A 129500-nucleotide genomic window follows, 5' to 3' on the forward strand; every position below is an offset into this window, starting at 1 on the left:
AACGAACCACCACGGCCATCTCTACAACTACGGCTACGGCAATACCATGATAACGTAAGATATCAGCCCAAACAGTTAGGACCTGCCTCGTCACTTGCGACGTCAGTGGTGTCAAGGTCACGGAGGATGGCCACAACCGCGATTGAGACAAGTGTGGTGTGTGCAGCCATCTCCTGCACTGGTCTAACAGACCAGGTGCACGTTCTGGGGAATTTAACGTCAAAAGGTTACACGGATGAGACTCTTCGGCCACACGTCTTTCCCATTATGCAACAAGCGAACGCCATGTTTCAACAAGATCACGCCCGACCTCACATGGCAAGACTGACAACAGCCCTTTTCAGGAATCTCACAATTAAGGTCCCCCCATGGTGCTCCAGGTCTCACGATTTGAACCCAATCGAACATTTATGAGATGCACTGAATCGGCGACTGCAAGCACGTCAGCAACAACCACAGAACCTCCGGCAGTTGGCACAGTGTTTTATTGTACGATAAACAACTCCCACTCGTCTATTTTTTAAAAGACCCAAATCATTATTCGGATTGCTAGTCTAAGTCTTGTGTATAATATATATTGCACGTTTTCCATAACTACAATAACGAGTGAAACATATACGCGCAAGATCTGTCCTAAATGCCTCTGTTTATATGTTCCCTTACTTCCTTCCGTCAGTATATGTATAAACTCTATTCAATAACATAATGACACTTGGCTTTCAAACGATATCAATGTGACTGTAATAGTTCACCTATATATGTTTTATCAACACACACACACACACACACACACACACACACACACACACAGAAAGAGGATTTAACTTATATTGCTTGACTGTATTGTGCCGTATATGTGAGCTCCATTGCTTTTGTGTGAATAAGCTTTTGCTGGTGAGTTTTACCTGTCCCTGTACCACGTCAATCCGGTGTTTTGGGTAGTTAATGTTAGTTTGTTATGATGGAGTCTTGATAACACGAACAGCAATCCACGATGAGACACAACCAGCCCGGTCACGCTGATTGTATTCACCGATTCTATTTAACATATTGTTGCGTCCCTTAGTTCTGCCAGGACCCGCTGATCGCGGGTTAATTGCCAGAATCGCCCTGATCTGTCTTCCGGTATCAAAGATGGGGAACGTCTTAGAAGTGCGTCACCATCCTCCCATCTCAAGCTGACACTCCGTGGTATAACTGAAATAATGTTCAGAGCGGCATAAAATCTTATTCAGTCGCTCACTTGCAGCATGTCATAGAGATGACATCAAAAGCACTCAAGTGGGGATCGAAAATATATCGACCGGACAGTGAGTGCCTTTAGGGTAGAGAGAGTCAAATTTGCCATTTCAATCTGGTCATATATCTGTTAGATAGCACCCAATGCGTTATCGGATATTGAAACTAAACATCTCAGATAACATTGATCAATTAACTAAGGAGCCCATGAAACACGAGGCTGGTTGCGTGCAGTATGAACTGTGGGGGCTTAACCTATATCGTCGAGATTAGAGGAGTTCATTTGGAGTGAATGACTACATTATAAGCAGATTATACATGTATATATGTATTGTCATTTCCAAGCCAAATGTGACAGATAATTCATACTTATCACTAATGGATATTTTATGTCCGCTTCCATAATTGCATCCATTCTTTTGAAAAAACAAACATTTAATGTCACGTCTATATCGGGACCTGTTTTTTATTGTACTATCGACTGTTTCAGGCAGAATTTTCTTACAAGGTAACTTTGATCCAGGGGACCATTACGACGCAAAGACTTTTTGTAGCATACCTACCTACTGATGGCATTAAGCTTACGCTGTTGTTTATTCAGCAAGGTTACGACGGTCATGCCTAACCCAGAAGATAGAGAAAAATGTAATTGGCATATGGTACCTTCAGTATCAGGAATAAGAACATCGCACAATTCAGTTTATATATTTATGTAATATGAAAGTAGAAAACAAACATATTTTGAAATTCAACTGGTAATGTTTTAACAACGACAATTCGTGAAACATTTGTTCCTGCTTTCAAGGAACATGGGATATCTAGTTGACACAATCATAGTGGTTTAAATGATACTGACTATTTTCAAAGTAATAGCTAAATTGTTGTAATACTTGTAATACAATGTTATAATAAAGTATGTGTGGAGACATGCAGATATTGTTAAAATTAAAACCCATGTAACGTTCTGAGTGCGTTTGATGTTTTTAACCATGAACCATACTCCTCTATGAGAGTTACAACCCAATGGTAATATGTTTACTCCTGAAGCATGACACATCAATTATTCACACTGTCCAAAAGTGCAAATATCTCGCTACACGGAAACTGGATCAATGTTGCCCCCCAATCCCTCTCGACAGGCAGACCCCGATATACGGAAATGGGTCAACGTTTCACTGCAGCGAAATGCTGTATGGGGAAATAGGTCGGACAGAGCCGGACTGGTACCCTGCCCTTCGCCTCCTGGCTGCTGCAGGCGACAAGCACAAGCTCTCTAGGACAGGTCGTGTCTCCCTCTTATGATTGTTGCCGAATATCATAGAAATGTTCAGAGTAATAATTTACACTAATGTTTTAAAAAATATTTTCATAATTATTTATACATAGAAACTGAACAACAAAAGTTCCTGTGACATTGAATAAGATTTAATGCAAAGTTATGTTTTTTACCAAATCTGAAACAATTTCGGTTTGCAACAGATAAAAGACTCCTGTAAGTGTTCAAATGGTTTAATTTGCCATACTGTCTTCAGAAAATGCGTGATTTCATAAAAACAAAACCATGAACATGCCAAAATGTCAATTGACAAATCAATAGCGTGTGTGTCCAACTCCGGTTGCGATGAAAGCAACACATCTTCGTCTCATGGAATGGACCAGGCGTCGCACAAAGTCCTGTGGGATATATGTCCATATATGCTGGAGCATGTTTCGAAGTTCCTGGAGTGTCTGTGGAACACGTGGTTGACGTCGAAGGCGCCGATCCATCTCATCCCACATGTACTCGATTGGTGACAGATCAGGGGAGCGAGCCGGCCAGGGGATGACATTCACGTTGTTTTGTTGAAGAGAATCCTGAACAATCGAGCAATATGAGGCCGGGCTTTTTCATGTTGAAAGGTAATGCCTGGACGACGCAAAAACGGTAGAACAACAGGGCCGATGATCTCGTCGCGGTAGCGCTGTCCATTGAGATTTCCCTCTACCACTATCAAACGGGTCTTCTGACTTGCTGTAATCCCACCCCATACCATAACGCTGCCGTCCCCGAACCGATCTTCTTCAATGACACAATGATTGACGTAACGTTCACCTCGACGTCGGTACACTCGAATCCGTCCATCGTTGTGGCTGAAGTGAAAACGAGACTCGCCAGTGAATAGAACTTGTCCCCACTGCATGGCCGTCCAGCGTAGACGCTGTCTGCACCACTGTAGTCGTGCTTGACGTGGGGTGGTTTCCTGTCAAAATGGGACGTCTGGCGGGTCTTCTGGCGACAGTCCCTGCACATCTGAGGCGACGACGTACGGTTTGTGAAGATATTCGTCGAAGGCCAGGGATGCGTCTTGCAGTCACTGTTGCTGGCTGGAATCGATTTCGTAGGTGTGTTGTTCGAATCCAGTTGTCTTGTCAATTATTGGTTACGCGTGGCCTGCCACTCCGAGGATGGTCTCTGACTGCATTCGTCTGTTGCCAACGTTGCCATAAACACCAAATGGTGTTTCTGTGGACGTTAAATTGTCTTGCAACATCACGTTGACTCGATCCTGCTTTAAGCATACCAATGGCTCGCAGACGCTCATTTTCGGACAGGCGTGGCATTCCGTAATGTTGAATAATTGCGTGATTTTGTTGTTTTTCTGAGTGGTTGTCGTCAGCACGATGCTAAACAATGCATATGGAATCCCGTTAATGCACATGTTTTTATACCCATTCTTGTGTAGTGAAATGCATGGGGCTTGCATTCAAGTCAACTTTTGCATGGAATGCATGCTTTTCTGTAGCAGTTGCGTTTTTGTGACTTGATTCCATACATGTACTACAATATTGAAAACCAAACTTTACTTGTTTGAAGAATACACGAAAATATTGATGTCACGGGAACTTTTGTTGTTGAGTATAGTATGTATGCATATCATTACACATATGCGAGACAAAGATAAAGGTTCTTTGAATACTCTTTCCAACGATTACTCATCTCCATGTTCCCTTGTCCACATGTTATTTTCACAAACCCATAACAAAAAAGGCAATGAATATGTTGCTTTTTATTTACCTTGACGTTCATGGCATACACTTCTATCGAATGTTCCTGTTCGTTACTGAATATGGTGTGACGATTTTATGGACGCTTTTGTCGATTTCAAGGTAATGTTGAACTCGTGCACCTTTTGCATTGTCACTAACACACATTATTCTCTGTAGCATCAAAACATGTTTAATCTTGATTTCATAGTGTCACTTTATCATTAAACAATTTGACTAACCACGGGTCTGGGTAGTCTTGTGGGTACACAGGTCCTACTCAGGACCTACTCAGGACCCACCCGACCAGATTTCCCCCAGCCCAGTCCTACAGTGAGTGAGTGAGTGAGTGAGTTTGGTTTTACGCTGCTTTTAGCAATATTCCAGCAATATCACTGCGGGGGACACCAGAAATGGGCTTCACACAATGTACCCATGTCGGGAATCGACAGCCCTACAGTGGAGTAGCAGAAAGACGACAGACTGATGACATAAAATAAGTTTGTATTGACATTTTTTTACTTCACTGAGTTAAACATTAATATGATACAAAATATGAAATAGAATATCCTTCACTGATTAACAATTTGCTACAATTAAGTAAATCATTTTTCACAGAAACATTTCACTAAATGCTGGTATAAAAACATATGTACAAGAGCAGAATGTTAGGATATATTAAAATTCTATTTAACATGTATATTGATCTAGATTGCACAGGTTCAGTCTATATAGGCAAAGTTGAAAAATGAGAGATAACCATTTAGCCTCACTGATAAAAGTAAAATAACCGTGCATGATTCTAATTTCTAGAAAATATTGGTTTTCGCAATTATATCAACCTAAATTGCTTTTTGTAGCCAAGAATCAGAATCATATACCACGCATATACTCACTGATGATATGAAACTCTGATCTTTGTCTTTATTATCAACATTTTGAAAAACTTATTTTCAATCACTATTATGCAGAAACTTTCAAATATGCAAAACAGTCTACTAATACTTGACCTATTTACCTATACTACTGATAAAAAGTGACTGCCCCCTATTTCTTTCATATTAGAGATTAACTATAGCAATATGAAGGAATGGGGTTGTCCTTAACTTTTGTTTAGTAGTATATTTGTCTTAAAGGAATGGATGTAGATAGCTTTGAATGCAATAATCTTAAAAAACATCATCACCATAATGATCAATATAATTGTACCTCTAAATCTAAACTTCAGAATTGCATCATGTTTAAACTACTTTCAAAGGGGAAAAAGTTAAAAAGTTACTACAAATCTATTATGCCAATAAACATTACAGCACACTTGAAGTTCCGAAACTAGAAATAGGCTCAAAATAGTACATCTATATTTATCTCCCATCAAAAGGCAAAATGATGTTAAAAAGGGAAAACTGAAACTTATATTCAAGAAATCTAAAATATTTTTACTAAAAACTGTCAATTGATAACCAAAAATGTAAAGAATTTTCAACTTGATCCCAATATTCCAATTCAAAATAAACAACAATTGTTCAATCTCAGCTTAATATTATTGAAACTCATGAAATGCCATTGTAACAGATAATACATAAGAAAATATATATATATATCATGATAAAACAGTATTCAGAAAACGATGTCTTAAGAATTATAAATGTTCAAAATACTAAATAATGGGAGAAGTAGAAAATAACTACACAGTGAGAATTGTACCCTAAGTTTGTTAGCAAGATACAGGAATGTCTAAGTTAAAACATGTGACAGTTATCAAAATGAAAACCATATTGCTGTAGAATCACTTTTTCACGACATTCTTTAATATATGTTTATGATAGCAATGAGAGCCTGAATGGGTATGCTGAGATTAGCTCCATTACATGTATACAACGACACCTTAATATTGTGGACCTGGAGTTAGGAATACAGAAATACCTGTGGACCCATGCTGTAGCTGGAACTTTATGAACGTATATGCAGTTTGATAGTGACAGGTCTATTTGCAGTCAAATTTGTTTGTTTGTGTGTTGTTTAATGCTGCTCTCAGCAATATTCCAGCTAAATGATGGCGGTCTGTAAATAATCAAGTCTGGACCAGACAATCAAGTGCTTGATATCATGAGCATATATCTATGCAATTGGGATACAATGACATGCATCAACCAAGTCAGCGAGCCTGACCACCCGATCCCGTGCATCGCCTCTTACGATATGCATAGTCGCCTTTTCCGGCAAGCATGGGTTGCTGAAGACCTATTCTACCTCGGTTCTTCTGGGTATGTAGTCAAGTGATGAATGGAGGCAGTGTGTAACCCAAGGACTTCCAACTCCAACGTACATGTACATTGTGCAAACCCTACCGTCATAGATTAGATGGCCACAGGGTTGTGGCACATGCTGCAGGATGTGGAGTAGATGGCCACAGGGTTGTGGCACATGCTGCAGGATGTGGAGTAGATGGCCACAGGGTTGTGGCACATGCTGCAGGATGTGGATTAGATGGCCACAGGGTTGTGGCACATGCTGCAGGATGTGGATTAGATGGCCACAGGGTTGTGGCACATGCTGCAGGAGACATTTTGCCACTTGTGAAATGCAATCTGAATGTTCATTGGTCAGAGCACTCGCTGGTTTCCCTCTAGCTTAATTTATTAGATAAAAATATGAGTACAATGCTAACCGTCAGTATGTCTTCATGGGTTATAAAGGAACAAAGTGTATACAATCTGTGAGGTATTGACAATGGCAGTCAAGTTCCCATTTCAAGGATTTTCTTGAGGTCTTCATATGTACCGTGCACTTTATTTTGTCTAATTTGGCTGATCGTAAACTAATAGATTGATGTATATCTGAAATTTCTCTGTGAAGACAAACAAACTGGTGTTTAAATGGCTTGAGTTAAACTGGGGCTGTCAACTGTCCTGAGTCCACTTCCCTTTTAAACCAAGGCCATTTGTCTCCTCAATGAGGTGAAATGCCATCTCTTTCACATTAAAAGGTGCTGATGTGAGAGATAAAAATTCTTAAAAAATAAAGATGACAAAGATGATGACATGTAGTAACCATAGAGTTGTAAAACTGGTCCCAGTGAGGGATGGAACATGAGAAAGCACTAATGGAGTCGCATGGACACTGTCCATCCGATACGAGCATGCGGAGCAGACGGTCACACTGCCCATGACTTGGAAACAACCCTATGCAAATATACTTCATTGCTGACCAGCTGACAAGGTGGCAGTACAACATCAAGGACTCTGAAACTTGGGCAAAAGAAGCCTCAGAGCTCGTCAAAGAGTTTTTTCATGAAAACATGTCAGCTGGACCAATGTTCAAGGATTTGTACGGAGGAAGAACTCGGCTTTGCACTGAACACAGAAGCAGGCTGCAAATGCTTAAGAAGGTTTGTCATCAAAAGTCCGCACTATTTTGGAAACACAAACATTTGAGAGATGTGTAAAATTTAATTTGAGTTTCCAGCTGTGGAGTTAAAAATGTGAGTAAAGTACTCCTTGAAAGAGTTATCTCCCTTGAACACATTATCCAGGAAATGTGAGATTCTGACCAAGTATGTCTGGTGTCAAACTTCCCTTTGTAGCAGTGTAAACAGCATCATTAGAGTGATTTGCATTTCACAACAAGAAGATGCATATGAGATCTTGTGTTGGAGTGATTGCATGATTGATGTTCGCACATTCTCCTCATAATATCTGCTGATTTATGTCCTTTTGATTTCTAAGGCAGGTGGTCCGCAGATTACATCATTCATTAAGGTATTGATCACTGAGGGGGGTGTCACTAGAGTGTCATAAAAAAATAATACACATATTTGGGGAGGGTCATGAAAATGGACAGTTTATAATAAAACAAAAAGTGCTTTTGAATTGTCTTTTGGGGGAGGATCATAAAAAACATGTCCAAGCATTAGGGGAGGGTCAGTATTTTCAGTAAATTAGTGCATAAAGAACCTCTGACAGCACCCACCCCCTAAAATGACCAGTCCCTAAATCAAGATGGACCTTCCATGACAGGGGCTCACTTTTTCAGAAGAAATGTGCTGTAACAACGGGTGAAGCTTGAATTATCTCCTTTTCTTCTCCATTCCAAAAAGAAGACCAGTCAAGTCAATGCCACAATGTGTTGAGAGAGTCCAGGAGATTCAAAATGCTGTTTCATTTCAAACCATTTTTATGTTACATATTCAGCAGAGAGCTTGAGGAGAGATTCCAGGTAATCTTTGTCCGTAAAATCAGATCATCTTCCACAAAATGTCCATTTTGTTCAGGTAAATATGAAGAAAATCTCTCTTCCTTACAGAATCACAAACTGACTTAGACCCAGTTCACACAACCCCCTGGATTTTTCCCAAGACAGCCTTGGCACCCAATGAACACTGATGAGTACACAAATACTGCTTCTGATGTTGGCAGCAATTCATTTGCATTTTGTCACATGACCATTTCCAAGGTTGCAAGGTCATGTCTGGATCAAAAGGTCGCTGAAGATGGAGAGGAGTCTGTCAATGCCAGCAAGGTAGCCGTCCTCATGGTTCCCTTCTTGCCACTCCGTACGATGATCTACGTTCACAACTGATGGGAGCGGCTCTGTTTTACCAAAGTCAATCATCCATACATTAGCTTTGTCAGCATCATGGACAAACAACAACGAACTGCTGATCACCTGTTGGAAAAAGCAAAATACATTATATAAAATGTGTGTGTTTCTGCTAAATATTGGACACTAGACACAGGACGAAAAAAATTTAATATAAAATTTGATCAATCCAATCTAGGATACTACTGTACATTCAGTATTTTGTTTTATCATGTCGAGCCTTTCCCTTCTAGAAGCTCCACAAGTTTTGCTGACTCTCCAGATTCTCATCTTTTGTCATAAATGACACATCCTTTATAAGAATTACCTCATCACCTGCCCTTACCTCATGTCTCATGAAGAACTCTGATTCCGACTGAGCATCGCGTACAGCCTTTAACCTCTCAATGTACTGCTCCTGTCAACAGTGGAAACCTTGTCAGTTACATTAATCTGACAAGAAAGTCAAAATCTAAATTCCATATTCTGAATTCAGTCCCATTCTGTCCTGGAATCAACCCATAGATGACAGCAGATAAATGGAGAATATTGGTATCAAATATATCAACACAAGCCAGTAAAAGTTCCAAAATCTGAGGCTTTCCGAGGAAATTTAAAGTTTTATCGACGAGTGTTGATATATTTGATATCAGAGGACACAAGGGTAAGATTTTATTTATCATCCAAAATCTTTCTTTCAACATTTTGTAAACAGTAATAAGTAGTGTTTCTTTGTAAAAAGTCCTGCTGACCAGCTTCAGCAGCGGCGAGATTAGTGATGTAATTCGATTGTGATGTCATGGTAACCGATGATGTCACAAAGGTCTGCATTATGATGCAGTTTCATTGCAGCAACATCTTCAAGAACATATTTTCACCCAAGTGATATCTCCTGTGGAATTCAGTTTTGGATGATAAATACCATACTATTTTCTTATCAACTGACCACAATAGTCATGTTTTCCCCAACGAAGGTCTTCAGTTTTTCCAGGACGTGTTCTCTTGTTTTAGTCTTCTTGAAGTCCTTACTCGATGAGCCATCACTTCTCTGCAACCAAACATCCATCAGTTATATCAAACACACAGATTTAGACTGTCAACACTTAAAGTAACACAAGAACTATATACACAGTACAACAAATGATTTTTTTTTATGCATCTCTAAAATAAAATCTTTAATTTTCTAACATCATTCATTTTTCTTAAATTTGATTTTCAAACTAAGATCAGAATCCTCCATATTTTAATAAAATAAAAACATTATTTTCATAATATATAATCTAAATCTTTCAAATTACCCATATTTCCTATCTACCAACAAAATATTCTCTTTCTTGTTCTACCTGAAAGTCGGACAGTGTATCCTTACATATGTTGTATGTAAAGTGTTCATTCACCATTTAGCACTTTAGCACTACGATGGCCAGACTGAGGTGCTAGGTGAGTATCTGGACTCTTTTGCTGCTTACCTTAATGCCCTCAATTCTGAAGCCGAGACTGACAGAAGAGCTCATCTCGTCCCTCCACTGTAGATACCTAGCCTTTGTCACTCCTTCCTTCTCTCGTTCCTCAGGCGTGGGTGCGTTGGGATCCACCTCTGTCATCTTCTTGTACATATCCTGAAACGACAGGTGCCCAGTGTCTGACTGATTGAACATTTTTGAAAGCCATTGCGATTAATCACCAGTACTTCTTAAATCTTCAACCAGCTCCGTGGTCTAGTGGTAGATCGTTTGCCCGCAGAACTGAAGGTCCAGGGTTTGTTCCCCGACCAAGTCATACCAAAAGATGTTGGCATTAAGGGGCTAACAAGCACGCACGCACGCACGCAGAGATTGTTTTGTACATGTGTTTCCATTAAGTAATGATTTGACACAGTAGAATAGGAACACAGTTATATTATATATAAGTCAGGTGAAATGGAGTTGAATATCATGTTCAAGTTTCTTTCGCTCATATAGCGACATGAAAGCATGTGTGTGGCCATGTTGAAAATTGGATTTGAATCTTTTGAACAAATTGGGGTGTGACCATTGGTGGGAAAAGCATGTGAAGTCTTAGCTTCAGAGGTCCAGTGGTTTCTGAGAAGATGTTTATGATGATTGACGGATGTGAAGGTACATGTATTCTGACAAATCGTTGTACGTGTATCAAGTAACATATATGAAATAGCTGTCAGCAGCATTCCATGGCCTTGAATATCTATCAACTAATCTCTGTGTGTGACATCCCTGGGGTGTCATGGACGATGCTGTAATTGGTGGCCGGGGCCCCACAGCTGACGCCAGCAGGACTAGTCTCATGTATCAACATGGCTTTAACAGACAGTTGTATTTTAGAACCAGTCAGAAATAGAATACATAGTTCCCAGATCAAAGCTGCTGACTTTTCCTGTCTTTAAAGACCCTATTCATTTAGGACATAAATATTATGTTTTCAGATTTGCTGTTATTGAGAATTTGATGCCAAATCTCTGCACATCAAATACTCAAGAACATCTGATAACATGATGTTTATTGACGTTGCAAACACAAAAAAGCATAGATTATTTTCTGTAGCACTCTCTTTCTATGCTTTGTTTGTTTTTTAACATCACAGGCAACAATATGCCAGCAAAATGATGTCGGCCTGTACATAACTGAATGTGAACCAGGCAATCCAGTGATTGATATTGGGAACAACGATCCACGCCACCTCTCTTTTTCTGCCCACTCATCCCATTCCAATCGCTACACAAATATTCCACAAAATATACAGACCAAACAAAAGTAAGGGATCAAAAGTATTTGGGGGGACTGTTTCATAAAAATATTCCCAAAATTATTCATGATCCCAACACAGATTTTGTTCAGTATATATATACACATGACCGATACAGCTACACTAGGGTACAATCAGGCTATTCACATATCCTTACAACGACCACATCAACATTTCTAGCAAACACTGATCACTCGGGTTCTATTGAAAGGAAATGTATACAAAAGTTCCCTTTAATAATCAAATGCAATTGAAAACCTTCCACACAATCGTGTGCCCGAACATAATAAAAACTCTCTATACACCAAAGCCACGTCCCAGTTCGCCTTAAGCACGTCCAAAACCCACCAAACATTTTAAGTCACTGAGTAGAGCGATGAGAGGCAGATACTAAAAAATGATGGTATCTACATCTTTATCTCTGCATGCCATCAAGATAATTCCTCCCAAATAAAACACATAAAGACTTTTTTGCTTTGTGAAGTAAGGAGTCATACGTTCGCTTAACAAAAAAACTTCAAAGGCCAACCATAAAGCATTGATGCATACTGGTTTAAGATTTACACATCTATGAGCTGTGACGACCAAACACTACCGTTCCCTTTACAAGTTAGTGACCTTGCCTTATTATCAAAATAGCAAGTTATCAATCCAGTGCTATTTTTATCATCATTATAGAGGACTTGAAAGGTATGACGTCAATGGCGGTGTGACAGGTGAGAGGTCATCTGATAGGTACAACCCCGCTCCATCATACAGAGACAGAACTTGACGTGAACAAATCCTGTTCTCCAATCAGATTGTCAGGAATGCTGTCATACGATAGTGAATATTGTGCATAATGTTCTAGATGGAAGTGAAAACTGTAAATATAATTTCAAGTCAGTTGATATAAAAGTATAAACCCGGGGTATATATGTGTATACAGAAAGGTACCTAGGGTATATATATATGCATACAGAAAGGTACCTAGGGTATATATGTGTACACAGAAAGGTACCTAGGGTATGTATGGGTATACAGAAAGGTACCTGGGGTATATGTGTGTATACAGAAAGGTACCTAGGGTATATATCTGTATACAGAAAGGTACCTGGGGTATATATGTGCATACAGAAAGGTACCTGGGGTATAAATGTGCATACAGAAAGGTACCTGGGGTATATATGTGCATACAGAAAGGTACCTGGGTTATATATGTGTATACAGAAAGATACCTAGGGTATATATGTGTATACAGAAAGGTACCTAGGGTATATATGTGTATACAAAAAGGTACCTAGGGTAAATATGTGTATACAGAAAGGTACCTAGGGTATATATGTGTACACAGAAAGGTACCTGGGGTATATGTGTGTATACAGAAGGTACCTAGGGTATATATGTGTATACAGAAAGGTACTTGGGGTATATATTTGCATACAGAAAGGTACCTGGGGTATATAGGTGCATACATAAAGGTACCTAGGGTATATATGTGTATACAGAAAGGTAGCCGGGGTATATATGTGTATACAGAAAGGTACCTAGGGTATATATGTGTATACAGAAAGGTACCTAGGGTATATATGTGCATACAGAAAGGTACCTGGGGTATACATGTGCATACAGAAAGGTACCTAGGGTATATATGTGTATACAGAAAGGTACCTGGGGTATATATGTGTATACAGAAAGGTACCTGGGGTATATATGTGCATACAAAAAGGTGCCCGGGGTATATATGTGTATACAGAAAGGTACCTGGGGTATATGTGTACACAGAAAGGTACCCGGGGTATATATGTGTATACAGAAAGGTACCTGGGGTATATATGTGTACACAGAAAGGTAGCTGGGGTATATATGTGTACACAGAAAGGTAGCTGGGGTATATATGTGTACACAGAAAGGTACCTGGGGTATATATGTGTACACAGAAAGGTAGCCGGGGTATATATGTGTATACAGAAAGGTAGCCGGGGTATATATGTGTATACAGAAAGGTACCTGGGGTATATATGTGTATACAGAAAGGTAGCGGGGGTATATATGTGTATACAGAAAGGTAGCCGGGGTATATATGTGTACACAGGAAGGTAGCCGGGGTATATATGTGTACACAGAAAGGTAGCCGGGGTATATATGTGTACACAGAAAGGTAGCCGGGGTATATATGTGTACACAGAAAGGTAGCTGGGGTATATATGTGTACACAGAAAGGTAGCCGGGGTATATATGTGTACACAGAAAGGTAGCCGGGGTATATATGTGTACACAGAAAGGTAGCCGGGTTATATATGTGTACACAGAAAGGTAGTCGGAGTATATATGTGTACACAGAAAGGTAGCCGGGGTATATATGTGTATACAGAAAGGTAGCCGGGGTATATATGTGTACACAGAAAGGTAGCCGGGGTATATATGTGTACACAGAAAGGTAGCCGGGTTATATATGTGTACACAGAAAGGTAGCCGGAGTATATATGTGTACACAGAAAGGTAGCCGGGGTATATATGTGTATACAGAAAGGTAGCCGGGGTATATATGTGTACACAGCACATGTGTGTGCTCATGACCCCAACAGCTTTATTGACAGGACATCAAGAAGATCTATCAACAAGGACTAAGACACACAGGCGATATCACCTGTGTACACGGCATACCTACCTACCAGCCTATTCAACAGCTCAGCAATGATCAGACAGGTCAAGCACGGTTGGTCAGATAACAATGGCTGTATAAACAGCTGGAATGCTGAGGTCACCGATGTTGTCTTACATGATATTCAAGTTCAGGGAACGAAATGAACTAAACCATTAAACAAAAAGCCGTTAGATGTGTTGATGGTAAAGAAAACACAGCTTGAAATGATTGATGCGATACTTACAAATCTATTAACAGGACGAGAGGGCTTTAGACATCAGGGCCAACATTCTACACAAATGTCAACTTATGATTAATTTGTCAAGTCAAGTATTTCAAGTACGTTGAACTTTAATACGGTTGTCATGATTTGATATGTGTCATAATAAACTGTAGAACATGTCAGGTCATGGTATCAGTGTAAGTGCATGTTGTTTTAGGTCCCAGTTACCAACATTCCAACATTATCTCAGTGAGTGAGTGAGTGAGTGAGTGAGTGAGTGAGTGAGTGAGTTGGGTTTAATGCCGCTTTGAACAATATTCCATTTATACGACAGCTTGATAAAGTCAGAAAGCCCAAAGTGATGCAGGCCTCAGACATTTACCACTTTGGTGAAACCCATGAGCATGGGTATGGTACTGATAAACCTAGAAACATAACTGAGCAAACCAAGATTTGAACCCCTGATCATTATGGCACACCCAAGGGATGCAACTCTGCACCATGAAATGTGGCACCTAAGATGACTTGGCTGCCTGTGCTCCCACTAGTGGTTAGACTATGATTACACACTTATCAACCAGGGCTCACTTTCACAAAGCTATCTTAGGGCTATGATTTTCTAAAGTCTATGTTAGAGTGGGTGAGTATGGTTTTACGCTGCTTTTTGCAATATACCAGCAATATTATGGTGGGGGACACCAGAAATGGGCTTCAGATATTGTACCCATGTGGGAAATAGAACCCGGGTCTTCGGGGTGACGAGCAAATGCTTTAACAACCAGGCTATCCCACCGCCCAGTCTATGTTAGAGTATCTAAGGGCTAAGATCGATTAGTTGAATGGGACTCTGGTCACTGTCATTGCGACCGCCAACCAGGCCAACACCCATCACTACTAGTCATGGGTATCAGGGTAACGGTTATTATCCCCCACCCAACAAAGTTGGCGGGGATATAGAAACGGGCTCCGTCCGTCCGTCCGTCACGTTTCGTTTCCGGAGCATAACTCAGAAACCGTTCAATATTTGTTCATGAAACTTTGCAGGTCTGTCAAGTACATGCTGAACTGGTGCCTTTTGCTATTTAGAAATTTTAGAAATTTTTATTTTTTAAGTTTCCATCGCAACAAGATGGACTTAGGTTCCAAACTTTTCTTTTTTTTACAATTTCCATGAAAAGTTCCACCTCGGTTACAAAAGGTTAGGGTTTGATTAGATTTAACTATGTCATACATTCTGCAACAGGGGCGGGGGATATAGCCACGTAAGTGGCAAACTCTTGTTTGTGTTGTAACTGAGTGAAGCTGGAGAGTGAAATATGGTTAGATCAGTTTAACAAAGATCCAACCATAGCTTCATGGCGTTATCAAGGGATGATATAGCATTCCAACATTTCGACTAACAGAACCCTATATAATCTCTAATCTCATAAATACACAAAGCCTTATTAATCGTTGTGAGCACATCATAAATGATCGCTGCAGCTCTTACAACAGGTTTTAAAGCAGCCGCACCCCATTCTGAAAATAACTTTTGTCTATGGGATGTGTTTAGTTTGACGTAATTCAACTTGAGATACCATTAGCGTCAATCAGCTGATCTGTCACATACCGCGTGTAGTTCAGTGTTGACATAGGGTAGATGTCTTCACGTAGCCCTATATTATAATGCCGCTGACACCATGAGGATGAAGCTGATGGTGACAAGACTACTTATCTATTATGAAGTATCATATTGACACCGAGAATGAATGGTTCAGACTATGAATCGGAAAATATTGACAAAGGCAGGAATTTTACAATACCATCATGTATACATTAGACAAACATCTTGTCTCTGAAATAAAAATTATTTGACACCAAAAAAGTTGTTAAATTATTTGTAAAAAGCATAATAAAAATGTGCCGAGAGACTCTTCATTTTCAGAAACTGTAGTAATCTAGACTTGCCAACTATTATAGACTTGAATGGGCTGTTTTAGATGTTTGTTTCATGTTGACAGACTACATGATTATATCTGCAACCCCTGGATGGTCAAAGCCCCTGCAGTGTTCTCACAGAAATATAGTCTTGAGATGCTGGGTTCTAATCTAGACTCTTCATCACGATATGACTGAAATATTGCCGATGTGACGTTAAACTTTAACTCACTCACTCTAATCTAGACTCTATATTATTCTTGTATGTTACAGAAATATAGTGAATCTACAACCAGTGTCAACATAAGCTATCCTAGCACACAAAAGTCCTTCCACTTGATGTGTCTCAAATACCTTTAAAACACACAGGGGCCCAGTCGTCTAAGGTGTTGCACTTTGCTGAGCAATTGTCAGCACCCTACTCATGGTCGTGGGTTTACCACCAAAGTGGTAAATGTCAAAGACTTGCATCACCTCAGGCTTTCCTCCAACATCAAACTGACATGCCGTGATATAACTGGAATACTGTTAAAAACCTGTTAAATCCAACTCATTCCCTTTGAAACATTCCACATACATATTAAAAGCTTACCAATAAGGATGAGTAGCTTCAAATAAATTTTCAGTACATCTTTTGAGCTGAATTTCATTTTTCAAAATTTCTTCATGGATTAATTCCAAATAAAATCATGATAAACCTTTCCTTCTTCTTTCTTTTCTCTATACAAGATTTTCCCTTGTTATTTTTCACAAGTACTTTAGCAACACTTTTTGTTTGTTTTACAGATTCAACGAATAGTCTTAATTCATTCTTATTTGCCAAACCACTGCATATTTGAGGCCTGAGTCTGAGGCCTAAAAGTACTGAATAAATTGGAAATTGGACAAGAAAAACCTGTTTACCAAAATCTTAAAATGCGTGGCCATAGACATGTTTCATAATCAAAATTTATTTGACTTTTTTTTTCCTTTCAAGATATACATGACCGATTTTCTCTCGTAATGCCATAAAAAAACTACTCAGATGTTCAAAATCTTCTTTCCTTTCAATGTTGGATAGGATTCTCTTTTACTATTTACAAGGACCGCCTCCATGGTCTAGTGGTAGAGCGTCCGCCCGGAGAGCGGAAGGTCCGGGGTTCGATCCCAGGCCGCGTCATACCAAAAGACGTTAAAAGATGGTTCTTGTTGTTACCCTGTCTGGCGCTCGGCATTAAGGGGCGAAAACAAGGACTGGTCGGCCCGGTGTCAGTATACTGTGTCTGAGTGGGGTATTCATGTTAAACTGCGGCATGGTATCTCAGTGAGCTAGCACTATAAATCGGCATCAGTCCGGACTAGTACAAGCAGCCACACAAACACACCCACGTACATGCACGTCACTATATAAGTGCAATAATCTTGGACGCAATGTTAAACTCCATTTCACCTCACCTCACCTACTATTTACAAAAGAAAAGATGTACAAGATACATATCTCCTTCCCTCTTGTTTCCCCTGCAAGTGATATATCTATACACAACAGCTTGGTTAAATGACATCAGAGCAACCCAACACTGTTTGCTCTTTGCCCTGTAAGTGTTTGACATATCTGTCCGGCTATCTACAGCCACATGTTTCCCAAAATGAAATGTGTGTCAAGCGTCATACCCTCCTTTCACTTTCATTGTGGTCGCGGTGAACTTTCTATTTACTTCCTTCCCACGTCCCAATCTCCAGGGCTTTCCATGACCGTTCAATGTCATTCACACTGAGAATAGCTGTGTGATAAGGACATATTTCCCTTCTGACCACATGACAAATGTTCTTAATATGACATCATCATGCTAGCATGACTACATTATGCATAGAACTTAGGGCAGAGGGTTGCTGGGATAGCCTAGTAGTTAAAGGGTTCACTTAGTATGCCATAAACCTGGGTTCCATTCCAATATGTTGAGGCCAGCTTTGTCCTTGAGGGAAAAATGCTGAACTATCAACCATACTTTATAGTTTGGGAAACACGAGTGAGTGAGTGAGTGAGTGAGTGAGTGTGGGGGTGAGTGTGGGAGGGGTGCCTGGGTGAGTGAGTGAGTGTGATGGGTGAGTGTGGGAGGGGTGCCTGGGTGAGTGAGTGAGTGAGTGAATGAGTGTGGGGGTGAGTGTGGGAGGGGTGCGGGGGTGAGTGTGGGAGGGGTGCCTGGGTGAGTGAGTGAGTGAGTGAGTGTGGGGGTGAGTGTGGGAGGGGTGCCTGGGTGAGTGAGTGAGTGAGTGAATGAGTGGGTGAGTGAGTGAGTGAGTGAGTGAGTGAGTGAGTGAGTGAGTGAGTGAGTGAGTGAGGGGTTCCTGGGTGAGTGAGTGAGTGTGGGAGGGGGTGCCTGGGTGAGTGAGTGAGTGTAGGAGGGGGTGCCTTGGTGAGTGAGTGAGTGTGGGAGGGGGTGCCTGGGTGAGTGAGTGAGTGTTGGAGGGGTGCCTGGGTGGGTGAGTGAGTGAGTGAGTGTGGGGGTGAGTGTGGGAGGGGTGCCTGGGTGAGTGAGTGAGTGAGTGTGGGGGTGAGTGTGGGAGGGGTGCCTGGGTGAGTGAGTGAGTGAGTGAATGAGTGGGTGGGTGGGTGGGTGAGTGAGTGAGTGAGTGAGTGAGTGAGTGAGTGAGTGAGTGAGTGAGTGAGTGTGGCAGGGGTTGCCTGGGTGAGTGAGTGAGTGAGTGAGTGAGTGAGTGTGGGAGGGGGTGCCTGGGTGAGTGAGTGAGTGAGTGAGTGTGGGTGCCTGGATGAGTGAGTGAGTGAGTGTGGGAGGGGATGCCTGGGTGAGTGAGTGAGTGAGTGAGTGAGTGTGGGAGGGGGTGCCTAGGTGAGTGAGTGGGTTTGGACCTTGGTGAATGAGAGAGAGAGATGTCATTTGAGCTTCTCTGAGTCAAACATTGACATGCCGGCGTAGGACACACTTAACAAACTCTCAAGCATCATTAACAAACAACAATCCTACGGGGGATACTGTCTGCCATGGACATCATCAGGTAGCGACACTGACACAAGACAACTGACATACTAAAGCGTACTGTAGATAGGAGATACCTAATGCTTGTGAAGATTCCTGTACCCACTGCAAATCCAAAAGATCCTTACTCCCCAAGTCCTAATTAAGTATTTACAGAATATACATTCACATTGGTGATTGGAGGCACTGCAAAAATAGTTCATTTCATTCGAAAAATTCTGGCATTTTTTTTCACATAAAAAGAGGCATATGTCCTCCACAGTAAATTTGTCAAAAGTCATTCAATTGCAATTATTGAAAGCTAATCAACTTTTCTAGTATTATTGATTAGGATTTTCTTTAATTATCCCCCAGCTGACCATACTCTGTTGACCACACATAATCTGAGAAGTCTCATACTCGGTGAACTGTAGGACAAAAGATCAGTCTTCCCAGGTCCACGCTGACCACAAGACTTCCACATGCAGGTTTGTGAATAACCTTCTGCTCTTTATCTGCAACAACACTGCACCAAGCCACAGGACAACTTCCAGATTATCTGTGTAACCATATCAACTGCATCACACCCTCGCCATGTGTGGGTAGGCGGCTGGCATAATCTAAAGAATCAATCGATGAATCAATATTCACTCTTGAGGGAGTTTTCAAGCCTGGAGGACTTCCTGTGCAGTAGATTATGTCCAACTTGCTTATGATCACAGCTGATATATATTCACAAGGGTTAAAACAAAGGTACAATGTCGAGGATTTGGTTCAAATGGCCTACTGATTCAGATCAACTTAACATAATATCAAGGGGGAAAATTATATCTGAAAAGCACTATTTCTTTTATTCTGTCAAGGCAAAAAACTTCACCATTTTTGTGCTCACCATACATGAAAATTGAATCGATTCAGACATGGACACCCATAGCTTCTTTTTCTTGGCTTTCTTGTCACATCTCACTTGCAAACTTTATCTCCGGTGTCATAATATAGTGAGAGACAAAGTTTGGTTTAACACAGATTGGAACAGAATTTCAGTTACATCATGGCAGGTCAGCTTGATGTGGGAGAATCTTAGACGTTGACCATTTATGTGAGGTGAAATGTGGTTTTAACATCGCATCCAAGATTATTGCACTTATATACCGACGTGCATACAAAGGGGTGTGGCTGCTTGTACTAGTCAGGACTGATGCCATGCCGCAGTTTTACATGAATACCCCACTCAGACACAGTATACTGACTCTGAGTTGACCAGTCCTTGTTTTAGCCCCTTAATGGCAAGCGCCAGGCAGGGTAACTACAAGTACCATCTTTTAACACACGGCCAGGGATCGAACCCCGCAACCTTCCGTTCTCCGGGTGGACGCTCTACCACTAGACCACAGAGGCGGTCTTTACCATTTATGTGAAACCCACAAACACAGGAATGGTGCTGGCAAACTTGGAAACAGAACCAGGGCCAATTGGGATTTAAACCAATGATCATAGGTTTGTAGCTTGCCCAAGGGACATAACTCTTCACAGTGAAGTGCAGACCTGAAGACTCGTCGACAAGTCAACGTATCCCAATTGCATGGATCGATGCTCATGATGTCAATCACTGGATTGTCAGGTACAGACTCGATTATTTACAGACCGCCATCACACAGCTGGAATATTGCTGAGGGCGGCCTTAAACAACAAACAAACAAACAGTGTATCTTTGTATTTCTCTAGTCCCAGGATAATGTAAATCATTACTGACAGGATTTCGCTGTCTGCCCCTTCATACAATGATGTACAACTTGTAGTCTGTTCTGAAGTATTGACTTTCAGCCCCACCCCAACTCCTTACCGCTCCGCCTGTCTGACAATGACCAATGTGTTCTTACCCCTCCAGCCGTGACACTATCCTTCCCTATCCATTATTTCATTGCATTTTTGTAAAACTAACTCATCGGGGGATGAGTTTCATCATGACGTAAATTGCATCGACCGGAAAATCCTGTCTGTTGAATGCTTTGTGACGCCAACCCAACTAACTGACGTCACTGTAACAACCAAACAGGTTTGAAAACTTCAAATGGGAACTGAGGTGTGACCTAATCAGGGTGGCGTACTTAATCTTAGAGGTACAGCTATACTGGCTGACTTAAAATGAATGAGCCAAAACATTTGGAGCATTTTCTGTTGATTTTCATTCAACAGGCTGTCGGTTATCACCACCCAGTAATGTCATGATGGTGGTACCTTTCAGATGTGTGCAATGATGCTTTGTCAAACTAAAGCTGCTCTAGAGTTTGATGTCACTATAAAGTTGAGATAATTGGAGACTTACAAATGAGCTACATGGACTGAGGACTTACAGGGGACGAGGGAAAGATTGTCTGTAACTCAGTTTCAAGCAGGTTATTTCATTTGTATTGCTCCTTGTCATCTCAAGTGGGTGAGCAGGGTTTCACATCACTTTTAGCAACACTCAAGAATATCACGAAACACCAGAAGTGGGCAGCATACATTGTTGAGTTGCTGTTATACAAATGAGATAAAAGTTGACATTATACCAATGCGATAAGAGCTAACACTATAACAATACGATAAGAATTGACATTAAACCAATGAGATAAGAGTTGACTTTAAACCAATGAGACAAGAGTTGACATTAAACCAAACAGATAAGAAATGACATTAAACCAATGAGACAAGAGATGACATTAAACCAAACAGATAAGAATTGACATTTAACCAATGAGATAAGAGTTGACTTTAAACCAATAAGACAAGAGTTGACATTAAACCAAACAGATAAGAATTGACATTAAACCAATGATATAAGAGTTGACTTTAAACCAATGAGACAAGAGTTGACATTAAACCAAACAGATAAGAATTGACATTAAACCAATGAGATCAAAGTTGATATTATACCAATGCGATAAGAGCTGACATTATACCAATAAGATAAGAGTTGGCATTAAACCAATAAGATAAGAGTTGACATTAAACCAAACAGATAAGAATTGACATTAAACCAATGATATAAGAGTTGACTTTAAACAAATGAGACAAGAGTTGACATTAAACCAAACAGATAAGAATTGACATTAAACCAATGAGATCAAAGTTGATATTATACCAATGCGATAAGAGCTGACATTATACCAATAAGATAAGAGTTGGCATTAAACCAATGAGATAAGAGTTGACATTAAACCAATAAGACAAGAGTTGACATTAAACCAAACAGATAAGAACTGACATTAAACCAATGATATAAGAGTTGACTTTAAACAAATGAGACAAGAGTTGACATTAAACCAAACAGATAAGAATTGACATTAAACCAATGAGATAAAAGTTGATATTATACCAATGCGATAAGAGCTGACATTATACCAATAAGATAGGGGTTGACATTAAACCAATAAGATAAGAGTTGGCATTAAACCAATGAGATAAGAGTCGTGCTACAGCAATGATACCATTGCCATCATCAATCAACCAATGGGATCCTACCTTTCTCAACGTGGGTTTGCTGCGAGCCTTCTCGAGCTCCTCCTCCAGGTAGGTGCGACAGCCCATCTTGATGTCCATCACACACGGTGTGTTGAACTCACACAGCAGGTCCTGCAGCTGTATATATTCTGTAGCTCACTTAAGCGAAAATACGCAAAAAAGGTGGGATAATGCACTGTCAACAAAGGTGCAGCCATATCACATGTATGTTGTGCATGTACTGCACATATCCTGTCAGAATAGAACACATGTCTTCTTTGTGACATCAAGACTAACACATTGACCACACATAGAGACTATTACTTGCACAACTGATTATGGATAGTGACAGTGAATAGGACTTCTGTTGTAAATCTGAAGATATTTGATAGTTTCATGACAGCCAAAATACAGGATTAATGGCAATGATGCTATAAAGATTTTGTATTTGCAGGATTTACTCGATATGATAACTGCTCTCAGTGGCATGATTTTTTAATACAAATTTTAAATAAATGTCAGATAGCACGAATGAAGATAGCACTTTGGTGTAAGGTGAAAGGTCTACAAATTCCTCGTAAACTGTAGTACAGTAAACTACGGTTAAAACGTACTCAAAGGGACCCCCTTTTTTACTTCGTAATAATCATAGTCCGTTCTAAGCATATAGACAGCATATATACAACAAATGGCCGGGACCAAGAAACAGTTTGTTATATCGGTCAGTTCGTTATAAGCGTGTTCGTTATAAACAGAGTTTACTGTATCTCATCATGAGATGTAATTATGATAAAGAAGGATACTGTCGCCAGCTTTCTCGGTGTCTCCCCGGTACTCGGGCACAAAGGGTTTGAGTGAGTCCGACATCAGCTTGAGGTAGCACTGTCTTTCACGACTGTCCAACTTTTTTAACACAGCTCCAGCATCACCTGCCTGGAAGTTTCCTACAAACAGACAGACAGACAGACAGTTAGCTTGAACAGTCAACAGTTGACAGACAAGTAAAGGCTGTACACCGACAGACAGAAAGACAGACAGCTCAAACAGTCAACAGATAGTTGGTTGGTTAATTGACGCTGCACGCAGTACTGCAGCTATATGCTGGTGCTGTGTAAATTATTGAGTCTTGGAAGATAATCTAGTGATTGATATCATGAGCATCAACCTATGCAATTGGCATACAATCACATGTAATCAACCAGGTCACAGAGTCTGACCACCCGATCCATTTAGTTGCAATCTCATTAAAATCAGTCCTTAGTTCTCGCTACCGCTAAAACAAAGATCTGAAGACATCCCATTAGGGGTCACGTCAGAACGACCTTTCATCCGACCAATCAGAGCGTCACTTACCAGATCATGAAAGTGACAGTCGGAATGTGATTTCTAATCATACAACCTCGAAAAACATGAACACGGGATATTCCGAACAATAGTTACAGGTTTAACAACTGAATCCATACAATCTAGACCATCTATTAGCCATTCCAGAATGTTCTTTTGTTCAGGTTTCAAGTTTGTAATCGAGAATTTGTCAAAATATGTTTCGAAGCGTAGTCGCCAATTTGAAATTAGTGCTGTAAAGCATGAGAAAGCTGCCTTCTGATTGGTCATTCCATTGGTCGGTCAAAGTTCGTGCAAGGTCGGTCTGACGTGACCCATAATGGGATGTCCTCAGATCTTTGCTTAGCGGTAGCGAGAACTAAGATCTGATTTTATTGAGATTGATTTAGTTGCCTCTTACAACAAGCATAGGTTGCTATGGACCTATTTTCTTACTCAGAATCCCAGGGGCAAGATATTAGTGATGTCCGCCACATCCAGCAATATTCCAGCTATTTCAAGACGGCCTGTAAATAGTCTGGGACTCCTAGACAGTGGTTGACAGAACGAGTCCCAATCCAGAGGCTACTAACAGGATCGGGTGGTCATGTCACCGGATCTCAATTGCGTGGATTGATACTCGTGATATCGTTTACTGGATTGTCTGGTCGATTATTTACAAACCGCCGTCATATAGCTGGAATATTGCTGAGCGCAGGGTTAAACGACAGACAAACAAACAAACAAACAAATCAACCAATCCATTGGATCGAATCAGGACACACAATCAATCCTCAGTAGTCATCTCTTATGACAAGCATGGGGTGTGGAACTGATTCTGCCCTGGGATCCTAATGATCAAAGTTCCTTCAACACTCCGACCTGACACCTCTTTCTTTGGCCAGCCATCTGAATCCAGGGGTACTTTCTTTTGTTTTACACTATACTTTCCCAATGGAAGGACCAAATGTCCTTTATTCATACCCCAACCTCTCTCTGCTCACCTTGGTGGCCAGCTAGCTGGATCCAGGGGTACTTGTTTTTCTTGAACACTTGGACAAAGGGTGACCATCTCACGATACTGCGGATTATTTTCCATGAACTTTGCTGAAGAGGAAGGATTCAATACATCATCAAATTGTTAATTGTCAAAACTAACACATCAACTTTGCTGTAATAAGATATGATCTGAACAAATTAGAAGGGTGCTCTCCTTAATATTTGTACTACACTAGTGAGTGAGTGAGTGAGTATGGTTTTATGCTGCTTTTACCAATATTCCAGCAATATCACGGCAAGGGACACCAGAAATGGGCTTCACACATTGTACCAATGTCGGGAATCGAACCTTGGTCCTCGGCGTGATGAGCGAACGCTTTAACCACTAGGCTACCCGACCACCCCTGTACTACACTAGGTGACACCTTTTCCATAAATCATAAGTGTTAGTAAGGCTTTTATGTAGACTCAGCAAGGTTCTAGCAATAACACAGCAAGGATTACTAAGAAAGCACTTCAACATGTGCCCCTGTGCCGATCCTTGGCCTTCTGCGTGATGAGTCAATGCTTTTAAAAACTGGGCAACCCCGCTGCTGAGGCCATTGAATACAATGGATGAAACAGAACTTAAACATTGTCAGTTATTGTCAATACCTTACTGACTGGTGAGGAGAATAAATGGACTAGGAGAAACTACCCTCCACAGGCACGTCATATTGAAATACTCTGTCTATACCTGGACACACACAGGTGAAGCATCTTATGCAACTGTCAATATACCAGCAATATAACAACAGTGTGGAAATAATTGAGTGTGGACCAGACACACCATTGGTTGGCAACGCAAGCAACAATTGTCAGTGCATATCAGGGACTGATCTAGGATTCCAAACCAAGCGTCGTTGGCAGGAAATTTGGAAATAAATGTTATTTTGTTTAAATTATTCAGTGATATACAGCCCCCAGTACAAAGGCATAACATTAGTTATAACTGTATAACATGAATTGGGAAATTTGTAATTAAACATGGCGATTGTTTTTTACTTGGGGTCGAATATTGGCCTCTGAACAGTCTTAGATAAATCCTTGCATATTTAAGAAATAAATGACTCATGGTCGTTGTTTATCGTACAATAAATCACTGCAGGGAGAATAAACCATGAGGGGGGCAGCCTAAAAATAAAGTTGTCCAAGCTGTGAGCTCATTTTTGAATCTCTAGAAATATGACACCACAATAGAAAAAAGCTTTAACGTGAAGTAAACCATGGTTCTTTCTTCATTGTTCTTTGTGATTTATCACGTAGCTGTCTTATGTTCTGTAATAAATAATGCCTATATTCTGTGATAAACAATGCCAATGTTCTATTATAAAGCCAATAATTCTAGGATCAAAGAATGCTAATTTCTCTGACAAATAATGCCAATGCAGTGAGGAAAATTAATTTCAATATTCTCTGGCAAATTATGTCAATTTTCTGCAACAAATGATGCCAATATCCTGTGAAACCACAATCATCAGATTCTTGCAAGACAAAGGGACACAACTCTGAACAGCTAATTGTGGGGCCTCAGACAACAGACACCCTGCAGTCACCCTGACCCCACTCACTCATCAGGAATTGATGAGTGAGTGAGTGAGTGAGTGAGTGAGTGAGTGAGTGAGTATGGTTTTACGCCGCTTTTAGCAATATTCAAGCAATATCACGGCGGGGGACACCAGAAATGGGCTTCACACATTGAACCCATGTCAGGAATCGAACCCGGGTCTTCGGCGTGACGAGCGAACACTTTAACCACTAGGCTACCCGACCGCCCCCAGGAATTGATGAACAGAAGCTAATACACTTGGGAGGATTATTCTAGGGCTAGGACGGGTAACTCGGGTACTCGCCTCGGGTGGGTCCTGAGTAGGACCCGGGTTCCCACAGGACTACCCGGACCCATGGCTAGTCACGTGATATATTGTTTAATGACAAAAACTCACTATAGCTCAGTGTTAACACTACAAGTCGCTAATGTTGGCATTTCTTTCTGACGATGCACACATTCCTTTTGACTTGTATATGTTCGAGTAAAGATAACACTTCAGTCAACTTCAGTGTAAGCATGTTCTGATCCTTTGATACATGTATCTAAATAGTTTTTGCAGTAAAACAATTCCCAGTCTGACATTTTGTTCCCAACTCTTGAGACCTACAGAGGGTGCCCGGGTCAGGGAGGGTAATAGGGGGTCGGGTACCTGGGTAGTAAATTTGGACTCATTCCAGCCCCATTTTATTATTCATTTCAACTGCACATTAATTTTACAGTATACACAAACAGTGATCTGTAAACATAAACCTCCATCACGTTTATAGAGCACAATGAAACATCTGTCCTGTCCAGCATTTAGTCACATGGTCCAGTGGTGCTGAACAAGAACCGTTGTGCATGGTGTACCTCACACAGACATTTGTTGAATGAAATATGTTGACATTGAAACAGTTGGCTAAATGTCTGTTTTAATACCACTGACAATCATTAAACTTATGTTGAAAATGGTAATTCAAATCTTGAAATATAGTGAGAGGAACAGAGGTTATCATACAAGTGTGTGATGGTAAATAAACTGTATTAGGATTAAACATTATGTAGTGCGGCTTGGGAGCTAAATACATAGTGCTTATTCCTAATACAGGACAATTAGGACCCCATAACACACAATTTCTTATCAAATAAAATCTATTGTAAGAAACAGTACCTAAACATAGCAAGTTTTCCTGGAATGTATGTATTATTACATTGTATATTTTGTCACAATTAAGGCCAGTGCTTAGTCAGTCACACTGTGTAAACAGGCAATATAGTTCCAACTGAAACTTGTATTTTAGACAGGGTTGTAACTAAATTTAGAGGAATAATTTTTCAAGGTAATTTATTAAAGCACAAAAACGACTTTGACAGTGATGTTCTTTCATGTCAATCCTTCGGTCCACTGCTAGGGCAATTTCCCTGTATCAAAGGGAAGCTGTCTCAATCATGAGTCTGTTTGGTCATATTACTTTGTCATATACAATGCTGTCGATCAGATACAGTCAGATGGAAATGACTAACGGAATTTCGGACAGTTGTCAGGGGATTTTTTTAAACCTAAGGAAAAATGTGGTGTTTTATGTTCATCAGAAAAAACATGAAGTAAATATTGTTTTAAGTGAATCTGCCATTACGCAGTCATCACCACGACATGTATGTCTCCAAGACCCTAGATATAAAATTCAGAAATGGAGCCAAGTCAAGTCTAGAATGATTTGGCAAGTCTAGATAAGCATTGTTCTGGGCTTGCATGGAATACATTATATATTGTTTATATTTATATAAATAAGATAACTTTATATCTGGGACTAAATGTTAGTCTACCCGACGTGCAGAACAAACACTAGTCCTGCACCATGACCGTGGAATATATATATTTTATGAAAAATCAAATCAAATCTAGAAACGCATACAAAAGCAAGTCTAGCCAGCTCAAGCTAGCTCTATTCCCCAAATCAGCACAGGGAATTTTTTTATATTTTTAGAGTCAAGAAGGATATTGTGTGATATAAGATTTCAGAGACTAAATGTTAGTCTAAACAAACACCTCTGGTCTTCAATACATGGCTCCCTGCAATCAACTCAGTCCTTCAGGAGGATGTCTATTAGATCTGTCAGCTGTCAGTCACTGATGTGAGTGATGATGACTATGTCAGCTCCGCATCCATCAACCCTGACCTTGGTTCACCACATGTGTTCATTTCCCACCTAAACACAGGCCACATTCTGCTCATTCGGCCACATAAGTGTACACAAACTCCCATGAAAGTCGCAGAAAGTATGTCAAAAATACCCTTGACTAGTGCTAATTTCTGAAAATATATGATTTTTATAGAAACAAAAAAGTACATTTAAATAGAAAAGGAGCCCTAGCGAGGGAGATTCAGAACCTGTGGAGATCTAGACTTGCTTCATTTAGGGCATAGCATTACAGTAAGGGCAGCAATGAGGGAAGGGGAAATGAGATGGCTCATGGAGAGGGATTATCTAATGCCACTGCCTTAGCTCTTCCACTGCATAGCTCTGTCCTGTTTACAGACAGCGCCTGTCACAGTTCATTGGACAGGTCAGTTTTGACCAGAATGTAGATCTTTCAAGGGATTCTACAAAATGTTTGTGAGGAATGAATGAACGAATTGAGGTGAGGTGAAATGGGGATTAACGTCGCATTCCAGATTATTGTACTTACATAGCGACGTACTTATGCCGATTTTATACTTCCAGCCCACTGAGATACCGTGCCAAAGATTAACATGAAAACCCTGACCAGTCCTTGTTTTAGCCCCTGAATGCCGAGCGCAAGGCAGGGTAACAACAAGTACCATCTTTTAACGTTGTTTGGTATGATGCGGCCGGGGATCGAGCCCCCGACATTCCACTCTCCAGGCAGGCGCTCTACCACTAGACCACGGAGGCGGTTCTAAAAAATGTTTGTGATGTAAATGTGTTCCCCATATACATGATACGCACAGGTTTGTTTGTTTGTTTATAGTTCTATGACTGCCTTGTGCCAAGTTCAGTAGTGGGACAGGAAGCATGGAAAGTCTGCTGATCACACCTAACTGCAGTTTTATTACAAGACAACCCGTGAAGATCTGGGTTAGAGAAGGTCTTCAGCAACCCATGCTTATCGTAAGAGACAACTATGCTTGCCATAAACGGTGACTAACAGGACTGAATGGTCAGGCTCACTGACTTGGTTGATGTATGTCTTTGTATTCCAATTGCGTGATCGATGCTCATTAGATGTCAATCACTGGATTGTCTGGTCCAGACTTGATCATTTACAGACCGCCGTCATATAGCTGGAATATTGCTGAGTTTGGCGTTAAACAACAATCAAACAAACAAACAAGATCCTTGCAAACATTTCCTGCAAATAGCACTGGAGTATATTGTTATCTCATCCAACCCAAAATGCAACCAGAGAGCCAGTTCATGAAAACTACCTGTCTGCAATTGCAACATACTCCCATGAAAATCGCTGAAGCATGCACAAATCAAGTAATCAAATACCACCTGCTATAACTCTTCCACAGCACAGCGTTGTCCAGTGCCTGTCACAGTCCATTAGAAAGAAAGTTAATTGTGTCCAGATAGAAGCTTTCCAAGAGAATACAAAATGTTTGAGAAGCACACCTGTTGCCCCTATACTTGCTAACTTTTGCAAAGGCCATATACTGAAAGGTCTTTGCTTTGGCAGGCAAATTCAGAAAGATGTATTCTAACATTGTACCCTAACATTGCATTCACTGCAATAATGTAAAATGTTTGCCCCTGTTATCAATGACTCCCTCTTTATTGCCCCTGTTATCAATGACTCCCTCTTTATTGCCCCTGTCATCAATGACTCCCTCTTTAGTGCCCCTGTTATCAATGACTCCCTCTTTATTGCCCCTGTTATCAATGACTCCCTCTTTATTGCCCCTGTCATCAATGACTCCCTCTTTAGTGCCCCTGTTATCAATGACTCCCTCTTTATTGCCCCTGTTATCAATGACTCCCTCTTTATTGCCCCTGTTATCAATGACTCCCTCTTTATTGCCCCTGTTATCAATGGCTCCCTCTTTATTGCCCCTGTTATCAATGGCTCCCTCTTTATTGCCACTGTTATCAATGGCTCCCTCTTTATTGCCCCTGTTATCAATGACTCCTTCTTTATTCCCCGTTATCAATGGCTCCCTCTTTATTGCCACTGTTATCAATGGCTCCCTCTTTATTGCCCCTGTTATCAATGACTCCCTCTTTATTGCCCCTGTTATCAATGACTCCCTCTTTAATGCGCCTGTTATCAATGACTCCCTCTTTATTGCCCCTGTTATCAATGACTCCCTCTTTATTGCCCCTGTTATCAATGACACCTTCTTTATTGCCCCTGTTATCAATGACTCCCTCTTTATTGCCCCTGTTATCAATGACTCCCTCTTTATTGCCCCTTTTATCAATGACTCCCTCTTTATTGCCTCTGTTATCAATGACTCCCTCTTTATTGCCATTAGGAATTTTTACTGACAATTGCTGCAGGTTAGGGGCATCTGAGTAGGTCTAGATAGCTACCTGAAGAAAAATGGATCAGTTGAATTAAAAGTAAGTTTGTGTGGTTCAATATTTACCCGTTTATTTGGCAAGAAATTCTATGGGTAGTTTGGTTTAGTTGGGAAAAGGCTAATTCTGTACGATGTTTAGTATTTGTAGCTTATAGTAACATCTATGTGTAACGGGTTTGTCCACTTATTAACAATGGCAACAAAATCGCCCTGAACATTGAAAAGGAACAACATCTTTCAAACATTATTGGTCATTATTAACTCACAATAATATTCAGAAAAAGTATACAGGGTACATAACTACTCAACAAAAACTTAGAACCAGGAAGTTGGTGAAGCTCTTATGCATACAACAATATTCACATATCATGCTGCGTCATGCTCGGAGTAAACATGACAACCCAAGCATCGGTCATGATGACAGGGAAAGTGCACCACTTACATCAAACGCCCACAACTTTACGTTTCTCCTGGGGTAAAATAGACGAGCGTGACACACACAAAACCTGTATCAAAGATGTACAGGGCGCTGGTCTAAAGTATGTCCTTTACATTTGTTAACCAACAAATTCCCCGCTGTTCAAATAGCTATTGAAGAATGAGAGCCTCAATAAAGGTCCCCCGACAAACCCCACCCCACCACCCAAACCCCCAGCCAGACCGCAATGTTGTTCAAACATGGCCTTTCGTGGTTCATCCTGTGGTGTGGGCTGTTGAGAATACTTCACATCTATATACACACGTTTGGTCAGCTACCATTGACAACACACAGACAAGAGTCAATCAAAGTAGACACAATTTAGGGATAACAACTTCTTTATTTACAGTAAAGGAATCGTTTCGGTACGGATCCTCATACCTTTGCCTTACTTGACAATGGTATAAGAATCCATACCAAACAGCGCCTTTTCAGTAAATAAAGAAGTTGTTATCAATTAATTGTGTCTACTTTGTCATCCGTCAACTTCTGAGTAATGCCTATCTAACATATATAAGAGTCAGTCAAGTAACATAATTACGCAATCAAGATTGTTAGATTGATGATTATTTCAAGTCCAGCCGGCTCTATTCCACATCAGCATCAGAATAATTTTTTTTTAATTTTTAAGGAGAGAAATGTATTGTGTAATAAAAGATTTCATAGAGTATAGAGTCCAGATAGTCATGATAGTTCCCCCTTTTGTTCATTATGAGTTCAAGGGATTGATTGTGGTGTCACACTGGTTTATTTCAGCCATTCCGCAGCCAGGGACACCAAGAAAACTGGTTCTTGTGTGACGCGATCACACCTTCATGGCCTCCACAAGTACATTTCTTACTCTGTTTGTTTGTTGTTCAGCAATATTCCAGCTATATGACAGCAGTCTGAAAATAATCAAGTCTGGACTCAACCATCCAGTGATTGACATCATGCGCATCAATCCACACAATTGGGATCGATGATATGCATCAACCAAGTCAGCGAGCCTGACCATCAGATCCCCTCAGTTGCCTCTTCCGACAAGCACAGTCGCCTTTTACAGCAAGCATGGGTTGCTGAAGACCTATTCTATCTCGGGTCTTCACGGGTCTCTTATTCCGAGGCACTGTAAGCATCAGTAAACATGAACAAAAACAGTATGGTGGCATTTTATTTTTCCTTCCACTTTAGAAAAAAAGGTGCATGAAAATCTAATACGTACTTCATAGTTGTGGCCTAACAGTTTATTTTCATGTTGTTAATACTACAACAAATATGGTATATATATTTGTGATGGGATATAGTGAGTTACCATACAACCATTCAATAGTGGGTCACCTTTTGTGGGCAAATATTTGAAATATAGCATTGACTAAGCTTCTAAACAACTATTTGTTAGGTGTCGTATAACCACCAACAATGGGTGTCGTTTTCGCACAACGAGATCAGGTTTTGCTCGAGATATAGATTACCATGATCTAGGGTCAACTTAACATTGTTGTCAAAAGACATTAAATAAACACAATCCTGTTACTGTGTTTGGGTGAGGTGAAATGGGGTTTAACGTCCCGTCCAAGATTATTAGATTATTGCACTTATAAAGCGACGTACATGCACATGTATGTGTGTGTGTGGCTGCTTGTACTAGTCCGGACTGATGCTGATTTATAGTGCTAGCACACTGATATACCATGCCGCAGTGAATACCCAACTCAGACACAGTATACTGACTCTGAGCCGACCATTCCTTGTTTTAGCCCCTTAATGCCGAGCGCCAGACAGGGTAACAACAAGTACCATCTTTAAACGTCTTTTGGTATGACGCAGCTGGGGATCGAACCCCGGACCTTCCGCTCTCCGGGCGGACGCTCTACCATTAGACCACGGAGGCAGTCTCACTGTGTTTGGAAAGTTTTAGTTAAACAAACTTGGCTTTACAGGTATTTTTCTGTACAGATTATTACTGAATATGGCAACATCACAATGAGGGCTTCTGCCTGTTTATGCTGATAAACGACCAGTTAAAACATTTCATTTGACATAAACATTAATTCCTTAGTCAGGGTCTGTGGGGATTACTGGCCTGGACATTTTCCATTGTACATTATCAACTTTTCAGGGAATTTACAGTTCAAGTATAATTAAGAGCTCTAATTGTCATATTTTAACTCAGAAAATGACAACAGCACTATATTGTAGCTTTTGTTTGTTTGTTTGTTTGTTGTTTAACGCCGCACTCAGAAATTATTCCAGCTATATGACAGCGGTCTGTAAATAATCAAGTCTGGACCAGACAATCAAGTGATTGACTTCATGAGCATCGATCCAGGCAATTGGGATGTGATGACATGCATCAACCAAGTTATCGTAGGTAAATCAAGATGATCGAAATACAAGAAAGATTGTGCCTGTTCAAGAATCTTCTTTGGTATGTTGTTGTGGTGGTGGTTGTGGTGGTGGTTATGCTCCACAATTTCATGATTTCATGTGCTGTACGATGATAATGATTATGCAATGCATGGTACAATGATTTGTGTGTAAGTTCTTAATGAAAATATTCCAATCAAGTTTAGGGGGTAACGGTTATGTCTCAAACCTTATGATTTGCTCGCAGAGGAAATGTAACAGCGCTAAGCTTGGGCTTTTTTTTTAGCTTTTAAAATGTATAAAATCTAAAAATTGAAGTTGAGCTGTGGCAAGCTTGGCCAGTCAACAAGACAATAGACTTGGCTTGCTGGGGGCAGAAAGTAAAAAGCATGCGGTGTGACAGTTAGTGGAGGTGAAACGGAGAGAAAGCTTGTGTTGGGCTGGGATGGGTGACTCAGGTACTCGGGTAGGTACTCCTGAGTAGGGTCCGGGTACCCACAGTACTGCCTGGACCCATGGTTAGTCACCAATATACTGTTTAATGACAAAAACTCACTACAGCTCAGTTACACTACAAGTCGCTAATGTTCACATTTTTTTCTGATGATGCACACATTCCTTTTGGCTAGTATATGTTTGAGTAAAGATAACGCTTCAGTCAACTTCACTGAATGCATGATCTGATCGTTTGATACATGTATCTAAATAATTTTGGCCAGGACTGTGGTAAAACAGTTTCTGATCAGACATATTGTTCCCAACTATTGAGACAAGTTGGTACTGGCTAGGGTCAGGTAATGGGGGTTTGGGTACCCAGTAAATTTGGACTTGTCCCAGCCCTAGTGGAATGAATGATTTAAGGTATAAAATGATAAGGTATAAAACATAACTAATACTCTAACTAATACCATATTCTTATTGCTTAATGTAGGTGTCAGAGGTTCTTAACTAATTATATGGCAACAAAGTCATACAACCTTACTGACGCACCCATTTTGAAAAAGCTGAAAATCAGTAGGACTTAAAATCAGAAGGATGTCTGTGGTGTTTGTTAGCCAATATCACTTCATGTTCGTATATAGTGTACACCTACTTTGACAGAGTGGTGTGAGCGACCTGGACTGTTCGTTTGCTGTGGCAGGTGACATCTTAGGACTCAACGAGGGTCTCTATTCTCTGTCAACCTCATAAAAGTCATCTCTCCATCCCCAACTACACCATATAGCATTGGTTATAATGAGAGATGGTTTCAAGTCTTTAATCTCCAACACTCCATCTCACCAACCATCCTTCCTATATGAAAAGGACTAATTAATTGGAGACTCAATTGCAAATTTCAATTTCGTCCCCCTCCACACACCTCACCATATGACTGAGACTTTGAGAGACTGCTGATAGTCTCCATCAACGTCATATAACTCAACCACCCCCACCTCAGTAGGTCTCACCACCCAACTCACCACCAAACGTCATCTGATGAACATGACTATGACAGACCACTCCATCAACTAGCTCCATCTCACCACACCACCTCACCAGAGGAACAACACTTTTACAGACCGCTCCATCAACTAGCTCTATCTCACCACACCACCTCATCAGATGAACATGACTATGACAGACCACTCCATCAACTAGCTCTATCTCACCACACCACCTCACCAGAGGAACAACACTTTTACAGACCGCTCCATCAACTAGCTCTGTCTCACCACACCACCTCACCAGAGGAACAACACTTTTACAGACCGCTCCATCCACTAGCTCTGTCTCACCACACCACCTCACCAGAGGAACAACACTTTTACAGACCGCTCAATCAACTTGCTCCACCTCACCACACCACCTCACCAGAGGAACAACACTTTTACAGACCGCTCCATCAACTAGCTCCACCTCACCACACCACCTCACCAGAGGAACAACACTTTTACAGACCGCTCCATCAACTAGCTCTATCTCACCACACCACCTCATCAGATGAACATGACTATGACAGACCACTCCATCAACTAGCTCTATCTCACCACACCACCTCACCAGAGGAACAACACTTTTACAGACCGCTCCATCAACTAGCTCTGTCTCACCACACCACCTCACCAGAGGAACAACACTTTTACAGACCGCTCCATCCACTAGCTCTGTCTCACCACACCACCTCACCAGAGGAACAACACTTTTACAGACCGCTCAATCAACTTGCTCCACCTCACCACACCACCTCACCAGAGGAACAACACTTTTACAGACCGCTCCATCAACTAGCTCCACCTCACCACACCACCTCACCAGATGAACAAGACTATGACAGATCCCTCCATCCACCATACCAGCTCCACCTCACCACACCACCTCATCGGATGAACAAGACTATGACAGACCACTTTATCAACCATATAAACTCAGTCTCACCTGTGACCAGCCCCACCTCAGTAGGTCAACAAGACTACCAGCATATACGAGAGCCACCTGCAATTCTTCAGCAACAAACTCTAGGACACGCAATCAATTGTTTTAACAAGCCCTTCCACAACCTTCAAACCACCAAGATAATTCTAATCACTAAGCAAAGGCAGATGATGATTACAGCTGAGATCAATACAACCCTGAGTGTCTGATGGACATGCTTCAGTGTGTATTTCACCTGCTTGGTACGTGGGTCAACGAAATTAGCACGTAGCCTACAGGCATTATGCAACTGAATTAGAATCAGTTTCCACAGACAACATTGGTGGGTGATGACCAAAAAATCTGTTAGTTCTTGCCTAGGGACTATTTGTCATGAAGAAAACCAATGGTTTGGTCAGCATAGGCCCTGTCCTGGAATACCCATAGGGTTTGTTTGTTTGTTGTTTAACACCCCACTAAGCAATATTCCAGCTATTGGACCGTGGTCATTAAATAATCTTGTCTGGACCAGACAATCCAGTGATTGACATCCTGAGCATCGATCCACGCAATTGGGATCGATGACCTGCATCAACCAAGTCAGCAAGCCTGACCACCCTATCCCGTTAATCGCCTCTTACGACAAGCATAGTTGCCTTTTATGACAAGCATGGAATACCCACAGGGATCTCCTTGTGAGTGAGTGAGTTTGGTTTTAATGCAGCTTTGAACAGTAGTTCACTGTGTAACAGCCTGAGGTAGGATGAAAGCCTGAAGTGGTGCAGGTCTAAATGCCTACCACATTGATGAAACCCCCAAACACGGGAATGGTACTGACAAACCTAGAAACAACCTTGGCATGACGGGATTCAAACCCAAGATCATAGGTTTCTGCTGGGCCTGTGGGACCCACCTCTGCTCATCAATTTAGTGCAGTGGTTTAGACAACTCGGACACTCGTGCCCCAGATATCAGTGGCTTGACACAATCCTTTAATAGATAATGAATGGTGGCTTTATATACTGAACTGCTGCTCCTATAGAAACCAATTGGTGATGCTTTCCATGTAATAATGAAAATAGAATTATAATGCCTTTTCTGATATATACATTATACGGCTGATTCTAATGATATAAAAAAGGAATTAAAGAATATGTTAACATCAAATATCACTTAAATTAGTTTGTAGTCAAAATAGGCTTCATTTCGAAATGCCAAATACATACTAAGCGAAGAGTTTACCATAAAGTTTGAAGTGATGTCGACGGGTTACAGTTACAGTTACTGATATGACATACAGTCAAACACTGTTGTGTCGAACTTTGATATGTCAAACTTTTGGTCGTCTCGAAGTAAAAGCTTGGTCAATGCGTATTCCTTCTTTATTCATCATTATTTAAACTCTGATGTGTCAAAACTGATGTGTAAAAGTTATTTTCCAGTCCCTGAAACATGTACTTCCAGTACAAATTTACTCTGATAAGACAATCTTTGCACGATTAATCAGTCCAATTCAGCATTGCGAAAGTTGAATGTGTGAGCTGTTTCGGTTATTTTACGTGTATGTAGATGTATCGTATACTATTAATGATACACAAATATTAAATTAACTGATTTAGTTACTTTGCCCCAAATGCCAAGAGTGATCAATAATAAAAGTAATTTTGGTCATTTATTTCATTTTCAAAACATATGTTTTGTTTTATTCATTCTTTATGTAGATGCATGCTAAGTTCTTCTTCGGGTGTGCCGAACCTTGAAGTATTTATAAAGGTCTCTTCAGCCTCGACAAAACAATGTTTAATTGTATCTGTTTGATGTTTAGGTGGCAAAATGGAGACATTCATGTGCTTCAAGTGCAGTCAAGGTTTTATTTTAGGACCACCAACATTGTAAGAACAAAACAAAAGTCAGTAAAAGAACAATGAAAAACGTAATCGCCTTAGGGGAATTCATTCTCGTCTCTCTGCCTGATTACAGGCGTCCATAACGCAAATGGAAGCAAACCATGGAGATGAGGATCTAGTTGGGGATGTGTGGATCTAGATCGGGGAAACAATGCTACACCAGTAATAGCTCTGGAGATGCAGGCTGTGCTCACAATACACAATGAACAACAATACCAGTGACGAGCCAGGCAGGCACAGAGTGGTGCCCTGAGGCACCCAGGACAAAGTCTTTAACTCTCACGCCTCGGGTCTCAGTGCTTAAGTTTATGTCTAGTCAACTCTCCACTGTGGTGTATGACATCTGCCTGGTAGTACTCCATTGCAGTATTTTAAGCTTGTCTCAATAGTGCTTTACACTCAGGTGACATTAGCTTGAGCTTTACACACACGATATTAGCTAGAGGTCCACACAGGTGATACCAACTACTTCTTTCTTCTCTAAACATCAGCTACGACCTTACACTGATGACATACGCTACGACTTTACACTGATGCGTACACTATGACTTTACACTCATGACATACGCTACGACTTTACACTCATGACATACGCTACGACTTTACACTCATGACATACGCTACGACCTTACAATGGTAACATACGCTACGACTTTACACTGATGACATACGCTATGACCTTACACAGATGACATCAGCTACAACTTTACACTGATAACATACACTACAACTTTACACTGATGACATACGCTACCTTACACTGATGACATACGCTATGACTTTACACTGATGACATACGCTACGACCTTATACTGATGACATACGCTACAACCTTACACTGATGACATACGCTACGACTTTACACTGATGACATACGCTACGACTTTACACTGATGACATATGCTACGACCTTACACTGATGACATACGCTACAACCTTAGACTAATGACATCAGCTACGACTTTACACTGATGACATACGCTACGACTTTACACTCATGACATACGCTACAACTTTATGCTCATGACATACGTTACAACTCTACATTCATGACATCAGCTACAACCTTACACTCATGACATACGATACAACTTTATATTCATGTCATATGTTACAACTTTACACTGACGACATACGCTACGACTTTACACTGATGACATACGCTACGACTTTACACTGATGACATACACTATGACTTTACACTCATGACATACACTACAACTTTACACTCATGACATACGCTACGACTTTACACTGATGACATACACTACAACTTTACACTCATGACAAACACTACAACTTTACACTCATGACAAACACTACGACTTTACACTGATGACATACACTACAACTTTACACTCATGACATACACTACAACCTTACACTGATGACATACGCTACGACTTTACACTGATGACATACGCTACGACCTTACATGGATGACATCAGCTACAACCTTACACTGATGACATACACTACAACCTTACACTGATGACATACGCTACAACTTTACACTAATGACATACGCTACAACTTTACACTGATGACATGCGCTACAACCTTACACTCATGACATACACTACAACTTTACACTCATGACATACGCCACAACTTTACACTCATGACATACACTACAACTTTACACTCATGACATACACTACAACTTTACACTCATGACAAACACTACAACTTTACACCCATGACATACTCTACAACTTTACACTTATGACATGCGCTACAACCTTACACTCATGACATACACTACAACTTTACACTCATGACATACGCCACAACTTTACACTCATGACATAAGCTACAACTTTACACTCATGACATACACTACAACTTTACACTCATGACAAACACTACAACTTTACACTCATGACATACTCTACAACTTTACACTTATGATATACGCCACAACTTTACACTCATGACATACACTACAACTTTACACTCATGACATACGCCACAACTTTACACTCATGACATACGCCACAACTTTACACTCATGACATACGCCACAACTTTACACTCATCACATACACTACAACTTTACACTCATCACATACACTACAACTTTACACTCATGACATACACTACAACTTTACACTCATGACATACGCCACAACTTTACACTCATCACATACACTACAACTTTACACTCATGACATACACTACAACTTTACACTCATGACATAAGCTACAACTTTACACTCATGACATAAGCTACAACTTTACTCTCATGACATAAGCTACAACTTTACACTCATGACATAAGCTACAACTTTACTCTCATGACATAAGCTACAACTTTACACTCATGACATACACTACAACTTTACACTCATGACATACTCTACAACTTTACACTCATGACATACACTACAACTTTACACTCATGACATAAGCTACAACTTTACACTCATGACATACACTACAACTTTACACTCATCACATACACTACAACTTTACACTCATGACATACACTACAACTTTACACTCATGACATAAGCTACAACTTTACACTCATGACATACACTACAACTTTACACTCATCACATACACTACAACTTTACACTCATGACATACGCTACAACTTTACACTCATGACATAAGCTACAACTTTACACTCATGACATTTAGCACGTCTCTTCTTGAACTTTATCACACCCTCACCTAATGTAAACAAGTTAAATAAAATAGGGTTATTTCAACATTTTCACAGCTGAATCATGACAAAAATGATAGTTACTGTCACATTATTTCGAAAACAATCTCTTTCCAAGCACCTGATGAGAGGTGTTTGGCTCTCGGCACCTGCCATCACAGGACTTGTGGAGGATGTTACATTATATATGCTTAGAAATCCATACTACTTCAAATTTCCAATACAACCAATCTTTTAGGTGAACTTTCTTCTGTGACAAATTTTGTTGTACTTGCATAGAATTAAATATTGATTATTCCACATTTAGGGCACTTGAGAAGATGCCCTGGGCCCCTAATAGGAATAACTGAATATAGTGTCTTTGTTTCCCATAATCATATACAAGCAGGAAATATTTACGTTAATAAAGTCATTGATAAAGTCTGATACACATGACACAGAAATATTATCTACATGTTCAAAATAACTGAAATTTTCAATCAGCTAATTCCCACAATATTCACAACAGGTTTTTTCTTTGTTCTGTTTATCTTTTTAACCATAACAGTAGCATAAAAGTTTGACAATTACCACCTGACAATGGATACAGGTAAACTGCTGATATCAACAACCCATGTGACACAATGACAAGTTATAGAAGAATGCTGCAACTACCTGGTCATGGGTGCGTGGTGTGGGTGGTGCGGCAAGATCAACCTCAACTGGTGCATCCCAATCGCTGAGGTCATCGTCCGTAGCATCCCCTGTCCGAGTGTTGATCACACACAGGTGGTGTCGGGACACCGTAGGTGAGGAAGGAGAGGGTTTGGTCTTGGGGAGGGTCTCGGTCTTCCCCTCCATTACAGCACACCACACAGGGGAAACTTACGAATAAATCCTGGATGAAAAACTCAGTCTAGCATGATACACCCAAATCTGCCGACGGGGAATTTAATCCATGGAGGAAAATGAAATCAGCAAGTCTGTATTTCTGTATTTCTGTCGCTAGCACATGGCGAAAAAGATAAATCTGTTCAGGTAATACCCACTATCATGAAATGTAAACACAACACGGTTGTTGTAAGCGTGGGCCAGTCCGTCTGCCTCGTCACATGGCCAGACCGCTGTACACATCTACAGCCTGTACACAAGGCTCATAACAGTAATCTTCCACACATCCACCCACGACACAGCCCTGGCTCGAATACCTGTCCCTGGCTGACAGCTCCACACCATTGACTGACCAGACAGCTTTGTGGGTAATCCCTTTCACAACAGCGAACACACACACACCTGTTAAAGTCCTGTATTGTAAGTTTCACAACAATGGCTACAAGTCTACCTGGAGCTTAGTGTGTTATTCAGCCCAGCAATGGCCTGCGGAGCTCTCTCCACATCGACATAGCTGACAGTAATCATGTTCACCATGTGACTGTTTACACCATCACCTCGTCGCTGTTGCATTAATTAAGCACAGATATTCAGAACTACCTGAATCTTGAACCATTTGTACCCTAGGTGTATGAAGGTGGCCTGGTGATGGAGTTGGATTATTATGAAACGAGGATCACCAATCCTTCATCACACAGTGAGCTACTTCCTGAAAACATCTCCTCAGGTATACGAAGTAATCATTCACACTTCAGTAAAATCACAGTTAGACTGCTGTCACAGCCTCAGTTGTTGGAGCCAGGCAGAGCCTGCTGGAGCCATGGTGATATACAACTTATATAGCTACTAGGACACAGTTGAGATGACGTCAAAGTAACAGAAAACAAATATTAGTTGTTCAACTACCAAATTGAACCTCCTGACCATTCAGGGAAGTGAGGTGGGCCTACTACACTCTTGTCTCCCTCACATTTGATTACATTCAGTAAAATCATTATAATGACGATCCCCTGAGCCCAGCAACCAGCCTTCCTGATGATCTTGTTTGCAATGTCTATATACTTATACAAAGGGTCATTACTTTATAAACCCTTCATAAGCTGGACTATTACATTTGGGATGGTTGCATCAGCATCACTGAAGGAGTAAACATTGCTTAATGCCGCATCAGCAATCTTGTTGTCATTCTCAGCGATCAGCATTGATGTTCAAATATTTTCTGCAAAAATACTAAAAACCCTAACGTCTAATGAAATGAACAAAATATGACACCATCATGAGGAGAAACATATACATGTTACACTTCATATCTGTCAGCCAGGCAGGTGACAATAAGAAATAAACATTTTGAGAGAATATATGTTTTGAATCCCTAAATTTCCCCAAATGTTATTACATTTTGCACAAAATGGCTTTGCAATGGCTATAAATAGCTTTTTTAAAATGGCTGTCATGGTGGCCATATTGAAAATCAGATTCAAACCTCTTGAAAATGTCAGGTGTCATCTTCGGTGGGACCATGCAGGTAAAGTTTTAGCTTCATTAGTCTGAGAAGATGATGTTTACAGTGCTTGGAAATGCATTTACAGAGAATTTATGAGCGGGGTCAAATGGAACGGTCAAAATTTAAAAATTGTATAAAATGGACCATGTGCTGAGCCCCACTACCATCTACACCAGTGCTCCAGACACCTTTTGGAAACATTGGGTATTTCCTACCTTGTTTTCAATCTAATTGGATATTTGCATTTTTCAGTGAGAAACCCATATTTTTTCCCTCCCTTACATTTGATCAATTGGGTATTTTTGAACTGACGATTTGTTTCGAAAGTAAAAATTCAGTGTGAAGAACTACAGTAAACAGCAAATAGCATCCTGTGTCATTATTAATAACAGTAAGTATAGAGTAACAATCTGTCCAATCACCCACAGTTTTCTCATTAATAATCAATAATCGTGTGACTAGACTAGAACTTATAACTAGCACCTAGATCTGATGACTAGCAATGCTAGAGGCAGGGTAGGGATTCACTGATTATTTTCAGTTTGATCGGCAAATGCCAATACAGTATACTACGGTTATAATGAACCCTGATGACCACTAATTTTGATTTGTTATAACCATTGTTTGTTATAAGCATATGTACAACATAAATGCAGCAAATGGATGGGACCAAGAAATAGTTTGTTATATCCGTCAGTTTGTTATAAACATGTTCGTTATAAACATAGTTTACTGTCGTTGGTACAAATGCCAAAATGCTATACGGGATATTTACAGATGGAATTGTGAAACTATTGGGTTTTGGTAAATTATCATGCGTTTTGGTAGGCATGCACATCAAAATAAATTGCGTAATTGTGTTTTGTGTGTGCATATTTTACGCAATTAGGAAGCAAATATGGGGCGCTGCTACACAAATTTCACAACATGTGAAACAACAAAAGGCTGAGTTTTGTCCATTAGAAGATTCAGCTTGCAGTAGGGTCATGGTCAAAATTGGCAGCTCTATGAAATTAGAGCGTAATCATTTCCTTGGTCTAGTGGTTTCTGAACAGAAAGATTTGTACATCAGACGCTGCAGGTTACACGACACAAAGACACTGAACAAACATGCCACGACATAGACTGACTTGGCTTTCAGTGTGGTGAGCTAAAACTTAATTTGGACCCCTAATCAAAGTTCCTGGATTCATTCTAGTGAGGTATTTAAGCTCTGACCCACAGAGTAAACAATCGAGTTTGCTTACAAAAGCAATAAAACTGTAAACTTTGGCCTGAGAAGTGGTGAGAAGTGATATCACCTCCAATACACACACCGAGATATAGAGCTGGGCTGACTCTGGCCTTTCCTTGAAAGGAAAGTACTGATGTTGGTTGTAATTCGCATGAAAGGAATGGGGTCATGGTGAATACAGATCAGGGAGTATCTCACAGCAAGTGTCACAACCAGTATCTGGCTGGGCCTATAACAGAGTGAGTGAGTGAGTGAGTGAGTGAGTGAGTGAGTGAGTGAGTGAGTGAGTGAGTGAGTGAGTGAGTGAGTGAGTGAGTGAGTGAGTGAGTGAGTGAGTGCTACGCCCTTTGTAGCAATATTTCAGCAATATCACAGCGGGGATTGTTGGGAATCGTACCTGGTCTTTGACGTGACGAGCAGATGCTAGGTAATCTTACCCCAACGCCCCAAAGGAGAGATTACAGCAGAAAAAGGAAGGCGAGTGAGTCAGTTTCACACCTATATTAGCACCTATTGGGGGGGGGGGGGGGGGGGGGGGGGGGGCCCAAGGGGGGGCCATACAAATCGTACCCATGCTGAGAATGGAACTCTGGTCTCAGCTTGATGAGTCAGTACTACAACCACTCGGCTACCCAACTGCTCCTACTATACTAGTGAGTGAGTGAGTGAGTATGGTTTTATGCTGCTTTTAGCAATATTCCAGCAATATATATCATGGTGGGGGACACCAGGGAATTGGCTTCACACATAGTATCCATGTGGGGAATCGAACCTGGTCTTTGGCGTGACAAGCCAACGTTTTAACCAGTAAGCTACCTAATATTGTAAACAAAAAATGTGTCAAATATTTATTGAAAAAGATTACCCTAAAATGTCAACAATCTTATTGGAACTATAGATCTAAATCTAAATTGTTAAAACATACAATATCCCTAGCTACCTACCCTATTTTTAATAAAACATGCTTTTATGTATATCTTTGTTTGTTTGTTGTTAAACGCCACTCTCAACAATATACCAACTATATGACAGCAGTCTGTAAATAATCGAGTCTGGACCAGATAATCCAGTAATCCACGCAATTTGGATATGATGACATGCATCAACCAAGTCAGCGAATGTGACCACCCTATCCTGTTAGTCGGCTCTTATGACAAACAGTAGTCGGTAACTGTGTCAACTCATATACTACCCCGGGGTAAGTATATTATTCTATTGAGGTGAAAGATTCACAAACGTATGTACCGTATTCAACGTAATAAGCGCCCAGGGCGCTCTCAAAATTAGGAATAGGGGGCTCTTATTAGAATATTATTTTGGAGAAAAAAAACAGCGTTGAAAGATAAATTTCGTGGTTTATGCTGACAGTCTGAAATGTTTATGTACGACAGATATATTTTTCCAGAATTTAATTGCCCATAATTACGGGTGCATATAACACACGAGTGCGTATTATACGCGAATAAATAAGTCTTGCGCACATTGATCAATTGGAAGGGGTGCTAATTGGGATTGTTCACTAGCCAATATATTAGCAAATGTTGCCGTGGGCGCTTATTAGAGCGGGGCGTTTATTACGTCGAATACGGTATTCCTTCTGGCAGATATATTCTGCTGCAGTAACAGCAAAGTGGTACTTCTTCTTTCTTTTGGTGTTAATTTCAAACAAAATATACCGTATTCGACGTAATAAGCGCCCAGGGCGCTCTCAAAATTAGAAATAGGGGGCTCTTATTAGAATATTATTTTGGTGAAAAAAACAGAGTTAAAGGATAAATTTCGTGGTTTATGCTGACAGCCTGAAATGTTTATATACGACAGATATATTTTTCCAGAATTTAATTGCCCATAATTACGGGTGCATATAACACACGAGTGCGTATTATACGCGAATAAATAAGTCTTGCGCACATTGATCAATTGGAAGGGGTGCTAATTGGGATTGTTCACTAGCCAATATGTTAGCAGATATCGCCGTGGGCGCTTATTAGAGCGGGGCGCTTATTACGTCGAATACGGTAATACCTTTTAAGTCACCTTTCAAATTTACTGACTGAAAATGATGAGGAAAACCTCTTCGCGACGTACTTACTGATTAAGATAAAAAAATCATGATTACTGACTAAAGGTGCCAAATTTACATACTACTGACTTGTAACATCCCCCTTCAGGCCTTTTTGGTGTTTGACGTGAGAATAAATCCGTAACTTTGAAAGGCAAATATTATTTTAGCTGACGGACGTCTGATGTTACTGTGACCTTACAGCAAGATATCATCCGTAACATACTGACAGGCAGAAATGTCTGCATCAAACATTTCAGACATCCCTGGCATGTGTTCCCTGAAGAGTTGGCGGCTGATATTGATGGAGTAAGGTGTCCTGATATTGATGGAGTAAGGTGTCCGTACCACTGAGCCACATAAGACTGAGTGACATACCGCATCCTGTGTTGCCAGAAGAGGCGACTATGCTTGTCGCAGAGGCAACTATTAACAGATTGTGTGATCAGGCTCACTGACTTGGTTGATGCATATCACCGTATCCCAATTGCGTAGATCGATGCTCATGATGTAAACCACTGGACTGTCTAGTCCTGACTCAATTATTTAAAGAGCACCCTAATTTAGTAGGAATATTGCTTTATGCAGTGTTAAAAAAACGAATAAAATAAAATATTGCTCAAATGTGCAACTTGATTTCTGAGCAGTCCCTTGCAGCTTTCTCCTTATTGATAATTCTGCAACCAATTGGAAAGTGTGGCACATCTGTTTGGTTTAAAATCAATGTAAACTTGGTTTTGAAGCCTTCAAATATTCTGGGCTTGCCTTTCTCGGAAAGAGAATTGATGAACAACAAAAGGACACAAATAATCGTACAGGTTTTGAAGTTAATATATTCTGTTTGTATGGGTCTGAATGCTTGAGGATAATGATCAGGAGAACAAGATGTGCCATGACTGGCGACCATTGTCCTCTTTTCTACTGCGTGGGAGGAGACACTCCAATGGGACAAGATAACACTGACAGCCATACAATGCTCTGGGGAGTAAAAGTGTGATTTATGGCAGCTAGATTGCTGGCCTTGTCTTTATCACTGTTACATAACAGGTCATGTTTACATTGCTTTCACCACAAACCACAACTATCTTAAGTGCATACCTACTGTGTCCTGATAGTTCCTGCAGTACTGGGATATCTGTATACATGGTGGTGTGTGATGATATACTGTATACAAGGTGGTGTGTGATGATATAGTGTATACAAGGTGGTGTGTGATGATATACTGTATACAAGGTGGTGTGTGATGATATACTGTATACAAGGTGGTGTGTGATGATATAGTGTATACAAGGTGGTGTGTGATGATATACTGTATACAAGGTGGTGTGTGATGGTATAGTGTATACAAGGTGGTGTGTGATGATATACTGTATACAAGGTGGTGTGTGATAATATAGTGTATACAAGGTGGTGTGTGATGATATAGTGTATACAAGGTGGTGTGTGATGATATAGTGTATACAAGGTGGTGTGTGATGATATACTGTATACAAGGGGGTGTGTGATAATATACTGTATACAAGATGGTGTGTGATGATCATAGTGTATACAAGGTGGTGTGTGATGATATAGTGTATACAAGGTGGTGTGTGATGATATAGTGTATACAAGGTGGTGTGTGATGATATAGTGTATACAAGGTGGTGTGTGATGATATACTGTATATAAGGTAGTGTGTGATGATATACTGTATACAAGGTGGTGTGTGATAATATACTGTATACAAGGTGGTGTGTGATGATATACTGTATACAAGGTGGTGTGTGATGATATACTGTATACAAGGTGGTGTGTGGTGATATACTGTATACAAGGTGGTGTGTGATGATATTGTGTATACAAGGTGGTGTGTGATGATATAGTGTATACAAGGTGGTGTGTGGTGATATACTGTATACAAGGTGGTGTGTGATGATATAGTGTATACAAGGTGGTGTGTGATGATATAGTGTATACAAGGTGGTGTGTGATGATATACTGTATACAAGGTGGTGTGTGATGATATACTGTATACAAGTTGGTGTGTGATGATATACTGTATACAAGGTGGTGTGTGATGATATACTGTATACAAGGTGGTGTGTGATAATATAGTGTATACAAGGTGGTGTGTGATGATATACTGTATACAAGGTGGTGTGTGATGATATACTGTAAACAAGGTGGTGTGTGATGATATACTGTATACAAGGTGGTGTGTGATAATATACTGTATACAAGGTGGTGTGTGATGATATAGTGTATACATGGTGGTGTGTGATAATATACTGTATACAAGGTGGTGTGTGATGATATACTGTATACATGGTCACAGGTGTTTGGTGATATACTGTATACAAGGTGGTGTGTGATGATATACTGTATACATGGTCACAGGTGTGTGGTGATATACTGTATACAAGGTGGTGTGTGATGATATACTGTATACAATGTGGTGTTGGCTTAGTTCAGTATTCAGTCTCACAAATGTTCCCCAGATAAGCTATCACCTCCTCCGCCTATATAAACATTCATACAGACTTGAACAACTGAGTAGTGCTGAGTAGAGGCGAGATTTATGCCTAGTACAGTACATACATACACTTACAATAGTACCTACAAAGGACTATAAACCCAACACCTAGCTCGTCTGAAAGCAAGGCATCCTCAGCCCGTTTGAAGGGCGTCACCCTACAGGGTATATTATATATCATATATCAGACACCTCTTGCTTACCTATAAACTTGCCAAGTCTTTGAATGGCATTTAGAAGTGATACACTTTATAAGTGAACTGTTAAGTTTAATTTTTGGCTTAAATTGGTTCATTGTTAATCACCTATATGGGCGCCAATTAACTGTTGGCTGCCCTTGTTTAGTTTCCACCTTCTGGCCCTCTTTATGATGACCTATTTGAAGGAAAAGACATTATCGGAATTAATGTACGCAATAAAGTGTGTATAGCTACCAAGTGCGAAGGAATAGTTTCAGATGCGACATAAATGCAGTAACTGTTGTCGTAACAGTGGTTCTCATTGGAACCACCACACAGCCGCTACTGGAACCGACAGCATCGGCAACTTAACACATTCAGTCACATCCGTTAAATTTCACATTTTGCCTAACCACAACAAATCTTACTTCGCCAAAGCGCTCAAAACATGGCTGACAGTAGCAGAGAAGAAGAACACAAATGTTTCAATCAATGCTTGTTTCCAGAGAATGCAATTCTCATTGAGAAGTTAATGTGCATTGAACGTAAATTATAATTCTCCTTCTATATAGATTAGTTATTGTCAGCAAAAATGTATTTTGTATTCATTATTGATGTATTTTGATGGGAGTCAAATGGAAAGCTTCTGCATAGAGCTAGCTAAATTTCTTCACCCCAAATTTCATTCACTGTTTATGTCTTACAGTTGGATTTAGTATTTGCCCAATAATTGTTGATGTAACATCGCTAATAAATTTTTTTGTCAGTCAATGTCAACAGTAGAAATTTGTATGTAGCTCATTGGCACTTAAACAATAATATTAATTTATATGTATTTTATTAACATTTACCATTACCAGATCCTGATGTGTGTATTTTGGCTTCCAATCAGTTGCCAAGATTTCTGGGATCTGGTAGGCAGATGGGCGAGATGTCAAGACATCTGCAGCTTGTTTGGAGACCATACCTGACTAATGCCCATTTAATTGTGATCACTGATACAAGAAAACATGTCTCCCACTTTAGATTACAAATTCTGATGCACATGAATACAAGTTGCTTAAGGTTCTACTACACCAAATCAGAACCAGTTTGGACAGTGCGGTTTTCGTAGGGAGCCTTCAGTGTAGATCGAGAGATATCTGCAGGCTGTGATTGGAGCATATTCTGTAAGATTTTTATGTCTTTCAAATGTACATCCATCCAGTTATTAAAACTGACCATGTTTTTCTATATTTAGTACTGTCTTTTTCAACATGATGACTTATGCTGAATGTGACCACAGCTATTTTCAAGTAGGTGACATTTGGTGCGAAACTGGGGGTGGTGTGTTTAGCTTCCGGTACTCGGAAAAGGAGCTGACTAAGCTGGTCATTTTTATTTTTTTATTGCTGCTCTAAGGCCAAACTGTGCACACACATACAGGTAATAGCTGTTGAATGCTTAGTTACTTAAAAAAAAATCCTAACGTTACTATAGAAGTCTATGGGAAAACATTTGGTTGTGTGTAACCTGAATGTCATGGATTTTATGCTTTGTAATCAAGACTTCGAATCAGACCAAAAGAAATGACTTCAGTTGTTGCTTATTTGTTTATCCCTTCATTTCTTGCACACAGCATTTCCGGAAAAGGTGTTGACAATTAACAACAATCAGCTTTTGACAGATACAGCCGAAGTTATTCCGCTACAGTTTCTCATAGCAATGAAAAACAATTTCCCACAAAAAAAAAAGATAGGACCCGTCATAATCTGGCACTTAGCAAACATTCATATTTCCTGTACGTTAGCATGACCAAACCATTGACTGAAGCATCATCAACAAGTTATTTTTAACCTTTGTACGTCAATACCTTATCTAGGTATGTATATTTATATTATGTGACGTAGAATTCAATTTGCAAAGGTGTTACTTTGTCCCCGCCTACCTGAACAATAACCATTTGATGTTTTTGATATGTCTTTAAGTATGACTAAGAACTAAGATATGTTTGTAAGATGTACAAATAAACAAATTTTGACATTTTGTATAAGGCAAAATAGGAAGGCCAAAACATAACTCTACATGTACCCATTCAAGATGTTTTAAACTTTATTTCTAAAACCGATGCACATCTCTCTTTTTCCACACTATAGTCACAAAGTCAAAAGTAGAACTTTGGACTGGGGCTAGATCACCAAAGTAGAGGGTATGTTCCATACAAACACTTCCATACTCTTTAAGTGAATTTAATGTACCAGTAATATTTTCAAGTTAGCAAGTTACAAAACCTTCTCAGGAAAGGCAGGAGCATCTGTCATGACACTGAAAGCTGTGAAGCAGCCACTGCCAGTGACATGATAACAAAACATCATCATCATCACCATAAAAATTACAAAAGGCATGCGAACAAAGTCACAAATGGTTGAATGTAGGCATGCATCATAATGAATTTTGTTTATCATTATTAAATTGTTCTGGACCATTAAACCTGAGTTCCACTGAAGCCTGAAATGTTCCTCAGGCAAACAGATTCAAACTCGTGCTGCAAATTGATGTGAGTCAGTAAACTGGTTCCACTGTTGGTTTGTTCAGCAAGCTCTGCACTTTTAGCCAACAAAAAAGTGGACAAAATCTGTACGATATCCGTTCATAGGTGCGCATGTGCAGCGTCCTCAAATACAAATGGGGGCAGTGGGGTAGCCCAGTGGTTAAAGCGTTTGCTCGTCACACTGAAGACCCAGGTTCAATTCCCCACATGGGTACAATGTTTGAAGCTCATTTCTGGTATCCCCTGCCGTGATACTGCTGAAATATTGCTAGAAGCGACGTGAAACCCAACTCACTCACTCACTCACTCTGACCTGTTGACAGGTGTAATAATAGGCATACCTTAGAAACACACCAGGGAATTCTCTAGGACTATAAACTAAGTGCAGGTAACCAGCAATTTTGGGAAAAGTCCCTTCTACACTTTTTATTAACGTTTGATGCAGACTTGAGACTGAATATCGACGTCCGAGCAGGTCCAGGCGAATCCCCTTACACCCTATTATACATACTTACATAAAGTTTCCACAACAGATAAAAAAAAAGAGGGTCTGTTAGCGGAATGCCATCCCTACTCAAGGGACACAAATCTTCATGAAATAACTATAACACCTCACCTAGTTATGAAGCTTCGCAATATTTAAGGCAATGAAGCAGTCATAAAATATTACAAGATGCATCCGCATACACTTTCTTGGGCAAGAAATAAGGCCACCATAGCAATAGTCTGTCATCCAGACCCTGCCACAAATATAGCCAATACAGCTCATGGAAGTCTATAATGTTTGGCAAGTCTAGATTACTGCAATATCTGAAAACGAAGAAAGTCTCTGGGCTCCTTTTTATTATATTTTGTAACTATAATTTAACAACTGTCTTTCTTCTGTAAAATATGTTTATTTCAGAGACTAGTGTGAGTATGGTTTTACACTGCTTTTAGCAATATTCCAGCCATATCACTGCAGGGGACACCAGAAATGGGCTTCACACATTGTACCCATGTCGGGAATCGAACCCAGGTCTTCGGTGTGACGAGCGAACGCTTTAACCACTAGGCTACCCGACCACCCAACAGAGACTTGATGCAAGTCTAACATGGCAATGGTATCATCAGATCTGGCCCCACTTGTACAAACCGATCTTTGCGCTACTATTGTAACTCCCACTGCTTAACGCAGACTTACAATAGCACGACAGTTGCTTTGTGAAAGCACATTAACACAGGAAGACCATGAGAAATTTACATTTTCTACCCCTTGATATACAATTCTAAACATTTCCCCACCCCCCTCCAAATACTAAGGCAGTCTATATCGCCAGTACCCCAGTCTGCCCTTATTTGGTTTGTCTTTACAGTTTCAACATCGTAGTATTCAATAGCCTTGTGTCTGGAAACTAAAGAAGGATTGGGTCGAGGTGGTTAACTGAAATGAAACCCCAAGTTGATTTGGCAATGTGGCGGCGTGAAACACATTCAAGTCCCAAGGCATACTTTCAAAAAGTCTGATCTACAAATGGATATATCTACCCGGGTAGTCTCTTTTCACATTAGGAAAGTTTGGTATCTAAAACTAAATCATGAGGTGAGGTTAGGTGAAATGGGGTCTCACACGCCTGTACTTGCTTGTATAAGTATGGACTAATGTAGGTTTTATAGTGCTAGCCTACTGTTTGTTTGTTTGTTTGTTTGTTGTTTAACACCGCACTCAGCAATATTCCAGCTATATGACGGCCATCTGTAAATATTCGAGTCTGGACCAGAAAATCCAGTGATTGATAACATGAGCATAGATCCACGCAATTGGGATCGATGACATGCATCAACCAAGTCTGCGAGCCTGACTACCTGATCTCTTTTATGCTAGCCTACTGAGATACCATGTCGCAGTTTCACATGAATACCCCACTCAAACACGTTATACTATCTCCTTAATGGCAAGCGCCAGGCAAGGTAACAACAAGTACCCTCTATTAATGTCATTGGTTACATATCAAGTGGCCAGGAATCCAACCCCAGATCTTCCGCTCTCCGGGCAGATGTTCTATCCACTTGACCACAGAGGGAGTCAACAAAACCAAGAAAACTCTGCAAGTCTCTTTGGAGCTTAGTTTACTGTCAAATGTCATGGCGCCAAGAATACTATCTTGACACTACATACAATCAGTGTACTGTATGCATTTCTTGCACTATCATTTACTGATATTATAATGGAGACATGCTTCCCTGACTATTTGCAAAAATGTCATTGTAATATAACAGTCAGCATAATTTTTTCGGTCAATTTCAGTCAACCTCTGCAATTTAATCTAATAATATTATCTAAATTTCAGCCATCATCATTTTTTCACAAATCATGAACTGTGGCATACAAATATTAGATTACGTCACAGAACCTCTTCAGAGGTTTATAAATCAATTAACGTCTTCTCTCTATTAACGGTGTGTAAACTAGGTTAACTGCAACGGGATTATATATCACTGATTCGGCAAGGTTATCCCACTGCTTGACAGGGCAGAATGACAGAAAGATGTAAACTGACACCAGTAAACGACCTTGAAGGAGGTATAAACCCTGAAAGAGGGCACCAAGGTCAGGTGTCACTTTAAGAACTGATGATCGTTATATTGAGTGACGTCAAGATTTGAGATGGATGGACTATGACTTTGATGTTTTAATAATTACATTCCTCAAGCGTTTACAAGAACACAGATATCACTGTTGATGAGCAACAATGAAAGCATTCTCTCTTTTCAAAAAACTTTTCTTCAGATGCATGAAGTCTAAACAAAATCAGCTGATCCGGCTCATAAATGATAATAGTCAGTGATTGCGACACCATTTAAATTCAAAAGGAGCCTCCAGACATTAAAATGTGTGTAAACTCTCTGACTTTCTCATAACAAAATGTTGTTGTTCTGACTATATGACTATCCATATCAAGAGGATGATTGTAAGCATGAAATTTATTTGTTTATAGTCCCTGATGTTATGCATAAGTAATATTAGTGCCAGAAGAGGAGTAGCAAATTTCTTGTAGGTTTCTAAAAGGGCTGGCTGTACCTATAAAAGAGTGAGACGAGGGCATTTCCAGGCCGATTTCAACCTGACTTGAGTCTTATCTACTTGCCGGGGGCACGAATGGCCCAGTCGTCTAAGGCGCCGCGTTTCGCTGTGCAGAGTTGCGTCCCTTGGGCACGCCAGAAACCTATGATTGTGGGTTCGAATCCCGGTTCGCCCCGATTATGTTTCTAGGTTTGTCAGCACCATACCCATGCTCTTGGGTTTCACCGAAGTGTTAAACGTCTGAGACCTGCATCACTTCGGGCTTTCCTCCCACATTAAGCTGACACACAGTGATGTAATTAGAATAATGTTAAAAGCGGCGTTAAACCCAACTCACTCACTCACTCACCTTAACCCATGGGCTTTCAACAAGAACATTTACCGTATTCGACGTAATAAGTGCCCTGCCCACAGTGACATTTGCTAAGGTATTGGCTAGTGAGCAATTCCAATTAGCACCTGATTGATCAATGTACACAATACTTATTTATTCGTGTATAATACGCACTTGTATGTTATATGCACCCTTAATTATGGGCAATTAAATTCTGGAAAAATATATCAGTCGTATATAAACATTTCAGGCTGTCAGCGTAAACCACGAAATTTATCTTTCTGTTTTTTTCCCCAAAATAATATTCTAATAAGAGCCCCCTATTTCTAATTTTGAGAGCGCCCTGGGCGCTTATTACTTTGAATACGGTCCATATTTGGACCCTGTCAACCACATAAATTCCACATCAAAGTTTCCATTTCGAATAACTATTCAAAACAGATTGTGCCTGATATGAATCAAACACATCAATTTAACATGAGCATGTGCGCCATACTGTGTAAACTTGATTACTGCCATAAGAGCCCATGTATTCTCCATGACATGCAGAAACTACTACTGAATTACATTCCAACTTACTTAAACAACATTGAACAAAATGTTATTAAATCAACTGACTCATGCCAAGTCTAATTTCAATTTTTACATCTGACAATCAAATGGGTCTTAAATACATTCTACCCCGATGGTGAAAAAGGTCTTTCTTGTCTGGTGTACGGCAGTAAATTCTGTTTAATTATAGGTTTTCAGAAGGTCAAGATCCAGATTTGTGATGTAAATACAGCCCAACCAAAGTTATAACATTTAATGAAATATTTCATATGTGTGTGTTGTAAGAGCCATGGCGTGGACTACAGTGATATGACAGCCTCGAACTCATAATTTGTTTCTTATGCATGCAATAAACAAAATGTCCTACATCTCCGCCCTTCTTTCAAACAATGTGCCAGTGAGATCTTTCAAATTCTTATCAGATGATCAATATGTCTTCCAACTTTCTGCCTTAGTTATCAGGTGTATTTTTGTCCTGTGAGGCAGGCTTAGTTAGATTACATCTCTGTGGGAGTGGTGCACATGTGTTGTCTGAGATGCATTGTTCTGATAAAAGAAGGCAAAAAATAGAAAAGGGATTGAGTTGTTGAAACTGTTGGTAAGACCTAAAAATATGCAGCACAGACTAGTTTCAAAGTTGGGTTTGGTATTACCCTGAGCATTCTAATTTATAACTGACTTCCCATAATCAATGCTCCTTGACTAACACCATGATCTTAAAATATGAAGTACTTAAATTAAAGGTGACGGTCGTCCCTGATAAATGATCAGTCAATAAAATTCTCATAATAGGTGCCAGTCATTATAGGACTGGAAGAGTAATAAAGTATTAATCAGGCCAGCTAACATATTTGACACTTTATAAGACTGAACTTCCAAGTGGACAGAAATTGAGAATTATTCTTAGAATATGAACCACATGAACAATGAAAACTACCATTTTGTCTCTGAAACAAAGAAATACTACTTAAAACAAGTTAGAGGACACCCACAATTGGAATGCTGTGTGTTGCAATATATATTTTTTTTTATGAAAACAAAACCAATTTAGATATATATAAGATACGGGTAGAATAGGTCTTCAGCAAACCATGCTGGGCGTAAAAGGCAACTTTGCTTGTCGTAAGCGGGGACTAACGTAATTGGGGGGTCAGACTTGCTGACCTGGCTGATGTATGCAATTGTGTCCCAATTGTGTGGATCGATGCTCATGATGTCAATCACTGGACTGTCTGGTCCAGATTTGATTATTTAAGGACCGTTGTCGTACAGCTGGTATATTGTTGAGAGCGGCGTTTAACAACAAACAAACAAACAAACAAAGATATACATAAAAGCATGTTTAGCCAGCTCTAATCAACATCAGGAAAATCCTTTGTTTTAATTTTAGAATAGAGAAACGTATTGTGTAATAAAAGATATCACAGACTATATGTTAGTCTACATATCCACCAGCAATGACTGATAACCATCGTCATAGGAAAAGATTGGGAGTCCATTAATTTCTTTTGAGTAGTATATTTTTAGATTTTTATTTGTAACATTGTCGTACAATATATAATAGAAAAAAGGAGCCCAGCGAATCTCTTTCAGAAATCTATAATTACCTAACATTTGAAAACTTGCTTCCAAGGAAATCTTTGGATAGGTTTGTTTCTGGGTCTGTATGTGAGACTCAAATAAAAAACAATGGTCAAACAGTGTATCCTGAAACATATCTGCAAAAATAATGACTCTGAAAGGGGCTAGTAATGTCTTTTATGTTTTCCTATAAAAAGGGTGCAAAAAACCAGAGGTAGAAAAGATAACATTGAGTGATTGGAGTGCTTCAGTATCTTGGTGCTATCCCAGCCTGACAGCATGATGTGGGCGGAAGCCCATTGAGACCAAGGTCAGGGACATTTACCACTTAGATGAATCTCAGGAGCACTGGAATAGTGCTCACAGACTTCAGACACGACAGACAATAATCAGGACGATTCTAAGTCCGGAACCCATGGCCAGGGAATCTCGGCAGCTAAGAGATGCAATTTGCAGCCCCTATGACTACTCAAGGTCAACCATAATACCAAGGTCAACCATAATACCCTAAAGACTCCTGTCACAAATATCTTTAAAAACATTTTCCTGTTTCCACTTCGATTTTTTTAACAGAGCTCATCCACATGACTTTGTAAAAGTTCACACTTTCAAAACAATCTTCAATGGCTTTGAAGGATTGGCTCTTACAGCTGCTCGAAAGGCTATCTCTAACCTGACACAAATTGCAGCAGAAGATCCACTCAGCTTGGATCCTGTTCCTCTGCTATTTTTATCTAATTATCTGTCACTGTCTTTGGCTGTAAACAACAGAAATGTCAGCACTGTCACTTTTCCCATTAATTCCTTAATGGCTGGAAGCCTTCTTGACCACAAACCTAAAATGGCTGTTCCAAAACTAAGTAGTAATCTCTTGTTGGCTTTGATGTATTCTTATTGTTATTAAATTGGAAAACAAATAGATACAATCTATAAAAAATGAAGAATTGGAGTTGAGCGTGTTCTCAAGTGTATAGAAATGTTCTCTATTGTTTTTTTCTTATTGTGGAATTCCTCACTCACAATATTGATTTCTGGAAGTATCGCTCATCAATCTCCTCAAAGACCACCTTATTCTTAATTGAAGGCTGTTTCTTTCCCCTTGATGAAGGAGATTCAATTAGATTATTTCTCTTTTACCAGAAGAACCGATGAACAGTTAAGAAATACATTTCCGTAGCAGTGTTTTCCCTTTCGGTTTGATCACAAGGAATGCTGCCTTTTGCATCTTGCAGCATTTTTTCATTTCATTCAAATCGGTTCAACTTCGAATTTGAAGATTTTACATTAAGATGGAATGTAGGATGAATTGGAAGAATCTACTAGCTGTTTCTCCTCATTGTAGCTAACTACACATAAGATTTAATAAGCTACACAGATATTTCACCATAAAACTCCATATTAGATAATGAATGTTGATTTTATGGAAGTCAAAAGTTAAAGAACTCGTACGTCTGTTTGGTTTGCTTGTTTGTATGGAAGCTTGAAATAACTTAGCCCAGACCAGACAAACTAGTGATCGAGATTATGAACAAACACCAAGTCACTGAGGCTGACCGCCCAGGGTAACCAGGCTCTCTTAAACAATGCAAGACCCTGGATTTGCAATTTGTTGATAATTTGTCATTTGTGAGTGAGTGAGGGAGGGAGAGGGTGAATGGGTTGGTGTTTGGAGTGAGTGAGTGAGTGGTTTTATGCCGACGGTCTCACACTTTCCTGTTGTTTGTTTGTTTGTTTGTTTGTTTGTTTGTTTGTTTAATGCTGCACTCAGCAATATTCCAGCTGTATGATAGCAGTCTGTAAATAGTCAAGTCTTTTCATGAAAATTGTGGTGGGTGCCACTGGCAGGTAGGGCAGGAAATGCTTACCCTTTTTACGAACACCTGGTACCATCACTGATTTTCAATATTCCATTCATATAATAGAAATCACTATTTTCTTTTTATACCCCATTGAATCAATCAAGACCGATTATTCTCTGGTGTTTAAAGGGTCGTCTCTATATTGACCCCCAAGTGATTACACATTAAACCAGAGATCCAAATAATGAACTGCAAACTCACTGATCAGATTCATACTTATGTATTGGACTACCGTTTGTTTGTTGTTCTTGTTTCTTAGCATTCTGATAATGAATTCCGTCATATGATTTAATGTTGGAAATATTTATGCTACAACTTTAAAGCATGTTCAATGAACCATAAAATACATCAACCTCATTTACCAATACACAATACAAATCTATAGGTAAGTTTGGTGTGTAACACAGATTTCCCTTTTGCTAAAATTTACAATATATTTGTATAGGGCGGGGTAATATATGTATTTGGGGATATCGCCCAACATCAAATATAGCTTAATAATACAGATCAACCTTGACCCAGATTCATTATTGCACTGTCTCCTGTCTGATAATGTTACACAAAGTTACATTTCACATCCCTGTTTTGAAGACAGTGTTTTGTATGACAGTTGTTCAACCTCAGGAAACTGACCTTTCACACTGGAACACTAGACTTGGTGAAGGTCGCATTTCACTATCATCTATCTTCAATAACAGTCTTCTTTATGTTCTGATAAACGTGAAGGTATTTTATTTTTTTCATTATATTTTACTGAAATCTGCGGCATGACAATGAAGTAAGCAACATGTTCCTGGTGTGAGAGTACCCAAAATCCTTGAATAAACGCCCATGTTTATTTTTTATGTTTATTCAAGGTAGGCATATATTTTTTTCAGAAGGAGATTTCTACATCAATGCTTTGTGTGTTTTTTTCTCATGAGCTGTACCTCAAACCGATACAGTATACGATATGGATCCTTACAGACAATGATTGGTTTTTAAAAGGAAGCATTACGTAACTAAATTTTGTAAACTAAAATATGTCTCGGCATTTATGTAAGGCAGGCGTATATTCAAGTCAGATGGTCGATTGAAAAGGCGTTTGATGAAGGCAGGCCTTTTTTTCAGGGATTTACGGTAAGTTGGAAACAGTTGCAATATCAAATGTCTGTTGGCTTCTCATTTAACGCCACAAACACAACACAAGTTTGTCTAAATCATGTAAAGGACCCAACATTACAGACATAACAATACTATTTTTGTCACTTCTCAAGGAGACAATTACTTTAAAATGCACATAAAACTTCTTGTCGATTTCAGAAGGAAGAAAAGTGATATTGCCCCAATGGAGATGGTAGTGGAGAAACCGGGGAAATTGTTACCGAATACAAGTATCTTGGCCCAATCGTGGCAATAAGCTTACAAGGCTTATATTTTTATGAAATGTCAACAAATATTACATTTTTTCGTAAATTGACATATTTTAATGTTCAAGTGAAAATACTTTACGGGTAACTCGTGTACCCGGGTCGGTTAGGTACCGAGTAGGACCCAGGTTCCCACAGGACTACTCAGAACCTTGGTTAGTCACGTGATATATTGTTTAATGACAAAAATTAAATAGTACTCTATGGTTACACTACAAGTCACTAATGTTCGCATTTCTTTCTGACTATGCACCCATTCCTTCCGATTTTTTATATGGTTGAATAAAGATATAACTTAATTCAACTTCAGTGTATGATTGACCAGATTGTTTAATATGTGTATCTAAATACATTTTGCCAGGGCTATGCTGAAGAATTGTTCCCAATCGGACATTTTGAGACATCTCCTGAGACCTACAGTGGGTATAACCGGGTAGGGTCAGGTAATAGGGGGTTGGGTATAGGAAGTGAATTTGGACTCGTCCCAGCCCTATATTCTACCATTGTTTTGTTGAAAGTATTTCACCTACTTTATTCAATATTGGTATGGCTCCCTGAATGCCATAAACAAATCTAACCTCACTCAAATTGTTTTAATGGCAAGCAAACTTTCCACGTTCCATGTGATCATCCATCAGTCCATCTTGACATTAGCTCTCTTACTATTTCTAATAAAATGTCATTGGACCCCACCCACTTTTTAAATTTGGAGTATTTTCTTTTACCTTCTGAATGGCCATATCTCATGCCACATTTTAGAACAAACAGATCCCCCCCAAAATGTATCCCAATATGTATACGGCTATAAAATGGTGTGTTTTGTTGTAGTAACCAGTTTTTTGTCCAGTGTGTATTATATGTATCTCAATATGTGTTGTTATATATGTGTATCGTAACTTCTATACAGAATACTAAACGAGCTCCTGTGTAATACCAATTCTATGAAACTCGTGAATAGTTCTGGTATGTGACGAGCTACAAACAATGTCGTTGAATAAGCCCAGGGATGTTGGGAGTTTTCAATATTTGTTAGTGAAACATGTTCCCGCAGTAAATAAGCACGCGCCTTGGAATTACACAATGTGTAATACAGCTGTATGTTTATTAAACAGGTGATCTCTTCACGAGTGAGTGATAAATATTATTTATTCTAGACACTTTCATTTGCAGGTGATAAAGTACTATCATTGGAACATTGTCATTGACCATTTGATATTCTCCGCTGGGTCTCAAGGGGTGCCTAAGATTTAGAGAACATAATTCGTTTAAGAAAAAACTTGACCTCAAATTTTACACACACCAAATCAGATTCACTGCACATGTTGAAAATAATGTATTGTGAAAACTAAAGTGTCCCTCCCTTTATAGACAAAAACATATTCTGTCTCTATCATAAAAGCCAAATGGTTGGTCATTACTTCAGGGTCTTCAGCAATGCATGCTTGCCATAAAAGGCGACTATGCTTGTAGTGAGAGGCGACTAAGGGGATCGAGTGGTCGCTGACTTGGTTCATGCATGTCATCGTATCCCAATTGCGTGGATCGATGTTCATGATGTCAATCACTGGATTGACTTGTCCAGACTTGATTATTTACAGACCGCCGTCATACTGCTGGAATACTGCTGAGGGCGGCATTAAACAACGAACAAACAAACAAACATTAATGCAGATGTAAATGAATTTAGTAACCAGCAATTCAAAAGGATAATTGAAAAAGCTGAAATTTACATTTTCAAATTAATATGTTGATCTTACAATCAATCACATAACTACAGAACCTTGCAAGATATCACTGGAACTACTTTGTTATCATCATGACGCTGGAATAGAGAACACCTACCGACTGACCCTATTTGTGTCAGCTATGTAAACAAAAGTGCCATGATATCTGGAGATGTACATCACTTAATAAACCTGACCAACTTTCTCCTGTAAATTGATATTGATCAACAAAGAAATCCTGTTTCCTTTCATAACGTGTCAGAGTTGTTTCACAATCCATAAAATAAGACATGCTACTTTCTCAAATATATTATAATCCTTTTTCTAGAAATACATGAACAGGTGCAGAGGTGAAATTAACACTGATACAACCTCAGACATAAAAATTTACAACCGGTCAATAAATCATAGGACATTTGACACTTGTCAGTGAAAGGGGTCATAACAACAACAGGAAGTCCTGGTTGCCATTGTGATTATAGGAAACTTGAACCATGACAGACACACAGGGAAGCCGTCTTAGACCAATGTATGTTTACATATCATCATTGTTAGGCAAATAAAGTTTAAATACAAATTTTCCTTCTTGGTTGGTTTGATTGGTTTGTTGTTTAACGCCGCACTGAGCAATATTCCAGCTATATGACGGCGGTCTGTAAATAATTGAGTCTGGACCAGACAATCCAGTGATTGATATCATGAGCATCTATCCACGCAATTGGGATCGATGGCATGCATTAACCAAGTCAGCAAGCCTGACCACCCGATCCCGTTTGTCGCCTTTTATGACAAGCATAGTCGCCTTTTATGGCAAGCATGGGTTGCTGAAGACCTATTCTACCCTGGAATTTTCCTTCTTGTCTAAGATGTATGATATTGAATCAATAATCGGTAAATATTTAATCTCTAATAATCTTAAGAAATGATACATAATTCAAACAATTATCAGTTCAAGATAAGACAAGAGAACCAACATCTGACTCTCTACAGACATGAGTTTTTAAGCCTTACTGGCCGACTGTCAAATGACTGCTACAACGTCTTGACTTTAAGCAGACAACAATATTATTAAAATATAACCTTTTCCACAGGTATGGTTAACCTCTTTGCATTAAGATCTGAGGACACTGCCATAGGTCTGAAAATCTGTTGAGCAGGTAAACCAGTGATCGATAGTGTGAGCATTGGCAGTACCATCCAGCTGCTGAGTTTGTGACTCAGTAAGTGAATGTGGTTTTAAGTGTCACTCAGCAATATTACAGCTATATGGTACCATCCAGTACACCATACGATTCTGAGTGATGGTATTGTGGGTAATGGGATAAAGAGATTGTGGGTAATGGGATTGTGGGTAATGGTATTGTGGGTCATGGGATTGTGGGTCATGGGATTGTGGGTAATTGGATTGTGGGTAATGGTATTGTGGGTCATGGGATTGTGGGTCATGGGATTGTGGGTAATGGGATTGTAGGTAATAGTAATATGCGTAATGGGATTGTGGGTAATGGGATTGCGGGTCATGGTATTGTGGGTGATGGGATTTTGGGTGATGGGATTGTGGGTGATGGTATTGTGGGTCATGGGATTGTGGGTCATGGGATTGTGGGTAATGGGATTGTGGGTCATGGTATTGTGGGTGATGGGATTGTGGGTAATGGTATTATGGGTAATGGGATTGTGGGTCATGGGATTGTGGGTAATAGTATTGTGGGTCATGGGATTTTTTGTCATGGTATTGTGGGTCATGGGATTGTGGGTCATGGGATAAAGAGATTGTGGGTAATGGGATTGTGGGAAATGGTATTGTGGGTCATGGGATTGTGGGTCATGGGATTGTGGGTAATGGGATTGTGGGTAATAGTATTATGCGTAATGGGATTGTGGGTAATGGGATTGTGGGTGATGGTATTGTGGGTCATGGGATTGTGGGTCATGGGATTGTGGGTAATGGGATTGTGGGTAATGGGATTGTGGGTCATGGTATTGTGGGTGATGGGATTGTGGGTAATGGTATTATGGGTCATGGGATTGTGGGTCATGGGATTGTGGATCATGGGATTCTGGGTGAGGCAAACCAGGGATTGTCGGCACAAGCAAAGATCTACATCACTGCACAGTACCCGCAAATGCTGTAATCATCTGATCCTTTCCTTGCATGACAGCTTTTCTGACCCAACTCAGTCATATTCAAGAAACTATACTACTCAACTTTTGAGAAGGATAAAATACTTGTGACTGTTACGGAGGTGTGCTAATTTTTATTGTATCCTCAAATGAAGCAGGAAATGCATCAATTCAATCGCAATATTGAGTGAGTGAGTGAGTGAGTATGGTTTTACGCCGCTTTTAGCAATATTCCAGCAATATCACGGCTCAGGACACCAGAAATGAGCTTCACACATTGTACCCATGTCGGGAATTGAACCCGTGTCTTCGGCGTGACGAGCGAATGCTTTAACCAAGCGGCTACCCGACCGCCTCCATCGCAATATTGAATCAGATTTGTATGACATCATGCAATCAGCCACATTCAGACCCCATCAAGACGCTCAGAATATCCCTATCATGAGTTGAGTGGTATACTTAGCACCAGCTGATGCAGTCATCGGAAACAGTTTACACCTACACCCAGATAACTAATCATGTACACAGAAATAGCAAAACCTGGTCAAGCCAGATATACTGTATCCATTTATGTGAGCGTTATCAGTCGATGTGACTGGGAGCCACATACAATCTATATTACTCCGTCTCCTTACAGGACTGACCTCCCTCCAGTACAGTTTTATGGCAGAAGACGGAACAACTATCTTATTGATTCCCTGGAAAACATAAACAAAACTGATGGATAACAAAAACTGAAAAACAATTTCATGTTATTCTTCAATGTCATGATGCTTTGGAAATTAGAATCAAGTTCAACCACATATAGATTTTCTGTTGGGAAGCCTGGTCAGATATGGCCTCCAGCAACCCCTGCTTGTTGTAACAGCTGAGATGGGTAACATCCAGTGTTACCCGACTGATTGCTTGTCATCCTCCCACCACTGGATAGATCTGTGATCAGATGATAGATATGTGGTTGAATGATAGATCTGTGGTTAGATGATAGATCTGTGATCAGATGATAGATCTGTAATTTGATGATAGATCTGTGATCAGATGATAGATCTGTGATTGAATGATATATCTGTGGTCAGATGATAGATCTGTGATCAGATGATAGATCTGTGATTGAATGATAGATATGTGATTGAATGATAGATCTGTGATCAGATGATAGATCTGTGATCAGATGGTAGATCTGTGATCAGATGATAGATCTGTGATTGAATGATAGATCTGTGATTGAATGATATATTTGTGGTCAGATGATAGATCTGTGATTGAATGGTAGATCTGTGATTGAATGATAGATCTGTGATTGAATGATAGATCTGTGATTGAATGATAGATCTGTGGTCAGATGATAGATCTGTGATCAGATGATAGATCTGTGGTCAGATGATAGATCTGTGATTAGATGATAGATCTGTGATCAGATGATAGATCTGTAATTGGGTGATAGATCTGTGATCAGAGGATAGATCTGTGATTGGATGATAGATCTGTGGTCAGATGATAGATCTGTGATTAGATGATTGATCTGTGATTGAATGATAGATCTGTTATTAGATGATAGATATGTGATCAGATGATAGATCTGTGATTGGGTGATAGATCTGTGGTTGGATGATAGATCTGTTGTTGGATGATAGATCTGTGATTGGATGATAGATCTGTTATCAGAGGATAGATCTGTGATCAGAGGATAGATCCATGATAAGATGATAGATCTGTGATCAGATGATATGTCTGTGATCAGATGTGATGCAGCTGGAATACTGCTGAATGAGCGAAAAACTACATTCACTCTTTCACCGAGTTATTTTGATGAGCAATGAACATATTTCCCTGAAAAGAGGGTAAGAATATTGTTTTCCGCTGCAGTTATTCCCGCTGTATCGTAACAGCCTGTAAATCACTGAGTCTGGGTTGGACACACGATGGCTGGTTGCATGAGCAGCGACCCGAGAGTTAGGACCCACGGGTACACATTCAGACAGGTCACTCAATGTAACCACTCAATCTTCATCATTTGGTAATCTCTTACAACGTAATGGGTAATCCATATCAATTGGGGCTCTTACAACATGCATGGTTACACTACGAGTCACTAATGAGACAGGTAAGTCAAGGACTCGAGTCAGGTGGGTTCTGAGTAGGACCTGGGTATCGTACATGGTTAGTCACTTGATATAGTATTTAATGACAATAACATTAAAACGCCATGGTTACATAAGAAGTCACTAATATTCACATTTCTTTCTAACTGTGTACAACTTCACTGCATGCATGATCAGATTGTTTGATACATGTATCTGAATAGTTTTTGCCAGGGCTCCAGTAAAAATGTTCTCAATCAGACATTTTGTACCCAACTCTTGCAACCTATAGCGGGTACCTGGGTATGGTCAGGTGATCGGGGGCTGGGTACACGGGCAGCAAATGTGGTCTCCTGTATTTGTTGCTGTATCTTGTGATGTTCTTTTATCTCTGTATGGTATTTTTATCTGTGCAGTGGGAATTTCGGGTCACTTGAGTGATTGACTGAGTTTAGTTTTACGCCGCTTTAGCAATATTCCAGCAATATCACAGCGGGGAACACCAGAAATGGGCTTCACACATGTCAGGAATCGAACTCCGGACTTCAGTGTGATGAGCAAATGCTTTAACCACTAGGCTACCCGACCGCCCTTTGGGTCACTTGATGATTGGGCACTAACTATGACTAGACATACCACATATTTAAATTATCATATTCTCTTGAAGGACTTTTTGAAGAAACCAAGGCATGTTGGTATCTTCAAACACAATTTCAGTATCTAAATTCAGTTGTTAGCAACTAGAATTTTCTTTGTACCTCTGAACCAAGTATAACATGATAATTTCAGCCTTAAAAAAATATATAGTACGTTTTCGGACGACCATGTTTATGATGCACGACTCACGCAAAAACTAGGAGTGTGGCGTCACCCAGACATTGTAAATACTCAGTTGAAGGCTTGTTTTTGAGATAAAGTTGTCTTTTATAAGTGAGTGAAATGTTCTACGGTTGTTCTTGTGATTAGGGAGAAGACTACAAACGTTTCTTAAGCGTCTGAAAACCCATAACACAGGGATAATGATTGTTTGTTCTGTAAAGAACAGTAAAACTGACTAGATTGGGTTTCAGAAAGGAAATTGAATATATTCCCAAGATGATTCCTCCAGAATGTAAACAGAAAATATTAAATGGGAAACTGAAATTTGCTGAAAGGAAAAAATTACCCTCTTAAGCATGGTGATCCCTTTCTTTTGTGCAGTGACTTCTCCCTCTGTGAGAACACACGCATCACAGTCGCAGGGGGGAAGCTCAACAGACACCGTTGAATCAGGATTAAACTCGACATTGACAGCATAATTTTCATTTTCTGTGTCCTGATTACTTAGAAGTTGATCCTCGGCTATTGATGACAGTCGTGGGGAAAGTTTGTTGGGGAGAGGTGACCTCTCTTGGAGCCCCTCAACTGGATCACTTTCCGCATCGTCACTTGCAGAAATAAGATGCCTCTGATTATTGTCCTTCTTAGAGACTTCATTGTTATTCTGATGTCTTTCCACTGTCAGTAGAGGCATATTAGCCATATTGTTATCCCTTAGACGTTTACAGGACTTGCCAGGCTTTTTCTCTCTAACAAGCACATTCTGCTCAACGTCCGCAACCAAATTTGTCATCTGCTGCGATTCACATTGTGTCTTTTGCTCCAACAAATTTTGATCATGTTCGGTATAAGAGTTTGCGGTTGGATTTAATTCCACTGACATTTCAATATCATCCTTTTCCCTACATTTTTCACTGATTTTTTTTCCTTCAGCACTACTTAGTTCCACAGACAGTAGTGTTTCTGCAGCACCGTCTGGAGTAGTATTCTCAGTCCTGACCTGACTGCTATTCCCTAGTTGTTCAGCACCCCTCCTATCAAGCCTATCAACAGGTCTGTCTCTGTCTACACCACACAGGCAGCTTGTAGGGTTATTAATATCAACTGTCCTCAAAAAGTCATCTTTAGAATTCTCCATTGATAAATCCATTGACATCAGCGACTCATTCCATGAAACTAGTTGCCTGTCTCACAAGAAAGTCAATCTCTCTACTCCCCAACAACACACACAACACAAGAACTGGCATCGTGTCCACTGGGTATCTTCCTTGCGCAGTACATGGTGTAACCTCTCTGTGCCAAGTGGGTATGCTGTGGACAGTGTTGAAGTGACAATGAATATTGATAGACTTAACCACAGCTCGTTCCTGCCCAAGGCTAGATCATGAGCCCCAGGCTTTCATAATTGAAACGAGTTTACTAAAGAATGCAAATCTGAAAATCCACATAATGGTTGTTCAATGTAAGACTACTACTCTACCAATCTCTCACCAATCACATTTCTATGATGGCTGATGTACACTACGACACCTGAATTCTCGGTTCTTATGTTCATAATCCAATCACACGTGGAAATTTGTCTAATTTGAAAGTGTGTCAATTGAGTTTGTAATCTATTAGGCCTTTGCCCAAACTTCCCCAAGCAAGCACACGTCACGCTGATTCAATACTTGGGGCTGTTTTGGTGTATAAAAGCGACAGTAAATTTGTTTAGCCCACAGAACCTGATAGAGCTGCTGTTTTAAGTGAATATATACCCTGATGATGAGCAAAAAAATGTTATTACTGTAAACAAGATCCTGAACATTCTATGGTCCTATGCAATGAGTAAAACTCAAATGTTAATCCTTGTAAAATAAAATAAATTACTGACGAGGGAAAAGATCCTTAGAAGGTTGTTTTTATTGTTCTCCATCTTTTCCCTGCCATTTGAAACTGTTTTCCATATCTTACATTCTATATGAAACAATTGTATTTACAAAACTCACAACTTTTTTGAGAGTCCTTTTATATTTATCGTATTACCAGTTCATAATTATTGATATTTTTATAATCTTTATATGTTGCCAATTTTCAGCAGCAAAAATTGTTTAAGCATATATTATGAGGACTGTTATCTTACACAACACTATTGTTATAATTGTATATTGTACGATTAATATTATAGTTCCTATTGAATATATTATAAACAAATTGGACTGACTCTGTTTTATAATTAGATCAAATGAAAAAGCATGTGATTATATCGCTACTGTTTGTAAGAAATGTTGAATAATACAAACAAAAATATATTTTTTAACCCCAAAAATCCTATCAATTATTCGTCAGTATTTTGTAATGTTAAAATGTCTGTTTTTCATTTATCAATCGAGTACCAGTCCCAATTTGGAAGTAAATTATTTTTAAAACATGCCCTCGATCACCTACATTTATTTTTTGGCAAATTCTTTGGTTAAGCTACTTATAATAAATGAAATGCCTGTGGAAACTTAAGTAACATCAGTAAAACATTAAATCTTTCACACAAAACTGAGATATTTATTTGAATGAACAAAATAGTGACCTTGTTCTTTTACGCAAAGCCTCCATCCAAGCTGTTTATGAGGCTACCTTTAACAAGGGTTGAATTTCCAGAGATAGACTCGATGAACTCAACACCTCCCACTCCCATCCTACACACATTCAACTCTCATGAAAGTTTATCCAATCATCCAATGTAACAGGCTAACAGCTTTTCAGGGACATTGCCTTTAAAATATCTTTTATTAATATTTATCCTTAGTCTTAATCATATTAAGATAATAATAAGTTTCAATACAGTTTATCTACCATTCATAAGTCCTAAACAATTTAAGAAGCTACCCGGTAATTAACTCCATCCAATAGCAGCCTGAAATTAATGATGAATTTATGCTCATGACATCATCATATGGCGAATTACTAAAGTATTCAAATCTATCCTACAATATTAACGGAAACTATATATTTATTTCCTAATCACAAGGAGTTTTTTGTTCATTGCCTATTCATACTAATACGCAAATACCTCAAATGTAGTTGACCAAGAAAATCAACTCATAAAATACACCAACAACCTGGAGCCTCACGCTGGACTACATATACAGTCAAGTCTCCTTAATCCGACACTCGTTAATCCGACAATCGGCTTTATCCGACACTAATGATGGGTACCGATTAAATCAGTGCTATTTAGACCCGTTAATCCGACAGTCTCGCACTCTGACTCCGACACACTAAATTTGCAATGAATTACCGAAATCACCCATTAATCAGTCTCGTTAATCCGACACAGTGATCAGCGTACTCCGGGGTCATCTGCCCACGAGTACACAGCCAGAGTTTTGATGCGAGACGAATCGGCTGGTAGCTGCATATTACAAGGGATGCAGAGATAAACTTGCTTAACAATAAACAATTAATTTCCGTTACAGGTCACGTCAGAACAACCTTTGGCGAACTATGACCAACCAATGAAATGCCTAACAGGAAGTCAACGTTAGCCACAAAGAAAGCAGCTTTCTCAAGCTTTGCGGTACCAGTTTCAAACTGGCAACTTCGAATTCCATTCCAGACTATCCTTTTTTAATTTTTTTGAATAAGTCATACAGTCCGTAACATTTGTTTTGTGCTAAGCTTTAAAGGTTGCATGATAAGAAAACATATTCCGCTAACAATGTGATAAAGCAATATGAATATTTCATTTTTCATTTTTTATTATGTGCTGTATCGTTACCTATTGTGTAGTTGTCTGATTTTCGATCACGAATGTTGATACTACTTAATTTCGTTTATCCGACATACTCGTTAATCCGACATAATCATATGCAACCAACGATGTCAGATTAACAGGACTTGACTGCATATGTATACATAAATATGTTCATTTAAAACCTCAAATATCTTCAAAAAACAAATTCCATCTTTAACGAAATCTTTGATTGTCATCAAGCCTAATTAAATCTGATGAAAAACACTCAAAATGACTCATATGTCTTTCCTTATGAAGTGATAAAATAAAATGTTTGACAAAAGAGTAATTATTACTATTTATCAATATTTCTGTAAAGCTCATCCATGGTACAACAAAATATTTCTCAAAATATAATACTGCATGTGGTGCTCAAACATTGACAGTTACTGGCTCAAGCGGACAGGATTGAATTAATCATATTAACTGAGTCTAACTGAAAATGTTCCATTTGTCCAAAGAATATTAGATTTATTTGGTTTTGTTTGGAGGTTATACTGTTGTTTGTTTGTTGTTTAACGCCGCACTCAGCAATATCTCAGCTATATGACGGCGGTCTGTAAATAATCGAGTCCGGACAAGACATTTAAGTGATTGACATCATGAGCATTGATCCACGCAATTGAGATACAATGACATGCATCAAACCAAGTCAGCAAGCCTGACGACCCGATCCTGTTAGTTGCCTCTTACGACAAGCGTAATCACCTTTTATGGCAAGCATTGGTTTAACTAAAGTCTTACAAACATAAATACACAAATATGCAGATTTTAATATTTGGGACATCCTGCTTACAAAGGTTCAAAACTCAAAGATTTATTTTACCTTTTTACAAATTAGACACCTACATTCCTATTTCAGAGATGGAACGAGTGGACAATGTATGTCTGCCAATGAGTAAGCATCAGATGGTTTACAGAACATCATTTCCGAATACATTGTGAACTCGTACTCAACCAAGTGACAAGTTTTAGTGTGCAACATCTAATCATATTTCTGCTAGTCAACATTTCAGTGTGCAAAATACACAAATAGCGTACACATATTTATGTTTTTGAACACATTAGTTATTTTTCTTTGGTAGACCTGTGTTTGCGATTTAAACCACAATCTTGTCAAAAACATGTTTGACCATCAATGTGTTTTGCAAGTTTGGCTGGATGGGGGTTGATAGTGTGAGTGAAAAATCCATATCCTTAGCGTACCATCTTACATAAATACAGACAGACAAGTTAGACAATGTTGATCACAGCCGAGTGTCATCGTGTCTCCACTGTCTGGTCCCGTCTCGCCTCAGTTCCTGAAGCCTAGACAACAAACATCCCCTGCAAACAAACTCATACACCCTCACACGTTTCAGTTTCTAACTTGATAAAGGTTTCTCATCAATTAACCATATGTCTATTAATAAAAACAACGTATCAAGTAATCAAAATCTTTTGCTTTCTGGACCTCAGTTTCAATTTGCTTAAAATATATCTGAATTATAAATATAATTTTCCTGTTTCAATTTCCTTAAGTCCCTGTTTTACTGAAAGAAAAATATAGATGCCACTCATAAACAATGAACCCTTTTTTTCACAGCCTACATAGTGTCCAAAGATACATGTTTGTTATCTATATTTATTTAAAAAATAGTAAATGAGTACCTGTCCATGTTAAAAATAATAAATAAGCTCCTAAACATTAAAATAATATATGCTCTCTCTATGAGAATATAATGTGTGTGTATGTGTGTATGAGAGTGCTTGTAGCGTCCCTGTGTGAGAGTGTGTAAATTGTGTTTGTATGAGAAGCGTAAATGGCTGTTGTGCCTTTATGATAAAAAAAGGATTCCATCATGTGATACATATATATTATGCAGTAAATCATTTATTATCATTGGTAATATCAATCTCACATTACAAATGATGTGCAAACAGTTAATGTATTAGAATATATTATATCGTGTACAATGTATTTTGAATCCTGAACAAAAAGATTATTACAAAAAATATATATATTAAACCAAAATCCCCTACCCCTTGAAATACAAATGCTTGGTATAAGAGAAGAAAACAATGAGGAATGGGCTACATGTTACCTGATTTGTGTCATTGACCTCCAGCGGTGTGGATTGTTGCTCACACTATCAACCCCTGGTTTTCATGACCCAGATTTTATGTTTAGAGGATGGATACCTAGTCATAATCGGAATTTTCCTGACTGCGGATCAAAACATCCACACAGAAATGTACTTCCCCAGATCTTGTTGTTAAAGTGTCACGTTATCATGTCTGATTAAGACTGTCTCAATTAGGGCTGGGACGGGTAACTTGGGTACTCGGGTCGGGTGGGTAATGAGTAGGACCCGGGTACCCACAGGACTAGCCGGACCCATGGTCAGTCACGATATATGTTGTTTAAAGACACAAATTATCTAGCACTGTATGTTTTAACTACAAGTCACTAATGTTCGCAGTTCTTTCTGGCTACTATGCCCATTCCTTCTGACTTTTATATGTTTGAATAAAAATAAAACTTCAGTCAACTTCAGTCAACTTCAGTCAACTTCAGTGTATACACCAGATTGTTTTATACGTGTATCTAAACACATTTTGCCAGAGCTACGGTCAAACTTTACTCAATCGGACAGTTTGTACCTACCTCTTGAGGGTAATAGGGGCGTGGGTACCCGGGTAGTAAATTTGGACTCGTCCCAGCCCTAGCCTCAATAACATCATAGTCTACCCCCTTGACCCACCCCACATACAGGAATCATGCTGCCCCGAAATATATTGTGTTACAGCCAGGCCTTCAGTCATGAGCTTGGATTTGTCGAGTAAATAAACATCCAATCACAGCTGTCAGCTTGTTTACAAATAAATGAAAGATTACTATCCCTATTATAACTGACCAAACAATGGCTTTACTGCCAGGGATTATGATGTAGTAGGTGTAGTGAATAAATGGTTTACCAAAGCACTTGTTATGTGTTAATGAGCAAAAACCTGCTTAGAAATAGCCTACGAAAATAGCCCCATGATTGAGTAATTAGGTAGTGTCGATTAGGTTTCAGTAACACCAGCCTTGATCATAATAAAGCTGTAAGACCAGATTTGCATTTATTTTCGTTGGCTTTTGTCTGTTTTTTTGTATATTCTGATTGAGAAATATTTAATCCATAGCATTACTTTTTTCCTGGGTTCTGAACCTAATGTTACATGCATTTCTTACCAGTCACTCAGTGTTGAAGATTGCCTTGTTCCAGTCTGTTCCCAAGACTTTTCAGTTTACTAGCACGAAGACGATTCTCAGCCTCCTTTTTAGTCTATTTTAGCACTACTATAAAGACTGTATTAGCGGAGCCTAGTACCCGGTAGCCCAAGAAGAATTTACTAGCCTCGGGTGTCAGACCAGTGGCTAAAGTCACAGACTGTTATTCTGAAAGGTTAGGTGGGGTCGTTTTTTCTCTGATTTTAGCATAATCCCACCTATATCATGATGATGGACACCAAGAATTGGCTTCACATATTGTACTTTTACATAGTGCAACAAAGGCTTCCTTACAGCCCACAGTTGGAGACTGGTTCCTGGCAGTATTGCATTGCGAAACGTCCTGAGAATAAATCTTTTTCTGACCCATCCCGGTGAATCTATTTTTCATAGGCTGATTCCCCATTACAGCCATATAACTGACACCCTAAAAGCAGCTTAAACTAACTCAAGCAATACTGAATTTCAATGAATCAATTACAGTTTAGATTCAGCCAGAATTTCAGTGAAGTGTGTGACTCACTCACTCACTCACAGCAGGTGTCTGCATAGCCTTGCTCCAAGACTCTACTGAATGAGTAGTGAGTGAGTGAGTATGGTTTTACGCCGCTTTTAGCAATACTCCAGCAATATCACGGCAGGGGACACCAGAAACGGGCTTCACACATTGTACCCTTGTCGCGAATCGAATCCGGGTGTTCGGCGTGACGAGCGCACGCTTTAACCACTAGGCTACCCGACCGCCCCTACTGAATGAGTAGTCCATGGATGTTAGTAATTCTATCCTTATACATGTAATAGGCAAGTCTAGATAAGCAGACAGTAAGGACACCATTTTGTTCCTATTTTTTATACAATCCCTGAATTATGGTTTAAACTATTAATAATTTCCTCAGAGACTTGTGCAAGTCTAGTGTCTGCAACAAACTGTACTACTCGTGTTCTTCATGGTTGATGGACATGATATGCCTGGGGTGACATGTGGCTATCTTCCCCATGACAGTTTTTCCAGTCATGACACTAATCTCTTGTCAATTACCTAATGTACACAGCTTCCAGCAACACATTCAACCTGGACCATGTGACCCTGTAATTGTAGAAATGGTTAAGAGATCATTGTTTTTCTATCATGATATCAATCTGCTTCCTTTTAATAAGTCTTCTTAATCGTTGAACAACTTTCCTGACATATCTTTTTCACAAGATACTATCATTTCCAGTGTTATGTAACCTGCCTTCAATAGTAGCATTCTGATATGGCTGTCTGTTGAACAGGCTTAAACTAGTCAGTGCTAAACAGTTGAGATTAATAACACTTAAGACTCTGAAAATATATAATTTTGATAGAAACAAACTACAAATTTAAATTGAAAAAGGAGCCCAAATGAGATGAGAGATAAAGAACCTGAACCTGCGGCGAAAATCTAGACTTGCTTCATTTAGAGCTTTCGCATTACTGTCAGGGCTTGGTGGAAGGGAAAATAAGACGGTTCAGAGACTGAGACAGACAATGACCATTTCTAAGGTTTTAACAGAAATGAATTATACCAAGTTTTAGGACTGTTTCCTCATTACTGATTGTTAAAGACTTGAGAATAGGGTGGGATTTTATCATTTGTCAGTTTTTGGTTTATTCCATGTGATCAGTAACCAATAGTTCCTTTATGTTCCTATATTGACATTTCAAAGTGTCCATTTTCATCAAAAATTAAATTTAATAGATCTAAGCTAAAAGTTAAAGTTAAAAGTTAAAAGATAGATTAAGATGTTTCAAGCATATTTGAATTTTCTTATTCATTATTTTCTGAATTATATATTCAATTTGCTCAATTGAAAAGTATTTTTCTGACTGCGAGTAGGCTCTTTCAGTAAAAACATTTCTAACAATAGATTATGGAGACTCAAGATGGATCACTGCATTTTTGTGAGGTAGGTAATAATAATCAATCATCAGTCACAACATCAGTGTACAGGAGACAGCTTTATATATACTACTCAAAATAAGTTAAAGAACACTTTATTCTTTCATATACTTTACTTAAACTGTCATACCATAATAGGAAAGAATCGGATGTCCTTTGTCAAAATGACAGATTAACTAAAGGAATATGAAAGAATTGGATGTTCTTTAACTTGTGCATATATTATACTACAGGAAGTAAAAAATACAATTTTAAAAGGGTATATCTTTTAACAAGTTTAGCTGATAAGCATCATTAAAAACATATTCTATTTACTATACTATCTAAATACTTGACCTTATTTTCAAGATATTGGCACTTTAACATAGAAAAGTAGGTGGGCAAGCAAATTAAAACAGCAGTTATGTATTATGTTAATAAAAACAAGAACACATTTATTTAACTGTAACTGAGATGCTTGTTTTCATTACTTAGTAAACAGTGTATTCAATCAGCATAATCACCAAAAAAACAAAAAAACACATTAAAAATTAACTTTCAATTCCCTAACTAAATTATACAAACATAACAGGTCAAGACCTCAGGGCTGGTATTTAAACATCCAAACCTCACGGGTCTGATGTGAACCTGACATTCAGCCCTAGTTCACAACATGCAAGGAACAGTCGCCCTGTACACAAACATATTCCTCTATCTCAGTATGTCCTGCACAACAGCCTACCTTGGTCAGCTTGGAAACTGTGAGTTCCACTTTACACTTGTTTCAGCCTAGCTGCTATTACTTCTGCAGGTGGCAATTATACAACAAACATCTGGAGTATATTCATGAGAGCAGACGTCACTAAATGGCAGTCACAAAGAGCACACTGTTGTCCCAGTACAAGCCCTGCTTGGTGGAGCCTGTAAGACTAACCCTGTTTGAAGCTTCCTCCAACCACCGTTGTAATCGGTTCACGGCAAGGGTCCCTGCTGCCCATCATTCCAAATCCGACTCAGATCCAGTGAATATATATTGAGGAAAGTGCTCTGTAATGGCTCTACACCTTATCCCGATCATGTATGGGTTGTGTCATGCTTCATTGACTCCCCATTCTATCACCAAAGTAATCTAACCTATTAATTGTGACTATCAGTTACAGGTTGCCCCCGGCGGCTTCACCATCACCGATTTTTTTAACATCTTTTATGTGGCTTCACACGCATATTTTCTATTCCAAATATTAATTTTTTTCCTGACACAACCTGTGTGCAAAATATGCATTACATGCGAAATTGCATCCTGAGTGACATGGGTTCCAATATTTAGGAACAGATTTTGAAAAGATATTGATCTTTTATGATCTAATTTAAATTTTGTAAGGGAACAGTTCCATCTCAATACAACGCATTCATCCAAGTAAAGAAAACAACATTACATTCACTGGAATTGCCACTGTGTTCTTTTCATCAAGATTTACTTACAAATATTAGCACACTCTATCCCCGTATCTTGAGTTTTCGTCCAATCAGTAGAGAACACTATTCACATGTTCTTGTTATTTATGACGTCTGCTTTATTATAACTCCTTGACCAAAGGTCCACAGAGGTAGTGTTCAATCCGCTTGCCGTCAGGATGTGTGTAAGATGTGACAAAAGTGTGACTTCTACGACGTGATATTCGCACTCATGTAACAGTGGGGTGTCTCCCAAATCACGCCAATCTCATACGATCAATCTAGCACTCTGAATTATTCAACCCGAGACTGTGAGGAGATAAATCGACATAAATATATGCCGTTCACTTTGGTGTCCTCTCAATGCGTACAGCCCTCAAAATGTAACCCATCACACAAAACACCCTCCATGAAATTCAATGGGCCAGCACTTGTTCACAATTGTGTAAAAATAGCCCCCAGGCTGTGTTTGCGCCATGAGTTGGGAGAGCAAATAAATAAATGGTCACCAGTCGCCTCCCTAAGTCGATGACGGATGTATTCTGCTACTCTACAACTGGGACAGGGTTTCCTATTTCTAACTTAAGCATTTAATTGCCTACATCGTGATTACAAATGTGTGCACTTATTACCATAAACTAGCATAGAGCTTTTACACTTTAATTGGCTAGGTCGTGACTAGGCCTGCACTGTCTCCAAGTCTGAAGTAAGTCTATTTTTATATACATGTCTCTTGTTATTCAAAGACATTGTAATATTGGCGATTAGTTGGTTATGTTCATATGCCTTATGATACATATTTGGTGTATTATTTCTTATGCTCATCATTGCTTTTAAATATTACTGAGCTGCATTCTGATGTTTTCTTGGGGTTATAATGATTTGGTATGCTCACATATACCTGCTCTCTGATGCTGTAATGTTGGATGACAGGGTATATTTAGCTATTATTCTATGCTATTTTTATGACCCTTTGTTCATAATATGTTTGTTTAGTATTCATATGAGTGAGTGAGTGAATATGGTTTTTCCCCGCTTTTAGCAATAGTCCAGCAATATCAAGGCAGGGAACACCAGAAATAACTTTACACTTGTGGGGATACACTGTGACATACTTTTGGACCATTTAATTAAACATAAGCCTGATTATAATTTATGAAAACATATTTCAAAACCTTAACTCTCTATAATTAACCTTTAGTAGAGGGAGTGAGTGAGTTGGGTTAAGCGCTGCTTTGAACAGTATTCCAGTTATTACACAGCGTGTCAGCTTAGTGCTGGAGGAAAGCCAGAAGTGATGCATGTCTCAGACGTTTACCACTCCGGTGAAACCCAAGATGGTGTTGACAAACCAATAAACACAAGTATTTGTCACAGAGTGACGAAATATCCCCCGCCTGTACACCATAGTACCAAATATGAAGACAATCCAGCGATTAGTTCTTGAGATATTGTGGCAACACCGTTTTCCAACTCCAAAAACAGATTTGCCTGCTGTGACCTTGAAAATGGGGTCAAGGTCACCAAAACCGACAGGTGTATGCGGTGTCTGTATATACACTATAGTTCCAAATATGAAGACAATCCAGTGTTTAGTTCTTGAGATATCGCGGCAACACCGTTTTCCAACTCTAAAAGCAGATTTGTCTGCTGTGACCTTTAAAATGGGATCAAGGTCACCAAAACCGACTGGTGTCTGCGGAGTCTGTATATACACCATAGTTCCAAATATGAAGACAATCCAGTGTTTAGTTCTTGAGATATCGCGGCAACACCGTTTTCCAACTCTAAAAGCAGATTTGTCTGCTGTGACCTTGAAAATGGGATCAAGGTCACCAAAACCGACTGGTGTCTGCGGAGTCTGTATATACACCACAGTTCCAAATATGAAGACAATCCAGTGTTTAGTTCTTGAGATATCGCGGCAACAAACAGGTGGGACGTACGGACGGACGTACGGACGTACGTACGGACGGTCGTGAATACTATATCCCCCGCTTCGCGCTTTCGCGCGGCGGGGGATAATAATCGGGGCAAATGAAGATTCAAACCTAAAGGTTTCGGGAGAGCCCAAGGGACGCAACTCTGCACAATGAACTGCAGCGCCTTGGACAGCTGGGCTCCAAGTACATTTGATGGTACTAATGGTACAAGTGTGAATAATAAATGATATAAATACCAAATTGTAAACATTAGAACAATAAAGAAAACAAAACAAAATACAATACTTTCTACAGAGGAAACTATGCATCTTGGGACTTACACAATGTCTCCATAAAACTTCATTCCAAACCAATCAGCCGCTGCAACATGTGGACGTTCAGTCACTCTATTTAACCACTCAATGTTGCAGCATATTTCTACTGATAGTCTCAACAGAGTAACAAAACACCAAGGAAATATGTCACCAATTTAAACCTAAATCCGTAGCCTAATATCCTCTGCAAACCCGTCACTGCTACTGCATTTGAGCTCAACGAGGAACTAGCTGTGGACAAGGAAACTATTGAGAGTCACGATTTTCATGTCTGCAACAGATTAATGATAATTCCATAGTCCTACATCTCTCACCGTGAAATTGTACATTTGCCCCAAAGGTTTCATGAATAGTGCAGGTTTGCTATTTTCTTGCCACCACCTCTGCAGAATATCTTACGCTGTGAGAGTTTGGGCTGGCGTTGCTTCACCCATAGATTGTAAAAGACAAAATCAATAGGCTCGCTGTGAATACATCCATATTGGCAACAGGAGGTGGCGAGGGAGTAGGTGCAACACAGGCCTATATTACCAGCGAACAACAACAGAAGCATGTCAGTTAATGCCTTTCTGTATAGCCTTTGACCATGTCAACCACAAGGACATGCTGCAGACCCCATGGTGACAATAAAGACTCAAATTAAAAATAAACAGACCAACACTCCTATATGCAAACAAGTTGGAGAAAAGGTACACAGTTATTATAGGTTGTCGAATGTTTGAAGATAAAGCATGCTTTTATGAAGAGATCGTGATAAGTATATTGACAAACATCCTGACATAAATTCTCTATTCGGAAATGGTTTTCGAGTAAAAATTCAGTTTTAGCTTTTCTTATCTTAGATCATACTCTAACAAATTGCTTAACACTTTCTCCTGGTTCCAATTACACACATTGACATTTTCATTAATTATGGCATATTCCATTTGAAGACCAGGATCCTGTTTCACAAAGCATCATAAGCGCTATGACTGTCGGACACCAGTGTGAGGGAGTGAAAATGGTCTTAGCATTTAGGCTTAGCTCTGGGCAACTGTTTTTCTTGTTTTATTGATTTCTTTCAAAAACATGTCTCAAGATACAATGCAGTTTTGTTTATCAATGGACATAAATAAACTGCAGTCATTATGAATCATTAAACAAAAATCACAATATGATCTTATCATGAGAGTGAGTGTGTGAGTGAGTGAGTATTTAACAAATGTTATATTTGGGACAACACTTTCTTAGTAAAGTACAGATTCTCGTACTTTTTGGGTTGAGTCCCGTTCGGGATTCAAACCCACATTTGCCAGAGTGAGGCACCTAATCGCCAGCACACAAAGTCAGCGATCTAACCCACTCAGCCACCGAGGCTTCCACAAAAATTAAAGTCTGACAACTGGTAGTCTAGATGACGTTCTTTGAGTACCCTCTGACGAGTGTAAATTGTGAGTATTTGTTGACATTTTTGTTACTGAGTTTTCATGGTCATACCCTGGAGTGTCTGCACAAACACTGTCTCTGTTCATATCTCTATAATATATTAACAATTGTTTAACGCCAATGAACCCGATTAACGTAAAAAAGGCGTCTTTTCTGACCTCACCACATCAGTGACAACCAGATCCATACATTCATGATTAACCATTCATGATGACAGATGTACTGTACATTGATGAAAGCAATCTGTCATTGATGGAAGCAAATAGAAGTCATATAATACAGTCATGTCACCAAGTGATACTCACGGCACTTATGTAATAATAACCGTTATCATAATGAGGTCATTCCAAGCCCTTTCTGTACTTAACGGTTCACCGATACACTGTCGCGATATAACATTATCTTGATGGTAAGGTTGCCATTTAACATAGTAAATTATGCATTTGGCATGTTATGGAGCTGTATTCCAACGTCAGTGGAATGAATAACTTACTTAGACCTGAACCTAAACATAATGAACCGGGAAAGGTTTTGGTAGCTAGTCTTTACCTATTACCATTGGAACATAGTGCTTTTGTACAGTTCATATTCATACCAAAAACATTCTCCTCACATATACACATTTCTTATCTTTAGCTCAAATTTAGTTTCCATCCATTTAGATGGATGTTTTGTTTAAGTGTTTGCTATTTTGTTGTTTTATGCTGCACTCAGAAAAATTCAAGCAATATGATCACGGTCTGTAAATAATCGAGTCTGGACCAGACCATCCAGTGATTGACATCAAGAGCATCGATCTACGCATTTATGATACAATGATATCCAAGTCAGCGAGACTGACCAACCAATCCCATTAATTGCCTCTTATGGCTAGCATAGTTGCCTTTTGCGACAAGCATGCGGGTTGCTGAAGACCTATTCTCTACCTGGATGTTCATGGGTGTCTGATTGATGTGACCAGTGTGGTAGCACTGACAAGATACATTATATTGTCACAAACAAATATTTCATCGATATTACTATTGGGCAGTTATCTTTTTATTTGTTGGATGACGGATCTGCTGGCCCTATTTTCTTCAAAATTTAAAAATATGTATAATCCAAATTTACACACGTTTTATTTCCGCCGACACATCATTAATCAGTGTTTTTAAAAATATGATCTATAAAACTTCTGATGCTCAATTTCACCAAATTGTTTAGTCCATGAGTCAAAGCAAAATTCTTTGCAAAACAAATGAAGCGATATGTCCCTTTCCTTGATACCACTGACTTTGCCTAAATTCACTCCCTCTGTCTTCAAAGAAAAAACCACAAAAAACGAAATTCCAGGCTAAGCAGATGATGGCGCCAAAGATTGCGATTCATTCCCCCCACATCTACAGGTAATATTGGTTAAAACATGAGCGATGCTCATGATGTCAATCACAGGACACAGGACAGTAACTTGGTCCAGACTCGATTATTTACAGACCACCGTCACATAGCTGAAATACTACTGAGTGCGGCGTTAAACAAACAACTAAAAGGCAGTGTGTGAAATATTTTTTCAACAGTACAAGTCAGCTGGGCTAGCTAGATGATATTTTCCTTGCCAATTTTACATTTGAGTTGCCAGTGTATTCAACAAGGCAAATATGTATATATACAATACATATATATGTCTTTGAACAAGGTTAGAACTCCAATCTGAGTCAGTATCAAACAGGTTTCAGACCCTGGCAGAACTTATAAGTGACAAGGACTCAAAACGAACACATCAAATGTTCCAGTACATCCCAAACATCCGAAATCACCATTTTAAATTTAGCCACTGACCATTTTCAAAATTCCTATTTCATATTTCACAGTTGAATAACAAAATAGTATATCCCACTCGACAGAAAATGAAGTTTGCCAGTTGGGCTTATGAGATTTTATTTTCGCTTGCAAGAGAGAAAATAAAGTAGCCAAGGGCTACTAGGCAGGTGCTTGTTTTGCACACTGCTTATAGGAAGGGACCTGAGAGGCATGAGAACGTCACAAAACTATCAAATCACATGATCTTCAGATAGCATCTGTTGTAAACATGATCAGTCTTATAGCCTAGGGTTTTAATAACCTCTTCACTGGTGGATCCAGATGGGGATGCAGAGGTGAGGAGCCACCATTTTTCAGACACCAAACATGCTAACTGCCCACGCGGTCAGGTCTCTTCGTGACTTGGGTATTATGTGCAACCCTCTTTTTCAAAATCCTGAATCCGCCTCTGCTGTTTAAAGGTTAGGGTTTGATAAATATATACTGTCACTTCAGTACCTCATTGTCTATTGGGGCACTCAAAACAATGTTAATTACTATGAGCAATGAATCATCATAAGGAGGGCTGGCTCTGAATGTATTGTGTATATCTGGATGAAACCGGACATCTTGAATATCCTGGTCATACAGAAGTTGTCAGCTTCCTGTTGTTGAATATGGGTGACGGCTGGGTCAGTGATGAGGATGTGATAAACCACACGACTTTTTAGTGAAATTCATGCATATTCATGGTTCAAACAACCCTTTGGCCTGGGGCATGAATATTAATGAATTTTGTTAAAATGTCCTGTGTATGAACAATTGCTGTGCGTGACAAACTGTGTTTGAGACATGCAGCAACTGAACAACTTATCTCCGGCACATAGCTGTGTGTGGGAGTCATTATACACCTACAGCTGTCAAATGGTCTGGATTTGCCATTGTGTCATACATGCACTGTCAATAGTCTCGTGTAGTGTCGTAAGAGTTATCTCCCTTCCATAACAAATAGTGTTGAAGCCTGAACCAAAAAATGACAATAGCCATTATCACTGACATGAAACATGAGGTGGTGGCTTAAAGTGAACAAAGTATCAAGCTGAATAACGAGTTACTTGCTGATCAGAAACTATTTTCAAACTCGATCATCAGTTGGGTTCTATATGCAAGCCAACTTTTTGCAGGATGAAAGAGCCCAAGGCTAAGGAAGTCTCCATGATTAGCATTGATTAATAATTATTTATCCCCTTTAAAAATGGCATCTAACTTATCTGGCATATTGATGGCACGTAAACACATGCAGAAATATCACCAAGGAATAAACATGGTGGACATTTATTTACAGACACAGCCAGGTCACATATAGCCTGTCATACAGACCCTGAAACAAATATATCCAATTTAGCCCATGCAAGTCTATAGTATTTGACAAATCTAGATTACTGCAGTTGAAGAGTCTCTGGGGGCCTTTTCATTATATTTCATAACTATAATTTAACAACTGTTTATCTGTAAAATATGTTCATTTCAGAGACTAGATGTTAGTCTAGGTCACATACAAACATAGTGGATCTGTTGACAAAAAGATCTGAACCTCAAATTGGGGTGTCACCATAATGATTGTTAGAACAAGTATGGGAGGTTTCTGCTACCTTGTTCCAGTGAATTCTCTGAAAAAAAATTCTAGGAGGGATAACACACAAGACTGGACAAATGGGCCACAACATAAGCTCCCTTGACTTTCAGTCAGATGAGCTAAAAATAAAAGTCCATTTACAAAAGAAATGTGTCCGAGACTGTGGACGAGTCTCCCTCATGTAAAATATCTCAGATATATTTAACCAGGCAGATGGACTAGAGGCCTGCAGAGGATTTGCTCATGTGTAATTTATACAAGTTGAGACTGATGCTCCATATTCTGAAAACAGAAGACTGAAACCACAAATATGTAATGCAACTGTTACAATGGAATTTATAATACAGATAGGTTCAGAAATACATCGCTTATTCCAGTTTTATAGTGCTAGCCAACTGAGATACCTTGTGATGCTGCTGCAGTTTAACATGAATAGATCCCACTCAGACACCGCATACTACTCCCAGCTGACCAATGTGTTTGTTTCATCCTCCTATTGTCGAGAGCTAGGCAGGGTAACAACAAGTACCATTCTTTAATGTCTTGTGGTACAACATGGGCAAGGGGATCGAACCATGACCTTCAGCTCTCCAGGCAGATCATGGAGGCGGTCCTGTGAAGTTAGAATGTTACAACCAAACAGTGGCGCCCGCTAGCCTTTTTGTTTCTGCCCTACATATACAATCTACAAATTCTTAAATATAAAGACAAATGATACAGAGATGTGATTCACCTGCTAATATCAACTTGTGAAATAATAGTACTGCATCGGGATACGGATCATATCACACCCCTAGTATGTACGGAAACATAGTATCAGGACCTCATCATATTGTTATACCTCTAGTTGACCATTATATGTATCTAAATGTGTTCGCAGTCATAATGCATTAGTATAATTCACTCAGCCCATTAGGAGAAGGATGTGCCCTGCTTTGCTGTCATTATCAACATGGATAGATCATCGTGTTACTGCCTCATCACTTCAGTGTACACTGATGATGATTAAACATGAATCTCCTTGACCATGTTGACCTCCAGGGCAAGATCCAACCCATTACACCACAGGGGTTGTAGAGCACTGACCAGTAAGTCTACCTTCACTGGCTTTAACATTGTACTGCATTAGAGCCTGCTTCATCAGGAAATGTCAAGAGGGCTCTGGGATACTCAAGAACTCTATAGGCTTAGAAATTATTGTTATCTATTTGAAAATACCAAATAAAATCCAAATGGAGCCCAGAACAATAGTTCATTTCAAGAACTGAGGCAATTTAGACTTACCAAATCATTCTAGACTTGTGTTGGATTAATTTATTAACTCCTTAAAACACCAGTTAACAATGATTTCTATTGGTGATTTCTAATGAGACTATTGGTGATAGATGAAGCCTACATTTATCAATGAAATGATCTGCTTGTAAAACATCTTTGCTTCACCATTTGAAAGGTCTAATCTTACTAATAATAAATATGAAAGTTATGTCATCAACAGATACTTAAAGTCAAATCACAGCTGATCATCAGAAGCTTAAAGTCAAATCACAGCTGATCATCAGATGCTTAAAGTCAAATCACAGCTGATCATCAGATGCTTAAAGTCAAATCACAGGTGATCATCAGATGCTTAAAGTCAAATCACAGGTGATCATCAGATGCTTAAAGTCAAATCACAGGTGATCATCAGATGCTTAAAGTCAAATCACAGCTGATCATCAGATGCTTAAAGTCAAATCACAGGTGATCATCAGATGCTTAAAGTCAAATCACAGCTGATCATCAGATGCTTAAAGTCAAATCACAGCTGATCATCAGATGCTTAAAGTCAAATCACAGGTGATCATCAGATGCTTAAAGTCAAATTGCAGCTGATTATCGGATGCTTAAAGTCCAATTATCAATTGGAAAGTTGGAATAAATCACCTAGATAATAAAAATACCTATAATAACTTAAATACTCTAAAAATAGACAAGTGGACAGCCTTGACACGATCACCATGTTAATTGGAACCCTCAAGGAGAGCCATAGTAACAATAGCAACTAGAAACATGGCCTTACTTACCTTAATGAATGGCAATGACCAATGTAATGATTCAACCCAGACTACGAGCAGGACACATTGTCTGTATTGTCCATCAGGGCACTTTGATCTTTCATTCCGTTCAAAATGACTTATATTTCAAACCTTTCTATCTTTTTAAAATTTTTTTAAAGGAATAAGTATTTTGGTACTTCTTATATCAGAGACATGCAATGCTATCGTTGATGTAATGTTTCGCTGATTGTCAATCTCGTAAATCTCGTGATAACTGGAGTACCGTTCAAAGCAGCATTAAACCCAACTCACTCACTCACTTTAATGAGACTGCACTGAATGTTTGATGCATTGCAATATTCTGGTCCAGTCGAGTCTCAGAACTGACTAATTGGGACTCTGGACAAATTGCTATGATAATTGGTATCATTATCAAAATAATAGACGAAGATACAACAATCAGTGTCTAACCACAGAAACTTGATGATAGCGTGTATAACATAATATATTCGTATAGAGAAAAGATCACACCCCTCTATATACATAAAGACAAGGAGTGACACCCGCCATCTTGGTTCTTATTCAAGATTTCGCACTAGGTTCAAATCATAGCTCATTATCGCATGAAATATGAATGTCACTTATTTCAGCCTATTGGATCTTGCTAAACAAACATCAGGCTACACAATCGTGTTCATCTGTGGTCACCTTACCTCGTTTTTATTTTAAAACAACCATCAAATCTCAACCCTAAGCTTCACCGCCGAGGTAAACAAGAAAAAGGTAGCCGGAAATATCTACAGCATAATTAAACAATTCAAAGCAGATTATCATTGACGGTCTTGAAACCCTCCCACCCCACCTTGAAGATGCGCAGTAAAGCAGTGCGCATGTAAAGGGAAGTAACTGCATGCTATATTGGATCACATATGGGAAGACATTTAAAAAAAAAGAATTTTAAAAGGAAATAAAAAACGAAAAGTGCAGCAGACTTTATGATGATGCGGGCAGTGCCTGAAAACCAAGACTTTAAATATTTTTAGCCATACTAAATCACCTACCTTCTTCTTTGGTGGTGGAAGTGGGTGTTCTTCCTCAGAGTCATCCATGGACAGATCTGAGTTTCCTGAGTATGCCGAATCTTCAGGGCTCCATGGATGAGGTATCCTATCCAATTCGTTGGAATCATATTCATGTTCCAGGATTCCTGTCTGGAGGTCTAGCAGAGACTTGGTTTGTTTTGGCCGACTGTGATCACTGACAACAACAGTTGGAAGATTTAGTTTAAGATGAGGAACATAAGACAAAGAGTCCGACATGGACTGCCGGTTGTGATGCGACTGATTTTGGATCTGCAATAACTTATTGTCTATCACTGAGTCTTCGCTGGGCTCCTCATCTGGGTTATTCATGTCTACTGCTGAGTCTGCATTACTGGATTTGAAGCTGCACACACTACCGAAGCTACTCCGAGGACTGAGGGGAAGATGCTGAGGAGATGGCTCTTCATCCACTGAAGCTCTGGATAATGAATGATACTGAACATCATCATCCGGTTCTTCCGTAACACAAATAGTCACAGGGGGTTCCTGTGAGTTTATTGGCAAGAAATTGCATATATAAGGTGGGTTCGTTGGTCTGAGCACTGATTCGTTATTGGTTGGCACATTCCCATTGAGCCCATCAATGTGGGCTCTGGACAGTTCCCTACGAGTATCATGTTCATATGAAATACTGTGTTTTTGAGCACTATCAATTGTATGTCGTCCCTGACCAGCAGGCATCTTCCTGACATCTCTGTCTCGAACTGTCTGATTCAAATAGCTATACTGGTGTTGCTCTGATGCAAGAGTGTGTTTGCTGAGTGGTCTTATTCCACCACAATGTTTTTGAGCCTGTTCAAAGTGTTTCCTATCTGTCTCCTTTGCTTGAAGAACAGACTGTAACCAATTATCTAAACTGTGCATTTCGTCTTGATGATGCAAACTTGACGTCTGCTGTGCATCATCCACAGCAACTTCCTTGTGATAAACCATCTTGTTTTCATCTTCACAATACTGGTTAGGTGTATTTACTGACATTTTGGAAGCCCTTGCTGGGCTCTTGAGCATTTTGTGATGAGATTTCGATTCCCTGTGCCCATGTCCCCCAGCCACTGAATGCTTGGAAGCACTTGCCACATCAGTTTTCACATGTGTAGAGCTTTCGGGCAAGAGGAACCTTGAAGATGAGTAGCTTCTTGTTTTGTGGCTTGGTGAGGATGAACCAGAACTACCGGATGAAGAAACACTTTTGATCACTGTCCTAGAATTGACAGTGTCTGATGACTGCTGCGATGAAACTGGGGAACAGTTTGAGTATTTTTCAGAAAGCGATTCACCCGAAAATGAGTTTCTTTTTTGGCTTGCCACAACTGACAGTCTATCTGAGTGTGTAGCTCGGGATGATATTTGTGGTGATGAAGCACTATGAGATCGTTTGTTTCCACCAATGTGTGGAGATTTCTTTGGTGACCTACCTCTCAGCCCTGCAGTGATGCTGTAATCGACAGGCTGAACTGGATAACACTGTGACCACTGCTCGAACTTGTCCCTCACAGACTGAAAATCATAACCAGTTCTGCTCACATCATTGTGAGCTGTTCTCCTCTTAACACAAATTTGAAACGGTTTAGTCCATACTTCCGAGGGAGCAGGTTTATCAAACTGGTATGATTTCCTGACCTGTTGAATCACTTCCCCTTGCTCCTGACCAGGAGTAGACTGACCTTTGAGGCGACTCTCCATCAACAACCTCTCTCTCTGAACCTGAGTTCGACTTGGAGAGGGATCCTCCCGTTTCAGCCTATCCCACATTACTGATCTCTCTCTCTCCACCTGTATGGATTGATCAGGAGAAAGATCCTGTTTCTGTGAACCTGACATTTGTCTCCGAGGTTTATGAGTCTCGTGTGTCTGAACATGGAAGATATCTTTTGGAGTGTGTGTTTTCTTAGTGATACCATTTTGTACATTGGAATCACACAAACCTGGTGATGGATTTGTGGACAGGTCGTGCCCTCCCTGTCTTCTTTCAGTAACTGCCATTTGTCTCTGGGGGCTGAACACCTGGTGAATGCGATTGGAAGACAGGTTTTCTTGTTTCCGTAAAACTACACTCAATTGTGAACGCAAAGTCAACTCTGAAGACGGATATTTATCTTTTGTCTCAGGAGGATGTGTGGATTTTGAAGCACCCTCTCGAGATTTCCTTGAGGAAGAGTTTTTATCACTTGACATTTTAGCCACGACTGGTGCTCCATTAAATTATGTTTTCACTGTTTTGAGAATGTCCAAACTTTATCTTGTGTAGACTGAGACGGACACCACCTGAAACATAAATCAATCAGTTTGATACCTGCCGATTGTGGTACGTAATTTAATGACAGAGATGAAATATACTCAAAGGAATAAACAAGTGCCTATGTTCTTCTTAATCATATAGTGATATTTTAGAAAACTTCTCTCTTCTTTGGGGCACTGGTGGCCCAGTTGTCTAAGACAACGCAATACACTGTGCAGAGTTGCACCCCTTGGACATGTCAGAAAGCTAAGATCATGGGTTTGAATCCTGGTTTGCTCTAATTATGTTTCAAGGTTTGTCAGCGCCATACACATGCCCCTGGGTTTCATCAAGCCAGTAAACATCTGGGACCTGCATCACTTCAGACTTTCCTCCCACAAAAGCCGCCTCCGTGGTCTTGTGGTAGAGGGTCCACCCGGAGAGCGGAAGGTCCGGAGTTCGATCCCCGGCCGCGTCATACCAAAAGACGTTAAAAGATGGTACTTGTTGTTACCCTGTCTGGCGCTCGGCATTAAGGGGCTAAAACAAGGACTGGTCAGCTCGGAGTCAGTATACTGTGTCTGAGTGGGGTATTCATGTTAAACTGCGGCATGGTATCTCAGTGAGCTAGCACTATAAATCGGCATCAGTCCGGACTAGTACAAGCAGCCACACACACACACACGTGCATGCACGTCGCTATATAAGTGCAATAATCTTGGACGCGACGTTAAACCCAATTTCACCTCACCTCACCTCCCACAAAAAGCTCACATGCCTTAATACTGTTCAAAGCGGCATTCAACCAAACTCACTCACTCCTCTCTTCTCCTTCAGAAAATTTAAAACAAATTCTTGTTTATCTAGGCTGAAGATGCACACCGTTTTAAAGATCTTCATCTTTCAATTTCTGTCTAGCATTTTTTGTCTTCTTTACACAAATGAAGGAGAAACATCTAGTTATCTTCATTCCCCATGACAGCTGTGCATCAATTTAAAAGAGAGAAAAGACTTAGGAGTGTGTTTCTGTTTTACAACAATGTGCCCTACAACAGCACAAGTGAGTGTGTATGGCTTTACGCCGCTTTTAGCAATATTCCAGCAATATCACAGCAGGGGATGCCAGAAATGGGCTTCACACATTGTACCCATGTCGGGATTTGAACCCGGGTCTTCGGCGTGACGAGCGAACGCTTTAACCACCAGGCTACCCGACCGCCCCTAAAACAGCACGAAGCTGACCTGGCCTGTATTGATAAGAGTATCGTTGTGCACACAGGTTGGTTTGGTTTGTTGTTTAACGCCGCACTCTGCAATATTCCAGATATATGACGGCGGTCTGTGAATAATCCAGTCTGGACCAGACAATACAGTGATTGATATCATGAGCATCGATCCACGCAATTGGGATTGATGACATGCACCAACCAAGTTAGCAAGCCTGATCACCCGATCCCATTGGTCGCCTCTTACGACAAGCATAGTCACCTTTTAGGGCAAGCATGGGTTGCTGAAGACCTTTTCTACCCCGGAATGTTCACGGGTCCTGTGTACACGGGTAAAAGATCCATAAAGCCAAATAGTCCAATCATGCTTATGATGATGATTATCATGCGAATAAATAAGTGTGTGTTGCTGCTTGTGCTAGTCCTGACTAACGCCGACTTACAAGTGCTAGCCCACGGAGATGCCATGCCGCAGTTTAGCATGAATATCCAGACACAGACACAGTATACTGACTCAAAGCCGACCAGTCCTTGTTTTAGCCCCTTAACGCCGAGCACCAGGCAGGGTTTAACCAGGGGTCCGGAAAATTTAAAATCCCAATCGGACATTTGCATTTAGGCCACGCCCCCTTCAAATAGCGTATTTTAGTACGACTTTTCACACACATTACAAGTTTACGTATTCATAATATGATGAATTATGAATTGTTTCAATTTAAATTGTTTAATTCACCGGACAATTAATAACAAATAATATCATTTTAGATTTACATGGAAATCATACGTTTGTTTCTTTTATAATAACGATCTGTTAACGTAGTGAACGGTCTAATTAATATTCATGAGTTATATTCATGAGTCTGCTCAAGTGTACGCATTGTAACATTTGGATCGAGACTATTATCCCATATTTGGTTATCACGTGACCTCACGGGAAATTATTTTTTTTAAACTAAAGATTTTTTTAAAAATAAGACAGATAATTTAATCACAAATACAAAAATATCGTTGATAGCAATAGTTATTTGAATACTTTTTTCATCTGTACTTATTTATTGACCATAAAAAAATTGGATATCGATCGTCCGAGAAAGCAAAATGGCGGTCAATCAAGATTCAATATACGACTAGGCTAGCTACTGAAAACAATAAAATCTGCAAATCCTCATCGTATGTCAACCAAGTGAAAGTCGTTAGCCACGACTTACAAAATGATCGTCCAGACTTTGAGGGTTTGGCAGATCCGCTCGACTGATCTGCATCGGTCGACTGGCTGTCGTCACGCTTTCGCTTCTTGTCTGAGGTTACGTATCGTAGCATTGTGAGGATAATGAGGTACATCGATGATGCAAGGTATTAATGTACAGTTGTAAACACCTTTCACTCAAATTAACAAGATGTTCTCAGTAATTAATCCTCGATTAATCAGTGTCAACTCAGTTTATTGCCTATTACAGTGATTGACCGATTGGACTATCATGTAGGTACGATGTATTTACAGCAATCAAAACAAACAAAGCTTGTCAGTGTAGTTAATCTTCATTGTGTTGCAACTGCAGACAGAAACTGCTCAGTCCAAACTGTTGATCATGTCCGGTCAAAATTTAAGAATGTCCGGACAATACTTTTTAAAATGTCCGGTAAGCAATATTTTAAAACGGACATTTGAGATTCCCAATCGGACATGGCGCATATGACGGTTTCTGGACCCTTGGGTTTAACGTGTTTTAGTATGACGCGACCAGGGATCGAACCCCTGACCTTCTGCTCTCCAGGCACCACTAGGCCACGGAGGCTGTCAGTCCAAATAAATCAATGTTCAGACAGTCCATGTCACATTGCCATCACCCATCACTAAGTTTAGATTAAAACAAGGAAATCTCCATCATTAATAAGCATAAGGCATCACACCGAGGTTTCAAATCACAATAACCACTTCTGATCCATGAGCATTTAACCCCCGAAAATACCATGTCAACAAATCTGTGCAGAAGTCAATCCTGTTATCACACTGTCTGGATATAAAAAGGTTAGTTGTATACAGTCAAGTCTCGTTAATCCGACATCGTTGGTTGCACATGATTGTGTCGGATTAACAAGGTCGGATTAACGAAATTAAGTGATTTGTGATCGAAAATTGGATGTCTTCACGATAGATAATAACAGTGTGTACCTTGTAATAAAATCATTAAAAACGAAATATTTATATTGTTATGTTGTTTATTCCTTCATTCCTTAATGTATAATTGATGACATTGCAAAAATAATAATAATTTTCCCATTTATACATAACAATAGAGACATTACTCACTGAATCAACGACACACGTTTCCTCGTGTAAATGCAAGTGCTACTGTCTTAACAACTTGCTTCATCTACTTAAAATAGTCTGTCAGTGTTTTTAAAGTCCCCTGCCCGCTTGACGTCTAGGGCTTGTGGTTCTTAAGCATCAACATTGTCGAGGTGTAATTTCATTTGCTTTTTCTTATAATAAAGCTTGAAATTCTTTATGATCCCGGCATCTAGTGGCTGAATGTGCGATGTGGTGTTTGGTGGCAAATAGTGACATTTCACATTAGTTGTGTGGACAGTAGCATTGGATGGGGCGTTGTACAACAGCAATACCACGTGGCGTCGCTCCATTCGCATTTGCTGATCCAAGATCAGTAGCCAGGCTTTGAATATTAATGAAGTCATCCATGCTTTCTTGTATACATACCAGTCGACCATGGTGAGTCGACCATGTTTTATATACCTGTTCGTATTTTAAACTGGCTTCATGCACATTTATCTGGCTTCAATTTGTCAAAACACAGGGTTGTGTACTCCCGGGGAGATGACCACGGAGTACGCTGACCACTGTGTCGGATTAACGAGACTGATTAATGAGTGATGACAGAATTGATACATATCTGATATATCACACATCGACTGAAGAAAGCCTCTAACGGTGACTCATCAAACTGATCCATACGTAAAATATATTAGGCAATATGCTATGTCAAATAAAAAAGCACATTTGTTGTAGTTGGACTTTTGTATTTGCTTCATGTTGAATGGTCCATTCGTAAAACTATCTGGCAATAGCACTCAGCTGTAGGAAAGTGCTATGTTTATGGTTGTTATTATTTCAAATATATATAGCAAAAGCTGCAACAAAAATAAGTAGGTGCTGGAACATATTATTCCTTATAAAATAATAGTTTCAGATACAATTTCTTCTGTTCATTGCATCAAAATCATTTACATTACCGTATTCGACGTAATAAGCGCCCCGCTCTAATAAGCGCCCACGGCGATATTTACTAATATACTGGCTAGTGAACAATATCAGTTAGCACCCCTTCCGATTGATCAATGTACACAACACTAATTTATTCGCGTATAATACGTACTCGTGTGTTATATGCACCCTTAATTATGGGCAATTAAATTCTGGAAAAATGTATCTCTCGTATATAAACATTTCAGGCACGAAATGTATCTTTCAACTCTGTTTCTTTTTCACCCAAATAATATTCTAATAAGAGCCCCCTATTTCTAATTTTGAGAGCGCCCTGGGCGCTTATTACGTCGAATACCATTGGGTATTTTTTCACTGAATCACCGGTAGATCTGGGTGAAAATGTCAGTTCAGTTGGTTGCTCGTATTTCTGGCTTAGTTTACGAGAAGTCACTATGTGGCTGAAATAATGCTGATGCGACGTTCAATTTTAACTCACTCACTAGTTTACGAGAAAACAGACACTGTAATCTTAATCTCATATGAAACAATGCCTAGCAGAACAGGAAATGCAATTTAAATGGTATTCATCATGTCCAGTGATGTATTATCTCAAATTTCACTCGTCAAGAAAATATGGTACACAGCACCTTACACCACCGATAAGCTTTTATAACTAATAGTACTTGAAGTAGTTTGCTTGTGTGGCTGTAAATTAACTGTGACAGTTCAAGGACAGCCAACACTTTAAATGTAAAAGTGATTCTGGAGATCCAGCTGGGGCTTAGCGTCTGCAACATAAGCTGTCAATAGTGGAGGCAATTATTCTCAATCAGATCCTCATTAACTCTGCTTTCTGTCTCACTACAGCCAAACTGGAAACCACATAGCAACAAAATATTGATGAACACTATATGGACTATGTCTGTATGATAATTCTGAGCTCTAGATAAGCTTGAAATTTTGTTTTGACCCGTTAGCAGCGTCTGCTTTTGACGACCTCTTTGGGAAGCCTTTTTGTTTACAAAACCTAGCATTGTGAGAACGACTGGGCGCTATTTTTAGAAGCACCAATCAGCGACTATTTAAGGTATATTAAACGATGTCTAGCGGCACATTTGAGTGTGTTTGTCACACGTTTTGCTGAATCGGTAAATGAATTTTGCGATCGGCTTATACACAATTGTTTTATCTAACAGTTGTAATATACGCATTTGTTTTATTTCAATAGCGTATTTATAGTTTTTGTTGGGTATTTGACACACTAGGGATTTGATTTGTCTGCATATTTCAGTTTATTTAATGCGTATTTTACGCAAATAGGCAGCATAATGAGATAACCTACATAAATCAAAAGGCAGTTAGAGTACAGGTGACCTTTCTTTATCTACAGGAAACTGTCTGTTATGCATCTTGCTCATGCATATTTAATACAGATGTAAGAAAGACAATAAGGTAACACATTCCTAAGTTTTGGTTCATGGAATTGATTGATCCGAGGCTAAAAACTAGGTCTGGGATGAGTCGAAATTTATTACCCGGGTACCCAAACCCCTATTACCCTACCCTATCAGGGTACCCGCTGTAGGTCTCAAGAGACGGTACAAAAGGTTCGATTAGGAATAGTTTGACCATAACCCCTGCAAAATATATTTAGATACAGGTATAAAATGATCTGGTCATGCATCCCCTCAAGTTGACTGAAGTTTTAGCTTTATTCAAACTTATAAACCTATTCATTGGGATCTCTATGTATTGGAGAAAACACGCTCACGAGGTTTTGGTAGACAAAGCATGCCCTGGGGAGAGGGAAAAACCAAGGGGGCGAAGCCCCCGCTGTTTTTCCCGACCCCCAGGGCATGCTCTGTCTAACAAAACCAAGGGAAAGTGTTTTTCCATGCTTATAAACCGAAAAGAGAAACTTAAAACAACATTTATCAACATTTTTATGTTTCGAACATACTTTCCATGAACCTTAGGAAACGCGTGTAAAATATCTGTTGCTGGCGTACGGATCTTGAAAAGGACATTCTAAAAACCAGTGAAGCTTATCAACACCTCTGTAGCCTCGTGGTACACTCACTGGGCTACAGATATGAAGGTTGCGAGTTCGATCCTCGGGAATATAAAGAAAACACTTGTCATTTGATTTTACATTTCATTACATGTTACAATATGAACGGAAGTTATATTAATAAAATACCCAGGACATTATATAATATCCCTGGGATATTATATAAAATCCCAGGGACATTACAACGTCCATGTTTATGAGATTTAACCCGACTGGAAAGTAAAGCCTCACACAGGTTTAAATGCCTATAGAAAGAAGTCTCTTAGTTAATAGCGATCCCAATGAATAGGTTTATAATAAGTAAGAGAGTTCTTTCTATAGGCATTAAAACCTGTTGTGAGGTTTTACTTTCAAAGTAAAACCCATTAAGAGGTTTTACTTTCAAAGTAAAACCCATTATGAGGTTTTTATTTTTGTTCGGCAGGTTTTACTTTGAATGTAAAACCTCAAATCCCAGGTTTAACCAAGTAACTGAAAAAACGATGATTAACTTTCTTACTACTTGATCAATTGTATTGTGTATATACTTAGCGTTATTTTTGAGGGGTCATGCAGATAATAGGAGAAAAATGTATATCAGTTGCATCTGGAATGAACCATCTTATACCCACATTGACTGTTACTTGTCATTCATTGTACCTGCATGGGCTAAACCATTGTTTGTGTTTAGGCGATTTTGGGGAAGCTTTTCCATCACCTAATTTTGCACTTTTCATTGTTTTCATAAGCATCCAATCAGTGTGACATAAGCATAAACACCATGTTCTTCAACTGCCAATGACATTGTCGCCATACTCAGACCCTTTGCATATGTTCATGTTTGACACCCTACATACCTCGGTGACCCTTAAAGAATTATGATGCTGGGTATAGTCTTTGCTCACTACAAAACAGAAAAAAAGCCCTCTTGTACAAAAGACAAATAAATATGCAGTGTACAAAATAGGGCTGGGCTTGGTAACTTGGGTCCTAGGGTCAGGTGGGTCCTGAGTCGGACAGGGGTACCCACAGGCCTACCCGGACAAAACAGAAAAAAGCCCTCTTGTACAAAAGAAAATACATATGCAGTGTACAAAATAGGGCTGGGATGGGTAACTTGGGTACTAGGGTCGGTTGGGTCCTGAGTCGGACAGGGGTACACAGGACTACCCGGGCCTGTGGTTAACCACGTGATATATTGTTTAATGATGACAACAATAAAACTCAATGGTAACCTTACAAGTCGCTAATGTTTGCATTTCTTACTGATGCATTCACCCATTTCTTGTGACTTCGAGTGAAGATAAAGCTTCAGTCAACTAAATAGATTTTGCTTACTAAGGGCTCTAGTAAAACAATTCCCAATGGGACATATTGTACCCAATCTTGAGACCTACATTGGGTCCCCGGGTAATGGGGTGTTGGGTACCTGGGTAGAAAATTTGGACTCATTCCAGCCCTAGTAAAAATATTACAATCATGCACTTATATTTGTCCTTTCTACTTCATTACCTGATCAAACAACATTATGGCATATACATATAAAAAACTACGCAAAAGTATACTTATCCTTCACAAACATTCTAACCTACTCAAGCTTATTGGGAAAACAGATGAAAACTGTAAAATAGAAAAAACCTAGGCCCCTTTCTCTCATGATATTAGTAAGCCTTAAAGGCTCTGATCAGTTGCTGAACAGAAGACCATAAATCATATTCCTTCTACTAATGGACCTGAATTATCATCCTAAAGTTTATTTTATTTGCAACCTCTGCTTTGCCAATTTCAATGTTATTTTGGGGAAACAGCTTTGTGTGTGTGTGTGTGTGCGTGTGTGCATGCGTGTGTGCATGCTTTTGGTTTAACGCCACACTCATGACGACATCCTGTAAATAACCCCGAGTCATGACCACACAATCCAGTGATTGATATAGTGAGCATGGATCCACACAGTCAGGGTATGGTGACACGTCATAAACCAAGTCACCAAGTCACCTGACTGCCAATCCCTAAGTGACCTGTTACCACCAGAATAAAATGCTGGGAACCCACAAGGTTATATTTGTTATTGCATATGAACTAGTTTTTGTCGTAAACTAATAAAACAGTTGTACCTCTTGTAAATCATGACAAAGTCTCCTTTTCTGTGTCTTTTATAAGTTTCTCATCAAGCCAGCATAAATAGAGAAAATGATCCTCATACATTTCCTGCCAGTATTAACAGCATAATCTCAACAAATGTACGAATCCACAGAGCTGAAGATGGTCATTTGGGACTTGAAGCCAATTCCAACATCATTACAGTATTTTCAATGCAGGACTAAGATAATGAGGATATCTGACACTGTCATCCTGCTAATTGTCCCCTTGCTGCTTATTCCATAGTGAGGCATTAAGGTCATGAAACAACTCCAGCATATGTCCGTCCACTAGATGAAAAAGGGTCCCTTGGTTATTATTGACGCCTTGGCAAAAAGGACTATTTTATCCAGTAAAGAGCGAAGCCCTTCTTGCCTGTTGAAGTGACTCCATGATGAATGTCTCTCAGGGTCGGGAAGGAGTGGTATTTTTCTGTCACATGTCAATGTTTGACATTAATGCTAAGCAGTAAAGTCTTACTTTACACAAAGCAATATTCTATTGCCATTTCTATGTTAAACTCTTACGATGAACCGTATCTGCAGGATAGTGTTTCTGAGTCATCTTACAAAATAGGAAAGCGATGAGGACCCTCATGTATTCTTGCTTTACATGGTGTGGAGATAATGGGGACAAAAGTCTCTCCCTCATAACATGCATAATGCCTCGTATATTTCATTATCTTATGAAAGAATATTTTGTTGTTTCTAAACGTGAAGTTTTCCATCATCTTTTGCGAATATTGTTGATGGATTAATTAATAAGTATGATCGAAATTCTAAGTTTTATTACATGAACATGTGCACCGTAAGGACTTTGAGAAACAAGCATCAGAGCATTTGCACTTCCAGCCCAGAGTGTGCAAACATGTGCAAACATACATCCATGGGTTAAAATCATGCACACATACATCTACATGTAGACATCCAAGGTTTGAAATCGTGTACACCTACATTCAAAAAGGTTCAAATCATGCACCCATACACCCAAAGCAGAAATCATGCACACATCCAACTACAATTAAAGATGATCTGAACTCCCATACAGATGATCTGAACTACACATACAGATGATTTGAAGTACAATTCAAGATGATCTGAACTCCCATACAGATGATCTGAACTACACATACAGATGATTTGAAGTACAATTCAAGATGATCTGAACTCCCATACAGATGATCTGAACTACACATACAGATGATTTGAAGTACAATTAAAGATGATCTGAACTCCCATACAGATGATCTGAACTACACATACAGATGATTTGAAGTACAATTAAAGATGATCTGAACTCACATACAGATGATCTGAACTACACATACAGATGATTTGAAGTACAATTAAAGATGATCTGAACTCCCATACAGATGATCTGAACTACACATAGTGTATAGTGAGTGAGTGAGTGAGTGAGTTGGGTTTAACGTCGCTTTTTAGGTTTGTCAGCACCATACCCGTGCTCTGGGTTTCACCGAAGTGGTAAACGTCAGAGACCTGCATCACTTCGGGCTTTCCTCCCACATTAAGCTGACACGCTGAACTACACATACAGATGACCTGAACGACACCAAGAGATGATCTGAACTATGCATACAGATGATCTGAACTACACATAGAGATGATCTGAACTACACATACAGATGATCTGAACTACACATACAGATGACCTGAACGACACTAAGAGATGATCTGAACTACACTTACAGATGACCTGAACCACACATAGAGATGACCTGAACTACACATACAGATGATCTGAACTACACAAGGAGATGATCTGAACTACACATACAGATGATCTGAACTACCCTTACAGATTACCTGAACGACACATACAGATGATCTGAACTACACATACAGATGATCTGAACTACACTTACAGATGACCTGAACTACACATACAGATGATCTGAACTACAGATACAGATGACCTGAACTACACTTACAGATGACCTGAACTACAGATACAGATGACCTGAACTCCACATACAGATAATCTGAACTACACATAGAGATGATCTGAACTACACATACAGATGATCTGAACTACACATACAGATGACCTGAACGACACTAAGAGATGATCTGAACTACACATACAGATGACCTGAACCACACATAGAGATGACCTGAACTACACATACAGATGATCTGAACTACACTTACAGATGACCTGAACCACACATACAGATGACCTGAACTACACATACAGATGACCTGAACTACACATACAGATGACCTGAACTACACATACAGATGACCTGAACTACACTTACAGATGACCTGAACTACACATACAGATGACCTGAACTACACATACAGATAATCTGAACTACACATAGAGATGATCTGAACTACACTTACAGATGACCTGAACTACACTTACAGATGACCTGAACTCCACATACAGACGATCTGAACTACACATAGAGATGATCTGAACTATACATACAGACGATCTGAAATACACATACAGATGACCTGAACTACACACACAGATGATCTGAACTACACATACAGACGATCTGAACTACACATAGAGATGATCTGAACTATACATACAGACGATCTGAACTACACATAGAGATGACCTGAGCTACACATACAGACGATCTGAACTACACATAAAGATGATCTGAACTATACATACAGATGATCTGAACTATACATACAGATGATCTGTACGACACTAAGAGATGATCTGAACTACACATACAAATGACCTGTACTCCACATACAAATGACCTGAACTACACATACAAATGACCTGAACTCCACATACAAATGACCTGAACTACACATACAGACGATCTGAACTACAGATAATGAACTACAACAATCATAACAAATGCTTACAGCACAAAAAACTGAGAAAAGTGAGAAAAAAAAGAAAAAATGTGTTGAAAAATATTTTTGTACTGCCGTCCCCCAAAACTTTTGTGTCAGAATTAAAAAATATATTTCTAGAATCTTGCAATGCAGTAATGATACAGCTTTGCCATGAAGAATCAATACTTTGCAGAAGGAATTGCTTCAGCGATGTTTTACGTGATCATGCAGTGTTGACAGTAATGGGTATGAACTCCTGCCACATTCATTTACCCCATATATACTACAGTAGAACATGGATATAACGAACTACAAGGGACGAGAGAAATCAGTTCGTTACATCTGTTGTTCGTGATACACATTTTCGCTTTTTGTAATCGTACTCAATGTTGATTTTGGAATGTCAGATTCCATTGCAATGTCTTGGTTTTTATGCCAGCATCAACAGCATTTATGATTCTCAATTTCGTGTGTAAACTGATAGCTTTCCTCTTGCTATTGCCCGCCATGATAGCATATGCAAGTGAACTGACACTTGGACACAATCTCGTAAAATGTATATGTTTAATGTTTGTTTTACAGACAAGATTACAGGTACAGGTAAGATTAACACAATGCAAGTTTAACAAGGTTGATATGTCGCTGATTGTATTGATTCGCTGCGATTGTGTTGATTCACCGCTGATTGCGTACAGACACTGAGTGAGATTTCTCAGTTCGCTATACACGTGGGCTTGTAGGTGATCAGATATCAGTTCGCTGTATCTGTTAGTTCGCTGTAGAGAGTTTGTAATATACGTAAATTTTATATGATATCATATAGGAGAAAAATCGGGGATTTTTGTTCGCTATATCTGTGTTCTACTGTATTCAACTTGTGATAAGGATAATCAGATATCTTTAGATATACCTTGACATATTATGAAAATCAGTTTTGCGTATATTGCGTATATGCGTTTATTGGAAAGATAAAAATATCCCTATCAAAAGTGGATCTGTATATAGTTTTCACTTCTTCATGACCGAAGACAATTTTTCAAACAAAGTCTTCTAAACATTTAGAAACGACAGACAGTTAATGAATCAAATCATTCTGTACTCGTAAATACGTAATGCTATTTTTATTATATTCAAATTGTCATTCAAACCATGAAATATTTCCCAGGGTACCATATTTCCTCTATTAGACACCTAGGCATCTATTCATTTCACACAAGCTGTTGACACGGCGTCCATACTATTTCAATGCAGGCACAGTGGCAACTCACTGCCTTACCAAATCCCTTATTCTAAAGTCAAACAAAGGCTAAATTTGCAGGAAACAGTAATTATTAATCGCCTAATGTCTTATAGAGGCCAGGTGCTGTTCCACAAATCGATCTTAGCGTTACAACTGTCGTAAGCCTATGTTAAAGTATGGGAGTTACGCTCATCTAAGCGCTACTATTGCTCAGTGGAAAGGCAAAATTTGCAGGAAACAGTAATTATTAATCACCTAATGTCTTATAGAGGCCAGTTGCTGTTCCACAAATCGATCTTAGCATTATAACTGTCGTAAGTCTATGTTAAAGTATGGGAGTTACGCTCATCTTAGCGCTACAATCACTCCGTGGAAAGGCTAAATTTGCAGGAAACAGTAATTATTAATCATACATCTTATAGAGGCCAGTTGCTGTTCCACAAATCGATCTTAGCATTACAACTGTCGTAAGTCTATGTTAAAGTATTGGAGTAACGATCATCTTAGCTATTCAATCACCCACTGGAACGGGGCCCTGGCTTCTATTTTTTGGACAGGCATATGACCTGGTGAATTAGATGTCTGCAGAGCTCCAGATAAGCTTTTGGTGTTGTGGGTATTTTACCCATGCATTTTAAAATCATTGGGTATCAGTAATTCTATCTGGGTATTCAAATTTCTGTTACCCACTAGTTTTTACACATGTGGGTATTTAAGTTAAATATTTAAAAACACTATTCATCAAGTCCCTGCAAACTGGTGTTGTGTGGTTTCGAGAGCTTTATAGGACTAAAAAATACCACGATACTTCCACAAGAAAGTGTGATGGCAAATGATCATGATGTAACTGTCATCGTGGAGTTTTGCAAGGTTGACGGAATGCCCGGTAATAATTTCAAAATAAGTTGCTGATTTGCTAATCGAATACGCAGGGTTACTTCACAATATTTTGATGATATGCACAAGTTTTATTTTTGTAGCGTATCTGTAATGTTCATTGCGTATTTGATACGCTTGGATTATATTTTACTGCGTATTTCTGCATGTCTAATGCGTATTTTACGCAGATACACAGCTTATCTGGAGCTCTGTGTCTGTGTGTATTGGAGGTGCAGTCTCTAATGGAGGAAATACGGTATATATTTGTTTCATGATAATAGACAATGCCCATGTGTTCAACCAGGTCGGCAACAACTGCTACCACTGGGATATGAAGACGTGTATCCATAAAAGTGTCTTCATTGTCCTCCAACAATGCCTATGAAAGACATGACCATTTGGATAGTTCATCAGTCAGCTCGGCTCACCTTGCATCAGGCAGTGTCTGGGTAAGAAGGATTAGTTCATGTCTACCGACTACAGCAGTGTTGCCTGGATACACTAATCCATGGCCTACTCAGTGTCTCGGTGGTTATAGCTGGTACACCTAGACTAACTCTTCGTCTCCAAAAAAACATAATTTTGATGAAAACAATTACCTTTATATAAATAGAAAAGGAGAGTGAGATGGGACATTCAGAACCTGTTTAAAATCTAAACTTGGTTCAGAATAAAATGATATGGTTCAGGGACAGTGAGACAGACCCATTGTCCTCGAATCAGTTCAACATTAGGCCATAATATATTTTCATCCACGCCTGCCTCACTACCAAACATAATGTCAGGGTATGAAACTCCCAAAAATTTCAGCCAGACCACAGGACTGGCTAGCTGAAATACTTGCCAGCCCTGACCAAAACCTGCCTGCCCACTATAATCATATGTTTCTCAGGATAAGCTAACGGGATTTCTTTTTGGTTACATTTTATCATTCATCTTTACATGTGAATTAATGATCATCATCGGGAAATATTTAGAATATTGTCACATATGAAATATAACCCGACCGTCGGGCAGGGGGATTTGAAAATCTGGCAGCCCGAGTTGAAATCAACCCGTCTCGGACGGTCGGGCAGGCAGGTATTTCGAACGCTGATAATGTCTTACATTTTATTGTCAAGTGCATACAGTGAGGTCATATACTACACAAAAAAAGTTAAAGAACGCCTGATTCTTTCATATTGCTATAGTTAATCCATCATGCCGTAAGGGGTTTCTTTAACTTCTTTTGAGTAGTATATATTGATAAATACCAACACGATTTATGTAAGGCAACTGCCAGTTTAGTACTGACCTAATGAATGAAATCAATCAGGTCTTAACATTACAAGATACTGAAAGATAATAGATTGGTATTGCTTAATAGAATATGATTTTAATACATATTATTCACCATTTTTTTAAGAACAGTGATAAAATCTTGGTTATTTATAATTCATTTTATTAACTGTGTAGTCAGCAATTTTGTTGTCAAAAAATAATTTCAATAAAATTTAGTTTATTAGGTGGTCGGACGCATAAACCAACTAAATAAATATATAGAAGGCCTTAACTAAGTCTAGGATGCCTATCTGTGAAGCATGGATCTAAATACCCCCAACACAGTCTGCCCAGACTTACATCCCTCAGTGTTGCAATCCACTGAACACAAACAATGTCAACAATAAATATGGTGTTCTTGCTGTTTTGTGAAATCCTTTTCTTTATGGACGATATTTTTGTGTGGTACAGATGTAGATAGTATTGGTGTCATTTGACTTTGAACTATTAGACAGCAAAATGTAAAATAATGACATTTCTTCACCCTTAAATAAAACAACAAAGAAATGTAATTAAAGCACAAAAATGAAACAGTAATAATATATAGACAGATCTAAAGATAAGCAGCGTATTTGAGTAAAATACCCCCCCAAAATATTAAAAAACCCAATTACTTTCAGTTAACTTGTGTACAGAAACGCATGCATTAAATGAAAAACTCAATTGAATAAAAACAGCACACGTAAATACCCAATGAATATTTTCCAGCATGTGTACAAAGGGTTTAATTTCGGGACACATTTACGAGCTACTTTAGTCAAGCCTATATATTTAGAACAGTTATATACATTGAAAACATTACTTCATTTTTTTAAACCTTAAAATGTTCACTAATTTTGGAAAAAAAACAATAGAGTAATGAATAAATGAGTGAAAAAATATTGGTTACCAAATGAAAAATGTAATAACCCAATTAAAATAGAAACCCTAGAGTAAAAACTCAATTGCTCAAAAAGTTATCTGGAGCTCTGTATAGATGAATATGGTAATAAAAGTTAAGATCTGTATATTATATATGCATCATAATTAGGTAACATTTATTGCTTCATCCTGTTCCAAAAAGTCTTCAACCCACCTCTCACCATGCCAAACAAGTCCTCAGCCACACATCTGGGACATCCTCAAGGAAAATAATCCTAACTGCTGAAACATCGTAACACCAGACACTATTTGTAAAACACCTCCTCCATGTCAAGACCTGACTTCCCAGTATTATCTTGTAGATTTGTAAGACTGATGCCCCCGCCTGCTTCCTGGGACTTGATATACTTCACTTATTAACATAGTTGAAACATTATGTTGATGACGTGTCCCATCAGGGGAGAGCTGCATTCTTACAGAAGGAGCAGTTGTGACCTGTAATTTGGGGTCACAACGTCAACCAGAGGCAGACCCATCTATCACATGTCTCTCTGTGTTTGTGGTTACCAGAGTTCAAAGCTGATGTGGCCTAACATACATTGGAACTCTTGGAAATCCTGTCACGCTACTTTTGATTTGGATGAAGTTAACCTTGGACCTTCTGCCTCACCAACATTTGGTTACGATATATTTAACCCTGGACATTCTGTCACGCCTACATTTGGTTACGATGAACCAAACCCTGGACATTCTGTCACACCTACATTTGGTTACGATGAATTTAACCCTGGGCATTCTGTCACGCCTACATTTGGTTACGATGAACCAATCCCTGGACATTCTGTCACACCTACATTTGTTTACGATGAATTTAACCCTGGGCATTCTGTCACGCCTACATTTGGTTACGATGAAATTAACCCTGGACATTCTGTCACGCCTACATTTGGTTGGGATGTATTTAACCCTGGACATTCTGTCACACCTACATTTGGTTACGATGAAATTAACCCTGGACATTCTGTCACACCTACATTTGGTTGGGATGATTTAACCCTGGACCTTAAATCACAACTACATTTCTAAGGATGAATTTAACCATGGACCTTCTGTCACACCTATATTTGGTTACGATGAAATTAAACCTTGACATTCTGTCAGACCTACATTTGGTTGGTATGATTTAACCCTGGACCTTAAATCACAACTACATTTCTAAGGATGAATTTAAACATGGACCTTCGGTCACACCTACATTTGATTACGATGAAATTAACCCTGGACATTCTGTCACACCTACATTTGATTACAATGAAATTAACCCTGGACATTCTGTCACACCTACATTTGGTTGGGATGATTTAACCCTGGACATTCTGTCACGCCTTCATTTGGTTGGGATGATTTAACCCTGGACATTCTGTCACACCTACATTTGGTTGGTATGATTTAACCCTGGACATTCTGTAAGACCTACATTTGGTTGGGATGAATTTAACCCTGGACCTTCTGTCACACCTACATTTGGTTGGGATGATTTAACCCTTGACCCTCCATCACAAATATATTAGGATGAATTTAGCCCTGGACCTCCAGTCACAGCTACATTTGGTTAACACAAAGTTAAACCCTGGACCTCCAGTCACAGCTACATTTGGTTAACACAAAGTTAAACCCTGGACCTTCTGTCACACCTACATTTGGTTGGGATGATTTAACCCTTGACCCTCCATCACAAATATATTAGGATGAATTTAGCCCTGGACCTCCAGTCACAGCTACATTTGGTTAACACAAAGTTAAACCCTGGACCTCCAGTCACAGCTACATTTGGTTAACACAAAGTTAAACCCTGGACCTTCTGTCACACCTACATTTGGTTGGGATGATTTAACCCTTGACCCTCCATCACAAATATATTAGGATGAATTTAGCCCTGGACCTCCAGTCACAGCTACATTTGGTTAACACAAAGTTAAACCCTGGACCTCCAGTCACAGCTACATTTGGTTAACACAAAGTTAAACCCTGGACCTCCAGTCACAGCTACATTTGGTTAACACAAAGTTAAACCCTGGACCTCCAGTCACAGCTACATTTGGTTAACACAAAGTTAAACCCTGGACCTCCAGTCACAGCTACATTTGGTTAACACAAAGGTAAACCCTGGACACTCTGTCACACACACATTTGGTTAACATTAATTTTAACAAAATATAAAGACAATCCAACTTAAGTGAGAGTTAATGATGACCAAAAAATGACAGGATTAACTGATCTGCCCTGGCCAGCTCATATAACAGAGGGCAACAGTCTCTATCCAGTCTCATTCACACATAATGTATATATTGTTCGTTTGTTTGTTGTTTAACGCCACACTCCACCTAGATGACGGGGGTCTGTAAGTAAGCAAGTCTGGACTAGACAATCCAGTGATGGGATCGATGACATGCATCAACCAAGTCAGCGAGCCTGACCACCCGGTCCCGTTAGTCGCCTCTTACGACAAGCATAGTCGCCTCTTACGACAAGCTATATATAACACAATGGTGTAGTAATTACATAGAATTTGAATCTCAATAAGGGGCGGTCGGGTAGCTTAGTGGTTGAAGCATTCGCTCGTCACGCCGAAGATCCGGATTCGATTCCCGACATGGGTACAATGTTTGAAGCCCATATCTGGTGTCCCCCACCGTGATATTGCTGGAATATTGCTAAAAGCGGCGTAAAACCATACACTCTCACTCACTGAATCTCAATAAAATCAGATCTTAGCTCTTGTTACTGCTAAACAAAGATCTGAAGACATGAACATTCCAGCTATTTGACAGCGATCTGTAAATAATCCAGTCTTGACCAGACAATTTAGTGATTGATATCATCAGCATTGATCAATGTGATTGGGATATGATGACATGCATGAACCAATCTGCATGATTGCCCAATCCTGACAGTCGCCCCCTTCAACAAGCATGGGTTGCTGAAGACCAATTCTAACCTGGATCTTCAAGGGTCTGATCCATTTAGTAGTCTCTTGCAACAAGCATGGGTTGCTGAAGACCAATTCTAACCTGGATCTTCAAGGGTCTGATCCATTTTGTTGTCTCTTGCAACAAGCATGGGTAGCTGAAGACCAATTCTAACCTGGATCTTCAAGGGTCTGATCCATTTAGTAGTCTCTTACGACAAGCATGGATTGCTGAGGACCAATTCTAACCTGGATCTTCAAGGGTCTGATCCATTTAGTAGTCTCTTGCAACAAGCATGGGTTGCTGAGGACCAATTCTAACCCGGATCTTCAAGGGTCTGATCCATTTAGTAGTCTCTTGCAACAAGCATGAGTTGCTGAAGACCAATTCTAATCCGGATCTTCAAGGGTCTGATCCATTTAGTAGTCTCTTACGACAAGCATGGATTGCTGAGGACCAATTCTAACCCGGATTTTCAAGGGTCTGATCCATTTAGTAGTCTCTTGCAACAAGCATGGGTTGCTGAAGACCAATTCTAACCTGGATCTTCAAGGGTCTGATCCATTTTGTTGTCTCTTGCAACAAGCATGGGTAGCTGAAGACCAATTCTAACCTGGATCTTCAAGGGTCTGATCCATTTAGTAGTCTCTTACAACAAGCATGGGTTGCTGAAGACCAATTCTAACCTGGATCTTCAAGGGTCTGATCCATTTAGTAGTCTCTTGCAACAAGCATGGGTTGCTGAGGACCAATTCTAACCTGGATCTTCAAGGGTCTGATCCATTTAGTAGTCTCTTGCAACAAGCATGGGTTGCTGAGGACCAATTCTAACCTGGATCTTCAAGGGTCTGATCCATTTAGTAGTCTCTTGCAACAAGCATGGGTTGCTGAAGACCAATTCTAACCCGGATCTTCAAGGGTCTGATCCATTTATTAGTCTCTTACGACAAGCATGGGTTGCTGAGGACCAATTCTAACCCGGATTTTCAAGGGTCTGATCCATTTAGTAGTCTCTTGCAACAAGCATGGGTTGCTGAAGACCAATTCTAACCTGGATCTTCAAGGGTCTGATCCATTTTGTTGTCTCTTGCAACAAGCATGGGTAGCTGAAGACCAATTCTAACCTGGATCTTCAAGGGTCTGATCCATTTAGTAGTCTCTTGCAACAAGCATGGGTTGCTGAGGACCAATTCTAACCCGGATCTTCAAGGGTCTGATCCATTTAGTAGTCTCTTGCAACAAGCATGGGTTGCTGAAGACCAATTCTAACCCGGATCTTCAAGGGTCTGATCCATTTAGTAGTCTCTTACGACAAGCATGGGTTGCTGAGGACCAATTCTAACCCGGATTTTCAAGGGTCTGATCCATTTAGTAGTCTCTTAGGACAAGCATGGGTTGCTGAGGACCAATTCTAACCCGGATCCTCAAGGGTCTGATCCATCTAGTTGTCTCTTGCAACATAGCTTGTTGAAGACCTATACACTTACCTGGACAGCCCCAGTAGGTGAAGTGGTGTTTGCTTTGACTGCCTTGTGTGAATTCACTGGTGCAATACCAACATATTCCAAAACCACAACCAGGTTTTCAATAGAGATAAAGGGCAAAGTGACACAGGTTCTCTCTCATGTGAATGTTATATGCACATGAATGTTTGTTTGTCCCTGGCTGCCCTCCTTCCTAAGCATGTGCATTTAATAGCAACTTGATAATGGCTCACGTCAACAATGGCTGCACAGAGTGATAATGTTGTCCTTTTCAAGTTACAACATAATAATAAACCGGGTAAATTGGTCCAGCTATTAACATGTGACATGAAGAGTGCAATGGAGACAAATTACTCTCGTTCTTAAACATGTACAGTGGAGTATCATATTATCCACCCTGAAAGTATTATTCTGCATTTTAGCATTCTAAAACTTCTATGGGTATCATAAAAAAAATACACCGGCATTTAGATAAGAATGATACATCGCAAGTCATGCATGCATCTCAGTGCAATTCAAAGGGAAAGGATGTCGACCTCTCTGAGTGAGTGAGTATGGTTTTACACCGCTTTTAGCAATATTCCAGCAATATCACGGCGGGGGACACCAGAAATGGGCTTCACACATTGTACCCATGTCGGGAATCGAACCCTGGGTCTTAGGCGTGACGAGCGAACGCTTTAACCACTAGGCTACCCGACCACCCCTTCGACCTCTCTGAAGCATCCCCTGAGTTTACTTGAGGCTTTGTTCGCCTTATTCCGAGAAAGAACTTTCTGCTGCAGTGACTACACTGCATGTGTAGGCTTATCACATGATCGGACATTTCTCTTGTTTGTAAACAAACTCATTTAGTCCGAAATAAGAACAGACTCCAGACGCCAACTCCAGATGACTTCCATCTCTTATTTACCCCAAGCATCAAGTGTCTTTTCTGGATTTCATAAGACGGATATTCTGTTATCAGCAATATACCAAGTGTATGATGGCGGACTGTAAATAATCAAGATTGGATCAGACAAACCAGTGATTGATTATGATTATTTCAAAAACAGAAAACATGTCATGAACCAAAAACACTTTTTTGGATTTTAACTGTTACATGAACATTGTATTATATCATCAAACCATCAAAACAAGGAACAACCTCGATATTTAACTGGGAATATTTAGTTCTTAGATGTTTTATTTAATCACCATGTATTGACATTGAATCATCAGGAACTGTGGCAGCAGAATAGTACTTGATCATCTTAGTTCATCTTACACATCTTGGCACACTTGCACCATGTGATCACGGCCCTACAACTTCCATAAGTCTATGCTAAAGTATGGGAGTTGCGAGCATAGTGAGTGAGTGAGTTTGGTTTTACGCTGCTTTTAGCAATATTCAAGCAATATCAAAGCGGGGACAAGAGAAATGGGCTTCACACATTGTACCCATGTCGGGAATCGAACCCGGGTCTTCGGCGTGACGAGCGAACGCTTTAACCCACCCACCCAGTTACAATCATAGAAATGCTAAGATCGCTGTGTGCAAGTTGGCCATGGTACCTTAATTCTGTCACAATAAAGTGTTTTTGGTTGGTTTATTTTCATTGTTTTTGAGTGATACACTTTTATTCAATACTTTAGGCCACATGCCAATAATGCATAAAATATACAAATATATAATGGCATACTTTTGGGTTGAGCAAACACCTGATAAAGTTACCGTAATATATGTGTACAAAATTATTATTTTATAGAAGTGCCATCTCTTACCTTTTTAACTTTACCAAGAAATAAACTTAGACACCTTAAAATATTAACATTATCAGCAACAATCAAGTTTTTTATTCTCCAAAAAATGTATCCGCATATCGCACAGCTGGCCAACACCCGCAGTGGCAGACGCAGGTAGGGGTGCATAGGGGTATACCTTGGAACTTGACACTACTGCTTTCATCTACCGTATATGACCGCAAATAATCCGACAATGTTGAAAAATGTTAACTACCTTTAGTATACTGAAAAAGTCATTATAATTTCTCACAAAGATATAACAAACAAGTCCTCCACTCCCCTAATGTGGGAAGCTGTTTCTGTTGTCTTTTTTTAATCTCATAATGATCGTTATGATGCCATCAAAAAGGAGACGCCATTTTGTGAATCTGTGTATATAGAATTATGAACCCGTGAGAAAATGTTTCAGCTAGAGCGATGACTCGCAGTTTGAATGCAGCATTGTAAGCATGGTGTTTTCGTTTCGAACTCATATATTTTTGTGTTATATTTCTTAAACCTTCCAGTTTCTATAGGCATGATGGGTGAAAATGATAAGCAGCTAGGGGTAGTTGGGACCATATGAAACCCAATTATTCCCCATGTTTATCAAGAGAGAATCTTCCCGACAAACATAACTGAACAACAGCATGCATAATTTCCTACAGAGAGGCTGCATGACCTGAATCGTACAAATGGCTGATGATGGATTCGATGTCCACATTAACATGTTAAATGGGGCAACATGATTAGGAGGGCGGCAGTTTATGAACCAGAACCATTGCAAAAGCAATTTGGGCCACAGGATATTCCCTGTCACCTCCTCATCTACCCATGGAGGCTGAAGTCAAGCGTGAGTTGTAACCAGACACGAAAGTGCTGAAACACTGTATGTGAAAAGACCACAATGGGATGTAGAGTACCACGTTTCTTATAAGAGTCCAGGGCCCTGCTCCACAAAGGGAATGTAGTGCTGAGATCGTCGTAAAGCCCATACTTTAACATAGACTTACGATCATCGTAGAACTACGATCCGTTTATGGAACGGGTTTACCTGGGTCTGCCTATCAGTAAGTCCTTGATGACTATTGGAAAAACTGAAGTTGATAAGGGCCAGGGACTCTTTCCACAAAGCGATCTTAGCACTAAGATGATCGTAGGTTCCACACAATAACACAGACTTAGTCCCAGCAGTAATTGAATACAAGAAATTCCCAAAAGTTCTTAAAAGCCAATACTATAACATCACTCTGCACAAATACCCGATGTATTGATCCATTTTAACGTGTATGTATCCATGTATTTCTATAGGGATCTTTATCTAAGAAATAAACGATGAGTGGGAGTTGTTTATCGTACACTAAAACACTGCAGGGAGAATAAACCATGATGGACATATATCAACACTAATTACAGCCTCTTTAAAGATAATGAGAAAGTGTACAAGCTTTATAAATAATTACCCATTTTTTCAAATAATGATGACTCCCTGCATAGAATCCGACCTCGACAATGTTGGACAAGTCCATTTTATGCACAAGTAGATATTTCCTGCATATTCTCACAATCTTCACATCGATTAACTGTACTTTTTCTCCCAATACTGATTGTCATATATCTCCCGCTTTTGGATGCGATTGGTCGGCCATCATGTTAATCTGTTTTGTCCAGCTACATCTATGAAGTACAACTCATAAAAACTCAAAAATAATGTTGTCCAATATACAATGTCATCATGTTGCAAGCGCATGTTCGAATCTCCAGAAATGAGAAAACAATGTTTTATCGTGACAAAAACCACACTTCATTTCTTCATTGTTCTTTGCGATTTATCGTGTAACTAATCTTATATTTACAGACTGACTGCAGTGAATAATGCATTAAAAAGGCCCTATGTTTGGCTTATTATTAGTAAGACGTGCATATCACTGTTGTGAGTTTATGCGACATGCTACACACATGGGACAGGACACTGGCAGACACAAACAAAAGTCACCTGAAACAGCATTTAAGCCAAATTATTTAAGAATCTTAAGAAAAAAGACTACTTATTGGTTTAAAATACCCAATAGACTGGATGAAAGGGGATAAAAATATACAGAATACCAAAAAAACTCAAAGTGAATGAACAAATTCGAGTAAATAGTCAATAGCTCAAAAACGTATCGGGAGCCCTGCCTGAAACTGGAATATGTCAGCAGAGACATGTACACACTGGTGCTGGGGTAGAAATAGTCCTGCACCATGACTGTGGAATATAGTAATTTTATGGAGAAAAAAAACACATTCTAGAAAAGTATACAAAAGCAAGTCCAGCCAGCTCTAGCTAGCTCGATTCCACATGAAATCAGCATCGGAAAATTTCTTTATTTTTAGAGTCAAGACGGATGATGTGTAATATAAGATTTCATAGACTAAATGTTAGCCTAGGCTAGAAAGCATTGTAATGATCTTCTTCGTCTCAGTATAAAGCAGTGTTTGCAGCATGGCGCTTAAGAAACTTGGAATTTATAAGGAGGGTTAATGTCTATTCAGAGCTATAGATGTAATTCATTTAAAGTATATGAATAGTACGAGTAGTTTACCCATCTGCATCTGCTTGCGGCTCCGTAAGAATGGCGCTATTACTTGAATCATCAATCAGCGACTGTTTAAGATACAACATGTACACTGACTAGGCACGACATGCTTTTCAACTGGCATTTATCAGTATATTTGTCACACAAGCTTTTCTGAATGTAACTGTCACAAAGTGAATTTTAACATCAGCTGATACACAATCATTTTATCTAACAGTTGTAATATACGCAATCGTTTTATCCAATAGTTGTAATATATGCATTAATTTTATTTCAATAGTGTTTCATGAGAAGAGCATGTTTTGTTCATCCTTTTTAGAAAAACATTACTCCTCTTCTATTGAAAATGAGCAAACCTAAATTGAATACCATCACGTGCCTGCTTTAACAGGGGTTGGCAGACATTTTTTTATTATGAAGCAGGTATATAAATATTCCACCGTGCGTGACAATAGTTTCTATTTATAGCAGCACTTCCACAGTTCCACACTTCCTAAGACCATAGTGTCAACAGCACGTTCTATTATTAGTACTGAGGATTCACATTTCAAGCATCCTGTTAATAGGAACGTACCAACATCCTGATCAGGAGCAAGACAATGCAGGCCAACAGCTCTGACGAGATGGGGAAATCAATACTCATCCAAGAAATCACATTCACTTCACTGTTATAGATGACTGAATCAGTTTGGTCTTATGGTCGCAAGCAGCATCATTTTATATGTAAAAAACATCACTGCTGTCTGTAAATGCCTCGATGAGGCAACAAGTCTGATTGACTGACCAACGATCGCAACAAGGAGACAAAAGATATTGAGGACCTGATCTACCCAAAACTCCCCATAAGGAGACAAACACAGGACACTGGGGGCCTATTCTATACCCCAGAATCCCAAAAGGAGGACACACATTGGACACTGGTGACCTATTCTATACCCCAGAATCCCAACAGATGGACACACATTGGACACTGGGGGCCTATTCTATACCCCAGAATCCCAACAGGAGGACACACATTGGACACTGGTGACCTATTCTATACCCCAGAATCCCAACAGATGGACACACATTGGACACTGGGGGCCTATTCTATACCCCAGAATCCCAACAGGAGGACACACATTGGACACTGGGGGCCTATTCTACCCCAGAAACCCAACAGGAGGACAAACATTGGACACTGGGGGCCTATTCTATACCCCAGAAACCCAACAGGAGGACACACATTGGACACTGGTGACCTATTCTATACCCCAGAATCCCAACAGATGGACACACATTGGACACTGGGGGCCTATTCTATACCCCAGAATCCCAACAGGAGGACACACATTGGACACTGGGGGCCTATTCTACCCCAGAAACCCAACAGGAGGACACACATTGGACACTGGGGGCCTATTCTATACCCCAGAAACCCAACAGGAGGACACACATTGGACACTGGGGACCTATTCTACCCCAGAATCCCAACAGGAGGACACACATTGGACACTGGGGACCTATTCTACCCCAGAAACCCAACAGGAGGACACACATTGGACACTGGGGGCCTATTCTATACCCCAGAAACCCAACAGGAGGACACACATTGGACACTGGGGACCTATTCTACCCAAGAACCCAAACGGAAGACACACATTGGACACTGGGGGCCTATTCTACCCCAGAAACCCAACAGGAGGACAACCATTGGACACTGGGGACCTATTCTACCCCAAAATCCCAACATGAGGACACACATTGGACACTGGGGACCTATTCTATACCCCAGAATCCCAACAGGAGGACACACATTGGACACTGGGGACCTATTCTACCCCAGAATCCCAAAAGGAGGACACACATTGGACACTGGGGGCCTATTCTACCCCAGAAACCCAACAGGAGGACACACATTGGACACTGGTGACCTATTCTATACCCCAGATTCCCAACAGGAGGACACACATTGGACACTGGGGGCCTATTCTACCCCAGAAACCCAACAGGAGGACACACATTGGACACTGGGGGCCTATTCTACCCCAGAAACCCAACAGGAGGACACACATTGGACACTGGGGGCCCATTCTACCCCAGAAACCCAACAGGAGGACACACATTGGACACTGGGGGCCTATTCTACCCCAGAATCCCAAAAGGAGGACACACATTGGACACTGGGGGCCTATTCTACCCCAGAAACCCAACAGGAGGACACACATTGGACACTGGGGACCTATTCTACCCCAGATTCCCAACAGGAGGACACACATTGGACACTGGAGACCTATTCTACCCCAGAAACCCAACAGGAGGACACACATTGGACACTGGGGGCCTATTCTACCCCAGAAACCCAACAGGAGGACACACATTGGACACTGGGGGCCTATTCTACCCCAGAAACCCAACAGGAGGACACACATTGGTTACAGGATACGTATTCTGAGACAAATAACGGGAACTTGGGACCTATATTCTCCCTGGACGTCACATTAATATGCAACAAACAACAACACATTTTTATTTCACCTTTTCGAGATATTTTAGGAATACGGGTTTGAAAATGTCCCCATGATAAACATTGACAAAGCCCGATCTTGAAATACAATATGTGTCAAATAACAAAATATTTGTCTCCGGTTCTATGTGATTATTCTGTCAGTACAAATTGACCTAAGCCAAGATAATCTAGGATCGAAGATGAAATCCCTGCTGATTCCCAACATGACTTGTTAGTTTGTATCTCTGTTGTTTACCACCAAAATCAGATATATTCCAGCTGTAGTACGGCTGTCTGTATTTAATTGAGTCTGGGACCAGACAATCCAGTGACTGACATCATGAGTATCAATCTTTGCAAATGGGATACAATTACATGCATCAACTAAGTCAGTGAGCCTGACCACCCAGTTCTGTTCGTCCCTATTACGACAAGCATGGGTTGCTGAAGACCAATTCTAATATCCAGATCTTCACAGGGGACAAGCATGGGTTGCTGAAGACCAATTCTAATCCGGATCTTCATTTGGGACAAGCATGGGTTAATGTAGAGCAATTCTAATCCGGATCTTCACAGGGAAAAGGCATGGGTTTCTCAAAACCAATTCTAACCCAGATCTTCACGGGGGACAAGCATTGGTTTCTCAAAACCAATTTTAAGCCGGATCTTCATGGGGGACAAGCATGGGTTGCTGAAGACCAATTCTAACCAAGATCTTCACAGGGGCCCAACATGAAGCAAAACATGCAAAAATTATAACAATATAAGATGTCAGTCATCAGTCAACTTCACCTTGACAGAAGCTTTAAATCCTTTTCAATGCTTAATCCCACGGATGTCTGTAGGAGGTACTTAATCAAAGTACAGTATCTAATTTTGTCTACTTTCGTCAAAAAAGAATACCTAGTCACTTTGTGCAAGCAGAATTACTCTGCCTGCTTTTGTATTTGGATCAAACACAGCCTGTTAGCATGGGAAGTATTGTACTTACCGTATTCGACGTAATATGCGCCCAGGGCGCTCTCAAATTAGAAATAGGGGGCTCTTATTAGAATATTATTTTGGTGAAAAAAACCAGAGTTGAAAGATAAGTTTTGTGGTTTATGCTGACAGCCTGAAATGTTTATATACGACAGATATATTTTTCCAGAATTTAATTGCCCATAATAAAGGGTGCATATAAAACACGAGTGCGTCATAAATAAGTCTTTTGTACATTGATCAATCGGAAGGAGTGCTAATTGGGATTGTTCACTAGCCAATATATTAGCAATATAGCTGTGGACGCTTATTAGAGAGGAGTGCTTATTATGTCCAATATGGTAATGCATGCAAACTGTTAAGAGTAAACTATGCACTAAGGGATCACTAATAGGCTGCAATTTGCTGCCTCAGGGTGCATCGGCCACTGTTTCATAGAAACACACAAGCTCTATCAACTTACGTCCCCCAATGTCCAGGATGTCCTGATGTAAGTAAAACTCTTACTAATGGTATATTACGTTCCCACAAACACCTGACAGAATAGAGTTTCTTTTGATTCGAAACTGGAGCCTTCCAGTTCCAACTGAATTATTAGAAAATACAATTGCTGTTACACTGCTTACGTCAGCAATATCCATAAATACACTGCCCAGAATATGTGTACACAAAGATCCATCTAATTTACAAGTGTGAAAGACAACATTCTCAGTTATTTCTGCCAGCTGTTCATAGACAAAGAGACTTGTCAAAATCAGTATGAGCATCAAGTGAATAGCTTGGATTAAAATATTGTCTTTGAATTATATTTAAACAATTTGTTGTCATAATAATCTTTCAAAAATGTCAAATGTGAATGTACAGTTAGGGGTTTGAATTTTTGTCTTCAGAACCTCCATTTCAAAATTCCGGAATGTGGAAAATATTTTAAATACTCCCAGTTAAAGCTTCTTTAAGTACCTGTGAGTCTGATAATCACTCTTATAAATAAAACATCCCAACTTGTTATGAGCAGTACATGCTCAATGATGCATAATTGTTGGCTTAAGAACTATTCCTAGTTTTACTGGTGACCAGCAAAGATCCTGGGTAGAATAGGTCTTCAGCAACACATACTTGTCGAGTGGTCAGGCTCGCTGACTTGGTTGATGCAAACAGTATATTGGTATTCCCAAAGCTCCAGATAAGCTGCGTATTTGCATAAAATACACAAAACATATCACCATTACCCAATTACTTATGAGTTGTTTGCATTCAAATTAAATTAATAAATGTGAAAACTCTGTGTAATTACCCAATGTATTTTTTTCAGCGTGTGTACCTGAATTTCTTTGCGGATCTCTATTTCCTGATGCAAAATGAATGCAAAATGCAAAAAGGCTGAAAGAGTTATCTGGAGCACTGTATTTCTGTCACATTTCACAAAAATGCCACGACGAAAATAGATAATTCGACTATTATTTATCTCTCATTTAACGACCCATCAGGAACTTCCTATCCATAGTCTGACAAAAACAAAAAGGACAAACAAATTATTTTTTCGACCACAACCCAAAGCTTTTAAGAAAAACAGTAATTCAATTTTCTTATTGGTAATGAACTCAATTTAACAACTCAATTGAAGAAATATTGTGAATTTATATGTTTGCAGACATACATGTACCATTTATTTATCATTATATTTGCATTTATGTGTCATCTGAATTATGATAACACTTCCTCTTTGGTTTTATGAAATTACAATAATCTGGGCAACTGGTATTTGGCATGTTGTGTGATATGCTAACAGTTATAGATTCAGAAATAAATTCAATATTTTATGAGTGTCATTATAAGCATGTGGCAATATGTTTCCATGAGCCAGCCGTATGTCATACAGTGTAGTATGTTATAAATGGCTGTCATTATAATAGGAAACCCTTGAGTTGATGATGAGAAAGAGTGAACATATAGATCTATTTACATAGTATAACAGTGTGGCCATCTGTTTCGTTAATATCCAGTTGACAATATCAAATATGATTTCAACCTACCATAAAACACTACCCCAACTATAACCGTCTAAAAAAAACAATTACACGCCTCAAACCCGTCAATACACATATAGGGTCTATGCCCTGTGTAGAAAACACACAATACCATACATACGTGTTGATGAAATTCATTGAAAGTATGCCGACTGACACGGAACGCTTGCTTTGTGATCGAAAACAGAACAGAGTTATTCCAATCATAATTAGCGCTTACATGTTGTTCAGAGTATAAAGACAGTCACGCCACTTCTCTTAGACTATAATATGTAAGTAACGGCCCACTACACATTCGCCGAACATACCTGCGATTCCCCACTGCATAGCGTTGACAGCTATTCACAACAGGTGCCCGCCATGTTGTTACATTGTGTTCGCTCGATATGTGACAGTAGAGGCCCTACATGGGTTGTCGTCATTTCGGTACACGTTTTACACTATCGATTATTTATTTGGACTAACGTATGTGGCTAGTTGTACTATGGTGTGCATGAGTTATCATTTTCCAATGGATATGCGTTGGCCAATTACTTATCGATAAATAGATATATACATACTGATAAGCATGTCAATACGCAATAGTTGGAAACTACATGGCGTCATGTGAGATTTGATTATTAAAATGAGAATTCGCCTCAATTGAATAAACTTCCGCATTGGTCTATTGTGTTTAGTTTTGCATTGTATTCAAATCTATACTTACACTCAAGATTGCGAACGGTCATAGTCTATATATATATACAAACACCTATTATATATATCGAACAATTTACCCATACTGTATTATTGATAATTTAACTGATTAATAAATTATGCAGAGTGACAATATGTGTAGCGATCATTATATGTTAATCTTTTGCTACCAGTGACGATTTCTGCTGAACTTTCAGCAAATGGCAGATCAATCACTTTCGGGACATGTAAACATATGTTGCCTCATTGCGATTCAACATATTTTCCCCCAATAATAAAAATAATAAATCAGAGTACTTAATTCACAATAGGAAACACACACACACACACACACACACACACACACACACACTGAAATATAACTACATTTACCTTTTTACCTTTCGATATGAAGTAATGTACGCTGCTGAGGTTGTACTGTCTCAAACCTGCAACTCCAGCCGCAGTCTACGTTTTCCTAGACAAAATACTTGAAACTGTATCACCACGGATACGCTTCTGTAACGGTGTTTTTACTTTTACGTCAGAACACCATGACAATAATAGACCCAGTTTAAACCCGTCTTACACAATATTGAATACCCGCTGAAGGGTCCCGTAAAAGGGCGACATATCTAAGGTATTCTACTGAGATTCCCGTCGCGATCTGACACGACGTCGCGTTTTTGTCTGCCGACGTCGACCTTATATTCTGTTACATGTAACAGATCGTGATGGGCAAAACACTTATGTTTCCGGCTTGATATGACCGATTGTTGCCATAAGGCACACCAGGAACTGAATTCAGTTGTTTTTTTAATTGTCATTTTATATATAATGTAATTGAGACCAGAAATTTCCTTTCTTTTCAGAAACTGAAAAATCTAGATTTGTCAAAGTATTATAGACTTCCTTGGGTTTTTCGGATATATTTGTTTTAAAAAAACAACGCAAGTGACTAACAGCCTTCTTTCTCATCCTCCACACCCTCATTCCTCCTCTCCCTCCCCGCGGTCCCCTGTAACCCCAACCCCCTCCGCTCTCTCTACCCACCTTGCTCTCCCCTCTCCATCTCCCCTATATATAGATATAAGGCGTATATAATCTGTTTAAGGCAAAACAACAGCTTTTAGCCATGCAAGCACAATTATCACTACCTTAAATAACAACAGTCGGCCCTATTATCCAATCTCTTACACACGTTCCTTCGCATTACAAAGGACATGTGCATATAGGCTGGGCAGTCTGGGGTTTAAACCACGTGTGTAAACATTGGCGTATTTCGTGACTCACAGCCGTATGTAATGTCTGGTACTTAAAATATGCTCATAATGCGCTCTTATAAAATATAGTGGAATCGGAATTTGAAGGGGGCTGTATTCTTTTTTATTCTGTCCTGCGAATATCAAACTAAACATATACTGTTATATCCACTGCACGCACGTGATATATGACACTGAACAACACAATGAACTCAATGGAAACTGTTTTTCGGATGTTAGTTTCTTTCGTGATGTAGCGAGTGAGTGAGTGAAAAGCTTTACGCCGCTTTTAGCAGTGTTCCAGCAAAATCACGGTGGGAAACGATGGAAATGGGATTCGCACATTGTTCCCATGTCGGGAATCGAACCCGGGACCTCGGCGTGACGAGCGAACGCTTTAACCATTAGGCCACCCCACCGCCCCTTTCGTGATGTAACATACTCCTTGGCGATGCTTAACGTGTATATCATCTGGACGTAAACATAACCACAATGCATATACTCAACTCCAAAAGAAATGCGAAGATGTTCGATTGGCGATATCAGCAAACAGAAGTGATGTAAAATTATCAAATAACTACACTTTGAATTAGACAACGTTAAATGTTATGATAACATTTGCCAAGCGCTAAATGCATAAATGCACGACCTTCTCAGGGAATGTATATAACGTGGAACTCTCCTAATTACCCGAAGGTTTGAGAAGGTTTTGATTGATCGGGCATCTTGACATCTGTGCCTCTTTCCTCAAAGCGATCTTAGAGCTACAATGATCGTAAGCCTATGTCAAAGTATGGGACTTACGATCACCTTAGGGTTAAGATTGCTTTGAGGAACTGGAACCAGGTCTCCAACAACAGCTGCTGGTTTTATAGTTTGCTTTTATTATACGTTTGACACCAAAACACCATGTCCCCTCAAACACGGGGAAACCGGACGAGGGCAATCGGCCTTACTGAATCTGGATGGAGCATGCCACGAGATGCCAGACACCTTGGTGTCCATGATTCCACAACTTACAGGCTTCAGGAACGTCACCAGTTGACCAACGCTGCAGATTATCTCCTACGGAGTGGCGGACCCTGTGTGACGTGTATGACGTCGTGCAGATAGACAAGATCGGTAGATGGGGACGTCACATCTACTGGATAGATTCCCACTGCAACCACAACTGCTCGAATGACATTTGTTACTCTCAACAAAAGAATTAGCGGTAATACCCGTTACTGAATGCAAATTGCTTAACGACGTAAAACAATACTCACGAACTCTAGATATTGTACTTGGTGTCCTGTATGAAACTGAGATATTGTCTCGGTGTAGTTAGTATATTCATTCACCGTAGGGTATATGCAATACAATTTACGTTTAGTAGACACTCACTTTTTTAATAGATAAAACACGCTAAACTGTTTAACAACTAATTGTCACGAAACCATATAGTCTGCCTACCTTCTAACTCAAACATTATGATACAGTTTAATCTAAAATCTTATTATCAACAAATTACACATAAACGGCGTTTCAGTGAACCTGTTTAAAGGGGCACTGATCTAACGGACTGGTTGTTGCCTTTGTTATTGTTTTTCCCCCGTGAGTACCCGGATGATACGCAACGCAACTGAGCGTGACCAGAGACTGGGGTACCGTCTGCAAGGACAGCTAAATAAACTTGGAGGCTGGAGGCAATATTTGGTTTACGCATTTTTGAACACTGATTGGTTAACTGTGATCTATAAAGATTTCGACAAAGGGCGCATGTTAATTCATTTCTTCAGCCTAAACAAACAGACAAAAAGAACAAGGGAGCTCATCGGATGTCGTCATTTGGAAATACCCCAGATGGTTATAGTTTAATACTAAAAACAGTATCCATGCAGTGAAAGCATTTCGGATTTCGGCTTGCGTCGATAATACGATTACTACTCCCTTGTTGTCATCCACGTTTTCTCGTATAACCCTACACTTGTGTATTTGTCGTCATTCACTTGATGCTCAGTTAATGAATTTATTACAGGTACAATTAGTAGTAGCACCACTTATATTACATGACAAAGGTTCCCATTTGGCATTTATTGTGTCTGGGGTAATTATTCAATCTAAATCCATGTTTGAAGTGAGGTGAAATGTGTGTTATGTAATATGCACGTGGCAGTCCAGCAAGAGATGAATGATCAGTTGATTTACTCTTTTTTTTGTAAATGAACGGATCGTTCCTAGTCATCAAAGGATTAACAGAAAATACGTTGATTGATTAATCACTGTTATCTTGCACATTGGATATGTCAAGAGTGAGTGTTTACATGTCTAGGTTTACTAAAACAAAGGGAATACACTCATACCATGGCGCGAAGTGCCGATGTAAAAACAACATACTTTGTTCAAAGGGTTAACTGATAATACGTTGATTGATTGATCATTGTTATCTATCACTCAATGGAATTTTTAGGAACCGTGGACGCTATGAAAATAGCTGTCACGTGGGCTTTCTCAGCCGACCATTGAGACTTGACACCTATGTAAAACACCTGAAACAATCCAAGCGATCAGTTGAGAAACGAACACGGGTTATGATATCCCGAAACGATATATATCTTTTAAAATATTTGATTGTTACTGAGACACGTGACATCGAATAAGTTTCTTTGTACAGCTGCAGACGAGTGGGATATTGTTCCTTTGTGTGGATATTCACGGATACATTCCTCGAACAAGGAAGCTGCCTAAAACTTATACACATAAATTTGGTAGGTTGTAATTATGATATCTGCATTTTGTTTTCCAGACCTTCATTTGAACCGATTCGTTCTTGTTTCTCTACGTCTTGGTTGGGAAATTCTTCAATGCGCGATAGTCGTTGTTGTCACAGGTCTTTTCCTTTGTAAGCGTGTATATATATTACCGTCAATTTGTAAAATGTGATTCTCTCAGGCAATTTATTGTCTCGGTGTAGTTAGTATATTCATTCACCGTAGGGTATATGCAATACAATTTACGTTTAGTAGACACTCACTTTTTTAATAGATAAAACACGCTAAACTGTTTAACAACTAATTGTCACGAAACCATATAGTCTGCCTACCTTCTAACTCAAACATTATGATACAGTTTAATCTAAAATCTTATTATCAACAAATTACACATAAACGGCGTTTCAGTGAACCTGTTTAAAGGGGCACTGATCTAACGGACTGGTTGTTGCCTTTGTTATTGTTTTTCCCCCGTGAGTACCCGGATGATACGCAACGCAACTGAGCGTGACCAGAGACTGGGGTACCGTCTGCAAGGACAGCTAAATAAACTTGGAGGCTGGAGGCAATATTTGGTTTACGCATTTTTGAACACTGATTGGTTAACTGTGATCTATAAAGATTTCGACAAAGGGCGCATGTTAATTCATTTCTTCAGCCTAAACAAACAGACAAAAAGAACAAGGGAGCTCATCGGATGTCGTCATTTGGAAATACCCCAGATGGTTATAGTTTAATACTAAAAACAGTATCCATGCAGTGAAAGCATTTCGGATTTCGGCTTGCGTCGATAATACGATTACTACTCCCTTGTTGTCATCCACGTTTTCTCGTATAACCCTACACTTGTGTATTTGTCGTCATTCACTTGATGCTCAGTTAATGAATTTATTACAGGTACAATTAGTAGTAGCACCACTTATATTACATGACAAAGGTTCCCATTTGGCATTTATTGTGTCTGGGGTAATTATTCAATCTAAATCCATGTTTGAAGTGAGGTGAAATGTGTGTTATGTAATATGCACGTGGCAGTCCAGCAAGAGATGAATGATCAGTTGATTTACTCTTTTTTTTGTAAATGAACGGATCGTTCCTAGTCATCAAAGGATTAACAGAAAATACGTTGATTGATTAATCACTGTTATCTTGCACATTGGATATGTCAAGAGTGAGTGTTTACATGTCTAGGTTTACTAAAACAAAGGGAATACACTCATACCATGGCGCGAAGTGCCGATGTAAAAACAACATACTTTGTTCAAAGGGTTAACTGATAATACGTTGATTGATTGATCATTGTTATCTATCACTCAATGGAATTTTTAGGAACCGTGGACGCTATGAAAATAGCTGTCACGTGGGCTTTCTCAGCCGACCATTGAGACTTGACACCTATGTAAAACACCTGAAACAATCCAAGCGATCAGTTGAGAAACGAACACGGGTTATGATATCCCGAAACGATATATATCTTTTAAAATATTTGATTGTTACTGAGACACGTGACATCGAATAAGTTTCTTTGTACAGCTGCAGACGAGTGGGATATTGTTCCTTTGTGTGGATATTCACGGATACATTCCTCGAACAAGGAAGCTGCCTAAAACTTATACACATAAATTTGGTAGGTTGTAATTATGATATCTGCATTTTGTTTTCCAGACCTTCATTTGAACCGATTCGTTCTTGTTTCTCTACGTCTTGGTTGGGAAATTCTTCAATGCGCGATAGTCGTTGTTGTCACAGGTCTTTTCCTTTGTAAGCGTGTATATATTACCGTCAATTTGTAAAATGTGATTCTCTCAGGCAATTTATAAAATGTGTAAATATTTCAGTCATTTTGACTAAAAAATCTGTCCAGATTGATCAAGACGATCAAAAGGGCCTACACACATCACAACAGATTATTATGTAGGATTAAAAGCCAAACAACTTAGAAATGTACTTTTCAACGTTACATTTTCAGTCTCTTGGTGATGACATTAAACATCAAAATGTTTGGAATTCGTTGTCATAATAATACAGATGGAAATGTTTTTCAGTCACTTTATAAAATAGCTGAATATTTAGACGTTTAATAAATGTGTTACACATTTGACAGTAAAAAAATATACACACTTTAAAAAAGCATATGCTCAGGTGAAATATATACTTTGTGTTGCAAGTCAAAATAGTGTAAACGAAAATCGCAAAATTACCAAGCAAGTGACTTATCAAAACTTCGTCACCATTACCGATGCTACTCACAAAGATACCTACATTTCTTTATTATCTCGATAACTGTATTTCATTTTGTTGATCAATGTGACCATACGCCCTTATTACTACCCATAAAAGTGACTAATGCGCTTACGAATGGCGCAGCAGAGGTCGCGAACTAGTCTAGATTTCTGCTATACATCCGGGTACTCACTGGGAAAAAACAATAACAAAGGCAACAACCGGTCCCGGGGAATTGCGTTAGATCAGTGCCCCTTTAATGTCTAGTGTGGACTAAGAATCGGTGCCAGACGTACATTCAATGAGTAAGTAATTGCGATTTTTTTGCGAATGTCAATTATCCTGTAAGTATTGTCATTTTCCGAGGGAAAAATATCATAAAATTATAGACCGCTTAAATTTTCAAGTGAAAGTGCTGAAATCACACGCTCTGTGATCGGCTTCCAAAACAAACATATTTAGGGGAGTGGCCTGAAGGTACCGGCGTAGCGGTGCAGCGGTGCGTGACAAAGGTTTTCACTGGCTCATGTGCGATTCTTTGAAGCGACACATATTTATAGAATAACCCACGGGGTACGAGTGATTACGGAAAATATGTCACGAGTGAAATTAATGTTTTAAATTCCGAGCTTTATACTGTTTTTCCCCATTATCTGTTAATCCTACAAAAGAATAACAACATTGTATCCACTGTGGAATGTTTGAAACGTTACATTTGATCTTGATATTATGAATAATAAAAATCAACAATTAGCAATCTGTAACTAGCATCCTGTTGGGTATACCATGCATGATCAATGACTTCCTACTTGTCCTGCAGCTGGTCAAGAGCTTATCCCCATCGTGAACTCTAAATAACTCAAATTTAGTAATGAGGTGAGCCTCGCTGAAATCTTTTCGGATGCAAGGATGCTTGCAACGCACACATAACGATATGCGACACAAAAATACACAAATGAGGTGAGCCTCGCTGAAATCTTTTCGGATGCAAGGATGCTTGCAACATACACAGAACAATAGGCGACACAAACATACACAATAGATACGATTTTCCTTCACTTCTCAAATTTACATAATTCACAGTCCAACTGAAAGTGAAACGTTAACGGCATTGTGATAAGCCTTTCCTACTTTCTGGTTGGTGAGAAGATGTCTCTTCTCCCTCTCAGGGGCATGGGCTTGGTTTCGAAACTTCTTCTTTTTGGATGGCATCAAACTAACTGGATTATGATCGCAGTATTAACCTGCTCAACACGCAGTACCTGAATGAATTTGTACAGATTTAGATGCCATCCTCCGAAAAGATTCGACGGCGTCGACCTTCTGCTCAGTGACATATTATTGTGCTTCGTGAAGTCATCTTTGGTGGTTGGACATCCTCTTTTGGCGTCCAGGTCTTAATCATGAACTTGAACTGGACAAAAACCAAGTGCAGACCGCACTAGAATTGAGAATAAACTGTATATCAACCTGCGTATTCGACACAGTGGAATACTGTTTCTTTTCTTCACTTCCTTTGTAGCCCAAATCGTACAAAATGATTAATATGTTCACCCACTCATTGATGTATATTTTGAAATATTTCACTTAGAACAGTGTATGTGAATATAATTCACTAATTAGTTGTCCTGTTATATTTTGTGAGATTTATATCAATTAGTTGTCATAATTATGTGAAATGCCTTACCAATCACCACGCTCGGGTGAGTTTGTACCTACAACAAAGGGTGCTGGACAAGAAAGAAGATTTCAATAAAATACTATCCAGATTGGGCGCCGGCCCTATAGTCGAAATTGCACAACACCGGGGAGCCCGTTTTAACCCCAGTAAGGAGAATCCCCTCAGTGGCGGAACTTTTCGTTTTCGATTTCGCATGTCGTTTTTTTCCATTTTTCAAAACTAATTCTGGTCACCCTGTTGTGATTAAGTGTGCCCTAAAGTATTAAAATCTGCAAAGTTGCAATGTTGACTTCACTTGCCCTTTAAAACGTGCTGTGACTGTATACTCATTGTCCCCAGACTAAATAGTCTGCCTATCTGATAACCTAAATTTAAGATGCATTTAAGTCTAAAAGCTAATAATAAACCAGTTACACATACTAGTTTGTTGTTTCTCACATGAAACTATTTAACGTCATGTTTGGACCAAGAGCCGTGGGGTACATACGTCAGTTGGATCGCTTGCAGTGTTCCGTTGATTGAGAATT

The 129500-nt window shown here is 39.4% G+C and overlaps 1 protein-coding gene across 8 annotated transcripts; it reads right to left on the bottom strand.

Annotated features, from left to right (window-relative positions):
- Positions 1–4269: 4269 nt before the first annotated feature.
- On the bottom strand, positions 4270–121596 carry LOC124146460 (inositol-trisphosphate 3-kinase B-like). Of its 8 annotated transcripts, none has more exons than XM_048403909.1 (9): positions 121451–121596; positions 88056–90362; positions 25132–25234; positions 23608–23748; positions 22826–22953; positions 10311–10460; positions 9788–9889; positions 9188–9259; positions 4270–8928 (listed from the first exon to the last, which is right to left on the bottom strand). In XM_048403909.1, exons 2-9 carry the CDS (start codon positions 90270–90272, stop codon positions 8725–8727), a joined length of 3117 nt encoding a protein of 1038 aa, XP_048259866.1. In that variant the 5' UTR covers positions 90273–90362; positions 121451–121596; the 3' UTR covers positions 4270–8724. The 8 variants fall into 8 exon arrangements, with proteins under 8 accessions (XP_048259866.1, XP_048259867.1, XP_048259865.1 ...); XM_048403910.1 differs by having other exon boundaries at positions 121459–121571; XM_048403908.1 differs by lacking the exon at positions 121451–121596 and adding an exon at positions 120691–120862.
- Positions 121597–129500: the final 7904 nt, after the last annotated feature.

This window comes from Haliotis rufescens, unplaced genomic scaffold (genome assembly GCF_023055435.1).
Source record: "Haliotis rufescens isolate VD_foot unplaced genomic scaffold, xgHalRufe1.0.p SCAF_3, whole genome shotgun sequence".
Taxonomy (NCBI): Eukaryota; Metazoa; Mollusca; class Gastropoda; order Lepetellida; family Haliotidae; genus Haliotis; species Haliotis rufescens.

What these genes read in the sequence shown, in the direction of transcription:
- LOC124146460 (XM_048403909.1), bottom strand. Translation starts at nt 90,272, where the DNA reads ATGTCAAGTGATAAAAACTCTTCCTCAAGGAAATCTCGAGAGGGTGCT. An exon ending in GCAAACCCACGTTGAGAAAG is followed by an intron (nt 10,461 to 22,825) that starts GTAGGATCCCAT and finishes CTGTCGTTTCAG; the next exon opens with GATATGTACAAGAAGATGAC. An exon ending in GGGAAAACATGACTATTGTG is followed by an intron (nt 9,260 to 9,787) that starts GTCAGTTGATAA and finishes CACTGTTGACAG; the next exon opens with GAGCAGTACATTGAGAGGTT.